This window comes from Xenopus laevis, chromosome 6L (assembly GCF_017654675.1).
Source record: "Xenopus laevis strain J_2021 chromosome 6L, Xenopus_laevis_v10.1, whole genome shotgun sequence".
Classification (NCBI taxonomy): domain Eukaryota; kingdom Metazoa; phylum Chordata; class Amphibia; order Anura; family Pipidae; genus Xenopus; species Xenopus laevis.
Window position 1 is genome coordinate 35740655 of NC_054381.1, and position 110179 is coordinate 35850833.

Genomic DNA, 110179 nt, shown 5'->3' on the forward strand with positions numbered 1-110179 from the left:
TCTTCTCCACAAAGAAGAAGCCAGCCCCTGCGGGAGAGGTAGAGGGATGAATAAATCCCCGCTGGAGATTTTCTTGGATATATATATGGCGGTAGTCTCTGCTTGGGAGAGAGGATAAGTGCGACCTCTAGGGGGCATGGTTCGCGGAAGGAGATCGGCAGGGCAGTCATAATATCGATGTGGGGGAAGGAACCCTGCAGACTTTTTACAGAAGACATCCCAGAATTCCTTGTAGAAGGAGGGCAGCGTCTTCAAATCTGTTGTAGAGATATTCACCCTCTGGAGGGGTTTAGCAGGAAGACAGTGCTGTTGACAGAATGGACTCCAACGAGAGATCTGTCCAGAAGACCAATCAATGGTGGGGTTATGCAAGCGCAGCCAGGGAAGACCCAAGACGACAGGAACAGAAGGGCAGGAGATAATCAGGAACAATAACTTTTCTTTATGTAATGTCCCAACCTGCACAGGTAACTCCCCGGTCGTCAAGGAGATAAACTCAGACGATAGCAGCTTGTCATCAATAGCAGTAACCCAAAGGGGAGTAGACAATGGATATAGGGGAACATCCATATACTTGGCAAAGAGAGCGTCCATGAAATTCCCGGCAGCCCCAGAATCAATGAAGGCAGAACCGACAATAGTCTTAGTGGCCAGACAAATCTGTAAAGGCAGAAGAAACCGATGAGAATTCTCTTGGGAACTTGAGGTTACCCCTCCCACATATGTCTTTCCATGGTTACCTTGAAGAAGTTGACCCTTAGGCTTCACCGGACAGGAGTTGGCAAAGTGAGACTGACCACCTCAATGACCATCACAAACGCCTCCAGAGTTTCTCCTGCTCAGTGAGACGTGCTCTTCCAATCTGCATTGGTTCCTCCGGCGGAATTACAGAAGTCTGCTGGGGAGAAGGAGGCAACAGAGGTCTTTGAAATCAAGGAGCCAGCGTGGGTTGAAATCTCTTGACTCGGCCCCTATCTGCTTGATGTTCTCTCAGCCGAGTGTCCACCTTGACAGCCAAAGCAATAAGGTCTTCTACCTGTGTGGGTAATTCACGAGAGACCAGGTCGTCTTTTAGGCGGATAGAGAGGCCATTGTAGAATGCAGCATGATAGGCATCATTGTTCCAACTAGTCTCAGCAGCAAGTGTACGGAATTCGATAGCATATTCCCCTGGCTAATCTGGAACAAACGGGAAGATGCGGTCCCAACCCGACCAGGAGCATCAAATACCGCCCGGAATTCTTGAAGGAAAGCCTTGGCATCATCAATTAAAGGAGACTCTTTCTCCCAGTGCTGAGATGCCCATTCGAGCGCTTTTCCAGCCAGACGAGTAATTACAAATCCCACTTTAGCTCGCTCGGAGTCGAATGTAAAGGGTTGCAGGGCAAACCTGATCTGGCACTGGTTCACTGGTTCATATTGGAAGACTGTGGGGCCGCGGCTGCAGCAACAGGAACTGGTGCTGATGTAGTTTTTCCAGAATCGCCTCCAGTTTTTGTCCGACATAGGATTGCCGCGCTTCGTATGCCTCCATGCGAGAATGCAGTCCACTAAAGGCACTTCCGAAATCAGGCTGAGCTTCCTCAATCGGGTCCATGGCCCAATTATAATGTCAGGGGGCCTATCGGCTCCCAGTGGGGGAGTCAGGACCTAGGAGGAAGCCTTTTAGGGTCAAAGTTCAGGTTCAAGGTACAGATAAGGGTTAAGGCAGTTTCAAGGTCAAAGTCCAGGCAAAGGTTCAATGGCAGGCAGAATGGCACAGAATCAAAAGTCCAGGTAGGGGTCAAAGTCCAGGATAAACAACAATAAAGCACCCAGGAACATTATATAACTGATCCTATGATTGGGCAGCGTCTAGGTGGCCAGGACGACATTTTATTTACAAATTTGGCGCCATTGGTAACGTCACCGCGTCAGCGTCAATGCATCGGCATCCGCGCCGACGTCGTCGCGGTGACATCATTGCGCCGCTACCCATGGGATGGCCATTTTGGGAGCGACGCCGGTGGGGAAGGATGTGCTGCTCGGAGCTCCGGGTAGGGTTGCCACCTTTTAAAAAAATAAAAATACCGGCCAGTGGTGGGAGCGGATAAAAAAGGGGCGGGCCGTGACGCAAAAGGGGGAAGAGACGGCGGTCAGCGCCGTAAAAGGGGCAGAGCCACAGGGTAGCGCCGCAAAAGGGCCGGGGCCACATCACAGAAGCCAAAGGAAATGTAAGTTTTTACTGGAGGGCAAGGGCTTTTGTAAAGGGTATTACAAATTACTGGCAGCTACATTGCCAGTAAATTTGTAATACCGGCCCCAGCCCTGGCAGGTGTTTTACCGGCTAGGCCGATAAAATACCGGCCGGGTGGCAACCCTATCTCCGGGCAGCGTTCCTGACAAGGGGTTAACTAAAATGGCAAGTGGCACTATTTATAAGAGAAATGTATGTTAGGACATCACATATACTTTAACAAGTTAGATTATTTTTCTTTAGACCTGTGTTCTCAATGGTTTCCTTTAGTGTCCCTCCACTGGCATACTCCAAATTGGGCTACTGATTTAAAGCATAAATATTGGTGCCGGGCACACTGGCAAACTCACGTGTTGATCAGACCAGAAAAATAGTAGATTAGAAATTGAAGCTTTATTACATAATCATCTCTCGCTGATGCGTTTTGTATCACTAGGATACTTAATCATAGGCTAATGATTAAGTATCTGAACAGAACGCATATTTGTACCAATTCTTAGTGGGAGGTATGGAGTTATGATTGGAAATAATTTACAGAGACTTTGTCTGCGAGACTTTCCACCATAGGCAAATATGCTTAACTAGGGTAGAGAGTGCAACTTTCATAACACCTGATATTGGTTAAAAGTGCCGTTCCAGGTCACAAACTACTAAAAGCATGTCTATTTTACTTTTGAATACACTGTCTACTTGGCTAGTCAGTGTTTGACCCCTTGTGACCCAGAGCTCACTTCCGCGGTTACAGTCTATACGTGTACCGACGTCACCGAGTTCTACAACGCGATGTTATCGTGATTGTCCAATGTCCCTTCCTGTAGCTTCCTATTCTATGATCGGTTGCGGGCCTGTCGATAGGTTCCCATGTTTTCGGGCTAAACATTGACAGTAAAGGGAGAAACAAGTGCATGTGTGAGTCGTTCGCAGTTTCCTGTTTATGTGAGTTCATTATTCTCTGTATCCTGAGTATAAGGACTGGTATTCCCGGGGCATGTGCTAAAGGTAAATAGGAACTCGCAAGGTTCCATCCAGACGGCTTGTGTTTTTGCAGACAGGTCAACTTTTTCGGGAGCCACAGCGGGGGGATTTGGAGGGTGGGGGATAAACAGGTGGTAGTTTTCTGCTGATAGGAGAACCTATGGTGGGTTTCAGGTTAGTCAATACAATCACTTGGGGGTACCTAAAATTTGGCAACCCTAAGTGCACCAAGCCTTTCCTTCTCCTTTAAAGAGAGGGCCGGTTTGAATCTGAAGCTACTACAGCTCTGAGCAGCCATGGCTGTAAGGAAATTATAAATAAACTAAATAATATATACAGTATAACACATTCCTGCTGATGTTTGACTGTTTTAGAATTGCAGGTTGTTGTAATAGGATTAAAAAGATTTTGTAAATGAAACACCTGATTAGGAGATTGGTTTAATGATTTATATGTGGATTTCTGTTCTAAGTAACCATTTAAGTTTTCCCTTTATTTCCTCTTCATTTAATACAGAATTATGGGGAAAGGGTTTTCACACATTCCCCCCAGTGCTTTAAAAGATGGACCAGATGATCCGTGTTCACCCTGTGATGACACAGATGGACTGATACCATCAGATGGCAGTGATAAAAACAGGGCTGGAGATGCTGCCCATTTCCCATATGTAGAATTTACTGGAAGAGACAGTGTTACTTGTGCCACCTGCCAAGGAACCGGTCGAATTCCAAGAGGTGAGGATGGATGACAGCTGTGCTGGAATGCGTGTTTTACGGATGAAAATTCAAATCTGAAATAGTTATGCAAGATATTAAACTTGTTTCCTCAGAAGAAACAGATTGGTTGTTCCTTGTCACCATGCATTTTAAAGGGGTAGTTCACCTTTAAATTAACTTTTTATATAATGTAAAGAGTTATTTAGCTTTTTTTATTAAGCAGCTCTCCAGTTTGCAGTTTTAGCAATCTGGTTGCTAGGATCCAAATAACCCTAGCAGCCAAGTTTTGTATAATGGACTGGAATATGAATAGGAGAGGCCTGAATAAAAAGACAAGTAATAAAAAGTAGCAATGACCAAACATTTGTAGCTTTACAGAGCATTTGTTTTTCATATGAGGTCAGCCCCCATTTGAAAGCTTGAAAGAGTCAGATGACCAATTGAAAAGTTGCTTAGAATTAGCCTTGTGAACTTATGAAAATTAATATGAAAACATGACTAAAAGGTGAACCACCCCTTTAAATGTAGTACTAGCCTTAGGATCTTCATTTGAAATCACTGTAATGCTGCACAAAATGGCTAATTTGCTTATTAATCAAGCACTACTCTTAACTTTTGTAGAGAGGAATGTACTGTATTATTAATAAAAAAATAAAAAGCAGTCTTTAGTTTTTTTTTATAAATTCGAGTTTACTTGAAGTAGTAAAAACTACTTACATTAAGCAAATTTGAATTTAGAAAAGTGGGTTTTTTAGGCCTGCACTCAAGAGAAAGGTAAGTAAGAATATTCATAGCTGCACTGGCCTGGGAAAAAAAACATATTTAATTCACTGGAAGGTGTAACTGGGCTTCTTTGTCCTTGTCCTAAACTCATGTCCAATGTTTTTTGGGTGGTATAGCATGAATTAATTTCCTTAGCAGTAATTCTTCTATTTTTGAAATCCTTTTTAGTAGGAAGAAAATATTATGTAGAAAGTAAATGTTTGCATTATAATTCAGCAAAATATGTTGTCTCAGTAACCATTTATTTTTAAGTTGTTTTAGGGTTCAAGCACACGGGCAGATTCGGGGAGATTTAGTCTTCTGCTGACTAATCGCCTCTTCTGCAGGGCAACAATCTCCCCGAACTGCCTTCTGCCTGCTATATTGAGAAAACGCCAGCGCAATGGCACTTGCGGCACTTCAATTTCCGAAGTTGCCTTACGAGGAAACTTTGGACGACTTCGGAAATTGAAGCGCCACGAGTGCATTGGCGATGGCGTTTTGTCATTATAGCAGACGGCAGGCAGGGAGAAGGCAGTTCGGGGAGATTGTCTCCCTGCAGAAGAGGCGATTAGTCGCCAGGCGACTAAATCTGCTAGTGTTCTTAAACCTTACTTCACATACTACCTGTATGCTATATTTGCACATATCATTTTAATCTCTTGTACTACTTTAAAAGGCTGGGGCCGTTCCCCATTATCTCTGTGCAAATGCCAATTTTAAAGTAAGAAGCATAACTCTCATCAATTGAAGAATTTCTACTCCAAGGGAAGCATCCCTGCATCTCCCAGCCATAGGTATAAATTAGAATGCACCACATCCTTAATATTTGGATTTTGCTAAATAACAAATCCTTCATAAAAGATGTGTCCATTCCAAACCAAATCTGAATTCTAATTTTGCATATTCAGTTGTAGCCACTTTGAGTTGTTTAGGTGCTTGGATTAAGGTAAAGCCTGGCACTCAATCCTGCAAAAAGTGGTGGGTTTCTCATATGAATCCGAGTATGTTGAGAAGAAATTTGTGCTTATATAACACTGTGGCCCTATACTTTGCAGTTTGTTTTTGAAAAACATGTAAGAGATGACCTCGGGGTTTTTTTACAGAATTATTATAGTTAAAAAACAGTAGGGATAACTATAAAAATATTAACAGAGCTGAAATATTTATAGATAAATTGTGAGAAAGTATTCATATATATTTCTAATGCAAGTAATTCAAAATTACTTATATTAGATATACCATGACCTGGATGAATGAAAATCTTCATAGTCCTATTCATAAATATTAGCTGTATCTTCATAGTCCTATTCATAAATATTAGCTGTATAACTTTTAAATAAACCCTAATTTTTAGGTCGAGAAAACCAGCTTGTGGCATTGATACCATACAGTGATCAGAGACTACGACCAAGACGAACGTAAGTTAACTACTTCTTTAGATCTGAGCATTGTATTGTTTTAGCACATGCTTTTTACAATTTCTTTCTGCAATTTCAGCAACTTGGTTGCTAGTGTCCAAATTACCCTAGCAACTCATTGAGTTGAATTAGAGACTGCAATATGAATAGAAGAGGTTGAAAAGATGAAGGGCCGCGCTTGTGAGGGGGGGTTTGATCTGCACCGATAGAATCAGTGGATCCACAGGCCCACTGGTATTTGGATAAATAGTATACAGGGGACGGTGCGCTGCTGGATTTTTATTACCTATAACACCTACACAAAAGAAAGAGACACAGAATATTCCGTGTCTCTTGCTTTTGTGTAGGTGTTTTAGGTAATAAAAATCCAGCAGCGCACCGTCCCCTGTATACTATGAATAGAAAAGGGCCTGTATAGAAAAATGAGTGATACAAAATAGCAATAACAATACATTTGTAGCCTTACAGAGCATTTGTTTTTTAGATGGGGTCGGTGACCCCCCATTTGAAAATGGAAAGAGTAAGACAAAGAAGGCAAATAGTTAAAAAACTATAAAAAATAAATAAATCTAGCTTTCTGGGCAGCTTGTGTTTTTGGCTCTATAGACAGATAAGTAAGCTGTCAAAAAGGTCTGGAGTGGTGATTTGGTACAAATGTCAGCAGTTGCATGACCACCTTTATTTTGAAAGAGCTCCATAGATGAATAAGCAAGCAACAGAAGGGATATACAGTATGATCTGAACAAGAGGGGCGATGGGGAAAACAGAATTAGAAAAACATGCAAGGGGAAAAAGAACAGAGAAAACCAAAAATATCAAAACAGAAAGCAGCAAAGATAGGCACTAGACCTGATAGAAGGGAAGACTTCGGAAAGACTAAACAATTAGGACATGACACCACCATTTGTAGGCCTACCCTTACTCAGGCAAGGTTTCTGAGGAATATTTTGGCACAAATACTACTTGGCCCGGCTCTGCACTGCATTCATTAGCATTTCCCAGGATTTACAGCCTTTTGATTTGACACATAAGATCATCAGTGTTTAAGACAGGGATTGTTATTATACTAAAATCAGCATAAAATAAACTCTGGAGAACCACTGCGAATTCAGTGTGTTCGTTTATTTCGTCACAACATGTTTCGGATAAACATAAATGATATGTTTATCCGAAACATGTTGTGAAGAAATAAACACACTGAATTCGCTGTGGTTCTCCAGAGTTTATTTTATTCTGATCTTGGAAGTGTTGTGGCCTGGACGGTGCCATTACGCTATTTAGAAAAACCCTAACAAATATTGGAGTGAGGGAGCACCTACAATTGTGCAATTGTTAATATCCTGTATCTATTAATGATATTCCACAGTATTTTTCAGAGGTTATACATCATTCACATTAGTCTGGTCTAAATGTGATTAAAGGGCATGTAAAGTCTTTTGTATACTAAATATAAACATGAGCTTACTGCACCACAAGCCAAATCAAAGAAATGATTTATGCTTTCAAAGTTGGCTACAGGGGGTCACCATATTGTAACTTTGTTAAACATCTTTGCAAGACTAAGACTGTGCACATGCTCATTGTGGTCTGGGCTGCTTAGAGATCGTCATAAACAAAGCTGCTTGAGTTCTGCATGACTGGGAAGTAAGGCAGGGGCTCCCCCTGCTGTTCATAAGTATAATTGTTTAGTTAGGGACCGTCTGACAATTCCTATCCACAGCAGTAAATGAAGGGAGAATTTCACTGCATACAGTCAGGTTTCTTATAAATACGGTACACATTTTTTAATTAAAGTATATTTTCATTAAAGAAAGTAAAAATGGGATTTTATTTTTTTGCCTTTACATGCCCTTTAAGGGGTTGTTTATCAAAGGTCAATTGTTATAGTTTTTTTATAACTTGAATGGAAAAAACTCAATACATTGAGTTTGATTTGCGAAAACCTGAAAACTCGAATTGATTGAGTTTTTGAGAAAAAAAAAACTAGAATCACTCGAATTAATCGAGTTTTTGGGCAAAAACCTTGAAAAAACCCTCAAACATCATGAAGGCTAGTTACATCTTCAAATGTTCACAGGACTTCTGCCATTGACTCCTACGTGACCTTGACAGGTTTTAGATGGTGTTTTTTCAGATTCAAGCTTTTTTCCAGGGTCTGGCTATAATAAATCTTGAAAATTTTTTTTTTTTTTACCTGTAAATGAGTTTTGACCAAAAGAATCACCTCAAACTCGAATTTCTAATAACCCCCTTAATGTATATATGTGTGTGTATGTGTGTGTGTTTATATATATATAAAGGGTCCGCTACAATCAACCCATTATCAATATATTTAGAACATTGACACATATTGTGCCTTTAGCTGCTAAAAAAATGCCTTACCCTTTAAACAAAACCGGGATTTTTTGTCCATGTTTGCCAATATATTTAAGCTGGGCAACTATACTATACATTTCCCTGTTACTTGTTCATAGACAGTTTATTCATTTTGTGAATCTTTTTTTATTTTTTACAGAAAACTTTATGTCACCGTTTCTGTCATAGTTTGCTTGCTCCTCTCATGCCTGGCTGTGTTTTTCCTCTTTCCACGATCCATTGATGTACATTACGTTGGGGTAAAGTCCGTTCTTGTCAATTATGATGAGCAAAAGCAGTTGGTCTATTTAAACATCACGGTGAGTATTTACTAAAATAGTATTTATACATTGCAGTATATGCAGTATCTTTTCAAGCTGAAAGTATGGTTCTGCAGTTTCTACTGTATTAATGCTAGCTGTAGCACTCCATAGAGTTCATTCCTAGGATGGGATATCTTTAATTTTGCCTTATCCCTGTTATTGATAGTTCCATTTATGACCATGTCTACAACTCATTGATGCTACTGCTTAAACCTTAGCTTCTAGGCCACATTATCTTCTGACATCAATGATTATAAGGTTACTGAGAAGCACTAAGAAAAATAATTGTCAGCCTGAAAGTCACTTGTGGTCATTTATAAACACTGGGCAAATATGCACCACCTATGGCAACCAGTCAGATGTTGATGATTCACTGTTCTAACTGCAGCTGAATTTAAAAAAACGAATCACTGATTAAAGGAAAACTATACCCCCAAAATGAACACTTAAGCAACAGTCAGTTCATATCAAATTAAGTGACATATTAAAGAATCTTACCAAACTGGAATATATATTTACGTAAATATTGCCCTTTTACATCTCTTGCCTTGAGCCACCATTTTGTGATGGTCTGTGTGCTGCCTCAGAGATCACCTGACCAGAAATACTACAACTCTAACTGTAACAGGAAGAAGTGTGGAAGCAAAAGACACAACTCTGTCTGTTAATTGGCTCATGTGACCTAACATGTATGGTTTGTTGGTATGTTTGTGAATACAGTGAATCCTACGATCCCAGGGGGCGGCCCTTATTTTTTAAAATGGCAATTTTCTATTTATGATTACCCAATGGCACATACTACTAGAAAAGTATATTATTATGAAAATGGTTTATTTAAATGAAGCGGGATTTTACATATGAGCTGTTTTATGCAATATCTTTTTCTAGAGACCTACATTGTTTGGAGGGTATAGTTTTCCTTTCATTGTTATGGGATACTGGTCATGTGCAAATTTGTCCAATGACCCCAGAGGCAGCTTAGGCATTGCTAAATTAGAAAGCTTAGCCTGCAAAGCTTAGGATATGCATTAACATCTTTTATGGACAATAATATAAGTACTTTATCACACGGATTGTAGATATTCTCGAGATCGGTGTAAGGGCAATGACATATTGGACAATTTTTAGCCATTTGTCATCCACATTTAGTTTTTATTTTTTGTCTTTTTTTTGCCATTACATATTACCAAACCACTTTAACCGTATCAATTCAGTTATCCGTCTGACAATACAGTTATGGTGTATCAAGTTCAAGGCACATATTATACAATACAGTGATTCAAATTGGCATCAATGTTTTTTAGTTACTCTAGAGAGTGGCCTGATATTTCACTCCTGTTGCCTTAAAGTGATACAACAAAATGAGTTTTATAAATAAAAGGTGATAGCAACATGATTTAAAGGGGTTGTTCACCTTCAAATTAACTTTTAGAATGATTTAAAAAGTGATATTCTGAGACAATTTGCAATAGGTTTTCATTTATTATTATTTATGGTTTCTGAGTTATTTAGCTTTTTATTCAGCAACTCTCCAGTTTGCAGTTTCAGCAATTGGGTTTCTAGGGTCCTAATTAGCCTAGCAACCATGCACTGATTTGAATAAGAGACTGGAATATGAGTAGGAGAGGCCTTAATAGAAAGAAGAGTAATAAAAAGCTTTACAGAACATTTTTTTTAGATGGGGTCAGTGAAAGCTAAAAAGAATCCAAAGAAAAAGGCAAATAACTATAAATAATAAATAATGACGACCATTAAAGAGTTGATTCGAACTGGCCATTCTATAACATACTAAAAGTTAATTCAAAGATGAACCACTCCTTTAAGTTTTGTTACCATAATTATAACTAATGTGAACTCCACAATATGAATTTATAGTACAGAGGAACAGCAAAAAGTTCCATATTTAGTGTTTTTTTATGCCTTACTTTTTTCTAAACGTGGCTATTACACATTTGTGCACTATGCTTCCTAAAATGTAACTATTTCTCTTTTCACTCACAGGGTAACACACAGAAAGCGAAGCGTTATTAGCAAGCCTCGATTCCCTCTGGTGTTCCGTCAAGTCACCACTAGAATAATTCAATCATGGGATATGGAAATCAAAGGCCTACAGCAGAATACCTGCTAATCAGTGCTTTATTGTGCATCCACACGACATGTTTCGGGCAGCAAAAGGCCCTTTTTCGTGTGGACGCACAATAAAGCACTGATTAGCAGGTATTCTGCTGTTGACCTTTGATTTCCATATCCCATGATTGAACTATTTCTTTTTTATTGCTATTGTCATAATTCTTCAACATGGTAATACTTCTTCATGCAAACACAAACTATAACATTTTCAAACTTAAGTAAACACATTTTTACGAAACTATTTTGCTTAATGATAAGGGGTAGGTTTGCTTACCTCTTACCAATGATGGTATACCTTCAGTTGCACAGCCTTGCTTTTGGGCAGTTTTGCAAAGGAGGGGTTCAGGTGTTTACTTAAAACTTATGTAGTTGCCATAGCAAGCAATGGGGACAGTCACCTGAAATACCCTTGAAATGCTTCTGTATCCTGTTATGAGAAAACATATTTACATGTTGTAGAGCCCTTTCATTCTATCAAAATCTGTGCACTGCCGTTCCTGAGAAAAGATGTACTCAAACAACCAACAAACAACCGACAACCAACCATATCTGGATCATATCACTAAACCAGATCAGACAAGATATTTTGGGTTGCTCTATAGAATATCTTTTTTTTTTTTTATGAAAATGTGATTTTACAAAAATCATTGGTTAGTGCATTGTAATGAAAAGCTGTTTATGCATTTGTTGTAATATACCACATACGAATTATTGATTAGCCATTTGCATTAGATTTCATTATACTCTGTGTTTCTTTTCCTCTAGAACACCATAAATATAACAAATAACAACTTTTATTCTATCGAAGTGGAAAACGTAACTGGACAAGTTCAGTTCTCTAAAACCGTCATTGGGAAGGCAAAATTGAACACTGTTATCAAAATTGGACCACTTGACAATAAACAGGTAAGAGCGTTGCAGCTTGCTGTAATATTTGAATTATTACTTTCAAAAATGTCATTCTTTGACAGCGTTGCATCTTCTTGTTAAACAGATTGACTACTCAGTACCTACCACAATTGGAAATGAATTTGACTACATGTAGTAAGTAATATGTATTTGAAATGTGCATGTGTGAATTATTTGGGTTTTAAGGTCAAGGCAGTGAACCAATACTGACAATTTGCTTTGACTATAATTATCATGAGGAACCTCAGTCCATTCTTTTCACTAGAAAAAACGGTATCATGCAAAATATCCAGGAATCGCTCACAGGGCTATACATGTAGGCAGGGCTGTCTAACAGGCTGAATATGAACCTCAAAGAAATGTTATGGTCCCCAGGCTGCCTCTGAACTACATTGATGCCTTCTTGTATGACAGAACTATTTTAAAGGGGACATATAGCATAACTGAATATTTTGCAGAGCTGCGCAGCGGAGTTCTCCGTGCCATCTTCTGCCTTTTCTCATTCTTTCAGTTCTCTATGCAGACACGAAGCCTGCGGGAGCAGGTGCACATGAAGCCAATTTGTGACTAGGCCCAACTGCAAATACTCCCGCAGGCGAGGAGACTGTAAAAGAATGTGAACGGGCATTTAGGCATAGGTTTTTTTGTTTTTTTTCAGGGGTACCTTTCTGTCTAAAACACAGTGTGGGCAGGGAGAGGTAAGGGGGACAATGAAAGGCAGTTTAGTTCTCCTTTAACACTGGATCACAATTGGTGTACGGAGAGAGAATGTGATTTGCTATTTGTTACCACTATGGAGTTAAGGGGATCTGTTGTTACTAGTGGGGGTTTAGTTTTCTTTTAATGCTTGATTGTCTTTCAAAATTGCCTCACATGGGCTCAGTACAAATATATTGCTATGTGTATTGCTATAGTTTCACCATGTCACCACATAGGCCTTTATCTAGGAATGCACCAAATCCACTGTTTGGGATTCGGTAGAATCCCCGAATCCTTCTTGAAAGATTTGGCTGAGTACCGAATCCCAATTTGCATATGCAAATAAAGGATGGGAAAGGAAAAAGTGGAAAAACATTTTTTTTACTTCTGGTTTCTGACAAAAAGTAATGTGATTTCCCTTCACGCTCCTAATTTACTTATGGAAAATAGAATTCACTTCTGCCAAGCACGAGGATTTGGCCGAATTTTTTGTTTGTTTGTTTTGCTTTGAGGCATTTTTTGCATTGGTCCACATATAACTGCAAATTAAAATGGTCTCTTATTTTACAGTTCCTTTTGCACATTTCCGACTATAAAGGTTCACAACATAGTGGTGGAGATGCAGTAAGTATTGTTTTTCATATATGTAGTGCATAAATATTAGTGCTATGCTGTAATGCTTGCCCAGTGATTACTGTGAATGATGAACCCTTTCCAATTCTATAAATAGAATAGAATTAATTGTAATATAGGGGTGGTTACCCCAAGTTTGTTTGTAACTTAGAATAAATTGTAATATAGGGGTGTTTCTCCAAGTTTGTAACTCAGAATTAATTGTAATACAGGGGTGGTTTCCCCAAGTCTGTAACTTGGTTACAATAATCTGGGCTTTGTGAACAGAAGTGGCAGCACTGTGTGCTTTAGCCCTCAGCGTTGTATTCATTTCAGCCATTAGGTGTGTTTATATAGTGAGAAAACTCCCACTATATTTTCCCAAGCTCCCTTTTTTTCTAGCCCTCTATACTATTTGCATATAATAGGAGTATTATTATCTGATTCTCTTTTAATATTTCAGAGTCATCGTCACCATTTCCTACTTGGGGCACCCTGAGCAGTTATCTCAAGAAGTTTATCAGTATGTAGACTGTGGAGCAAATGCAACTTATCATCATGGCCAATCAGACCTAACTATTTTCAATCAACCATAATTAAAGTAATGCAGAAAGTGTGGAGGGGGGGCATGTTGCTGCTATCCACTTGCTGTATAGTTTTGCCCTCTTCTACCAGTTTTGCGCTTACAACATTAAACAGAAATTCATTTAACCAGAACCACTAATACTACAATAATACAATTTAAAAAAAAAGACAACGGTAGCTAAGGCTCTGTTCCAATAACATATTTTAATTTTTCTTGGCATTTTAGTGTTTTACCATTCAAGTAATATGTTTTGTGCATGTTATTTCATGTACTTCTGCATATGCTTTTAAAATATTGTATTCATATTTCAGTATAGTTCTGGATTTTGTAGTGGGTGTCCTTTTGTTTTGTTTTTTATTAATGCTTGAAGTGATGGCAAAAGTGCATCTGTTTTGAAATCTTTGTTTTTTTTATGTTCTTTATTACAGATTTAATAATATGTTGAAGGAAGCTTTATGATGACTTGCAAGTCTAATGAAAAATTAAATATTCTGTTTCTTTTTTCTTCAAGCATTTTGGGTACCAGTAGCCTATCCCCAAGGTTACTTATCCACTTTACATAACATAACACTTTCAACATTAACAGCTCCTGTTTTGGAGAGACAATCTCTGGCAGGTTTTGGGGAACGTGTTAAGCTTCATAGTGATATCAGTGAGAAGAAATTCATGGCAAGTAAGTAGGTATTTTGACCACCGCTACATATAATGGCAATCCAAATGCCGTATGTAATATAACCTTAAATCATTCATATACGATAAAATGATCTTCTCAACCCATAGTTTAAAAACTGCATGACTTACATGCTTATTACAGGTATGGAAACTGTGACCCAGAAAGCTCAGGACCTGGGGTTTTCCGGATTATGGATCTTTCTGTAATTTGGATCTTTCTACCTTCCTAGTCTACTAGAAATTCATGTAAAGATTAAATAACCCCAATAGGCTGGTTTTGCTTCCAATAAGGATTCATTATATCTTAGTTGGGATCAAGTACAAGATACTGTTTTATTAGTACAGAGAAAAAGGAAATCATTTTTAAAAATTTGGATTATTTGAATAAAATGGAGTCTATGGGAGATAACAATTCTGTAATTTTGAGCTTTCTGTATAACCGGTTGTTGGATACCAGATCCCATACCTGTATTTTATTCTCCGTGATAAACAATTTCTTGTTTCAAACACTTTTCTGGACTTTTCTTTTAGTCTGTTCACTGATAAATTAAATGATATTGCACTACATGGTATATAAACTTGCCAACTCTTGATACTAAGGAAAGAAATTAACTTCAGTTGCATTCCTACTAATTTTTCCAAATTATTTTTTTTAAAGTATTATTCCTTCCCTGGGCATACTGCACTTTATAAAATAGTGTCATACAGCAACCCCATTAAAACATATTAGCCAGTTCTTATTGCATGCAGCTCAGATTGTGGAGCGCTGCAAGTGGAATTTCTTTTGTTAAATTTTGATTGTATTCTATCGTGTGGGATTGCTACACTTGCTATGTTCTTATTATTATCTTGTATTCAATCTTAAATTAAAATTAGCTTCTCCTCTAAAAGATGAGCAGTTTTGGGGTTTTTGCCTTACATTTTAGACATCTGAGAAACAAAATCCCTTATTTCACTTCAGAAAAAAATTCAAGTCAATGAAAAAAATTGATTCACCCTTAGTTGTTTTTTCTAGCATGTTCTAATGAGTGAAAGGTATAAAAACAATTGCTGTGATTCATTTTTTTTTTTTATGCAACTTTTCACAACTTGCACTTGCGAGTTACAGACTTGGGGAAACCTCGCCCATCAGATAAAATGTTTTTTGCCTTATGGGCACCATGAAGGTGCAGTGGTTCGCTTTGCTGCAGTTCTGAGCCATAGAGCACTATCTGCATGGAGTTTGTGTATCTGCCAGTTAACTGATTTCTTTCACACTCCATAAACATACAGGCAGACTCATTGACTTATTAAAACTGACTGTGTGTGTGCGTGCGTGCGTGTGTGCGCGCGTAAGCTCCGCTGGGGCAGAGACTTAGAGGCATGGAGGCACTTTTATCAAAGGTCGAATTTCGAATTCATGCGCGTTTTTAAAAACTCCTCTAATCTCCCATAAATTCAACCAATCTAAATTTATTAATCGAATTTTTAAGCTCGGATGAATTAAATCGACCCGAAAACTTGAATCAAATTCGAATTGAATTTGATTCAAATTTTAAAAACTCTGTTACAGTTTTTTTCTCAGAAAAAAACTTGAATGTCAGGAAGGCTGCAAACAACTCCAAATTGATCCCTGGATTCGGCAGGTTTTGTGGGTGTCAAATTTGAGTTCTTAAAGTGGACCTGTCACTCAGACAAAGAAAGCTGTAGAATAAAAGTCCTTTTCAAATTAAACATGAAATCCAATTTCAATTTTTAATTAAAGCATTCATAGCTTTTGTAAATTCATTAAAAAATATCGGCTGTCAATCAATAGAGACGGGGCAGACAATTACTTTCACTTTCCATTCAGCACTTCCTAGTTGTCACTGCTCTCCCCACATTCCCCCAGTTCTTTTAACCATTTAATTGTGTAGCCAGGGCATGGGGATGGACATCAGGTCCCCCATTCTGGTGCACAAACAAGATTCTGAGATGATACAAGGCTTGCCTTAAAAACAGTGTCCACAAAATGGCTCCTGCCTGCTTGCTATAATTATCAATTCCCAGACTGATGGAAACAAGATTCAAATAATTTATATAGTGTAATTAAAATTAATTTTGCTTAACTAAACGTGATAAAATAGGATTTTAATTTTTGTGGGTGATGGGTCCCCTTTAAAGGGCCAGAGTATGATAAATCTTGTATATCTAATTAGAATTTTTTTTAAAAAAAAAAATCGAATCTAATTTGAAAAATTCTCTAGTCGAATTTGACAGTTTTGACCATAAAAAATGTTTCTAATTCGAATTTTCAATTCGACCCTTGATAAATCTGCCCCTTAAAGTATGGGTTGTTAGATGCTATTTATTTAGACAAAGAATATGCATTTTATATATTTGAGTACACAAATTAAAACTGCCACTATTAACAAGCATTTCACTCCAGAATATTGCATAGGATTTGGCACGAACAAGAGTACAATGATAATTAAAGGAAAAACATCAGCCCACAATACCCACATAGTTAATGAGTTTGCACCAAAGAACCAGGTTGGAGTGACTTTCCAACACCAGAGGATCAAACTGAGCATGTTCAAACCCTAGCCCTGGAGGTTTAAGTTGAAACAGGAAGTCTTGATACAGAAGCCCATGAGTACACAATTGAAGGAAAGAAATGCTGTGTTTCTTTTGACAGAGCAGCATTACTTTGAGGATTTACTGGTGTATTTATATAGACCTTTCTGATAAAGCTTACTTAATTTTAACCTTTCCTTCTCTTTAGGGTCTGGCCACACGGAGAGATTCGGGGAGATTAGTCTCCAAGCAACAAATCTCCTCTTATTCGGGGCGACTAATCTCGACAAACTGCCTTCCACCGGCTAGGATGTAAATCGCCGGCGGGCTGTCACTCGGAAGTCGCCGGGCGACTAATCTCCCCGAATCTGAGCGTGTGCCCTGACCCTTAAGAGTCCAGAGAACAGAAAGGGATAAACAAGCAACTGCTTCCAACTGCCAATTACTTTTACAAATAGCTTCAGAACTATCTGAATTTTTAATGAATGTACAGCATATTAGAAAGTTGCTTAGAATTTGATTTTGGTTTTCTTCATTGTAAATCTAATAGGAAAAAAGAAACAAATGATATAGAAGCTGTCTTAGGGGGCATGTTTAGTAACATTGGAGATAAATACCTGGAGAGTTTTCTGGAGATGTTGCCCATAGCAACCAATCAGATCTTTGCTTTTGTTTTCTAACGTATAAGTAGCTGTTTAAATTGAATTGCTGATCTCCAGAAACCTCTCCAGATATTTATGTGCAATGTAAGTAAACATGCTCCTTAGTTAAAATTCTGAATATTCTTTTTTTATTTAAAAATGTTTTTATTTTGACTCAGTAGTTGCCAAGGTAATGTTAGGAGATTACAAGCACTTTTAAGGAGTATATAAATCACCACTATCAGGGTCGGAACTAGGGGTACACAGAAGATTCATGTGCCTGGGGCCTAAGGTGGGGGGACGTTGGGTGAAAACCTCTTCTGGCTGCTGACTCCTAATTTGGCTTCTAACTACAGCGGCAGTAGTGGCCCCAACTCTTCACCCTCCCCCCAAGGGACTTTAGATGCCCTCGCCATTTGGCCTGACATTTCCCACTATATTCAGCAGCGCAATTTGCTACTTGTGAGTGGCAGTGATTCATCTTATTATAATTAACACTTGATACTTTAAACTGGTAGCACCAATAAGTAACCACTCACATTTTATCTGATATTGGTAAAGGACGTCTGTAGTTGACCTGCATTCTGTAAGGATTGTAATACGTGTACATATTTAAATGTTCTAATTCTTTTTTATAATGTAATAAAGCTAAATGTCTTGTAGTAGATTCTGTACCTTTTTGCGTTATCCTCAATCCTCTGCTATATCTCTTGAAACGTTAAAACTATTTCATGATTATCTAACTGTAATGATACAATATGGATTGATCCGATTCCTGTGAGTAACATTAAAGTTTATTTAAAAGCACATTGGCATTCCAGTATTGTCTTTTGTTTCAAATATGCTTTCAAAGTGGAAAACCCATTGGTAGAGTTTTTGATCGAAATATCATCATCGTTTCATTTATATAGACATCCAGCAAGTTGGACAGCTTTTTTGAATATTATAATAACAATTTACAATAAACAAATAAGGGTTACAGAATGGAACAAGTTTTGTTTTACATCCCCAGATTTTACATTTTTTTCAGGATTAACTACATTTTTTTCACAGCCCCTCACACGTAAGGCATTTTTTCTTTTCTGGATTTCCAGGTTTCCTGCAATTTACGCCATTTTTTTTCTGGTCCTCTAGCAAACATAAAACCGGGAGTTTTTACTGTATTATATATAGCGAGCCTTAATACAAGTATAGTGGTATACCCTGACACTCACATGCTGTGGGGCTATGAAGAAAATGATTATTTTGAACAATTATTAAAATATTCTATTTGAATCGCCCCTCAACCTCTCAGTAAAGCTGGCCATAGGTACAAAGATCCTATTGTACGAAACAAAGATTCATACGGTTTTTGGACCATGTGTAGATTGTCCCAACATTTTTCATGCCATGGTGATCGGTCATTCAGTCGATCGGACAGGTTAGAAGATTTATATTGGCTACCGATAATATCTCTGCATGTATTGCTTATCTGACAATATCAGTGGGAGACTGTCACTACTGGGGGGGCCCATTTCCTTCGCTCGAGTGAAGGAATAGAATAAAAAAAACTTCGAATTTCGAATGTTTTTTGGCTACTTCGACCATCAAATTGGCTACTTCGACCTTCGAATCGAACGATTCGAACTAAAAATCGTTTGACCATTCGATAGTCGAAGTACTGTCTCTTTAAAAAAAACTTCGTCCCCCTACTTCGCCACCTGAAACCTACCGAGGTGAAATGTTAGCCTATGGGAAAGGTCCCCATAGGCTTTCTAACAATTTTTAGGTCGAAGAAAAATCGTTCGATCGATTAAAGAAATCCTTCGGATCGGACTTTTAAAAAATAACGAACTTTTCGCAATTTATTAAACCCCGAGGATAGAAAAGTCTGAATTTGCAATTTATTAAACCCAGAGGATAGGAAAGTCTGAATCGGAAATTCAGGCATCTCAGACCTGTCGAGGTTGCATATAAATCAATGGGAGAAGTCCCAATGATTTTTGATGTGTGCTGGGATTTGTGCAATACCCCGGAGTTTTTGGGTGAAAAAATCGGATAAAAAAAATCCCCCAAAAAACACGAAAATCTGATTTTTTTTTTTTTCCCCAATCAAATTTTCGGCAAACTTTAATAAGCGTAAAAAACCCGAGCGGAGTTGATCAGAGTTTGTAGCAGAAAATATTGAGATAAATTCGGACTTTTATAAATAGCCCCCTTAATGTTTTTCTCTTACTTTCAATTACAGCATTTGAAATTGTGTTCACAATAACTATCACAACTAAAATCCCAGTACTTTCAGTAGGAGAGAGGAGAGCACTCTGACGCAGATTAACTGCTTGTGATTAATATTTATTTAAGCTGCTATACAGTGTATAGCAGCTTAAATAAATATTAATCACAAGCAGTTAATCTGCGTCAGAGTGCTCTCCTCTCTCCTACTGAAAGTTCAATTGTTTGGGATGTTCGGTACATCTATTCGGGAGGATTGATGCATTCATTCATCAGGTGCTAATTGGCAGAGCGCGGATTCCCTACTTCCACTAATAAAATCCCAGTACCCCTCCCACCCTGTAAATTTCAGTGTCAGGTCACTGCTAAATGCAGTTCATGAGAACAAATGCACACTAGGGGCAGTTTCATCAGGAGCAAATGAACCTGCCTCTATTAACCACTCACACAGCTACAGGCAGATAGGGGGTTATTTACTCATTTCTGAATGCCAAAAACCAAAAAACATTGTGTTATTTTTAGTATAAAATCTGAATTTTTTGTGGAAATTTTTTTTTCTGAATTTATTATACCCCGAGGATGGAAAAAGTCAGAATCCGGCATCTCAGAACTGCCATGGTTGCATATAAGTCAATGGGAGAAGTCCTAAAGATTTTTAATCTGTGCTTGGTTTCATGCCAGAATCCAAAGTTTTCAGGGTTTTTTTGGCAAAAATCTGAAAAAAATTTAGTTTTTGGTTGGAAACTGAAAAATTTTTTTTTTTTGGGATTTTTTCCTGCAAACAAACTTTTCGGGAAAGTGTATTAATAAATAAACCGAAAAAACCTGTGCAGATTTGAGTGAAGTTTTTTTCAGAAAATTTGGAGATAAATTCTGACTTTGATAAATAACCCCCATAGTGTTTGGAATTAAACCCAGCACCCCAGTGTTTCCAGGCAGCAATGCTAGTGACAATGCACCCCACTGTAATGTGGTGATGTAACATAGTCAAAAATAACCTTTAATTAAAAAACAAACAATCAGAATATTTTAAATTTTATAGTCCTTTATTTGCTCTAAAGGATTCAGAGTTAAGGCCACTGACACAAATATACAATACAAATTGTTCATTCATCAACCCCATAATAGACAAGTCCAATCCTTTTACCAGGTTTAAAAATGTTTTAATTGTTTTTTCTTTTATCTTGAGTACTCTTATTAAATAAAATTCTAGTTTTACATTTTAAAAATAATAACTATATAATGCCATTGTACTTTTTATTACAAACCACTATGCTGTACAAAATGTAAAAAATGTTTGCACAATAGTTTATTAATTTGTATTAATGCAACAAAGTGTATACAATATAAAAAATAAAAATATCTAAACTTAATACATCTTTGGAATAGGTGAGTGTATTTTAGTAACTTGACAGGACGCCCACCTTAAAAATAAAATTTAGGGACAGATTTATGAATAATCCTTGCTTATCATACCCGATTTAACCAGTTATTTCTCTGCACTGGAGTGAGTCTTTGCTGTATGAATAAGCCTTGTCTGAATCCCTCTATGTTATTTTGCACCAGGGATTAATGATTTGGATGGGTGTTAGAGCTCCACCCTGCCCCTGATCTCTAACACCACACTGAAAAAAAAAAACAATTTAACTGCCAACAATAAAGCAAATTTATTGAATATGATAAAAGTGTCAATTTATGACACATGTACAATGTGTTCCAATATTAATCATTTTATTTTTATTGCCAATATTTTATTCAGGCCCTCTTCTATACCCTCTTCCAGCATTTCATTCAAATCAACGGACTGTTTGTTGGGCCTGGGAAACCAGATAATGGTTTAAATTCTAAAATAAAGACCTTTAGTACAAAAAAAATCCTTGGGGCCTGCCGTTTGCTCAACATGGGGTCTTTATGTCGTTTGGGGCACTATGCCTTAAAGTAAACCTTAAGGGGCTGGTCGAAATATGTTAGTCACCCCAACAGTGATTTAACTCAAGCTGATGCTCCTTTTAGGAAATAAATGAAGTGGCACCAGAGGAACTTTCTGCCTGTGCCATGTGACATCTTATTTGACTTTCCCAGCTGTCCCTTTCAAAGACAAAAAGTAAAAAAAATGTTTCCTTTTCGTAAATTCATACCCAAGCTTATGTTCACAAAGGACACCTGGGAAAGTTAGGAGAAGCAACAAGCAGCATTCCCACTATAAACTTTTTTTATCCTGAAAAAGGGCAATACAAAACTTGATTTAATTCACTAGGAGATGCTGAACATATTGGTATCTCTGCGTAAATTAAGGTTTCCTTGTCCTTCAGGTCTAATAAAAAAACACTTAGGGGCTGATTTACTAAAATTCAGATTTCCTTCTTCTTTAACGAATGGCGTTTTTCTCTAAAAATGTGTTGTTTTTTTTAAATTTCTTAAACTCTAAAAAGTCAAGATTTATTAGGTATAAAAACCACAAAAACTCTTAATACAAAACTGCGCCAAGTGAAAGCAGTCGTGGTCCAACGGGAGCTGCTCTAATCATATTGGACCTTTTTTAAATCATCCAGACTTTTAGAGGTTTTCGGATATTTTTTTCGGATTGTTCAATGGTTTATTGCCTTCATGCTTTTTTTTATTCAAATCTTTTAATAATTTTTATGGCATTTGTGATTTTAGAGAAATAGCGGTATATTTATCAAAGAGTCAAGTTAAAGATGGCCACAGTCTGCTAGAGTGAAATTCCGCCACTCTCCATTCATTTCTATGGGATTCTATGGGGTGAAAGTTCATCTTTTGATAAATACTCCTAGGGGCAGATTTATCAAGGGTCGAATTTCAAAGTAAAAAATTCTTCGAAATTCAGCCATCGAATTAAAATACTTTGAATTCGAATTTCGAATGCAAACTTTTTTCATCGAATTTGTGTATTCTGTGGTCAAAGTAAAATCCTTTGATCGAACGATTAAATACTTTGAATTGAATGATTCGAACGATTTTATTGTAAGATCGAACGATTTTACTTCGACTTCAACAAACTTAGAAAAATGCTGTAGAAGGTCCCCATAGGCTAACATAGCACTTCGGCAGGTTTAATTTGGCGAAGTATTGAAGTCGAAGTTTTTTAGAGACAGTACTTCGATTATCGAATGGTCGAATATTCAACTATTTTACTTCTAATTGAATTTGAAGTAAATTTGAAGTCGCAGTATCCTATTCGATGGCCGAAGTATCCGAAAAATTACTTTGAATTTCGAATTTTTTTATTTCGAAAATTCCCTCGAATTCACTTCGACCCTTGATAAATCTGCCCCCTAGAGTTTAATCATGGTTTCAAAAAGTTTTAATACCACTAAAATTCGACCTATAATGAATGGGCCTCTCCAATGTCAAAGTATAGGTTTTTTGTCATCAATATGAATTTATACTAGTTACCATCAAGTAGAAGCTCCTGACTAATTATTACAGCGACAAAGCAAATGTGTAAAATGTTCCGAATTGCATGAATAAATAGGAATTCATGGGAATGACAAAGCTCTATTGTGACTTTTTGGATTAATAGATCTCCTGTGGTACTAAAATGAAATATCTACACAGAGCCCCTCCTTTAAATAAACATCATCTTTACTATATTTTATTAAAAACAACAGCAACATTATATTTCAGTGTAAAGCACTGGTTGGAAAGACAGTAATAAAGACAGTAATAAATTAGATATATGAGCACGACTTCATACAAGTGTGTAGGGCACCTATATTCTTGCAGTTACAGTTGGTAATGTGAGAACATTGTCACAATTAAATTGGAATTGGCTACGGATTAGTTCTAATACATCTCATTGCACTTTTGGTGACTTTTTGCCATACAAAAAAAAACTGTTTTACTAGGTATATTGGTTATGATTTTTATGTTTTTTTTTATTTTCTGCTGCACCCTCATTATATCTCACCCAGGTGAATTACTTATTATAAATGTTTCTCCTGTAACAATGCTCCATCTGGCTAATCGTCTGCCATATCTTCGAGCTTCAAAGGAAAACATCTTCTTCTGCCTGCCGTCCATACTCTGTATTAAACTTTTTTATTTTTTTCACTAGTTCCTACTAGATTCTTGCGCAGTCTCTGTCGCTCTGGGAAACCTTTTCTCAACCACGAAACACCTGTAATATAAAATATGAAATAAACAACAGCACAGACTTTGAAGTAAAGCCAAACTGCTTGATCATATGCGGGCCTGAATGTCCAGCTCTAGTGAATTGTGGGAATTCTACAACAATGCTGTTAACGCTACCTGTGCTCTCTGGTTACAAGTCGCTCCAGTGTATCCAGCACGACATGAACATACATTGGGCAGTACACAGCGGCCTCCATATAAACATTTGTAATTGCAGATGGCTGAATGAAAGAGAGGGACAAAGATTATGAACTGGGCGCATGCACTCTTGATTTAGGAATTAAATCCTAGAAAATGTCAAGACAAACCTACCCGTCTGGCACTGGCTTCCTTCCCAATCTGCTGGACAATGGCAGGTATTGGGTCCCACGCACTCTCCACCATTTTTGCATTTTTCAAGGCATATAGCTGTTAAATGACATTATTTAAATCAGATCTGCTTTTGACAATTCTCATTCCTTCGATTTTTAAGGATAATGGGCTCATTTCCAGCTGAGGCACAAACTTTATAATTTTTTTTTTCTTGACAAATCACTTTTTTTTTTACAGAATGACAAAGAGTGATGGCAAAGCACAAAGAGAGCACCGGTGTCACATGCAAATTCAGTGCATTGACTGCTGGTAAAGCCAATCAAACACACTTGGGGGGGTTATTTACTTCATTCTGATTATGTTTTTTAGTATAAAATCCAAATTTTTAGTGGGAAAAAAACCCCACAAATTTTTCGGTATTTATTATACCCCGAAGATGGAAAAAGTCAGAATCCGAAAATCCGGCATCTCAGACCTGCCGAGTTTGCATATATGTCAATGGGAGAAGCTTCAAAGATTTTTTGACCTGCGATGGGTTTCGTGCAATAATCCGAAGATTTCAGGGTTTTCGGGTGGAAAATCCGAAAAAAACTGTTTTCAGGTGGAAAATCCGAAAATTCGCATTTTTCACGATTTTTTCGGGTTTTCGCTCACAAACAAAATTTTCAGAACAGTGTATTAATAAATAAGGTTAAAAAAAAAAGTGTGGATTTGGCCAGAATCTTGTTCTGAAAAAATTTAGATAAATTCAGACTCAGAGATAAATGGGCCTCAAATTTTCTGAAAAAATTTAGATAAACTCAGACTCAAAGATAAATGGGCCTCAAAGGGGGTTATTTATTTGTCCGAATGCAAAGAACTTGAAAAATTTTTTTTTTTTAACTATAAATCCGAATTTTTAGTGGGAAAAAAAACTCAAATTGTTTTGTGATTTATTATAGCCTTAAGCTGCTAAAAGTTTGAATCCGAAAATGTCGGGGTCCTGTAGAAGTCAATGGCAAAGGTCCCATTTCAAATTTGACAGGCAGCATGTCCCCTATAAATCTGATTTATCGATGCTTGCTTATACAAAGAACGCATGCATTTCCACAGCTAATAATCTTACGTGTATCGCATTGCTTCCCTTTCCATCCCGATGGGCAAGAACAAATATTGGGCCCCACACATTTCCCTCCGTTCATGCACATTGGACTGCAGACACCTGTAAAGAAATGAAATTGTTTTTCTGTATGGAATCTACTCACTGCTCCTAAAGGACTGATCATTGAATGCCCAGACACAGTGTTCAAATGTTAAGATGTATAATCCTTTGTGTTTGAAAGACTTTTACTATCATTAGGCCTATATATTATCCAGCTCGATAGGAAAATAATTTTATGCGATTTCTACCAATACGGGTATGGGATCCATTATCCAGAAAGCTTGGGACCTGGGTTTTTCCAGATAAGGGGTCTTTCCATCGTTTGAATCAACTTACTAAAAAGCAATTTTAACGTTAAATAAACCCAATAGGCTGGTTTTGCCTCCAATAAGGATTAATTTTATCTTAGTTTGGATCAAGTACAAGGTTCTTTTTTATTAGTACAGAGAAAAGGGAAATCAATTTAAAAAAATTGAATTAATTGCTTAAAATGGAGTCTATGAGAGATGGCCTTCCCGGTTCTGGATAACAGATCCCATACCTGTAGCTGCAGTCATTCATAGGTTGCATTGTCAGGGACTCCAGTTAGGAGCAAAGTAGTGATGTGCGCTGCGTAATATGTTGGTGCTATAAAAATATCTACCGTATTAATAATAATAATGTGTGGGTCGAGTTTCCATGACCCCCACCCGCCCGACCAAACCCAGCCTGATCTGTCCCCTCTATTTATAGACCCGCTGTGATGTCACAAAAGGGGTGGGGCAGGTGCAAGTCTATAAATTGAAGGACCAGAAACAAGGAAGCCGGCAGTGTGAGGTCGCTGGCGGGAAGAGCAGAAGGGATCACTTAACCCAAACCCCCAAGTGACCCAAAGATTTTTTTTGCAGTAGCCAGCCTGAAACCACCCAACCTGCAGGTCCTCGGGTCTCGGGCCGGCCCGCACATCATTAGAGCAATGGCTTATTTCATCTGTCGTGTGGGGTTTTTGGTAATGAAGCAGAATCTTGCTCAGAATAACTCAAAAGGCTCAAATGAGGTGCCTCTAGTCTATACAATGATAAGAAGTCAAATAAGAACTTACTTTTCTGGCATCTTATTCCAATGTATCCATCTGGGCATGTGCAAATGTTATTTCTCATGCACTGGCCACCATTTTTGCAAGGAGGGCTACAGACAGCTAAAACAAAAGAATGTAAATCTCCATTATTTCTAAAGCTCAAGAAAAAATAGAAATGCTACATGTTTTGGGCTTCTGTACCAGCTCAAGGCAACTAGAGCCCTTCAGCAGTGAAGGTCGGTGCCTGTAAAGGTGCCCCCAGTAGCTCCCCATCTCTTTGTTCACATGTCATGCTCTGTGCTGCTGTCAGTTACCTGACCTTAAGGACCGACTCGCAATATACATTATATAATCCACAATATAAGGCTGATTAGTAATCACTTCAAATTCACATTACATGGCAGCATATATATCAAAGCATTCTCCTGGATGATTAATAACCAGCAGTAAATTATCTGCTTAAATGACAGATGTAACCTCACTTTCTGGTAATATTTTGATCATTTCTGTGCTGTAGTAAGTTTAGTTTATGAAACATAGCATTTCTAGACATATTCTTTGAGACTTTAGTTCATAAATGCTGCCCAGACCGAGGCAACCGCCCATTCAAAGTATAGTCCAGGTATGGGACCTGTTATCAAGGATGCTTGGGACCTGCGGTTTTCTGGATAATCAGTGTCGGACTGGCCCGGCGGGACACCGGGAAAATACCCGGTGGGCCCCGACCTTCAAGGGGCCCCGCCGGGCCAGGCCACCAATCGTAATAGTTAAAAAAAAAAAAAATGTAGCCGGCGCGATGCGCTGTCTGCGCATTCTCGTCGGCACGGGTGCCGTCTGTGCATGCGTCCCGGCATGGGACAACGTCAAAGGGGAGCGCGGCGCTGGTGCCGCAGCAAGGGGAGGCAGGGGCCCTGCAGCAAGGGTAGGCGGGGGCTGGGGGGCCCTGGACAGCAGTCCCGGTGGGCCCCAGGCCCCCCAGTCCGACCCTGTGGATAAGGGATCTCTTAAGTCTACTAGAAAATCGGTAAACATTAGATAAACCCAATAGGCTGGTTCTGCTTCCAATAAGGATTAATTGTATCTTAGTTGGGATCAAGTACAAGCTACTGTTTTATTATTACAGAGAAAAAGAAAATCATTTTTAAAAATTTGGATTATTTGGACAAATGGAGTTTCTGGATAATAGATTTCCAGATAATGGATCCCATACCTGTATTTTACAAATGCAAGTTTAGCGAGAGAACTTACCATTCTGACACTGTGCACCATAGAATCCATTGGGACACAGGCAAATATTGGATTTGATACAAGTGCCGCCATTAAGGCAAACTGGATGACAAATGGCTTGTATGGAAAGAAGAAATATTTAATTATTGAGTGATACACTCACATAGATACGTGTAGATTTATATATCAATAAACATCTATGTATAGATCTAAAATGGTATGTAAGCCTAAAATTACAATTTTGCCTTAATTCTAAGATTTCCGATTTGCATTCATTACACCTTTGATTTTAGAAAATATCAAGTAAGAAGGCGCACACCCTTAAAGTTAATTATGAGGTGCTAATCCATAGGAGGCTCCCCGTGTCGGTCTCCAAAGCCAACATACAAAAATCAAAGAAACGGATTGTACTCTCAATTTACAAAATGAAAAAAGTTTATTACATCATAAAAAAGGGGGTTACAAAAACTACAAAAATAAGTAGTGAGCCCAACGCGTTTCGACCATAGTGGTCTTCCTCAGGGGCACAAATAATAAATAATCAAAAAGCAAAAGTTTTTCTTTTTAATTATTTATTATTTGTGTCCCTGAGGAAGACCACTATGGTCGAAACGTGTTGAGCTCACTACTTATTTTTGTAGTTTTTGTAACCCCCATTTTTTCCTGATGTAATAAACATTTTTCATTTGTAAATTGAGAGTGCAATCCGTTTCTTTGATTTTTACACCTTTGATTTTAGTCAGGACCACCAAGGCAGGGATTAGAAAGGGAAAGCCATAATGTTTTCAATAGCAATTGCATTTACAAATAACTTCAAAATTTGTAACGAACGTATATCGAGAAGTTGCTTAGAAATGCATTTACCACTCCCTTAAATAAAGCCACCAGTGTTCTGCAGGCTGGCTCTATAGTATATAAAGACTAATTATACCTCCCCAGTTGGTTGCATATCCTAAGAGGCACCAAAAGAAACCCAACACATTAAAATAATACTGATTTTATTGTACTGATTACAACATCTGTATTCTCTACATTAAAATCAGTATTATAAAATCTACAAAGTCTCTTTAAAATACCATTTGCTTTCTAAAATAAATATGGCTTTTTTTCACAAACACCTTCTTGTTTATGGTCTAAGAAGCAATTCGTTGCACAGTTGCAGTTACCTGTGCTGCATGTTGGTCCGTACCACCCAGGTTTACACTTGCACACATCTGGAGAGACACACTCGCCGCCATTTTCACAGTGCCGATTACATACCACTGCAAACAGAAGAGAGTAGATAAACACTATGTAAGTATTTGCCATCAGGAGGAGATATAATCCAAGTTTTTCATTCAGCAGTACAATTATGCTTTGAAAATACTGTATAACATGCAGACAGGTGGGGGCTCGACCAAACTCCCATCCCGATGTTGCCTTATGTATTAATAAAATAACCCGAATTAATGGGATCAGGCAAAAACCTGATAAAATCAAGTGAATACCTGAATCATCCGATTTTTTTTTTACTTTTTCCCTAATCGTTTTTTTTCTGTTTTTTGCCCGAAAACCCGGAATTTATCGGGGGAACTCTCACTTCCCAAAGGCAAGGATATAATACCCATAATCTTCAGTAAAAAAAATCATATTAATACAGAGTCAAATACAAGTCAAAAAATCATTAAGATAATAAAGTGCAATAAATATGCCTTGACATAAAATTCCGTGTATCTAAAAGGTAAATTTTAACTGATGGGCAATGTGCCCCCCAGCAGTATCTTTGTTGTGGTACTAAGGGGCACATTTACTAAGGGTCGAATATCCAGAGTTAATAAACCCTCGAATTCGACCCTCGAGGTAAAAATCCTACGAATTCGAATCTCGAATTTCTTAGGATTTACAGCAAATCCTACGATCGAACGTTTGAAGGAAAAACCATTCGATCGAACAATGAAATCCTTCGAATCGAACGAAAAAAAACTGGGGAAGGTCCCCAAAGGCTAACATTGTACCTCAGTAGGTTTAAACTACCGAAGTATGTAATCAAAGTTTTTTTTAAAGAGACAGTACTTCAACTATCGAATGGTCGAATAATCAAAATTTTTTTGTTTGAATCCTTCGAATTGAAGTCAAAGTTCATAGTAGCCTATTCGATGGTCGAAGTTTTTTTACTTCGAATCCTTCACTCGAGCTTAGTAAATGTGCCCCTAAATGTCCATAGAAATGATGCCAGTACTCACTAGGATTAAAGCCAACAAATTGACTTGTAATAAATAGTCTGTAAATAAACCAGTTTTGCTGCTGGAATTATCAATTTGGCGAATATTTATCCTCAACAGAAGGGATTTAGAGTGTGCAACCAACACTACGGCCAGTGTGTGCAGACTCTGTGCAGCGATATCTGCTCATGCATTGGGGTCACAAATTACATATATACTCTTGACATGAGATGTAACTGGAATATGTTTGTTATATAATTATATGTGACCATTCTACTGGTTACCGTTGTTGCTTAGATGTGGCAAGAATGCCATCGTTATCACTTTGCCGTATAAAAAATACACAGTACTGCAAATAAACTTCACATATTCTTACTTGTTTCGCATCTTGGTCCAACATAACCAAAGGGGCAGGTGCAGACATTTCTTGCTTGACAGGTCCCGCCGTTTTCACATGGTAGATCACAGTAGGCTGCAAAAGGTCCATACTTTTTTTTAAAAAAAATCTCACTACTAGATTCACATGATTTACCTTATAGACATGTCACCATTTCACTACAATCTACGGTATACATCTCAATAATAATACCAACGAGTAGGACCATTTGTCTTCTACATCACATCTTCTATGCAACATCACATTTATATTTTATCCTAAGTATATTATAAAATATAAGGATATTATAACCGAAGAGTACCATGTTCATATAAAGCCATGAGACCGAGGTAGAGTACTGTTATACAGGTAATAGAACTCCAATGTGACTTGAAATATCCTTATATTTTAGAACAAGGGGGACTTTATTCTTAAAAAAAACACATTTCAGTGAGTCATGTGACAGAAATGACATCACTAAGCACTGTTTATAAGTATATAAATATTCATGGCTCGTATGTATTATAACAATGTAAAATACGATTTTGATTTAATGCAGTTTTAATGAAATACTTAATTTGTAATGAAATAACTTAGAGGGTTTCTTTTTATCCAGGTAAAACTACCTGGTTTGCTATAGTACAATATTACCTAATCATTGTGCTCTACAACCAAATTGTGCTCCACAACGATAATATGCAAATCAATCAACAACCTCTAACTGTGAAATTAGTACAGGTATGGGATCCCTTATCCAGAAACCGGATGTCCAGAAATCTCTGAATTACAGGAAGGCCATCTCCCATAGTGTTATTTTCAAACAAATACATGATCATAATTAAAGAAAAATACAGGCTTATTTATCTTGTGATAAAGAACACATTTGTGTTTGTATACAGTTTTTTCATTCAAATATGGATGTTTGTCTGCTTGCCCCAAGCCTAATTCCATGTAGATGTGTATTTTTTTTTTTATTTGTTCATTTATATATACGGCCACATCCATCATTAAAAAATGATGTCCTTTTTGTCTGTAATTATAAAATCGTACCTTGTACTTGATCCCAACTAAGATATACCTAATCCTTATTTGAGGCAAAATCTTATTGGTTTTGGTCGTGATTTTTGGGGCAAAAATTAAAAATTTTCATGGAAAAAAAAATCAAATTTTTCAAGATTTATTATACCCCAATGCTACAAAAAGCCTGAAACCAAAAACCCAGCATCTCTAACCTGTCGAGGTCCTGTATAAGTCAATGGCAGATATCCCTACCCCAATTTGAAGATATAGTGGTCTGCGCTGGGTTTAGCCCGATAATCTGAACAATTTGGGGTTTGTGGCCGATAACCTGGAAAAAATCGATGTTATCGAGTTTTTTCCTGACCTGACTTTTTTGAGTTATTTTAATGATAAGTAATGTAAAATTGTGCATGGAAGTTTGGTCGAGCTTTCTTTAATTAAAAAAATGAGATAAAATCAGATTTTAGTAAATAACCCCCTGTATGATTTTTATAGTAGACTTAAGATATAGAGATCTAAATTACAGAAAGATCCCTTATCCTGAAAACCCCAGGCTCTGAACATTCTGGATAACAGGTCCCATACCTGCACATACAATAGTAGTAAGCTGGCATCCCCAGCAAGCAAAAGTGCTTACCTTCTTCACACGTTTCTCCACCGTATCCTTGAGCACATTCACAAACATTGGGTCTCACACATTTCCCACGATTCTTACAGTCAGGACGACACACAGCTGCAAACGATTGGGACTAATTACAAGGAAGGTTTTATATTCGGCTGTATACATTTACTGTATGTGGGCAAATCAGGACTGTATGTAGGTCTGATGCTGCCCTCGGCATCGGACCTAAACACGCCCTTATGTTGTGCGCTTCATGTCAGCACGTTGTGCGTGTGATGTCACATGGTGTATTCAGCAGAAGTGACGTCAGCGCGCTGTGCAAGTGACATCACTTCCGCTTGCTTCCTCGGCCCCCCTTCACCTCACCCCCTCAACTCCGTCACCAGATTTCCTATGGAAATCCGTGGTGGAGGGGTTAAAAAAAATACAAATAAAAACTTAAAAAATAGGCACATCGAGGGCTGCCTCCAAAACTGTGCCGTCCTAGGCACCAGCCCTGGGGGGCATTAATATAAATACGGCCCTGGGGCAAATTAGTAGAAACACTCACCCATCTGGCAGTTGTATCCAGAGTAGCCATTCCTACATCTGCAAACATTCGGAGCTGTGCATTCCATATTCTTTCCACATGGATGCCGGCAAATTGCTGCACCAAAAACAAGCAAGTTAAGTCACAACTACAGTATATGAATAAAAACACAAATTATCAACCAGTGTCTTACAGGTAAGAGCATGTACATGATGCCCGTGCTGGTCTACTTAATGATAAAGAAACACAAACTTACAATACACTAAATTGTAGACAAATTAAATACAGGTATGGGATCCGTTATCCGGAAACCCGTTATCCAGAAAGATCCGAATTACGGAAAGGCCATCTCCCATAGACTCCATTATAATCAAATAATCCAAATTTTAAAAAATTATTTCCTTTTTTTATAATAAAATAGTAGCTTAAACTTGATCCCAACTAAGATATAATTAATCCTTATTGGAAGCAAAACCAGCCTATTGGGTTTATTTAATGTTTACATGATTTTCTAGTAGACTTAAGGTGGGAAGATCCAAATTACGGAAAGACCCGTTATCTGGAAAGCTCCAGGTCCTGAGCATTCTGGATAATAGGTCTTATACCTGTACTATATAAACTGTACCTTTGCACGTTAAGCCATCTCCATAGTAGCCGAAAGGACATCGTCCACATTTAAAGCCTCCGCTCACGGTTGGTTCACAAATAACTCCAGGATAACAGGGCGAATCAGCACATGTCCGTTTCGCAGATGCCATGGTAACAGCCTGATTAGCGCTATTTAAAGTCAGTAAATAGTTATCAGTTTGTTTTGGAAATTCATCAGTCCTGTTCTTTGCGGTGCTTCCCGATGCAACAGACTGATATTTTGAGCTGTGAGTCTGAGCTGGGGAAGTTGGATATACATTAGTACTGTTCCCTCTGGAAATTGGCTGCATCGCATGACTGGTGATCAAGGCTGCGCGAGAAAGGTTTGCGGTGGTTCTTCTGCCATTTAGTAGCTTTGAAATAGTCGTTCTTCTTGCAGTACTGGAGGATAGGCTTAATGAATGACCTCGGGTTGTTTGGAAGGAGCGGTTGTCTGTTTGCTGTTTCACTGTTGGACTCGGAACAGCAAGACTTGACTTTAAAGCTGAACCTAAAATAAGTGCATAAAATAAAAACAAAATATTTTTTAATAAGAACATTTAATTCGGCAACTGGCAATGTGGACAATCGAAGATTAATGCCATTTAAAAAAGTTAATTATTATTATTTATACAATTATTATGCTGAGACTTCATATACTTCATATAAAATGTATAATGAAGCAATTGAGCTCTTAATGAATAAGATGACAGTTGAATGTAGGACTGGCCATACCGGGACTGACTTTGACATTTGCACTAAAAGTAATAACAAGAGTAAAGGAAAAGGTTTTGGGACAGCTCCGACAGACTTCCCAATGGATACTATTAGCAGCTCTGAGCCAACCTCTTTAATGGATAATGGATAATAAGGATACAAATTAAACATATAGGATATAGGAGAAATAGAAAAAGCTCTATTTTAGACTAAAAAGATAAAGTCCAATCAGATACAGTCCTGAAATATGGGTCCGGTAACTTCCTTCATAAATGTAGTGTACATCATTGCCTATCTATTTTCATGATGTATAAGATCCATTCTATTGAATACTAGATCCTACTTTAGAATAATAGAGACAACATCTTCTGTTTCTGAGAAGTGATGAGTGTTGTTTTGCAATGTACTAAAGAGAAAATTCAGATACCTACAGCTGTAATTGAAATCATATGATTTTTCTACAAGAGAGACAGTTTATTTTATGCCACTCCTACATAGCAAATTAATCCTCCATAAAATGATTGCAGGTGTTATCATTATACAGGTTGTTAATGATCTAATATGCATGCATACTGTATAGCAAATGTATAATCCGTGCTGGATTTTTTTTCTAAGCACAGGATTGTTGTGTCAGAGCACATTTGGGATGCAATATCAGCCTTCCATCTGTAATAAGTTATTACAGGGAACTACTGACATCACGCTAAATTCCTACCATAGAGAAAGAATGTGTTTTGGATTTGTTCTTCCCAGTGGTGACACAGTCTTACCCAAGCAAAAGGAATTCATACGGTAAGTGATGATAGCCTAGAGCCAGATTGCACTAATGGTTCAATTACAAATAGGCTCCATATTCAGGTCTCTGTACCCCTCATGTTATTAGAATGATATTTAGAAAACATAGTGTCACTGTGCAAAATCAATTAAATCAAACATTAGCCCCTCATTAGACCTCTAGTTATGAGCACAGAGAAAATTCATAAAGAGTGATGTTCCAGGGAGCCATTTGATAAGGAAATTCTCAGTACAAAAAGTGGGCAGTAAGCTAGAAATTTCATAAAACAGTAAAAGAAATGAATAAAGATAACCGGCAGGCTTAATATGTTTGGTGGACTCTCAGATGAAGTTTCAGAGAAAAGGGCAGCTACAGTACAACAAAAAAATTAAATGTACGCTGTGTATAAAAGCCAAGTAGCTTCATTTGATCCTTATTATATTTCATATATCAATGGTTTTTCTTAACTTTTTTAACTGGTAAGGCAACGATTCAGGGGCAGGTGAAACTGAAGAATACATAAGAGTTACCAGTAGTTTAATCTTTTTCATGTTTATCAATACTTATATGTTAGGATGGAACATTTTCATAAGTGACACATTTATCAAAGAAGATTAATGATTTCAGCAGTAGAACAAATTAATTTCTTTTGGGCTGTTAGTGTTTAGTGTAGGTCAACAGCAGCACTAAGCATTAATACCCATCCATATTATTAATCCTGGATGATAAGATTAACAAAGAAGATATTATACCACGATGCTGCAAAAAGACAGAATCCTTAATCCGCCATCTCATATACTGTATACAAGTCAATGGGAGAGTCACCAATCTCAATTTAAACTAGCTATCGTGGTTTGCAATGGGTTTGGGCAAAAAAAAAAGGGATTAGAGAAAAAAGTCCAAAAATATCAGACAATTTGGGTTTTTGCTCGATTTTATCTATTTTTTTCCGAACCGATTGATTTGAGGTTTTTTTTTATTAATAAATCAAATAGGTCAAATAGGGCATGGGAGTTTGGATATCTTCATGTATCTGTAACGGTTTTATGAGATAGAAGGAGGCCCTCACCAAAGGTTTCAAATGGGGGCTTGAAACAGAAAAGTCTTACCAGCACTGCTTTTTAAAATTCTATGAGTAACCTTCCTCCTACATAACACTACTTTACTCTCTCATATCAAAACTCTAAATGGTTTCATTTACATGGACTGACATGCATGATAAACAACATGAACATAAGTATTCATGGATGACCAGCATGGATGACCATGTGTACCCCACTGGCCAAATGACCCAATCAAAAGGCAGATGTACGGCTAATGCAGTTCCAGGTTGGTTGATGGCCCTATACACACTGCAAATTAGGTCACTCTAATTAATACAGTTATTAAACACAATGTTCAGCAATCCTACAGTTCTGTTGGGAAATGACAAAACTGGACACAAAAGCAGTCTATGTGTGCCAAGGCACTCAAGGTTTTAATCTATTTCAAAGTCCATCTGGAAAAAGCTTTTTCTATCAGGATCACTTTAACACATCTATGGCGTGCTAAGAACACAGTCATCCTGATCAAAACCAACTGCTTTGTAATGAAAGGCATGTGAAGCTTCCATATGCACCATGGCTAATTCTTTAACTCAGGAATTCCTTGCCCAAGCTGAAAATGAATGGCCTGCTACTTGTACTCCTGCACATCTGCTCTGAGCACAATGACACTCAACAGAGTAACTTAGATACTCTAATGGAAACTTTATGTTTGGAGTTGCATTACAACACAAAGATATTCCCCCTTCCAAATGTATAAACTGGCTCCTTCTTTTATTTGATGGGGGGGGGAGTTGCTCACCAACGTCTTTGCTGTTGCTCCTGGTGACCTCAAAGCATGTGCTTGTTTTTGAATTCCAGGCTTGGAGGCTAGTTTAGTGCATAAAACAAGGTGTACTACCTAGAAGAGCCTCCTGTAGGCTGCCAATCCACATAGGGGCTACCAAATCACCGCCCTTATTTGGCACCAACAGGAACATTTTTAATGATTGTGTTGCTCCCCAACTCATTTTACAGTTGAATGTGGCTCACATTACAAGTAATTACAAGTCATAGTAGTTCTTTATCAGCTTTGAAAACTAGAAACATTACACATTGTTCATTATTATGTAATTTACCTCCATGGATGTAAATTTCTTTTTTCCCAGGTGCTTTTGTAAAGATATCTGTCAACACCATTATTGGCATCTGTGTTGTCAGCAATATCTGGGCTGTATGACACAAAAGAGAAAGTTTACAGTCCTGAAATCGTCCAGCCTATTCATCGTATTCTAATATATTTTGGACGCATTCTAATATGATATTTGAGGTGGCAATTTTATACTGTAAAATGGACACAGTATATTTTAATAGCTGCTGTTGTTCTTTCAGTAAGTAGACACATAGTATGATGCCTCAATGAGTGCAGCTGCATTGCGAGTGGGGTATCAAAGCCAGAAGAACACATAGAAGCATATTAATTAATTATCTATTTTTAATAACCTTAATTAAATTTAACCACTCTTAGTTCAAATCTTAGTTCATTGTTTGTGTATTGACAGAAAATGAATAACAGATCTTGGACCAATCTGTCCTTCTTAGAGAAATTATATTGGACTGCTACGGTCTAGGGGTTAGTATTTTCAAGATCTTGAGGTCAGCCCTAGTTTGTAGGTTTCTCTGCGTTAGGGGGATATGTAAAGTGTTCTGCTGATGACATTGTACAGAAGGTACTTACTACATATCTTTCCATTGCCTTGATGGCCGTCTGGGCATTGGCCACATGCATATGATCCATAAGTATTAGTACAAGATACACCAGAGAAACAAGGGCTGGATAAACACTCATCAATATCTTCTTGGCATGTTATTCCTAAAACGAGTAATGGCTTTATTAATAACATCATTTTCTAAACCTTAATTAAAATCAGCTTAAATAGATCAGTTTCTGATGTCATGGTGTTTATTTGCTTACAATGTATTGGATTGTGTTCCATGTCATGTTAAAGTGAACTAGTTATTATATCTATTACAGGTATAGGACCAGTTATACAGAATGCTTGGGACCTGGGGTTTTCTGGGAAAGGGATATTTCTGTAATTTGGATAATCTAGTCAAAAATCAGGTAAACATTACATAAATACAATAGGATTGCTTTGCCTCCAATAAGGATGAATTATATATTGGATCAAGTAAAATGTACTGTTTTATTATTACAGAGAAAAAGGAAATAACTTTTAAAAAAATGTATGTCTCTGTGTGATGAAAATGGTCTCTGTGTGACATGGTCTTCTAAATAATTTTAAATTTAGCACTAAAGGCTGTGGTTATGATTGCTACAGCTATTATTACACTGTCCTGAAAGTTAGGAGATGATGGGGTAAGGAAAGATCATTGGTTTCCAAAGAGATCTTGAGAAACCCCAATATAATTTATACTTTTTGTAGGTGACCATTGTTACTAAAGACATAACACTTATTTTGATATTACTTTTATATGAAAGATATAGACTGGGCATTGCCTGGCCTTAAAGGGTTAAGTTGTGCAGCGCCAAAAAGCAAAAGGGGTTTGTTAGTATTTATACCTTTTAGCCCCAAAGGGCATTCACAGTGGTAGCCATTCACTTTATCGACACATTTACCAGGGCCGCATGGATTAGACTGACATTCATCTATGTTTACTTGACAGTTATCCCCCTCAAACCCATTTGGGCAAAGACACAAATATTCTCCTTTTCCAGGTGGAAAGTTCATGTTGGTCACACATGAGCCGCCATTAATGCAGCCACAGGGTTTGACTATTACCTGCAGAGAAAGGAGAACATGCATTGAAAACAAATCAATAGTGAAAACAGCTTTCGGAAGGACATGAGAGGGTGAGTGAATGCTCATTTTATATTTCTAAGCTAAAAACAAGATAAGAGATGTAATTCACAAAGCACTTTGTATGAATTATGGTTGTTTCTTCTGTTTGTTAAGGCCCTATACTTGGCCCGATAAAAGCTGCAGACAGACCGAGTTGACAGCTTATTGGCCCATGTGTGGGGCCATCCGACGGGCTTCCCCGATTGATATCTGGCCGAAAGTCGGCATGATCTTGATCAGGCAGGTTAAAAAATCCCATCTGATCATGTCCCCATCTCTGCATTTCTGCGGTCCTGTGGTCGGACTGCCCATTTCAGATACATTATGATCCGATAGGGCCCACGATCCAGGAGAGATCTGCTCATTTGGGACATCGCCAAGCGAGCTAGTCATGCATGGTCTGTTCTAACACAAACTTTGTGTTTGAAATATCATTGGTTAAACACATGAATAAATGCATTAAGATTATATATAACAAAGCTTCAAAAAGGGACAAAGAGAAAAATAACCCAGCGTTTCAGGACAAGGGGTAATTAGCAACATTTTGGGGTGGTTTTGTAATCCTGCCTTTCCTTTTATTTTTAACCACTTTATTTTCCCTTGTATTTAAACAAAATGCCCAGTCCTACCACTGACCCAAATGCAATGTGGGAAAATGTTTTGTGACCAGGGTTAAAGCCATGTTACAATAAAGGCTTTTTAACTTTTCCCACTTTCATTGTGCCGTTCATTGAACTCTTTTTGGTCTCATCTGACCACAAAACATTTTCCAGCATTGTATTTGGATTTGTGTCACATTTTTTTTGGCAAATTCATTATGTTTTCATCTGATTCTTCTATGCCACCTTTCCCCGTGAGGCAAGTTCAGGCTACTTTCCCAAAAACGATTTACATTATAGCCGGCGGCAAAGCATTTTCAGGAGTATAATCATCCAAGATAAATTTGCTCTACCACCTGAAATCTTCATGTGTGCTATAGCCCTAAAACAGTTATTTAGGTTTCACTGTGCTGGCCAATGCCTTATAAAACAAGTAAATATTTGTAATTATCTACTAGATAGAACAAAGTAAACAACACAGCTATAGTAAATGCTAGTGGCGCATCATCATAAATGAGTATTACATTCACTGCACAACTAATTGTCACATATTGCCAGCAAACGGTACAGAATGTATAGTAATACATATGTCACACATTGACAAGAGTAACAACATTACAATAATTAATTAATCTGAGAACTCCAACCACTTGTAAAAGTAGCAACTTCAGTATATACAGATGTACAATGTAATAACAGTGTAAAAGGTGTTCATTGGGGTGGACCTGTTTTTAAAGCACTAAAAAATGTTGATTTATCCACAGACATATACCATACCTCCACAGTTACTTTAGTCTGAGCATTGCAGTCGTCTGTTAGAGTAAACACAAATTCTTGCGTGACGGGCGACATGACTTTCCATATGAGCAACCCTGCTGGGGATAAGCTTGCATTTTCAGGACCAGATTCTAAGGTGAAAAGTATGGCAGAACCTTCTGGGTCTGCTCCGACGAATTGGTAAACAAAGTTTTCCCCATAGAAAGTTTGTAATTTATCTGGTAAGGAATCAATCACAGGAGGCTGGTTATCTGAAATAAAGAACAGAAATTAGCATCATTTTTTATTCATCACCTAAAATATTTCCCTCCTATTATCTTTTATTTACTAACAATTAACACATTTAAACATTTTGGTAAACATTAAATTGCTGTGTGATAATTATTCTTATTACAAACCTCACAAACTCGACCTTTGATAAGTATCTCCTAAAATGAGAACTAACCCATAAAAGTTACAAATTGGAGCTACAAATCTGCCCTGCGTTCCTATAACACCAGCCTCTTCCAAGCCAAACAAACATACTTTACTTCACTCATTAACTCCCTTTCTAAAAAACCAGCACAACTTTTCTCCACCTTTAACACTCTCCTTTCCCCTTCTCCACCCCCTCCATGCACATCTGTCTCTGCTCAAGATATTACTGAGCACTTCAAAAACAAAATTGACACTATCTCAACCCCCCTAGACTTCCACCACCCTCCCTCCACACTCCCCAGTCTCTCCTGTGCTCCTTCACCCCTGTCACTGATGAGGAAGTCTCAAAGCTTTTGGCCTCTTCTCACCTTACCACCTGCCCGCTTGATCCAATTCCCTCAAAACTTCTCCGCAATACCAATCCTTGTCTAATCAAAGCCTTAACTCACCTATTTAATCTTTCGCTCTCAACTGGACTGTTTCCTTCTCAACTAAAACATGCTCTTGTCACCCCCATTCTGAAAAAAACCCTCTCTTTATCCCTCCAATCTTGACAACCTCCGACCTATCTCTCTGCTACCTTTCATCTCTAAACTACTTGAGCGCCTAGTCTACAACCGACTAACCTCATTCCTCTCTGACAATAACCTGCTGGACCCCTACAATCTGGTTTTAAGCCACAACACTCCACTGAAACTGCCCTGACTCGACCAACTAATGACCTTTTAACCGCTAAAGCCAACAATCATTTCTCACTACTAATACTGCTTGATCTCTCAGCTGCATTTGACACTGTAGAACACCCTCTCCTCCTCCAGTCCCTCCATTCGCTTGGCCTTCGTGACACAGCCCTGTCCTGGTTCTCTTCTTACATCACCAATCGTTCCTTCAGTGTCTCCTACAATTGAGTAGCATCTTCTCCCCTACCTCTTTCTGTTGGGGTTCCTCAAGGCTCTGTCCTGGGACCATTACTATGCTCTCTCTATACTTCCTCCCTCGGCAAATTAATCAACTCATACGGTTTCCACTTCCACCTCTATGCTGACGATACTCCTGCCTCCTGCCTGTCCACTATCTCTACCTGGATGTCGCAACGCTACCTTAAATTAAACCTCTCTAAACCTGAAATGGTTCTCTTTCCTCCAACTAACACCAATAACATCCCGGAAGTATCCATCATAATTAACAATTCTACTATCACCCCCTCTCCCCAGGCCCAGTGCCTTGGGGTTATTCTAGATTCTGCTCTGTCATTCACTCCTCATATCCAGTCACTTATTAAATCATGTCACTTCCACCTAAGGAACATATCCAAAATACGATCATTTATCACCCAAGATGCTGCCAAAATTCTTATTCACTCGCTCGTCATATCGCGTCTAGACTACTGTAACTCTCTTTTAATTGGCCTCCCCCTCCAGAGACTGTAACCTCTCCAGTCCATAATGAACACTGCTGCGAGGCTCATACACCTCAGCAACCACTCCTCCTTTGCCTCGCCATTCTGTCAATCCCTGCACTGGCTTCCGCTATCTTTCAGAATCAAATTCAAATAAATGACCCTGACATTCAAAGCACTTCATAGCTCTGCCCCACCCTACATCTCTGAACTCATCTCTATATACTCACCCAACCGCTTACTACGCTCCTCTACTGACCTGCTACTCAATTCTTCTCTCATTACCTCCTCACATGCTCGCATTCAAGACTTTGCAAGGGCTGTACCCCTCCTCTGGAATTCTCTCCCACAGTCTGTCTGACTTTCTCCCAACCTTTCTGCTTTCAAGAAATCTCTTAAAACGCACTTCTTTCGAGAAGCCTACCCTCACTCTGCTTAACAACCAAATGCAACACCACATACAGTATCACATTTCTCACCCACTTAATTCGATCTTGCCCACTCCCACACCTTGTGTATTACTCCCTTCCCTTTAGAGTGTATGCTTATTTGCATAGGGCCTTCCTCACCTTTTGTACCAGTATTGATTGTGATGTATGTAACTCCATATGTTCTATGTATATAATTCATGTGATTTAGTTGTATAATCACATTTACTTTACAGTGCTACGCAATATGTTGGCACTATATAAATACATGTTAATAATAATAATAATAATAATATGGCTAGCAATGCCATATTTTATATACTGAATTTACTGAACCAGCCTAAAGGTTTAGCATCTCTTTAGTAATAATGATATAGGACTTTAAATTTGTCACAATAATTTCTCGTCTTGGATTTTGTTAGTATTGTCAGTGACATGCACAGGCTGAGTGTGCGTTGAGCAACTAGGGGTAGGCAGAAGAGGCACGTGCCATATATTGTGAGATTTATATTACATATAATACACTAGAGCCATGAATATCCTGTAAATGATATCCTTATAAACGGTACTTACTGTATGTGGTCCTGGAACTTCTTGGTAACTTATAATATCCTTATACTTTACAATCGGGGGTACTTTATTCACTGTATATACACTGTATATATTGTGAGTGGGTCCCTAAGCTCAGTAAGTGACAGCAGCACAGAGCATGTGCAGTGAATCAGCAGAAAAGAAGATGGGGAGCTACTGGGGCATCTTTGGAGACACAGATCTTTACTGCTAAAGGGCTGTGATACCCTTGGGCTGTACAGAAGCCTGAAACATAATGTACAACATTTCTGCCCTATGTCTTTAGTTAGGCTTTAGTTCTCCTTTAAGAATGAGCAAACAAAAGAAGCAAACATACTTTCAGCAATAGACCATGTTAGCTTTGACAGATCCGGCCTGCATTGTAAACACGGGCTTGTAGGATTGGATTCACCTTCTCCATAGCAGAGTCCATCTATATTACATGTTTTCTCCTGTAAGACAAGCATAAGGTAAATAAGAATTATAATGCTCATTTTTTAAGCATATCTTAATAGTTCAGGTCATTTGGAAACTTCGTGTTCTGCTACATACAACATTGCTTCTACAAAATCACAATACCATTGTCAAAATATACATCACAAGCTTTGTATAGCAGCTGTACTCTTTCACAGATCCACACCTGGGTTTCCATTATCCCACACAGACACTGAAACTCTGATTTATGTCTGTGCAAATCTCCCATGGTGTAAAATAAACAGAGGGTTTAATGCAGTCTGTTTTACACAGCTGTGGGTCCTTAGTTCACCAAGGCTAATCACAACAACAGTAGGTGGGCAGACCAATCATTATCCCAGTGAAGCTTGATGTGTCTCAGTATTTTGTCAATGCAAACAGCAGATATGGTATCATAACGTATATACGCTCATAATGAGTTTTTAATTGACAGGAGAGGTCTTAATAAAAACAAAAAATAGTAATGCATTTTTAAGTTTTAATACAAAAATTAGGCAGAAATGATACTTAGCAGCATAAAATGAAACGGGAAAACTAATTTTTGGAGAGTATTTAAAAGGTCCCTAGTTACAACTGTCACTAACCATTTTATAGGTAAAACCATAGTAGACAGAGTGGGCATGTCGCTCTACACATACACCTCAATCCTGCCTTGGTCTTTGTGCCTATAAAACACTGGTTTCCAAACTGTGGGCTACCCCCATGGGTGCTTCAAGTAGCAGCTGTTCTGACTGACTGAAGGCAGTTAGGGTGAGATATGCTGAAGGCAGTTAAGAGAGATCTGGGGGACCACATTCATTGCCTTAGATACTCATGGAACTATGGCCAACTAATTAATAAATAATCAAAAAATGGTGTGTATATCTGCTCTTAAGGAATACGTATGAATATGAAGTTACAACAGATGTCACGGTGTGGTCTCAATACAAAAAGCCCCAGTTCAAGGGTTGCCAAAAATTGGAAAGTTCAAAATATATGAAAAAAACTAATAGTAATAAATGCAGTAGCATAAGTAGCTAGGCTACACATGCCCTTATAAACATAGTTAAATGTTATACTTGTGCTACTGCATTTATCACTTTTGGGTCTTTTTCACATATTTTGAATTTCCAATTTTTGGCAACCCTTGGACTGGGGCTTTTTGTGATGAGACCACATGGTGACATCTTTTGTAAATTCATATGCATACTTATTCCATAAGAGCAGATATACACACCATTTTTTGATTCTTTTTTAATGAGTTAATCATAGTTCCATGAGTATAGAAGGCAAGAAATGTGGTCCCCCAAATCTCTCCTAACTGACTTTTAAATTCCTCACTATATCTCACCCTACTGATTTCCAAATGATTAATACCCTAATATTTTCAGAAACCTATTTCAAGTCTTAAAAATGCTGCTATAAGCCAATATCACTTACATGGACAAAACCCCTACTCTATTTACTAATTATTTTTTCTAATCTACAGCGTCAGCAGGCCCTCTACTGTTTTATATGGATTGGAGGGGTTTTTTTTGTAAAGGATGGCAGATGACAACATTTACACCATAAAGAATAAACAAACCATACCTTTAATGTACACAAAACATCTGACAGCGCATCACAATTCTGGCATACTCCGTCATATAAAGTCATTGTTTTAGAGTTACTAAACGTATAACCATCATTAGACACCTGTAAATAAATGAACAAAAGTTAAAATACACAATATTAATATTAATATAAAATTTCATGATACCGTATATACTCGAGTATAAGCCGAGTTTTTCAGCCCCCAAAATATGCTGAAAAACTCTACCTCGGCTTATACTCGGGTCAAGCGCAAAAACAGTCGCCAGCGTCCAAGAATAGTCGCCGGCGTGTAAGAATAGTCTCCAAGAATATTCGCCGGCGTCCAAAAACGAGACACGACACCTCCAATGGGAGCAGAAACCCTCAATTTTTTGATTGAAACTTACCAGAAGCTGCTGCGTTTCTCACCCTCGGCTTATACTCGAGTCAATAAGCTTTCCAAGTTTTTGGAGGTAAAATTAGGTACCTCGGCTTATACTCGGGACGGCTTATACTCGAGTATATACGGTATGTGTTCTATTCTTCCTTTGGGCCCCCTATTCAGTGTATGTAGATTACGACTCGTTACAATGACTGAGCCTTATTTAATCAGGCCCTTAGTAGGCTAAGACAAGAAGGCTCAAAGGTACATCTTCCTTATGGCATCCCCTGAGCACTCACTATTATAAAAGTCTATTATAAAAAGAACTGTAAATCCTGATTGGTTCAAAGTTTAATACAGTTTGTCACATGTGAACATTATTTAGAAAGGTGTTCCCACTGATAGGATCCTCAGACAGGACTTTCTTGGCTTTAAACCAGTTTGCCTCTTTTTATTGGTGATATTTAGAGGTGATTTTCAGCCAAAAATAGTTTTATGTTGGGTAACAAATGAAAATGTCATGGTAAGCAACTTTCAACATCCGTTAAACATGTAAAGTTGTTCATAAATGTAATTGAAATCGAAAGGAATATTTGTATACCGTTTCTGCTTCTGACTCTTAAAACAATATCAAAGAAGTCAGTTCTCCTTCAGGTCTGTTAGCGGGTTCTCTAACATTGTTTCAGGAGTCAGATGCCAAAGTGCAGAGAATATAAACAGCCAAACAGGAAACTGTTTTCAACAGAAAGGACATTACTACAATGAAAAAGAAAATATAAAAGCATTTACACCTTACCTTAATTTGCCATTTTGCTATAGGTTTATCGTCCACTGGCTCCATGCCATCAGGCTGTTGTTCATCTACAGGCAACTGACAGTCTACAGTTCTAGCATTCCTGAAGGCAGCGTCTGTTAGCACTGGCTCTGCAAAAATCCACTTTCCACCACTATACTGGGAGCATTGCAGGAGAGTACAACGTACAGAAATTGTTTAATATAGGCAACACTTATAGCAGGGCAGAATATGTCATTGTAAGATCAACAATTTGTCATTGTTTCATCATCCGTTGTTACAATTTGTAATGTAATATAATCATACACATGTATGGGATCTCTTATCGGAAAACCCTAAATCTGAATTATCTTTTTTTTTTACTTTAATTTTACTTTCTAACAATAAGACGGCATCTGTTACTTGAAGATAACTAAGCTGCATGAATCCATAGTGGTGGCAAAATAATCCTGTTGGGTTTATTGAAGGTGTAAACTATTTTTAGTAGACATAAATAACGGTATTATATATGATGGAAACCCCCTTATTTGGAAAACCCCAGGTCCCAAGCATTCTATGTTTATAATTCATGTGATTTAGTTGTATAATCACATTTACTTTACAGTGCTACGCAATATGTTGGCGCTATATAAATACGTGTTAATAATAATAATAATAATAATTCCAAGTAATAGATCCTATACCTGTAGTGTCAATTAAGAAAGTGGAAATTAACAGTAACATTTGAAAAGCCCTAACTAGCCTGTAAAATATATATGTATAAATGGTGCTTACTGATGTTACTTATGTCACATGACTTGCTGAAGCTTGTGATAATCTACTATACGAACTATACTATAATATACTATACAGAAGAAATCACCTTACAGCTCATGACCTATATAAAGGCACTCAACCTGCTGCCTTGCTATCTTACATCGGTATAGAACTCAGTGGTAACGTATCCTTATATAGGGTGTACATTATTTCTTATATCATATTTCTCTGATGTCAGAGATATCAAATTATAACATTAGATTTGTAATATTACATGGCAGAAATGCACAGCATTTGGTTGAGATAAATCCATTGGGTTATTGAGCATGCAGTTAATTTCTGCTTAAATTTGTGATTTATACAGCTTCAGATAAAGGGGTCACCAACTCTCACTGACTAGCTAAAGGTGTGGGAATGCTGGGAGCATGGCTGAATTTTAGCACAGAGTAAGTCAGTATTTATGGCATAAAACACTTTAAACAAATAAAAATGACACCTTATATAGTAAATTGCAAAATCCCGCTGATTTAACTCATTGAACCAGTTTCTATAGAATACATTAACAATAATCCTCTAGCTACAAGTAACATCAATGATTAACATCACAGAAGAACATACCTGCTGCTTAGTAAACTCACACTTAAGGGTGGATGTTTCTTTAAAGCCAAGACCAAATACCCTTACAGAAGTACAGGCGTATTTTCGAATATCACAAAGTCCCTTGTTTTCAAGATCCAGAATCTCAGGCACCTGATCTTTACAATAGTAAACATATTGTCAGCATGTTGTTATTTTGTTTGCAGGCTCTGTATCAATAACAATTTTTTTAGCATAAAAAAGGGAATTAACTCAAGGGTTGAAAACATAACTTTGCCTCTTTATAGGTCCCTGGTAAGGCCTTACCTGGAGTATGCAGTGGGCTCCAGTCCTTAAAGGAACAGTTCAGTGTAAAAATAAAAACTGGGTAAATCGGCTGTGCAAAATAAAAAAAAATTCTAATATAGTTAGTTAGTCAAAAATTGAATGTATAAAGGAGTGACTGGATGTTTAACATAACAGAACAGAACAATACTTAGTCAGTATGACATAACTGTTCAGTGAGTTTGCAACTGATCCTCAGCATTTAGCTCAGATTCAAAAGCAACCCTTATTATCTATGTGCCTCCCTCAAGTGTCTGATTGGCTACTGCCTGGTAACCAATCAGTGGAAACCAAGAGAGCTGAAAAGCAGGAAGTAGAGTTCTGGCTATTATTTTACACATCCAGTCACTCCAGCCTTTATACATTACATTTTTGGCTAACTAACTATATTAGAAACATTTTTTATCTTGCACAGCCTATTTACCCAGTTTTTATTTTTATACTGAACAATTCCTTTAAGAAGGATATAAATGAGCTGGAAAAAGTGCAGAGACGTGCAACTAAACTGGTTAAAGTGATGGAAGATTTAAATTATGAGGGTAGACTGTCAAGGTTGGGGTAGATTTCTGTGGAGGGGATATGATTAATCTTTACAAGTACATTAGAGGTCATTATAGACAGATAGTGGGAGGTCTTTTTTTCCAATAAAAAGGATCAACGCACCAGAGGCCACCCCTTGAGACTAGAAATTTCATTTGAAGCAGAACGGTGGTTCTTCACAGTGAGGACAGTGAGGTTGTGGAATGCACTGCTGGATGATGTTATGATGGATGATTCTGTTAATGCTTTTAAGAGGGGCTTGGAAGATTTTTTGGACAAGCATCATATAATAGCCTATTGTAATACTAAAATCTACAATTAGTATAGATATTTGTATATTTAGTTTATGTGAGTGTATGAAAGGGTTAGTATAAGTGATGAGCAAAAATTTTTGCCACCAATGGGTAAAAAAAAATGTTGCATCAAAAAATTTGTTGCCCATTGATTTCACGTTTCGAAAAATTTTGGCGAATCGAAACGGGTCAGATCAGCCCATCACTAGTCAGTATGTGTGTGTGTATGTACAGGAGCTAGGATTCATTTGGAGGGGTTAAACTAGATTGACTTTTTCAACCCAACTAAACTATGTAACTATGGTACTAATACGCATATAATATGATCTTAATAGCACTGCAAGTTTTACACTTTTGCAGAACATGTTTCATTGAAATGGTAAGTGATTACTGTATTATGAAGGCTTTGCGTTGTGTTATAGGTGTATGATATTCTTCATAGTGTTAAATAGTTAATGGAAGCAAAGAAGGAACCAACCTTTGGTGCTCTGTGAGTAGGCAATCATACTGAGTTTGTGCTCAAAGAGGCAAGGGGCATTGATTTTCACTGAGAGATAGTATGGTGTGGTAGAAATTCATATATCTGCATTTCTCCAAAAAATTTGAGTTTGATCAAATGCAATCACTGTCCCTTTACCCGAGCGTGTCCCACCCTTATCTTCTGTCTTCTACCATCCCACTTTTCCTTTTATTTTCACATTAATTAACAATGTGTTTCCCCCTTCCTATTCTGTAACACAGGTTCTCAATCATTACGCTTAATCGTATTGCCCTTTGTTTATCATATTCTCATCAGGCCCAGACTAGCAATCTGTGGGTTCTGGCAAATGCCAGAGGGGCTGCTGAAAGATGTCATAGAAAGTGACTATTAAGTGGACTGATGGCGGTTGTTAGGGCCTCTGAGTACTAGAAATGCCAGGCCCTATTTGGAATCCCAGTCCAGTCCTGATTCTCATATCCTCCCCCCCCCCTTACTTCCCCTATCTCTTGTTTTGTCACATTATGTTCTACTGTTGGTCAGCCAAGTGCCAGGAAATATGGCACAAAACACGTCAGTAGTTAATACACTATACAGTCTGGATGGCTTTGAATGTAATTATTAAATAAAGGAATTAAAATTTGTTATGATCCTGGAGATAACTTGTCTCTAATGTTTTAGAATTTAAATTTTTCCAACAACCTTTGTAAAAACAGAAATTTGTGTAACACAAATCTACCCAACGGCTAAAACATTAAAGATTTTACTTATGTCTTTGGGTATGCTACAACATTGATACAGGAGTTATTTACTACCAATGGCCTTTGAACTACTTACCTTCCAAAATGCTACAGTCGTAGGAACTGAAACCTTCAAAGCAAGCGCATCCCCAGTCCATACATTGTCCGTTTCCGCTACAGTGATTAGGACATGTTAAGGCTATCAATATATCATTGAAGGGTTGTTTGAAGAATTCTTCTTTATGAAGTCCTAGTTCCAGAATATTTCTTTCACATTCATTTTCCAATAGAGCAACTCCAGGCTCTGCCCAGCTCAGGTCATCCTTTAACAGTACATCCACAATGCACATCTGAACTACATCCATAATATGTTTCTCAAGATAATTACTGCATATTTTTCCAATGGTTGAGTTGATAACCGATTGTTGGCAAAATTCAGAAACATACAAATGAGTCAGGCCTGATGGTGTTGGCCAAGAAGGCAAAAATTCCTGAGGAGCATCGGTGGAATGGTCTTCAGGAAAAAAGTAGCTAAAACCTTCTAAGTCTGTTTGGCTAAGACTTTGATATGGAAAAGTTGAAATGTACTGATAATTTTGGCGTTTAAATCTATTTTTAACATCTTTTTTTTCAGGACTTAATTTATTGACTTGATTTGTATTCCTTTGGATTAGCGTATCTGAAATTGTATTTTTTATTCCATCAATAGGCTCAGTAATGTTAAAAGTTCTTATATTGTCATGCTGTTCGACTGCTTCAGGAAATGGTCCATAGCTAAGACTATCAGTAGTGGAACGCTTACTTATATCTCGGATTGTATCATGGGCATTTATGTATTCAGATGTGATGTCCAACCCTGGTATAAGTGCATAAAACTGAACATTATCACTTCCATGACAAGCAAAAGTATCAGTTGGAAAATTCAGAAGCTTGTTAGACTCAAACACATCCAATCTATCTGGATTACAGCTGCAATATCGAGTATTTTGTGCAAATTGTGAAAATGGTGGGATTTTATCAAATAAACTTCCTCCGGCAGAAATTCTGTTAACAGAGAAGAAAAACATTTTTACGCTTTCATTAAGAAATATATAATCAAAGGGCTATTTTGTTTGTTTGGATTGGAAATGTGACTCAATTATACGTGCAATCTAGAAATTTTGATACACTTGAATTCTTCCAAATAAAATTCTGTAAACTTATGTTTTAATTGGTTGCAAAATCAACTGTAAACTTTTACAAATCCATTTACAGGCAATATCTCATCTCTATTTATACTTTGTAATATATTTCAGTGGTCAATGGCCATAAATTATATGGTAACAGTTTACAAATTAAAAAGAAATTAAAATCCCAATCAAAAACACAAGAAGGTTGTTTCGCATTATTATTTAATAATAAGCAATGTATATTTATATCTGTTTGCTGATATTTTGAAATTTTGATGTGACGTTCACAATTCAAAATTAATATTAAAATAAACAATTAAAAATAGATTATATTAAATGTAAATTATATAGTAATGAAATATAATTAAATAATTACTTTTAAATAATAAAATGACATTTCAGGTAAATCTAACATTAACAATTGTTAAAAAATACTTTAATGTATATATTTATTGTACTTTAATGCAAAAATGTTAAATTTTAAATGTCATTATGTCATGTAAATAGCAATAAAATTAGGCAACTGTTCTCATAAATACAGATGTTAATATACAAGCTGTCCTGCCCAGCTGGACAATTTCATGGATCTACTCGTGCCTTTTTTTAAAAATGTGTGTTTTTTTATCAAGGTTAAGAAACATTTATTTGGCTTATTTTCAGAAATCTAATTACTATTGCCTTGAACCTATTTTCAAATAAATGGCTTATTTTAGTCTATGGGTTTATATAAAGAAGTCCATGCAGCATTAGAAGAAAGTCTTAGTTTGCAAAAAAAACATTAAAACAAGCAAGCTTAAACACATTGGGTATGTCTGTTGGAAGTACAAAGGTTGGAACATAAAAGCATAGTTGACTGTTTAATTGATGTCAGAAGACAGTATAAGCAGTTGAAGGAGTAGAGCTTGGGGATCTGTCTGCTATCAAGGACGATAAATATTTACTTGAGAAATGAAGATAGTAAAGTAGTAACTTCTGATAAGGTGAATAAAATGCATCTTACTTCCATTGGTTGATAAAATGAAGGTGGTTGTTTGAAATTCCTTCTAGACCATCTCCTTTGCTGTTGTGAAAATCATTGTCTGCATTTCCATCAAAGGTACCACAAAGTCCCAATGTGCTCTTAAAATCTGAGCTAGTTGCCCGGAGAGTTAAACTCATTCCCCAGTCACTCACATCAGCGCGGATAAAAGCTCCAGAGGAGAAAGTAACCTAGAAAAAGCAAAATGCTATATGTGTAGTATGAGATATGCATTTTAAGCATGCTTCTATTGGATTTACTGCATAGTTCAGGACTTTTAGGCTTTGGTTATGTAATAAAGGGCACTAAGTTTACTCAGGGGCAAAAACCCATAGCAACCAATCAACAGGTAGCATTTACTGGTCATCTGTTTAAAAGCAAACAACTTATTGGTTGCTATGGGTTACTGCTCCTGGGCAAACATAGTGCCTTTTATTACATATGAGGGTCTGATCCTAAACATATTGATAACTACATTTAGCTTTTCTTCAAGTCTTTCCCTTCAGCAGCCATTTTTCAGTATTTTGCACTGATCAAAACAGGCTATCTACAAGTTTAGATGTATGGTTCTGAATTTTAAAGAACAATGAAGGTAAAATCACTGGGGCACTGGGGGTGTGTCAATTTGTTTAACTCTATTCGTCTACCTGTTAGCCCAGGTTGCCCAAGGTTTAAGGAGTGGCAATCTTCTTCGTCTTCTCTAGGCAGTCTCCTTAGTCAATTTTTTTCTACTGCACATGCAGCATTTTTCATACGAGACGAGCATCAGGCCAAGTAAGCAACTATAATAACCAAGCCTGTCGAAACTTGGCACCCCCCAATAATTCAACCTTTCCTTCTCCTTTAAGGCTGTGTCTGAGCTATCAGACTGACTGGATGCTCAGATGCTTTGCAATTTGCGTGTAATCGCCCATAAGTGAGGATCCTTAAGTGAGGATTATAATAATTTGTATTTTTTAATGCAATGGTAACACAAGTAATATTTATAAGTTGTGCTCTATATTTTCTGCACAGTAAAGAACTTTAGGATTCCTTTTGTCTTCCATTGCCAAAAGCTATTGCTATTTTAATGTGCAATTTATTTAAGAATATTATGTCTAGAGCTAAATGTGGCCAAATATGCCATTCTCCCTCACCAACTTTGCAGATAAAGTCTACTTATATAATTTCCAGTTTCATTGCATTAGAATATAATATATTATTTGTCTTTTACGTGAAGCAGCTTTGATAATGATGTTTCTTAATATTGTTCATTACTAACATGCAGTAATTGAAGCCATTTTAAATGTAATAAATGTAAAAACATGACAACGTGTATTAACCGATTAATATAACTTTGTCCAATAGGGTTTGTCCAGATTTTAAAGTCACGTGACTTCGAGGGGGGTTCAGATTTAGCTCTACTGAAGACATTATACCCCAATCACTTTACCTTCTTCTTTAAACTATCTAGTTTATTGTTCACAATGTTATAAAAACATCAACCACCGATCGGTTTCCATCTAGAAGAACCCTTTACTTGGAAAGGGTTTTTAAGGATAAAAACAAAACTGATCCTCCAGTCTATTGCAGTGAGTGTCCATATGTTTCCCAGCTATATTATCTGTTGGGGCACTGTCAGATAATGCTCCCAATCCTCAATTTTGAAAAAATAAATCTGGCACAATAAAAAAAAACTAAAAGCCCTTGGGAGGATAAATAGCATTAAATCAAAGGTAATTCTCCTATATTCCCCTGAACCAAGTTGGTGTAAGGGCTGAACTGAAGGTTCTAATAAAAACTGCTTGCTCTTCATTAATATGAGCACTTTGGTGTCCAATGGAGAAGTTTGCTTAATTGTCTTTAAAATAAATATAGAAGAATGATGTTTATATATATTTATATGATGAGAGAAACATGTCTAGACAGAAAATAACGTTACTTAAGTGGACAATGTTGTGGATAACAATCATGTAGTTCTCAGTGTATGTTCACTTGTTATTTCTGAGATTTAATAATTTGCTATAACATAAAAATGTTGACAAGTACTAGCCCAGAATAATGATTTATTAGCATCTCAAAAAAATTGCTTTCAACTTAAAATGTGCAGGGTGTGTTACGCTGAAAGCTGAGTCTGATTTTCCAAGCAGCACACTCTGTATGTATAACTTTTAACCTTGGCCTCTCATTAGGAACATTTAGGGAGTTTCTCTTCTATGACATACTAAAGACATCTGTTTCTAGCAAATAAATTTAGCCTTCCCACAGGCCATTATGTTAACCCCTGTACCCGTCAAGGTCATGAATCGTATTACAAAGTGACTTATTACCTTCAAGCAATAGACATTTTAATAATTCACATGCAATTACTACCCAATATGAGCCCAATGATACCAATCATACCCAAAGTTTGAACAAAAATGACTCCATTACAGTATAAGATGTTTATATAAAAAAAAACAATCCCATAGTGTCATTCATTAGCCAAAGAAAGCCATAAAGAGTAGCCAAAAATGCATATCTACAGTGGCTAGTAATAGTGGATATGTATAAATCCAAGTTCATTGTAATTGGATAACTAAAAAATAAACAATTGTTTTGATTAATTTATGAATAATAAATTATTTAGAAGGATTACATCATAATACACAAGAGCTATACTCCAACTCCAGTCTATATCCAAAATGGGGTAATTGTATCGTAATTTCCCAACTCCTCTTTAACTCACTGGGATGGGGAACCAATGTGTACTACAAAGTTATCTTTCTGTTGGCTACCTATAAATACCTTGTACTTTTCAGCTACTCTGCCCTGAGAACAGGCTGAACAAACTCAATTCTGTACTTACCGTTATCTTCCTCCCATGATAAGATTCTGTGATTTTGAAATTAGTTGTTGTGTTATCTTGACTCTTTACTGACAAATGCGGCTGGGACTCATGAAGCTGACCACTGCACATATCAAAGGCAATAATGTCGCCTCTTTCTTTAGCAACAAAGCCGCAGTTACACGAGGCAGGGTGATGAAGACTCCCACAGTCCCACTGGCGCACATGGACTTCAAAATCACGAGATGTGCTTTTGTACAGCACAAACGTCCCTGTGTTAAAATTGTCATATGATCTGCACAGAAATAAATTGCAGTACTGTACAATTTGTGCATTAAGCATATACAACAGAGTGACATACACATACAGATCCATATCAGTGGTGCAATGAGGCATGGCTAGCTTGTGATACTACATGGGGAAATTTAAGGGTAGAATTATAATAAAATACATGCAATAATTCATTATCAGTGCTAGACAACTATATTGACTATAACATTGGGCATATATATACAGTATAGAGAGAGAGAGAGAGAGAGAGAGAGAGAGAGAGAGAGATAACCAATAATAGATACAAATTGACAATCACTAAGCCAACTGGCTTTTAAATGCCAATTCACACAGTATACCAACCCCTATATTGGAATATCCTGAAAAAAATAGTGGCTGTGAAAGAGCTAGACATGGGATTATGACTGGGGGTGTTACCTTCCATCAAATGTGATTACATGTGGATCAGTGAAGGAATAGCAGTATGCGGTTGGGATATCTTTTACTGTGATCTAAACAAACACAAATGCAATCATTATATTACATTACACAATTCACATTGCGCATTTCTGAACTATAATTAAAATTGTAAATTGGTAAAAAAAAAGGTTCCCAATAAAGCTGGCCATAGAAGCAAAGATTTGATCGTATGAATCTTTGATTCGTACGATTTTCGGACCGTGTGTGGAGTGTCCCGACTTTTTTCGTGCCATGGCGATCGGTCGCCCAAAAGATCGGACAGATTAGAAAATTCACGAATTCGCGCCTGGTGAATAAATTCACCCATCACTACTGATCTGTTATTTTACTACTTTATTTGATCTGAAAAGTGGCACCGAACGACCATTCATCCGATATGAAGGTAAATCTGCATGTCTATGACCACCTTTAGGGGAATATTTATTAACATTTGAATTCATGTTTTTACCACGATTAAAGGTTTTTCTTGCAGCAAAAACAGCAAAGTTGATTTTCTTAATCTCAAATGTTCAAAGTTTAAGAGCAAATAACCTTTTAAAATAAAAACCAACCACTTAAAACCTAGGGAGTTCATGTAGAAGCCAAAGGGAGTTATTTTCAATTTGAGTTTTGGATATTTTTTTCAAGATTTGGCACACTGACTGAAAATGATGGTCACAATATGATTTGCCTGTGTTCGAGTTGTTTCTTCACGTTTTTACACAATTGAGTTTTTGTGTTTTTTAATAAATAAGGGCACATTCTAGTTTGGAGAGTTTTTCGAGTTCTACTTGATAAATATGCCTCCAAGTGTTACCTTGCTGCCAGTCACATTAATTGCAATAAAGAAAATGTGTTAGCATGATCAATGGGACTTTATTTGCATGAAGACTAGCATAATATCACACATACCTGCACACTTTGCGGAGAATACCCATTCCACAGGAAGTTAGTGCTCACAATAGGATCCACAGCAATGTTTGTGAGTTTATCCCCATCCTCCATAAAATCTGTAACTGCTGTGTAATATAGAGAAGCCTGGCTGCAGGAATGGTTTTGGCAGGGTGATTGTACGAGGTCCACTTGACAAGAAGAAAGAGCCAAATCTGAGTCACGATTTTCCTCAGCTGTTCCAAAACAAAGCAGGGAATCATTATTGTGTAATGTTATCCTGACCTGAAGTGTTTATACTATGTATCAATTTGTTGCAGAGAAGCATGCAATCAAGGGTTAAGTTATATGACTCTCACTGTCCACAGGTTCTTTGCACAGAACACATGAGTGCACAGTAAAGTCTGCAGAACATATGGAAACCATCCGCACATGAGTTTGTTTTGTGAAGTTTTATGGTTCCTTACTGCAAACGCTAGTGCTCAGCAGGTAGGGAGACTATCTCTAAATAAAAATAGAATCCCGGGACACTTCAGGACATTAAAAACAGTTGTAAAAGTGTCAATGTTAGCGAAAAGCTGACATTTTGGGGGTGACTCAGCACCCATTTCTCAAAGCAATGGTGCCAAAATGTCAGATTTTTGCTACCAATAAAACTTAATGAAGTCTTGAAGTGCCCGGGGATTGTGTAATTTACTGGAAGTTTCAGATACCACCATCTGGTTTGCAAATTACAATGTATGGAATTGCAGAGCAGACAGCTGCATAAGTTATAGGGTGTTGTGATGTGTGAGATCTGCCTGGGTAGATGACAACAGTGGCTGAAATAAGTCGTCTGTAATGCTGTGCTTCTCTTTACTGTAAACATGAACAAATACAGTTTTCCTGCTCACAGGTTACATACAGTATAACAATTTGAATAATATATTTTTGTTTCAATTGAAATTTAAACATGGCCGCAGCATAATTATGGCAATTAACTTGCAGAAACGAGTGACACGCAAGAAAACTGTGTTCATTTAATAAAGGGGTTGTTTATCTTCCAACACTTTTTTTCAGTTCACTTGTTTTCAGATAGTTCACCAGAAATAAAGACTTTTTCCAATATCTTTCTATTTTCTATGTGTGACGGTTTTTCTAATATTGAAGTGTAAAGTGTCAATTTGTCAAAACCATTGAATTGATGAACAACCCCTTTAAGGAGGCATAAATGAAGGTAAGATGTGTAATCCTGTCCAGGGTCCCCCTTCTAACTGTCCCCATGGTTCACAAAAAGCAGTAGATGATTTAATTGGGCACATGCCAGCTCAATGGTATTGTCTAGTCCAGTGGTTTTCTGAGGTTTTTTTTGGTTTATGCCCTGTTGGGGTTCCAATATTTGGTCATATCAAAGATATATGAAAACACTGTTGTATCAGCCATGATTCCAATAATATCTAGTTCGTTCAATCATAAATATGTCTTATTATGTGCCTAAATTCTACTTAAACAAATGTTAGGAGATTTCTACATTTAACAACCCTCCAAATCCATCATTATATATGCCCCTATAATACACAAAAGCCATTAATATCTTGCAAATTATATCCTTATAAACTGTGAGTTCTGATGTCATCAGTTATAAACGGTGAGTTCTGATGTCATTTCTGTCACATGACACACTGAAACTTATGTATTATAATAAATAAAGTACCCCTAGTTGCAAAATATGAGGATATTAGAAGTTACCTTTGGAGTTCCATGACCTGTATAAAAGCACTCGTGTTTTTATATGGCTCGTGTTTTTATATGGTCATGAGACTCCTCAGTAACTTATAATATCCTTATATTTTACAAGAGGGGGTACTTTATTCACTATATATTTTCCCAAGATTCAACCTTCACCCCTACCACAACAGGATTGCATACCTTTATTCACAGACCGAAAGAACGAACTGCATGACAAAAGAGTTGCATACCTTCATTCACAGTGTGGAATTTCAGTGTGACCTTACATTCATTCTGCAGCTGACTGGCCCCTAAGCACAGAACTGGCACTGTGCTCTCTACTGTCAGCTGGTACTGCCTGCCGTCTTCTGATATGGTGGCAGATTCAGGATACAACTGCCAAAGAGTGAGAAACCAGTAGTTCATCATTGTAGAACATACAGTATACATATGTTTTTAGCTTTCTATTTGAACACTAGCAACTAGTGATGGGTGTATAAATTTGCCAGGCGTGAATGTGCGACGAATTTCTGCGTTTTGCTGCCAGATAAAAAAAATAGTAGATATAATAGTAGAGAGTATAAAAACTATTGCGTGTCATTTGGACGCTCATTGACTTGACAGGGGCGTCAAAATTGTCGTGGGCCTCAAAATTTGCGTTTCACAAATTTTTCGCCTATTCACGAATTCCTTGGGAAATTCAGACATTTTTTGGCGAAGCGAAACGGGACAAATTCACCCATCACTACTAGCAACCTCTTGACATGAAGATACTCTATATGAAGCGATGAAGCCAAAAGGAACCAAAAGTACAATAACCAAGGTTTCACTGCTTAGACTCATATCAAACATCTCCCCTCCCTATACCCAACTGGCAACATAGATTGCTGTGAAAAAGAATAAGATTAGCTGGGGCAATCTGTGTTCCCTTATAGACTTTCCATTACCCATCTTAGATGTATGATATGTGCTAATGACAACAATATCTCCAAGGCATAGTATAGATTGCTTATTACACCATTTTTAATACTGCTATTTATCAGTTATTGATTGGATTTGCCCTGTGGAGTGTAAAGAACTGTGATGCTAAATACATGTTTTTTTAATGTAGAATCACTCTCTGACATATTGCAGAACAGAAAGCACACTGGGTGAAGAATTGTACATCCATGTGATATTTTCATATCAGGAATCCAATGCTGGCAAGCTGATCTATCATGTGTTGATTATGTGAAGATATGTTTACCATCTAAATTAAATGTTATTATTAAATGTATTTGATAAAACAAATTTCTCAGTTCAGCATCTATGGTGACAGTTCATCTGATCTACAAACTCTGATCAAATCCGCTCAGGTTTTTTACGCTTATTTATTATTACATATTCCCAAAAAATAGCTTTGCGGGAAAAATCAGATTTTCGCAATTTTTTCAGATTTTTCATCCGATTTTCAAGTTTTTTTCATCTGATTTTTATGATTTTTTGGAATTTTCATCCGAAATTGCCAAAAACTTCGGGTTATTGCCCGAAACCCAGCGCACATCAAAAAATCATTGGGACTTCTCCCATTGACTTATATGCAACCCCGACAGGTCTGAGATGCCGGATTTTCAGATTCTGACTTTTCCATCCTCAGGGTTTAATAAATTCTGAAAAATCTGTAATTTTTTTAAAAGTCCAATTTTATAAAAAAAATCACAAATTTTTCGTGATTTTGCATTTGGAGTTTAGTAAATAACCCCCTAAATGTTAAGTATTGGCACAGATACAAATTAATTATTGTTATATTACAAAACAATATGAGAATAAAAGCTAAATTTCTCCTTTCCATAATGTGTGAAAACGATACACCTGGTGAATGGTAGTATCTTCCATAACAAGTGACTCTTCGGGGCCCATTTACTTAGTTTGAGTGAAGGAATAGAATAAAAATTTTCGAATGATTGTGTTGGCTACTTCGACCATCGAATTGGCTACTTCGACCTTCGACTACGACTTCGAATCGAACAATTCAAACTAAAAATCTTTTGACTATTCGACCATTCGATAATCGAAGTACTGTCTCTTTAAAAAAAACTTCGACCCCCTACTTTGCCACCTAAAACCTACCGAAGTGCAATGTTAGCCTATGGGGAAGGTCCCCATAGACTTTTTAATGTTTTATAGGTCGAAGAAAAATCGTTCGATCGATGGATTAAAATCCTTCGAATCGAACGATTCAAAGGATTTAATCGTTCAATCGAACGATTTTTCATTCGATCGTACTATTTGCGCTAAATCCTTCGACTTCGATATTCGAAGTCGAAGGATTTAACTTCGATGGTCGAATATCGAGGGTTAATTAACCCTTGATATTCGACCCTATGTAAATCTGCCCCTTCGTGATGTGCAAAAAAAATCGCTAGGCATGGATTCATGGCAAATGTCCGCGTTTTGCTGCCAGTGAATACATTTGCGAAAATGCAACAAAAATTTGCAGAGAAAAATCTGCCACAACAAAAAGGAATTGTCGCACGTCAGAATAGTCACGTGGATAAAAATGTCGCTCCTGTAAAAATTGACGCACGTCAAAATGATTTTTCGTTAAATTAGCGAATGTTTTTGGCGAAACACCACAGATTTGCCCATAACTAGTGACTCTCAAATGTGACGAGGCGTACGGGTTAATTAACCCTTGATATTCGACCCTATGTAAATCTGCCCCTTCGTGATGTGCGAAAATAAATCGCCAGGCATGGATTCATGGCAAATGTCCGCGTTTTGCTGCCAGTGAATACATTTGCGAAAATGCGACAAAAATTTGCAGAGAAAAATCTGCCACAACAAAAAGGAATTGTCGCACGTCAGAATAGTCACGCGGATAAAAAATGCCGCTCCTGTCAAAATTTACGCATGTCAAAATGATTTTTCGTTAAATTAGCAAATGTTTTTGGCGAAACACCACAGATTTGCCCATCACTAGTGACTCTCAGATGTGATGTGATTTTTGTACCCAATTATATATATTATAATATATTCTATTCCCTCCATGGAATAACTCATTGCATTGTGTTCTGCCCTACTACCAACATCTGAGAATATTATTCCTAAAAGGAACACGATAAACAAAAAGATCCATTGTGATGCACAGTTGAACCCTAAACCACTCATAGATACTTATCTGCTTTATTAGCATCTCTCTTATTCTCTTATTCCTCTTTTGCAAAGGCAAGCACTATTTCTTAGAAAAAGGAATACTTCATTTAATAAGTCATTACTCAACAACAATGCTTGTTTTGGAAACTATGCACTACAGTAAAAAGAATTTATAAAAAAAAAAAATATATATTCAGCAAATTACCTTTATTCCAGTAAAAAATTCCTCGCTTTCTCTTAGGGAGCTGTGAACATCTGGTTGTTCCAGAAAAAAGCTTGAAACACTGCAATATATCTGTTTGCACAATAAAATTGGAAGCATGTTGTTAAAGCAGAGATCCAGAAAATGATAATGGGTTACATGGCATTATATCATTCAAGGGTGATTTACCATGAACATTGATGACATTTGAGACATATGATTTCTTCAAAAACAACTAAACACAGGGCCTGTTTTCAGTAGGTCATCAACTTTATATCAAATCTTTTGACTCAAGTTTCTGTCAACCAAAGTCACATTATCATTCTTCTACATGTATCTTAAGCTATGGGAACACGGGTTGAAGTCTCTGCTGCCCTCAGCCTGCATATTTTTGCAAGCTCAGAGAAGCAGATCAGCTCCATGACCCATCTTCATTGATTTGAATTTCTTTCACTTGTGTGCGCTCACACGCAGTGGAGGTCTGCCTGAAAACATCTGCCTTCACGTATTTGGTGCACATAAGTCGAAGCAATTCAAATCAATGAAGATGAGGCAAGGAGAGGATCCGCTTCTCTCAGTCTGCAAAAATACGTTGGCTGAGAGCAGCAGAGCCTTCAGCCCATGTGCCCATAAGGTTTACATACATCTGATCAAGCATCTCACCTGATTAGATGTCTTGTTGCTTGATAAGAAATGTACCAACAACCTTTATATTTACTTCAATTGAAACTGTTTATTTACAGCAGTGTCTCCAGGCTCTAAGATCCTTCCGTGTCTTGTGTGACTCCCTATCTTGTCTGTCTCAGCACAAGGTGAACAGTGATAATACCCCACTACATCTCCATATTGTTTCATCTAACCATCTTCTGCAGTGTCCTAGTTATGTGTTTTGCACACTGTTACATTTAGGCGGTCACTCTCAAAATCGTATCCCTTTCAACAGAGCTTATACTGTACGAGATATGAGATAATACTACATTTCGATAACCCATGATGACAATGAATTAACATGGTTCCAAACTACAATTCAATTGTTGCTCCTCAGCAAATTCCCCTGACTGTTTCTAACTACTCAAGAACAAACATTTCACATGTTTGTATTTGTCAGTATTTGAGAGTCATTTCCCATGCCAAGACTCTGACTTCACTGAGGTCAGTGATAACAGAAAGAAAATCCTAGTTCACTGACAAATAATACATGACAGTACAACTCTACGAGGATCAGATTGTACATGTAGTTTGCAGGGGCGTATTTTAAACACAGAACAAACATAGCATGAGATATGGGGTTCAACATTAATAGATTATCTGAAAATAAATAACTGTACATGCAGTCATATGTGGGACACATTAGGCATGTCCAGTTAAAGTAAATGAAAATGCCTCATTTTTATTCTTACTCGGTCTCCAAGTCTGACATTAATTCCGTCCAGTTCTATAGTGGAAAATGTCTGCACTGCAGCCTCTTGTCTCAGTTCTTCTTTGGCACCTTCTGCTGAGAGTCTTGACCATCCTACCACAAATCCCATGGAACCATTTGTAGAGGGAGCCTCAAAGTCACATTTTAAAAATACACTGTCCCCTGTTGTCTCAATGGAAATTTTTGGATTACTTGGAGGTTCCGGCTGCAAAGGTTTGGCGATTGCTTTACCTGAATGGATAAAGTAAAATTCTTCACTAGAGATATTTACTCTTCTTGAAAATGCCTAGAATGGACCATGTATCTTCATTGGGAGGACTTGGCCAGAGTTATTATGTAACCAAAATGTTTTGGCAAAAAATGTGAATATTAAGGGGCAGATTTATCAAGGGTAGAATTAAAAATTTTAATTTTTAAATTCAAATTTCGAGTTTATTTTACTGTAATTCGACTAGGGAATATTCCAAATTTGTTAAAAAAAATCGAAATTCGAATTTTGAAAGTTCTGTCCTTTTAAGAATACGAATTCGACTATTCACCATCTAAAACCTGCCAAATTGCTGTTGTAGCCTATGGAGGACCTCCTACAATCAATTTGGAGTATTTTGGTGGATTTTTGAAAAATAAAATATATATTTTTTTAAAAAAAACTCAAATCTAATTCGATCTAATTTGCAGGTTCACCTGAATATAAAAAATTTAAAAAAAAATTTTTTAAATAAATTTTGATTGGTAGTTTTTTTTCGAATTTCCAGTTTCGACCATTGATAAATATCCCTAAATTCTGTGAAAAATGTGAATGCTCAGTTCTAAGCCCACTTTGAATGATAAACACAAATAAAGTGATTATCACAGTGTTCTATTTTGCCTTCTGAGATTTTAGTATCCACAGAAGCTTCTCCTGGGGTCTCACTACATTTTGTTGGGTAATGGTGATATAATCCCTGGGCCTTGTTAATAGAACTGGTGCATTTATGGGAGCAGGTACCCAAAGTTCTAATAGATAGTATAACTTAATGAATTGTCATTAGATTGGCCAAATCAACATTAAGGGGCAGATTTATTACGGGTCGAAGTGAAAATTCAAAGTATAAAAATTCGAATTTAGAGCTATTTTTTGTGAACTTCGACTAGGGAATAGTCCTAATTCTATTTGAATTTGAAAAAAAAAATCTATAATTTGAATATCAAAATTTTTCGTGTACTGTCTCTTTAAAATTTTGACTTCGACCATTCGCCATCTAAAACCTGCTGATTTGCTATTTTAGCCTATGGGGGACCTCCTAGAACCTATTTGGAGTCAATTGATGGAGTCAATTTTTTTTTTTAAAAAAAAATTCAAATCGAATTCGATCGAATACAATGTTCCTTCGATTCGTACGATTCAAATTCGAAAAAAAAGGCCTATTCACCTGCAAAAAAAAAAACGTTTTTTGATAAATTTCGGTTGGAGTTCAAAAAAACTCCCATTACTTCGAAATTCGACCCTTGATAAGCTTATTGTGATAAAATGAGTTGTGCACTTACTTGTACACTCACTGTTGGTGTCTGTTTCCCCTCCATCACACTGTGGTCTAGACTCAGGGACAACTGAAAAATATTTATTTTATAAAGAAACACAGATAATGTTTGCAATCTGCAAGATCCTAGGTCATACATACAATATTTTACATTTTGATTGAATTGAAACCTGTGGAATAGGCCTGTATTCATAACAAATAATTACTCCCAACCAGTTTGCAGATAAATTATTATGATATATCTAAAATATATATCTAAAATTCTAATTGATGGTGTTCAGAGATATTTGTGTTGCTCTTAGTAACCACAAAGTTAGTTTTGCAAAAAAGGATAAGAAAATAAACCAGTAGACCAGTAGAATCCATATTTAGCACGGCCTTGTTCTGTTGCGGCCTCTCAATGTACCTCTAAAAAAGTGAAACAATATGACACTACAAAAAGGTGCAAGTTCTCAATACTATCAAGATATAATTAATCCTAATTGGAGGCAAAACAATTTTACTGGGTTTAATTAATCTTTAAATAATTTTTTAGTAGACTTAAGGTATGGAGATCCAATTGACGGAAAGAGCCCTTATCTGTAAAACCCCAGGCCCTGAGCATTCTGGATAACAGATCCTTTATTTCTCATTTAATTTATATAAATAAAAAAGTAATTGAATAAATTAACATGGAAATAATCCACCTGACAGTGCAGCTGCATCGAATAAAAGAAACTATATACTGTATTTAGTAATAATCTCAGAACAGAAAGGTATTTGGAAGGAAAGTTTGAAAAACAATTATGGAACACATTGGCAGTAACCTGTGCATGACATTTCTATATTTAATATCTGTATGGGCAGATTTATCAAGGGTCAAATTTCAAAGTAATGGGAGTTTTTTTTTAAATTTTTTCGAATTAAAAAAGACCAATCGAAATTTATTAAAAATTCAGCGGTTTTTTTTTTGCCCGATATATGTCAGTTTTCGATTGAATTGGTCAGTTTTTGAATTGTACAAATCCAAGTAATAGCGCATTCGATCGAATTTGATTCAAGGATTTTCCAAAAAAAACCTTTGATTTTTCAAAGTCCACCAAATGACTCCAAATGGGTTCTAGGAGGTCCCCCATAGGCTAAAACAGCAATTTGGCAGGTTTTAGATGGCGATTGGTCGAAGTCATATTTTTAAAGAGACAGTACATGATAAATTTCGATATTTGAATTTTCAAATTTTTTTCAAATTCTAATCAAATTTGGACTATTTCCTAGTCGAAGTACACAAAAATTAGCTCAAAATTTGATTTTTTTTAATTAGAATTTTCACTTCTGCCTTAAGGGGCAGATTTATCAAAGGTCGAAGTGAAAATTCAACTTAAAAAAATTAGAATTTCGAGTAATTTTCAAATTCGAATTGAATTAGAAAAAATGTACTGTCTCTTTAAAACTTCAATTTCGACCATTCGCCATGTAAAACCACCTGAATCGCTGTTTTAGCCAATGTGGGAACTCATAGAACCTATTTGGAGTCAATTGGTGGACTTTGAGGAAAATTGAAGGTTTTTTTTGGAAAACTTCGATTCATACGATCGAATTCAGACGAATTCGAACGAATACGGACTATTCACCTGCAAAAAAAACCGTAGAGTTTTTTTCAATATATTTCTGTTGGTCAAAGTTTTTTAAAATCGAAACTCAACCCTTGGTAAAACTGCCCCTAAGAGCTTTTAAAGCAAAAAAGTGTCTACTTGGAAATGGACACTGTGTTACTATAAACTGCATTAATGAAGATATTACATATTCTATCATACCTTCTGCACAGTAGCCCATGCAACCTTGAGTAGGCTGCAACATGTATACGTAGAAATCCCCACAGTTTCTCACTGACACAGGGATGCGGAAGAGACAGCAATCTTTTGTGTTACTAAAGAAAAACTGCCAGGTTGCACAGGCAGTGAGATGTCGGACCTCCCCAGGTGGGGGCAGAGTCTCAGAATCCCGTAATGACAACCAAACAGGGGCTTGTGTTCCGCAGTGATTCATCTGTGAAATAAAAGAATCAAGGAAAGAAAGAACAACAGTTGAAATGAAGAACAACCAAATTTAGAACGCGTTTGAATAGAACATTGTTAAAGGTCTGCTAAGGGTGTTCTTATGATTTGTACCAGTTGGTGTGAATGAGAGAGGAATAAAGAACAGTCGGATAGTGAGCCACATGAAATCACTGTGTGCGCTCCCCTAAATAGACTTCAGTTAATAGACGACAGTCTACTCTATTCTACACAACAGTCCACAATCCAAGAAAAGTCTGTAGAGAACAAAATGCTCTTCAAACTAATGCATAGCTTCTACTTGTACCATTGTTATGGAAGTAGCATGACTTCATGAACTGCCATCAGGGATGATGAACCCACATACCGTCTGTGATAAAGCTTTCTCCATTTAGGCAAGTGCCATCAGGCTGGGTCACATGACATACAAAAACACACAATAACTCAAAATAACAGGGCTGTGCCCAGCATTTCCCATGGACTGAAGAATATTACTGGGAAAAGGCTCCTTGCAAAATTCTCCACTGGATGGTATTCCTGATTCCTGCAGGTTGGAGGCAGCTACATAGGATCCTACTTTCTTCATGGTCACCCCACCATTAGACTGTCTGCCTCTGTCTTAATTTTCTGAAATTTTCGTGACTTTCGGCGCATGCGCAGTCGTTCGTGACTGGAAATTAACTGCAACTGCGCATGCGCCGAAACTCCGCTCAGATTCCAAAGAAGACCGAAAAAAGCAGATGTCGCCCCATGAACTCCTGAGGCCAGATCTGCACGGAGGGGTAAGTAAAAAATTATGAACAAGGCAGGTTTGTTCTAATGAAATTCCACCATCTGTTGCTGCTCTCTCTCCTGATTAGGCCACACCAGTCCGACCATTTGTGAATTTGTGTGCTCCATCCTATTTCCATTTTCCATTTTTAAGTAAAAAATTAGGGGCATTTGCCTCGGGGGCAGTTAGGCTGTGGAGGTTGGTCTATGCAGGGTAGGGGGGCAGGGTTTTTTCTAGTATGGGTTTGTTTCTCCTTTAAGAGTTACTACATTTGCCAGAATTCAGTTTCAGTACCTCATTGACCATATTAGATGGTACATTAAGTATGTATTTTATTAGAAACATGTTGCTTCATTTTTTATCTTCCCAACCCATCTCTTTTGGGTTTCTTACATCCTCTTTTATAGGGCACCATTATCCAGCCAGTGCTTTGGTATATCCTTTACAATACTATAAAATGTGTGAATTAGGAAGAGAACCTGCTAAGCATATTTGCTGGGTACATCTGCCTGAAGCTTGACATTGCACCTCACATGGCTTATCTTGTATGTCATAAATTCCAAACGTCTGTGTGAAATACAAACATTCTGCATCCCATATATTTCGTTTAGAATGCTACAGATTATTCTGAAAGGGAGAGTCATTTAAATACTGTTATCAAAAGCAAACTACTATATTAATGCACACGAGAGGGCTCAGCCTTATCTTGTTGGTTATCTACACTGGTGAATTTGGAAATGTCCTCATACTGTTGATCATCTTTCCATACCCAATGCTTAGTCAGGTGAGTGACACACACAAGAATACAAAACTCATTTTAGCCTGTGATTCAGGACCTTCCATGCCTAATGTTCAATGGTACAAAGCAAATATCAAGTGCTTGGGATGCCCCTAAAAATGATCCCAACCAGAGGGACCTATTGTCCACCAATCATAAAAGATGATATATAAGTACAGGTATGAAATCCATTATACAAATATCTGTTATCCAGAAAGCTCCTAGTTAGGGGAAGGCCATCTGCCGTAGACTCCATTTTAGGCAAAATATTCTAATTTTTAAAAATGATTTCCCTTTTCTCTGTAATAATAAAACAGTACCTTGTACTTAATTCCAACTAAGATATAATGAATCCTTATTGGAAGCAGAGCAATCATATTGGCTTTATTTAATGTTTTAATTAATTAAAATAACTGAATTAATGTTTCAACTGATTTTTTTAGAAGGCTAAAGTTATGGAGATCCAAATTATGGAAAGACCCATTATCCGGAAAACCCCAGGTCCAAGCATTCTCGATAACAGGTCCTATACCTGTGCAGTGGTCAGTAAATCAGCTACTGATTACTAACCATTTATTACATCCCTCCGTTAAACTCATCATTTTAGTATGTGTGTGTGCATGGAACGGCCCATGGCTAAATACTTAGCTCCTGTGGCAGCTGTTTGGCGAAATATGTGGCAGCTGTTTGGCGTAATATGTTCATTGTAAAATTAATTTACAGTATTACTGGATCATTGCCTATGATATAACAGAAATATATATGTGACTTTTTGTCACAAAACAAGGAAGTAACATTTTTTTCCCCTTCCCACCCATAATTTGTATATGCAAATTAGGGTTCGGATTCGGTTCGATATTTGGCCGAATCCTTTGGGAAGGATTCGGGGATTTTGCTGTATCCAAAATAGTGGATTCAGTGCATCCCTACTTTTACATGTTGCTAATGTGTCTGGTCTATGTTTTGTTACATAGAGGGGATCAATGATAATATCTCAATTAACAAACCAAATAATTTTGCTACATACATATGAATATTTTTTTAAACACGTTACCAGCAAAAGGTAAAATAACAAAGATATGTTGGCATTATATAAATAAATGATGATATGGGATAGGCACATACTATTCAATAGTCAATAACTAATAAATAAACTCAAAAAAGACAGCGCTTTTGTGGGGTGCCTGATCCTCAAATTATACCAAGTACACATATGAGCAGCTGCAAGTCATTCTGTTATCTAGATTAGTGGCACCAATACCTCCACGCACTTGGTTGGCATCTGAGCCGGTTTATCGAAGATCATGAAGCGGTACCACCCGGGAGCCAAGGAGTGGTCACAGATGACATCATGGATGGCTGACTGCTGCAGCTTCAGAGAGTCAAAATCCAGACTTCGGTATGAATTCTGCAGAATCTGATGCCCACTGGAGGAACATTCTGGTGGCAAGAAGATAAGTGTTGCATTATTGTACAGATCATAATCTCCTAATACCATTGATTCAAAGAATAAAGCAAAAAGAGGGCAGTTGGTACAACTCAAATATAACTTTTTGTAGGATGTAAACATCAATATCTGCAGCCGGTCACTTCTTTCTGGTTTATATCTTTATTGGATTATTTTCCTTTTTATTCTGGCTCTGAAAGAAAAAATATAATCCAGGGTGATGTGAAGGGATTAACATTAATGGGGACTAAAATCTACAAACCCCCCAGACTGGATTAAGGGATTTACTCAAACCCAAACATGGCAGTCAAGTACTTTAAATGCCACTGGGTAGGTCAGGCACTTTACATCTGTGCTAACAGTTCAGCCATGGTGAATGTTCTCTTTTATACCCAAACTTGTCAAATACCATATCCGTTAATGACTTACAAAAGGAATTCAAATAGACTCCAAACACCAACAGCCATCACTTGCTGGTGAAATGTATTGACAAGTAAGCACTTTAGCCCAAAAACAGCAGGGTAAACCTTTTTTCTTTGACAAGAGCACATGAAAGAACAAGCAAGGAGATATTGTATGGCAAGTGAAGAGGAAAAAAAGTACAAGGTTCATCCTCTCCAAAACCCTATACAAGTGTCTACTAAGGAAGGAAAACAAAACACTTTCTGACTACAACATGGCAGTTGAAGGGATTCTGTCATGATTTTTATTGTGTAGTTTGTATTTCTAAATGACACTGTTTACACTGCAAATAATTCACTCTACCATATAAAATTACAAATTACATTCCTGCCATACTATATACTATACTATATATATATTTGCCTCAGGCCTCCCAACTCCCAAACATGTTCTGACATATATCACTGTTTATCTAGAAGTTTACCCTAATTTTAATCATAACATACATGACAAAGAAGTAATATAAAGGGATCACTCATCAACACTAGTCAAAGCATTCAGGGCAAAACTTGCTTAGTTAAAATGGGATCCACTAGTGGTGAGCAAATATGCTCCATTTCACTTTGCAGAAAAATACAGGAAACACATTAAAGTTTATGGGGCAAATTCACTAAGATCCAAAGTTGCGCCAGCGACAGCTTTGCCGCACTTCGCCGCACGTTGGCAGGCGTAGTTTCGCCAGCGCTATGCAAATTCACTAAAATCCGGTTGCGCTCAGGGAGGCGAATGGTAGCGAAGTTGCTCTACCGTTACTTTGTCAGGCAAAGCGAAGTTACGCTAGCGATGCCTAATTTCCATAGTTAAAATATAATGGACGCATATGTTACAGCAAATACATTACACTACACAAGCCCAGGAAACCTTTAAAAAATAAAGGTGTTCTATTACCCTAAACATGTGCCCACTGTATCGTTGAGTTGCCATATGTTAGAAAATGTAGGGGGGAAGTAGGGTACCCCCCAAAAAAATTCGATCTTTTTCAGCCTATCACCCTTAAAAAAGTAAAAGACACCAGCGTTTTTTGGAGCAAGCCCTATCTACTCTATTGCACTTCGACTGGTCTGAGCTGGCAAAGGCAAGTCTGGCGCAAGAGGTAACGTTCAGTGAAAGTTAGTGAATTAGTGTAGTTACGTCCCTTCGCCATAGCGCAACTTCGCCTGGCTTAAGGGTGCGAAGTAGCGCTAGAGTAGGTCCACTTCGCTAGCGAATTTATGCCAGCACCCGTTAGAAAATCTAAATGACGTCATGCTGGCGAATTTGCGCTATTGTTAGCCGCTTCGCACTTTAGTAAATTTGCCCCGATCGGCGACTTTTTGTTGCATCAGCTTTTTTTGGTAGCAAAATATATGGGCGTTTTTTTCTCACTCCAAATGCATAAAAGTCAATGGACGTTTCTTTCTCACTCCATGCATTGATGTGAACGGGTGGGGCATTTTTTCTCTCCAAATTTTTTTGATGCAAATTTTTGTTGCAGTTCTGCAAAATAATCTGCCGATTGCAAAATGCGGAATTTCACAGCAAATCTATGCATGGTGAAACAATTTGCTCATCACTAGGTTCCACCAAAAGGCGTTTCATACAATATCTACACCACAAAAAACCTGACTGAAACACTATCACATTATCAGTATTCCAGAAATGGAACAGCAAAGATATATATTTTAATATTTCCCCATAAAGGCCATGTCATACATGAAACGCCCCTTCATGCCCATAAGTGTGTTTCTTATATTTTAGCCATTACCTGCAAAGCAACAACAATAAGGGGAATATTTCCTAACATTGTGAATTTCTAATTTTAGTCAAATGTTTTCTCTAAAAAAATGTTTTTTTAATTTCTCTGAAAATTAAAGTGTAAAAACCACAAAAAGACTCTTATACAAAGCTTCGGCAAGTAAAAGCTGTCGAGGTCCTATAGAAGTCAGTAGGAGCTGCGTTGATCCTATTGGACCTTTTTTTAGCCATTCAGACTTTTAAAGATTTTAAGATTTATTTTCGCTAGTGAATTTTTAGTGCTTTTTTATATTCTAACCTTTTAATAAAATACATGGCATTCCTCTAAAACCACTAAAATGAAGCTATGATTGTGGCATGTAGATCTGACTGGTAATTCTTTTATTGTAATGATATTAATTAATCCTCTGGTTGCAGCCATAGTTTGCGATCACACTGACTATTTTATTATTTTTCTTTATATTTGTACTTATAAAAGTATGACTTGGCAACAAAGTCACTTTTTTTGTCCATAGCCTATACACAGAAATAAATGCAGTCTGATGTATTGGAAAAAAATGAAGCAAGGAGGATTTTCAGCAGGGCCACACAGGGCTCACATTCCAGCTCTTATAAGAGCCCATTAGCCCAGTAATTTACAGTGCTGCCATAGGAAATTTATTTTAAAATGACCTAGTACTTTTGCATAAGAAAATCAACCCTACAATGGCAATTTTTGTAATCAAATTGCATTTAGGAGCAATTTGTGATCCCCTTGGGCCATACAATTAAAGGAATACGATTATAAGAACAAGAGCTTTACTTGGCAACATTTGCTAGAACTGGCAGGGTGCAACATTTTATTTGGAAATAGTCCTGAGACACACAGGAGCATAATTATAATTATCATGTAGTCCCCTAATGAGCCATTCTTGATCTAAGTTCTGCCCAAATTCCTCTAGCTCTGCAATTTATCAGTCCTGGCCTGGCTCCAGGCCTGCCTATATATATTAACCCTCAGCAGCAGGATCAACCCCAGTTCCAAAAGTCATAACTACCCTTATAAATTATTATTATTATCATCAACACCATCATGTATTTATAAAGCACCATCATATATCGAAAGCCAACAGACAAACCATCTTATCCAATGGATGATTGCTTTCACCCTGACCACACTAAACACTCAATAGTCTAAAGCCAGGCTTTACGATACAATTGTATATGTTCAGACACTGTTGAAAGGAAATGCCACCTCAAAACACTCAAAGCAGACTTCATCAACAGGGGCTACCACCCCATGATTGTAGAGCAATACATTCCTGCAGCCACCAGGATTCCCAGAAGTTACCTTCTATATTATAAACAAAAACCTGAAATAAATCGGGTTCCCTTAGCGGTCACATACAATCCACAACTAAGGACCCTCAGAAAAATAGCCAGAGATATACAAGGTACACTTCATAAGGATGAGAGGCTCAAAAGCATATTCCCAGACCCACCACTACTAGCATTTAGACAGCCTCCCAAACTAATGTCACTTATTGCACCCCACCAAAAATGGTGCATACCCCTGTGGCAAAAAACAATGCCCACACATGCTGACTTCTGACAAAATACCAATTTGGGACACATTAGAGGAATACAGCATCCATGGTCACTACAATTGTTATTCTTCCAATGTAGTGTACTTAATACAATGTACAAAATGCATAACGGGGACTGTGTATAGGAGAGACTGGACAAAGTCTGAGAAAGAGAAATACACACCACCGATTCACTGTAACCAATAAAAAACTGGACACACCAATAGGAAATCATTGCAATGGCCCTCATCACTCCATAAAGGATTTAAGAATTTTGGTTCTTAAGGACAATTTTAAAACAGATAATAAAAGAAAATTGTGGGAATACAAATTAATGGAAACTTTCAATTCTCTGAAGAAGGGACTAAACCTGGGCCTTGGATTTTTGGCTAATTATGTGGACTTAAGCTGGCCATAGATGCAAAGATCTGATCGTACGAATCGAGGATTCATACAATTTTATATATATACATATATATATATATATATATATATACACATATATATATATATATATATATATATATATATATATATATATATATACACACCAGAGAACACCACAGCTTCATTGTAATCAGCTTGAAAAAGGAACTAAAATGTTCTGAAAGCTTGCTATGATTATATTAGTTATCCAATAAAGGTATCACCTTTATACCACTTTTTCTATTTTTTATTTCAAAAGGGTTGCCCTGTAACATTTTTCCTGGCTTACATGGAACAGCAACATTATCTGTTTTTAAACAAATGTTTTAAAGGGCTTCCATCCCTTATCAGAAAGAGCTTAAGCGGGTAAAGGTCAGATACCGTTCAGTCTAATAATTCTTTCCTGTGATGTTTTTGGCTTAATTTCATTGCCTGTTATCAAACACATCAACGCTGTAAAGAAAACCAGTTAGAATATAGTGTTACTTTTCAAACCTCTTTGATAAATATAAAACATAACTGAAAACACATGAAGATGACATCAAGACTGAAATCCTGACCTGATATGTTGGGTGGAATCTGTTTTCAATAAATTGTAATAAAACAAGAGCCGGGGCACATGGATATTCCATTATATGATACACTGAGAGGATTAGTGATCCCAGTGCGACCTGGAATTAATTAATCAATACAATATAAAGAACTAGACATAACTCGTAGGATATCGGTTTCTTCAAAGGAAGTACCATAAAATTACAAGTATTAAAGGCAGTGCTTAGTTAACAAACCTACCAGCAATCTGACAGAAAAAGGTTATATTATTGAGGACATAATAATCGGCAGCTGCAAGTCCCTTCATTTATTTGTCCTACTGTATTAGGCTGATATACCAGGGGCTTATTATACAGCTTACAGTGATAATATTGCAATTTTTCAGTTGTCACTACACTGCAAAACTATGTTCTGTTCTAGTTGTCTAGCTATTGTCCAAAGCTATGGCCACCTAAACTCCCTGACTCTTAAGCTGGCCATAAATATGGAGGTCTCCAAACAAAGGGGATCTCTCCCCGATATGCCCACCTTTAAGAGGGCAATATAATGGGAAGTCGGATTGAGGACCGCATCAACGAACCAATGCGGTTCTCCAGCCAACGGGATTTTTAAGCCAGACCAATCGACATCTGCCCAACTTTCGGACAGATATGGATCGGGAAAGCCCGTTGGAAGGCCCCATACATTGGCCAATAAACTGCTGGCTTAATATGTCGGCATTTTATATCTGCCCGTGTATAGGGGCCTTTACCTTCTAGGTGCAAATTATAAACCCATAAATGTAATTGTTATACTGGGAAATCATGGCACTCAAGTACATTAATACAACTAATTGTGGTACAAGTTATAGTAGTTGCCATTTAACTCGGGAAAGCCCGTTGGAAGGCCCCATACATTGGGCAATAAACTGCTGGCTTAATATGTCGGCATTTTATATCTGCCCGTGTATGGGGGCCTTTACCTTCTAGGTGCAAATTATAAACCCATAAATGTAATTGTTATACTGGGAAATCATGGCACTCAAGTACATTAACACAACTAATTGTGGTACAAGTTATAGTAGTTGCCATTTAACTACCCTTTAAGACCCAAAGTTTTACTTAAATATGCTAACAATTAAACTCATAGGAAAATACAAGAGCTACTGTATATTATTTCTTGTTTATTGTGGACTTTCATTTCTACAGTTAACATATTTTCTTCTTCTTCTGTACACAGCCATTTGCACCAACTATAAGAAAGGTTTAATTGAGCATTATTAAGCCCACTGCCTCCTAAGTATAACCTTCAGATTAAATAGAAAGGAAAACTTGGATCTTCTCCTTAACCAATTAGTCTAGGCAATTAGTATTGTCAAGAATAAAATTTATCTTACGGATTATCTCATTGAAACACAATGGAGTCCTATGGGGACATTTGGAATTGTATAAGGAAGGTAAGTTTTTCTCTTTGAGTTTTATCTGTCTCTTAGAAGGAATATAACTTGAAATCTCTCCCGTGATTTCATTTACCCAAGTCAACGGAATGTGAGCGCACAATGGAAGCACACAGGAGACATGGCCAGTAAGCATGGGACTGTAAACATAAAAGAAGAAAACAAACACATTGCGACAAACAGATGTAGGCGTATAAAATACACAAATGATCTACCCCTGCATATGCAAAGCCTGCGCTTTAAAGAAAAGGCTGATTTAGTCAACAGCAACCAGGAAATAAAACTAATTCTTTAGCATAAATATAGGATTTTAGGAATTTATTCAATTTAAGGAGCACAAATAAATAAATAAAAATACATCAAGATAACAGCTCCATTTTCTCTTCTTAAAGAGTACTTGCTATTTTCAATTCCTGCTTAGATGATTTGCATGCTTTAATACTACATGTGACTGCAATCACAATATTACATCTGGCCTGGCCATGCATTTAGCAAGCTTAGCATTTCTACTGGCATGAATAGAAAGATCACTGTAATGACTACACAAATTACTGACAATCATCTTCTTAAGCAATCAGAGGCTAGGGTATCTGTGATCTACTGATTTCTACAGAATTAATATAATATTTATAGAAAGATCTACTGTGACAGAAGTAGAAAAACAGAGGCACTTAAATGATATACATTTTGTTACTACCCCTTTATCCATGTTTACCAACATTTGGTTAGGCAGTTTGGCCAAGCATAATGCCCAACCAGTATGGGAAAGTCAGGAACCATTGAGAAGATAGATAATTATTCAATCCTGATGGATCGAGACTAGAAGGAACTGAACAGGAGCCACATTCCAGAAAATGTTTCAGCAGCACTCCAATTTAGTGAAAAAATTTGAATTTATTCGTGCCTCAAGCTAAGCTATGTTTCAAGCTTATCCAGCCTTTTATCAAGCCTTGATAAAGGGCTGGATAAGCTCAGAACGTCGCTTAGCATGAGGCTCAAATAGATTAAAAAATTTTCACTAAATCGGAGTGCTGCTGAAACATTTCCTGAGCAGACAGAGTCACAGTCAGCACCCGATGCTACAAAAAACTGTGAGAGTGTAGCACTACTCTATTTGAACAGGAGCCACAGCCCCTCTTTATTTCCTATCATTCGGATCATTCAGGTGGCCAGTCCAATCAAGCAGTACAATACAAAAGGTGGTCTCCTTGTATGGAATCCATCCGAATACTGTATTGGTCAGTACATGCATGGCCACCTTTAGTGTTATTTTATGGAAGGGTACAATGTAAAAAACTGTATGCACTGTTTCTCCTGTCCACTCTTCTTTGTCTCCATTGTTGTCAGATTTATCAAAATATGAGTTTAGATTTTAATAAATAAAAACTCTATTCATTCCTATGGGATTTTTGGAAGCGTATTTATCAAATGGTGATTTTCTAACTATCACCCATTGATAATTATCCTTCTAAAAGTCCCATAGGAATGAATATAATGTGGGTGAGTTTTTATTTATTAAAATCAAATCTCAAATTTTAATAAATCTGCCCCTTTGTGTAAGGTTTGGAGTGGAAAAAGTTAAACCTGACTGTACATGCCATGCTGGTCGGCTGCAAGGTGTGTCTGATGTGGGTTTTTCCTGGCTGCCTTCATGTATGGAATTCACTGGTTTCAAGAAAGAAGAATCAGGGCTCAATGGATTAACTGTGAACTGTACTGGCCGCCTACTCAAGGCTAACCTAAGCAAAAGGTACCATTGCAACATTGAACTCTGTGCACTCTGACTTGGATTCTCCATCCTACACAGGGCACAGATCACAGTTTGCACAAGGGGTAGATAAGTGCTTCGAAGTTAAAGGTCTAAAGTTTTTTTCATCTTTAGTACTTTACCATTTGCCCCTGTCCCTATATGAGTCATAAATGAGCACAATTAACTTTGAACATTTGAGCGAGGGGAGGCATTCGGGGAGAAAAGTCGCGGCGATTAGTCGCCAGGCGACTAAAACTCCCCAAATCGCCCAGTGTGTCCCTACCCTTAGAAGACCAATAACATAACAAAACATTTTTCTCTGGTTGTTTTAGGTCCCTTCAACTTAAGTAAACCTCAGTCCACATAACTACAAACATTTTAGATATACTAGGTTGAATTACAAAATTTTGTTAGGGAAAACATTTTTTATTATTTTTTATTTAATGACCCCTCCAGATGAACTAATACAAAAAGTTCCAATCCACCTATGATCCCCTATGTCAGAAAAAACATAAACTAAAACCCCCACTACACGTTTTCCAAGTGATCAGTGAGACAATGTAATGCCAATTGTCATTTAGTTCTGCTGGACCTCTGGCTTCGACTAACAACTGTCTGTCTCTATTCCCTCATGTATTAGAAGAAAAATCTCATTTCTTTATAGATTACTTTTTAACTGAAAATGTGCTCATTAGTTTCATGCATCTTGCTCATCATTATTTCTACAATTTTGCTCATCTTCTTTAACTTTTTGTGGTTTTTGTGGTTTTAGGTTTTTCCTAGTTAAACTGCCTTCCTCATCCACACATCCACTAAACAGGTTCTGTCATCAATTAATAGGTCAGAGGTGTCCCTAAAATATGTTCCTAACTGTGCAGAAACAACCATGAGATGAGGTGCAAGGACTGAAGCCTGATAATAATAGCCTTGGTCAGGGGTCCCAGAGACTTATTACAAAGGCATTACTTATGCCAAGGCAGACAGGAGTGGGGTAAGAAGCTGTAGTCAGACAATAAAGACATGGGGGGTAGTACTAGGACACTAACAACAGACAGCAACAGCAAAAACAAACAATAACACCCCAATAAAAAGCTTGGGCACAATAGACCACAATAGAGAATGAAACTATCATTATTAGTGCATATCCCAGAAAAAGAAGAACTGCACTGGACAATCTCTCTGGTTGCATTGGTCATGAATGAATGTCACCCAGATTTGCTAACGGGAGAGTATTTCTCTGTGCACCCCTTAGATATAATAATCAGTTTGGAGAGACTGACTATAAACCAATGAGATCACAGGAAGGCTGCTCTGGCATCTGGGATGCAGTATATGGACAATTGGGCTGGGTGTCACTCAGCAAATCTGCCTGACCAAATGTGACTATTTATTTAATGGATTCAGATTTTAATAATCAGTCATATGGAAAGAAATTATTTTGTCCATTGTGATCTTTTTTGAATATGTGTGTGTCACGTACAGATATAGAACAATACATGCAAGTTGACAAAATCCTTCACCAGCAGAAACTAAATTAGTTGTAAAGCTGCTTTTTCATTAAGAATTGTCTTTTCTTTCCAAAACAAGTAAGAAATATTAAGCAAAAGAAAACCCTACTGTAAAGTTTCGAACACATGCCAAGTAAGCCGTTCCATGTGCATGTTACTCTGTCATTCCAACACATTTTGGAAAGACTTGACTTTGCACAAACCAGTGCCAAATGAATATGTCAGAGAACTTTTGTGAAAGGTCACTTCCCAAGCCAGTAATGTCGCGATTACAATAATGATTAAATATACATACAGAAAGCAGAATATTTTAGAGACAATATCATTGAAATAACATATTTTTTTGTGAAAAGGGGTAATAAAAGTGAGAGCACTTGTTGGAGGCATTTGTTTGTCTCTTGCTCTTTGCACCTTGAGCTGGGGGGCTAGGTGCCTCACTATGTATGATCCTCATGGGTAGGTAGGGGAATGTATAGGGGACACCTACATGGCTCTCCCAACATGCTCATCATGAATACATAGGCAGATTTGTATTGATAGGGGAGGCACATGTCTTCATGATCCAAAATGGCGTACCTGTGCTCCATCTATCAATTAATATCCGTGTCCTCCTATCAATAAATATCTGCATTATTATGGCATATTGCCTCTACCATTGTAAGTTAACAGCAACTGGTTAATTTCTGTTCGTACACTCAACAAAAACTGTGGTCTCTGGTTGCAAATTTGTTATTAAAAAAAGTCGTAGCTACTGGAGAAGACTTGTCTTCCTCAGCAAGTGAAATAATAATTTAGTGAATACAAACTGAAGCCCCACTAGGAAAATAAATACTTTTACACATTGGGTAACAGTAAACAAATAACTTCATCTTGTGCTTTCTCTTTGATTGTTCTGGTGGACTCTCCTCTTTCTAGTCTTATTCTAACATTTCTAAGGTCAATCCCAAACTGAAGGGCTGCCCACCGCGTCGGGCTTGGAGCTGTGAATGAGTTATCATAAGGGATATTGCCCTTTTCTAGATACACAGAAAAGCTAATTTATAATGTCAGTTTCTGTTCTAGGTACCTATGACTGAATGAGTGATACAGTAAACTTGTTATGTGCTTTGGGGGAGGGGGCTAAACCAAAGGCTGAACCTAAAAGAAAAAAGTCCAACAACATCCAATGCCTTAGGGCTTGCTGTTCCTTTCCCAATAATCAATACAAAACACAATGGTGATGACTCACATGGAAGTGCAGGTCCACCAAGCGTCTCCCAGTTCCAGAAGAAAATTAAGGGGCTAAGTTCAAGCAGCACTCACTACGCCCCTACACAGGGAACGTCATCAACACATAATAACAGGGTAAAACTACAGAACAAGTAGAACTCTTGGATACTGGGGGGCCCTGAATTAAAACCAATTACCCGTTATATTTGATGTTTCTGTATCGCCCTGTAACTTTTAGATATGCCACTTCTTTCTATAGATTGATAATGTACCAACTTTGCTGCTCATTGACATGGAGAGTACTCTGACTAATCAGAAATATCCATAGGGGAAGCTCTGTGTTTGTACAGATACATTGGCCACAAGGTGTTTTTAGACATCCAAATATTCTAAATTGACTCAAACAAGATGGTGGTGTATGGTGGTGTGTGGTGTGTTTACTAAACTGAAAGCACAACCTGTGCATCTTTATGTTTATTTCTCTCAAGCTATCACTCACATGCAGTCATGACTTTTGGGTGGGCACTGGAACTGTACATTTCAGATGGGCAGAGGGTGTCCTCTTCAGTGTGCCTTCTTAATATTTTAGATTCAGTCACTTTGTATAAAGCAAAGTTTCATCATGTTAATATGCACTTATATTCTGTATTACATGATTTCCTGGAGACATAAATCCACTCACATAAGTTCACTTTCCAGAAATGAATCCTACATGGGGAACATATGGCTTCCCTCAAGATTGTGCAACTTGTCCTTTAGAATTTCAGCTCCCAGATGTGGATTAATGTACAATCACAACTCCCCAAAGAAAATAGACCATGCGTAATATAAAGACTTGCAGTGTAGAATTATTCGAATGCTTTAATACAGGGAGGCCCATTTACTCATATTCGAGGTTGTGAGAAAAATATACGCGGGCACAAAAAAAACCTGCAACAAAACTCACCAAACTTTTTTTCTTGAATGCAAGCTTAAGGTAAAAGGAAAAATAAATAAATACCTAAGGTTATTAGAGACAATTCCCGTTGCCTTCTATTGAACCTCACCAGCTTTTACTTGCCAAGCTTTTTCAGTCTGTTTCATTAATAAATTCCCACTATTTGTGGTTTACTCAATACACAATACAATACTTGTGTATGTTTTCGGCGTCCGTGTTCTTTTTCTCCATATGTTTCTAGAATTGTAGATAAAACTGTAACTTGATTTTTGATTCATCAGCTCCTAAGGGACTAATGTGTTTTGAGCTGCAATATGCAAAGATATTTGCTGAAGACTGGTGTACAGTGCTACCCCCCGACTAAAATTTGTGGGGAGCCCAGTGCACACCCTAAGGCAGTCGCACCCACCACTTTGCATTGTGGCTTCCAGACTGAAGGGGCTTGGGAGGGGTTTCCTCTTTGTCCCCCAGGCACCCCTTGCAGCCAAGAGCTTTATTGTATGGTAGTTTTGCTCCTGCTCCATATTGTGTGTATGGAATAAATAATAAATGTTTGTGGTAAAATGGGTGGGAATGCTACTGGGGTTCCGCATGTGAATTGACACAAAATTGCAACACAATATCTGTGTTAAAGCTTTGTGTATTGTGTATACAGAATAATCTTATTCTGCAAATCTAAAATCATATATGAGAGCTAGAACAATCCCTATGTCAACTAAGGTTATTCTCAATTGTCTAAATAGACTATAACAGCCCCCCGAGGAGCGGATTTATCAAGGGTCGAATTTCGAGTTTATGGGAGTTTCAAATATTTTGCTTCCAATAAGGATTAATTATATCTTAGTTAGGATCAAGTACAATTTACTGTTATATTAAAACAGAGAAAAGGGGAAATCATTTAGAAAATTATTTGATTAAAATGGAGTCTATGGGAGAAGACATTTTTCGTAATTGGGAGCTTTCTGTATAATGGGTCTCATACCTATATATTCTGCCCTACGTACTGTAGCTATTGTAATAGCTTTTTTGCTGTATGCCCATGTGTATTTAACGTGTACCTGGGAGGAACTAGGACCAAACTTAACAGACAACACTAGAAAATTCTTGGAAGGACTTGAACTGGCCAATCAGAGCCACACACAATTCAGCTATAACATAGGAACACCCACAACATATGGGTGATCCTGCGTCTCTGTGAAACAAAGTTCATACATCAAGTTTGTTGTATGGTGTTTCGGGGAATACTCAGAATCCCCTTTACTTTCCACTCCCCTTATTCTAACATGGGTATATCAACATTGGTTGGATTCAAAAACATACTACAAGTATAGGACCTATTATCCATACTCTTTTTTTCCATACTAGATTTAAACATTAAATAACCCCAATGGTTTTGCCACCAATAAACATTCATGCAGCTTAGTTTGGATAAAATACAAAATACTGTTTTATTATTACAGAGAAAAATGAAAATTGCTTAAAATGGAGTTAGGGGGCGCAGATTCACTAAGTGCCAAATTTGCGCTAGCGTCCACTTCGTTCACATTGTAACACTTTGCCAGGCGTAAATCCCGCAGGACAACGCTAATTCACTAAAATCCGAAGTTGTGTCTAGGGCGCCGAACGCTGGCGAAGTTGCGCTAGCGTTACTGCGGCAAGCGAAGCGAAGTTGTGAAAGCATTGCCTAATTTGCATATGGTGGGAAGTTAAAGTTGAATGGACGTACAGGTATATGTTGCAGCCAATACATTACACTACACAAGCCCGGGAAACCTTAATAAAATATAATAAAGTTATTATATTGCCCTACACATGAGCCCAGTGTATAGTTTATGTGCCATATGTAAGAATGTAGGGGGAAGCCGGGTACCCCAGAAAAAATGTCAGATATTTTGCAGCCTATCACCCTGACAAATTTAGTCGCCAGCGTTTTTTGGGACTTGGAAAAATGTTCAACAATTTTTTGAGGAACTCCTATCTACTCTATTGCACTTCGTCTGGTCTGAGGTGGCGAAGGAAAGTCTGAGGCAAGAGGTAATGTTATGTTCAGTAAAATCTGCATCTTAGTGAATTTGCGTAGTTACGTCCATTCGCCAGAGTAAAACTTTGCCAGGTGTAAGGGAGAGAAGTACCGCTAGAGTCTATCTCCTTCGCAAGTGAAGTTACGCCTGCGCCCATTAGTAAATCAATGAAGTAACGAAATGACATCACGCTGGCGAATCTTCGCTAACGTTATTCACTTCACCCTTTAGTAAATCTGCCCCTAGGGCAGTGTTGCGATGTGAGCGAAGCGGACACTATCGAAATTAGGCGATTGGTGAACCTGCCCCAAGATGGCCTTTCTTTAATTCAGAGCTTCCATATAACAGATTTCTGAAACACGTATCCCATACCTGTACTTCCCACTAATCTGATTGATCAGACCTTCCTTCATATTGTAAAACACAACCTAGTCATTCCTTTGCATAGAAATGGAAGTTGTGCTTTGGGCAATCCTTGAAGTAGAAGCTCCATGATGGATGGAGAGTGGCAGATAAAAGCTGAGCTGAGAGAGGATGTTCTTTCCATCATTACCCTGCAGACAGTCCATGTAATTCACCCCATGCGACTATAAAACCTGACTTCATAAACATTCCCTGCTGGACGCACACTGTTTGCTTATATCTCCATGGGGCAGTGTCATAAATAACTTGCCCAGTAGTCTCTCTCTCTGAATCACACTGCCTATACTATGCCGATATTATATATACAATCATATCTGTAGAAATAAGTCAAATCAACTGGACTTGCTGGGTTTTTTCCTTGAAGACGTTTCACCAGTCTTTCTCAATTCAAAATAACTTGTAAATAAGATCTTTCGGGAATATACAGTATCTTCTGCAATGTTGCTCCAATAAGCATAATCTTCTTATCGTAATCAGCAGGGATGTCAACTCTGAATTGAGAAATCCAGTTGGATGGCTGGTGAAACGTCTTCAAGAAAAACACAGCAAGTGTTGACTTATTTCTACAGATATATCATGAGCCGGATGAATGAGAATCTTCCCAAACATGTGTAAGCAATCACACAAATGTTATTGTTTTCTTTTAACATCAACCCCTTCCATCTACATTTCTTCTGCTTGAAGTACAGTACAGTACAATAAAAGTGAACTATTGCGGCTTATCGTGTTACTTTACACTTGAACTTTACTAAACTGCCCCTTGGTTATTAAATAAATAGAATACTCACTGATACAAGGGTACAATATATGTAAAGCAGAAAGTACTGGGGTTTCTTGCTTACCTTGCTGACTGCAGGCTGTTTGCAGAATGAGCAGCAGCACCCAGATTGGGGCACATCTCTGCTGGAAGTTCAGTGCCATGGCTGGTGAAACTATGGGGAGACAGGTTGGGGCAATAGAAATTCACCCTCCTGCACTATTTTAAAAACACGATCCTGTTTGTGATGCCTCCAGCTGTGAGATTCAGTGCTAAGAAGCCTGCAGATCGTCCCCCCTCCCCTGGCTAAATCTCAGCCAAGCACATTGTCTGTAATATGTTCAGCCTTGTAAGCACTCTCCAGCTCCTCCTGAACATTACAGTGAACTCACACTGTCCCCTTTGGTAATGATCTGTAATAGTAACCCGACCCGCCTCCAGCAACAGGACAAACCAAGAGCACAAGGCTTCTGGAAGATCTGACATGGATTCTTCTCTTGGTGCTGGCTTAGCCATGGTCAGTTCAATTCCCAAAGCAATAAGATGCATCTCTACTGATATTTCATTACAAAGAATATGTGTCCTCGCTTGCCTGGGAGCCTGTGTTTAATTCAAAGGCTTTTCCTTTTCAAAATCATCTACTTTTTTTTTTTTTTTTTTTTTTTTGATATTTTAGATATTTACATTTAAAAGGAAGCTATGAATAACAGTGCTGTGCATGTTATGATAATAATAATAATAATAATAATAATACAATGAGACTACAATAGTACAAGCCACATGCCAGTTCCTAGGTATATTTGAGAAACAATATAGTACAAGGGGAGTTGCAACCATTGCATTTGTCCCCAGAGAGTCAAAACAAACAAAACTGCACATGAGTCTATTATATATTGGGTTTCACCACGCATGGATCCATGGCGAAATTTAGCATTTTGTGATAGAGTGATTTGTTTTGTGAAACTGCCAGAAAAATTTGCAGCGAAAAACGTATGTTCACACCAATGCATTTGGAGTGAGAAAAAAATGCCCCATTGACAATGCATTTAGAGTAAGAAAAAACTTGAGAAAAAAAACCATCCATTGACTTTAATGCAATTGGAGTGAGAAAAAAAGTCACCCATAGACATAGACCATATTTTGGTACAAAAGGTCGTTGCTATAAAAAAGTCACCAGGACAAAAAGTCTCCCATAGACTCTAATTTGCTACAAAAAAAGTGTCCGCAACATATAAAGTTGCCCATAGACTTTAATTCTTTACGCTAATTTTTTGCAGATTCGCTCATCACTACCAGATAACATTTTTGGTTAGGATTGAAACAGTTCTAGAATTATCACCATATTCACTAGGCAATTATGCTGAAGAGGCAGGGGGGACACAATGCTGCTAAGTGCAACTAAAACAAGAAGTATGTTTGGATGCAAGGAGCTGCAAGGAGCATGTTTGGATGCAAGTAATGAATGAATGGTATCAAAAAAGTGCAAAGAAAAAAGTAAAGGCGAATCTGTCTCATTTTGTTTCGCCAAAAAATTTGCGAAACTCCCAAAAAATTGCGAAACGCATTGAAGTCAATGGGCATCGTCAATTTTTACGTGTGCAGCAATTTTTACATGCGTGACTTTTTTGTCCAAATGCATTAAAGTCAATGGGTGTCAAAATTATGTTGACGTGCGTCAATTTTTACACGCTCAAATTTTTGCAGCAGTTTCAAAAAGTGACAAAATGAGGACATTTGCCGTGAATCCATGCCTGGAGAATAAATTCACCCATCACTAGTGTCCATTTTAACGCAAACTTATCTGGGGCTGCCTCAGTACATTACTATTAGGGGCAGATTTATCAAGGGTCGAATTTCGAAGTGGAAAATACTTCGAAATTCGACCATCGAATAGAACATTTCGAAACGATTTTATCGTATGATTTTCCTTCGATACCCAAAAACTTGCTCTGGCTGGTCCCCATAGGCTAACATAGCACTTCGGCAGGTTTAAGTTGGCGAAGTATTGAAGTCGAAGTTTTTTTAAAGAGACAGTACTTCGACTATTGAATGGTCGAATATTCGAACAATTTTTACTTTGAATCAAAGTCGAAGTTAATTCGAAGTCGTAGTATCCAAAAAATGACTTCGAAATTCGAACTTTTTGTACTTTGAAAATTCACTCAAACTTAGTAAATCTAAATATTAATCCTCAGATGCAAAAGCAGAAGATTGCTCTAATCAAACATGCGGCTTTTGTTAAATTCCAGGATAACTATTGCTCTCTGTACAGTATAATGGAATTTAGGATGGTGCAGGGATGTTAACCCCTATTTATAAATAGCAATATATAAAAAAGCATTAGGCCTATAGCTTTATGCCTTTATATAGTCATTTTGCACTTCTGTAAGTCATAACATCCTTATACTTTACAACACGCTCATTTCCACATTGACTCACAGATATGTAAAATATTCTTACTCTGCTATAGCTGCAATGCAATGTACAAAAAAATAGCATGTATGGATTCACCTGAAATCTCACAGTAACTGGCCTTAAGCATGAGTCTCCCATTCACTTTTTGGGACCCCTGCATTAAGCAGCCTTATTTTTGAGAGCATTGTATACCTTAGCCCAGTGATTCCCAACCAATGGCTTGTGAGCAACATGTCATCATCAACCCCTTGGATGTTACTCCTAGTGGCCTCAAGCAGGTACTTATTTTTGAATTCCTCGCTTGGAGGCAAGTTTTGTTAAGAAAAACCAAGGGTACTGCAAATCAGAGCTTCATGTAGGCTGCCAGTTCACAGCAAATAGCCAATCACAGTCCTTATGTGGCACCCCAGGAACTTTTTGCAAGCTTGTGTCGCTTCCCAAATCTTTTTACATTTGAATGTGGCTCACGGTTAAAAATGGTTGGGAAATTGGGAATCCCTGCCTTAGCCTGTGCAAATGACACACTCTGTTGCTACAGTGCGGCAGTAACAGGGATTATAAGTACATGGCATTTCTAGTAGCTGTGTTTATGTGTTTATTTGCCAAATTAGACAAATGACATTTCTAGTAGCTGTGCCATTTTTTTTTATAAATTAGACAAATGACATTTTTAGTAGCCGTGCCATTTTTTTTATAAATTAGACAAATGACTACAATTTATAATTTCAGTGTTACTGAGATCAGTCGGGACTCGGGAGGATAACACTGCAGATTCTATAACTCTTGCTGGTGGAATCGACAGTGAAAATAGCCCAGGTAGGTCAGTGAATCTTAATCCTTGTGGTTTTTTTTATCATAAAAAAATTGTATATTTACCGCATTATTTGTTCATATGGCGCTCCAGACTAAGTAAGTGAACCATAAACAAAGCAAATGGACATGAAATCATGATTGCAAGTTCCCTGTTGTTGTCTACTTTGCTGGACTATCAAGAACAAAAAAAATATATATAACTCTTACCATAGAAGTGCCTGGAGCAGTGAGGCAAAAACCACTTGAAAAGTGTAGAGGTTATTGATTCGTGATTTTATGAAGTGATGGCATGAAACATCTTTTATATTCAGACATTCTGTAAGTAGCCTTGTTGGCTTAATGGTACTACATCAGATTGGATTATTTTGCTCTTCCATATATTTGCTTTGATTATTGCAGTCTGCAGTGTCAATAAAGCAAAACCAAAGGACACAGCATTGTTTTGGGTGGCTTTTGCCTGGGCAGGACCTTTTGCTAGACATCTAAATTCTGTTAATATATTCCCCTTTGATTGGCTTCCCTTGGGTACCGGTGGATGTTGCTCCTAGTGGCCTCCAAGCAGGTGCTTATTTTTGGTTGCATAAAAACCAGATGTACTGCCAAACAGAGCCTCCTGCTAGTCTACATAGGGGCTACCAAATAGCCAATCACAGCCCTTATTTGGCCCTTAGAGGAACGTGCTTGTGTTGCTATCCAACTCTCTTGCTATTGAATGTGACTCATGGGTAAAAAAAAAGTGGGGACCCCTGATCTAGAGTGTGACAGGTCCAATAAATAGAGATAATCAGAGTATCAGGGCCTTTGGTAACGCTGGACTAAGAGGTGGGACCTTATTTACTACAGGTACAGACACAATCCTTATAAATATATATGCAAGCACTAATACGTTTTGACACTGCAGCACCCCCTTAACTTTGAGAAGGCAGCTGTAGCTCCATAAGGAACTATCGATGACCTGCGGCCCACGCAGTTCTGTTTTGTCTTCATACAGTGTCAGCAACTCCTTTGCCTTCCAAGATTCATGTTCCCTATGTCAGGTCTTTGGATTTGGCAGTGCTACGCTCGAACACCTGCCGCAACTTCATTTCTCACTGTTCTTCCTCATAGTAAGTGATTTCTTGTTAAGGAATTGGCCATGCATTCTATGCAAGGAATTGGCAAGCAGTTATGAAATGAGTCAACCCCATGGGAAGTTATGATATGCCTGGGTTTACATTTCATTCGAGATACTTCACTGCATTTGCTTTGCAGATAAATATTATGGATATTCAAATACACAAATGTACTTCCTTTTCCCAAATATCCTCATAGAATACAGCCAAAAGTGCTCTATTCATTATAGTGTCATTAAATTGTCAGTTTAATTCATTGTACATCCTCACAAACTTAGATAAAAACAGATTTAATTGCTGAGATTTAATATCAAGGTTAGACTGTTCTTCCTGTTTTTTTTCACTATTATTGAATTATTTTTCTGTTCATCAAATTTTCAACCACCTTTCTTTGAAAAGACTAGGAGATCAAACCTGCCAAGATGCCTTCAAACCAATGGGCACACCAGCCTGGAAATCTTTACTTTACTTCTTCACTCTACTCCTTCACTCATGAATTCTCAAAAGTTGTCAAGATGTTGTGCCCTTATTTGCTAGTAAAAAATCTATAGCTAGAAAGCAAAATGCTCCCTCAAACTCATGTGTGAGATCTTTAAAGACAATCAAATTGCTACCCAACAGCAGATCTGAGCACTATCAGTCTAGATCTGTGCTCCCTGATGCAGAGAGAAAGTATCTCCCCACTGGAACTAATCATACCAGTGATACTTTAGAACAAGGACATCCGACATATAAAAACTCTAGGATTTAAATATGTAGATCAGTTCAGAGTCTTATCCTTACCTTGCTCCTTAAGGTCTCTATTTATTAAATCTTAGCATTGTTCAGCATATGAACTTCACTAATCTTAAATAAAAATCTAAAACAGGGAGGTTGAACCTGAACCCTACAGAAAGCGAAGCTATAAATTATCATAGGCAGCATCAAGCTGGATGAAGGCATTTGGTTCAGAAACAGATGGAGAGAATCAGGTTATGCATCTCCCAGGGCTAATACTAGAAATGGGATTTCAGATGACCCAGGAGTATATCAAGTGAAAACACTTTGAAATCTTGTCACAGTGATCTTCTCTTTACCAGTGCTCAAGATCAAGGTCTGACATTTTAAGGGAGTAAAAAACAATGCACATGTGTAGGATTACTTAGGTATCTAGATGTGTCTCCAAAAAATATCCCCATGGTCTTTTTAGACCCTTCAGGAACTACGTCCTTGGTGGGCTGTGGGCAATTTGTGGCACTTTCCTTCATACTGAGTGACAAGCCACCCTAAACGAGACCTTCTTTGATAAAGTTATGTTTTTTTGGAAATCAGAGATACTGTAGAACTCTCTATGTGCCACAGCTAGTGGGTTACATCACTACTACCTATGCTCTGTTTTGCTTATACCTACTAGGGAAACATCACAACGACATGGCTACTCCAGGAACACAGCATTCCCAGATGAGACCAAAGGAAAAAAAAAGAGACAATGGAATCTTAACTTCAAAACCATCTCACATTTTACTGCAGTAGGTCATTAGCAGAGGACTGGTATTTAACACAGTTTAACTCCTGCTAATTTTACGCTTTTGGTAGAGGTCAAAACTGCTGCAGTTTATTGTGGTGTCTGGCACTAGGCTGAGTTATGTCTCTGGCATGTATGTTTTGTTAATAGCTTTATTTCTACCTTGCTCGGGTACTTTTACATGACATGATATGTTGCTTGCAAATGGGATCTCAATGCAAAATTATTTTTTTTGCATATTAAAATTATGTCATTCTTAGCAACATTCTAATATACATTCATAATGATGTTTACTGGTTTCTAAAGTTATTTTTAAATCAAATTGCAATTGAAAATTGTTAGTTTATCTGACTACTCATACTATTGCTACATTGTATTGGAAGTCAGTTCTCCTAAAGGCAAGACTGCAGTTCCCATGATGCCTTGCATGTCCAATGAAGAAGAGTAAGAGAAGGGCATAAGGCATTGTGGGAACTGAGGTTTTAGCTGGATGGAACTGGGTGCACTTTTGCGCAAAGAGTTCAGGTCTTTCAGCTTTTGAGCAACTATTATGAAATCTTAGTGGTTCATAGACGATCCTGACTTAAAATCTTGTCAAACCAATAATGTCCATTGGTCTTGGTGCAAAGTCATGGTCAATGCCAACGTGAGAGAAAACCCATGTTATTCAGCCCATGTCTGTGGTTTTCATAATCAACCTGAAAACTGAAATATATCCCAAGCTAGTCAGCCTGGGATAGGAAACATTCTACAGTTGTCTAATAAGCTAATTGTCAGAGGGCTAGATATTTTGGTACAGTGCAAATTTCACCTTCAGTAAAACCTCCTTCTCCTAAATCAGCAGTTCTTCCCTCATTCTAGTGACTCTACATAGTCCTCACACTTGTAGATTGCTACCATTTCACTTACATTTTAGCGCCTAGAAGCAACCTCTCTTTGGAGGCATGTGTCACCTTCTTCAGGCAGCTTGTTGGATTACATTTACAATAGGATAGTTCTCCTATCCTGGATACCGTATGGACAAAACTAGAAGAAAAAAAACCTTGCTCACTTGGTTCAGTCTTATTTTCTCTCTAAAATATATTTCTTGAAAGGCTAAGGGTCTGTTTTTATCTCAATAATTGTCTTAATGGGAAGTGCAATCCAGTTTGTACAATTGTAAAATCAGGGCCACAATTCTAATGTTAGCAATGTACGTGTCACGACCGGCACCCAATACCAGAACAAGTGCCAAGCACCCTGGTCTCAGCTCGGCTTCACCAGTAATGTGACCACCGTTGGGCTTCTGGAGGAGCCCTCCGCTTACTTGGGTGCCACCTGGACTTAACGAGGGGTGCAAGGCAAGATGTTCTGGCTGGCAAAGGGGCATGGCTGTTAGCAGAGTCTTTTGGGCCGAAGGTCACGGTACAAATGGAGCAGGCAAGAGAATCGTCAGACAGGCTGGGTTGAGGCAGGCAGATATCAAAAATCGTTCTGCAGGCAAGGGTCAAACCGGGTTGTCAATCAAGGGGTTAAACAGGAAGAGTTGTCGTAGGCAGGCAAGGGTCAGGATACAGAATAGTCAGGAACAGGCTGGGTCAAACACGGGTAATCAACAGACAAGATACGGAAGAGATCAGATGCACAAGGCTCAGGAAACCACTAGAACCAAGTTCTATCACGGGCACTGGCTGAAGGTCAGAATGGGCCTTAAATACAATAGATTTTCGCACCAAAACGTGCGCCAATGCGCGCTGGCGTAATCACGCCAGCTCACCTGTACCTTTAAGAGGCGCGCAGGCTCGCCGCACGCGCCCTAGAAATCAAGATGGTGCTGGATCCGGCGCCAAGGATCCACGCGGCGGGCGTACCTGCAGATGGCGCGGCGGGCGACCCCGCAGCACCGGTAATATTGTTACAGGACGCAATGACATCTGTCAATTTTAATTGCTGATTAAAGGAGAACCAAACCCTTAATTATAAACACCCTACCCCTTACCCTACATAGAACCCCCTCCCTGCTCCCCCCCCCCCCAGCCTAGGTGTTTCTCCCAGTAAATGCCCCTACCTCTTTACTTACCCCTCGGTGCAGATTTGCACAAAAATAAATTATAATTTAAAAGTTTTATAATATACCATGAACACTGGTGCAAACTATAATATTTGGAATCTTTTTGTTGCTGGTGGTTGGGGTATTACGAGTTTGCAAAGTTGGATTAAATACATAGAAAGCAGAAATTGCTAACACTCTTAGTTTATTTGTTATCCTTTATGATATTCCCCCAATCTCATTTTAAAACAGTCTGTCCTGTGAACATGTAGGGTGTCATATAATTGGCCCAGTACATGGCAAGCTGGATAACACTTAACAAATATGGCCTATTATGGGTATTAATTAATGGTAACCCTGCTGTCTGACACATCAAAAGACAACATTTTAGATCATCTGTACGCAGTGATGAATGTAGACCCAGCAAGTAATTGATTTTTATACTTCCAAACAGGAAGCCACTAATTACAGGTTTCCTTCCCCAACTTTGTTGTTTCTTTAATGTAATGACATCTGATAACATTTGAATTTGTGTCTGGCGGTGGATTAGGCAGATCGTTAGAAGGTTGCAGTTGAGCTCAAGTCTCTTCTAATTATGGATAAGTAGCTTTACATTCTCCTAGTCACTTTTGGAAAGGGCACAAATGATTTCGCTCCAGTTTATTAGGATCAGTGATGTTTGCAATTAGTTGCAGTCAAACTTATTTCATTCCAGGTTAAGAAGAAAAATTCCTCATTATCTATAAAACAGAAGAAATTTACTAAAGACTTTGACTATTTGAAACTCTGAAGCCATATATCCACCCTTTAAAGAGATTGATTTATTTTCTGAGCATGGTTTGGTTGGATTGACTTACAGGTGGTTATTAAAATACAGAGAATATAGAATAAAAATACAAATCTAGTCTTAAATGAACTCAAACAAAGTACAGGTAGTAAAGAAGTGTTACCCTTTTATATGTAGTATGATTTTTCTTCAGCTGGTATGTGTAGATGTAATGTCAACTTTTAAATCCCTCTGCACTTGAAAGGCAAATTCTGATATTCTCTTGATCATCCATTCTCTTCTCTAGTGCTCAGTCTGCTATTCCCAACAGGTATTAGAGACTGAGCACTAATTCTCTTTGCAGCAATATCAAAACTAATATCCTGGGGAGACCTACAGCATTTCAGGAATGGGATCTGTTATCTGGAAACCCATTATCCAGAATGCTCTGAATTAAGGGAAGGTCATTTCTCATAGACCCCACTGAAATCAAATAATTAAAATCTTTAAAAATGATTTCATTTTTCTCTATAGAAATACAACAGTAGCTTGTACTTGATCCTAATTAAGATACAATGAATCCTTATTGGAAGCAAAACAATCCCATTGGATTTTAAAGGTTCAGATTTTGGAAAGACCCCTTACCCGAGAATTCTGGATAACAGGTCCCATACCTGTACGAGGAATATTACATTGCACGAGATCAAAAGCAGCAAGGCACCAGCAATTGACAGAACTGTAATTCAATTATGGAGATGCATAAAAAAACAAGGAATCTTGATTAATGCAATGGGTTATTTGTACTCTTCCAGAAAAGATAATGATTAGAAATATGGTCAACAGTAAAGTATGTGCATCACTAGTCGCTCTTAAAGAAACAGATGTTTGCATATAATTAACAAAAGGTAATCAGCACTGTAAATGTTCAGAAAGCTTTGATGCAAATTTGAAGTATTTTACCTAAATGATAATTTTTTCCCTTTGAAACAAAGCTCTGTAAATACTCACACATTTAATAAATGCTACTAATTTGGGCACTTATGTTTGCAGTTTACATCTAGTTCCAGAACACATGGAATATCTCAGAACAGTATATGGTTATCCAAGCCTCTGCAGATACTGTATTACACACACATTGGCTAAATAAAGAAAAGTTTAATGCATGGAAATTCTATGCAGAAAAGCAGAATCCCTGACACTTTGTAATAGAGTGTAAAGGCCAAACCAAGAAGCCGATTGAGATAATTTCCAGTCTCTCAGACTTTACGTACTTCTAATATTGCAAACCTAATTCACATAAAGCCAACACCCTCCCTGCCTTTCTCATGTGCCCTCTGGAATGCACGGTCAATCTGCAATAAACTAACAGCAGTCCATGACCTCTTTATAGCTAAATCCCTTCACCTTCTTGCAATCACTGAAACATGGCTCTCACCCTCAGACACTGCTTCACCTGCTGCCCTCTGCTATGGAGGCTTCTCACTTACTCACACTCCTAGACCGGATGGCCGTCATGGCGGTGGGGTGGGATTTCTTCTCTCTCCCAAATGCAGGTTTCAAAATCTAACTACACCGTCTTCTCTCTCCTTCACTTCTTTTGAAGTCCACAGCATACGTTTGTTTTCTCCAATCTCTCTGCGTGTTGCTGTCATATATCGCCCCCCAGGTCCCTACTCCACCTTCTTGGATCACTTTGCTGCCTGGCTTCCATACTTTCTCTCCAGTGAGACACCTGCTCTCATTTTAGGGGACTTCAACATCCCCATTGACAACTCTGCTTCTGCTGCCACCTCTAAACTTCTCTCTCTAACAGCTTCATTTGGTCTCTCTCAGTGGACCGACTCACCTACCCACATCGAGGGTCATGCTCTTGACCTTATATTCTGCCACTCATGCTGCCCATCCAACTTAATAAACTCTCCCTACCCTCTGTCTGACCATCATCTACTCTCCTTTCAGATACTGCTTTCACCTGCACCTTCACAACTATCTCTCTCTACCCACACATACAGAAACCTTAATGCCTTTGAACCACAACAATTATCAACAGTATCAGCACAATCCATATCTCATATTAATACTCTCTCCTGTCCCAATATGGCAGCTTCTCTCTACAACGATGCCCTTTCAACAGCACTTGACTCCCTTGCACCTTCTACCACCCGTCACAGCCGGCCAGCTAAACCCCAACCCTGGCACACTAGTGTAACACGGTACCTCAGAAGATGTAGTAGATCAGCTGAGCGACGGTGGAGAAAGTCACGAACTGATCCTGATTTCATCCACTTCAAATTCATGCTCTCTTGCTATAACCGAGCTCTATTATTAGCCAAAGAACATTACTTCTCTTATCTAATATCTACTATGTCCTCCAAACCACAGCAGCTGTTTGCCACATTTAACTCACTCCTATGCCCCCCTCCACCTCCTCCACCTATTAATGTTACTGCCCAAGACCTTGCTCATTTCTTTAATGAAAAAATCGATCTCATTAGGCTGAGCATACCGTCCGACAACAATCTCAGACCAACGTGCAGTCCACTCACATCTACTTTGCACTCCTTCACCCCTGCAACTCTAGATGAAGTCAGCAAACTTCTAGCCAGCTCAAAACCCACCACCTGCTCCCTTGACCCCATACCCTCTCGCCTTCTCCACCCAATCTCTGATACACTCTCTCCTGCACTTACCCACCTATTCAATCTTTCACTCTCTACTGGTACCTTTCCATCATTATACAAACAAGCACTAATCACTCCTATCCTCAAAAAACCTTCCCTTGATCCCAGCTCTCCCACTAACTATCGACCGGTCTCCCTTCTTCCATTCGCCTCCAAATTACTAGAAAGGCTTGTTTATAAACGCCTGATCCAGCATCTCACTCACAACTCCCTCCTCGACCCCTTGCAATCTGGCTTCCGCCCATCACACTCGACTGAAACTGCCCTCACCAAAGTAACCAATGATCTTCTATTGGCAAAGTCTAAAGGTCTTTATTCCATTCTAATCCTTCTAGATCTCTCTGCAGCCTTTGACACAGTTGACCACACACTCCTCCTTGACATTCTACACTCAGCTGGCATTCGGGACACTGCTCTTTCATGGTTTACATCTTATCTGTCTGACCGTTCCTTTAAAGTTTCCTTCTCTAACTCTACTTCTACTACTTTCCCACTCTCTGTTGGAGTTCCTCAAGGCTCTGTTCTTGGCCCCCTGCTGTTCTCGCTCTATACAACTTCACTAGGAAAACTCATTCAGTCATTTGGACTTCAGTATCACCTTTATGCTGATGACACCCAACTCTACTTGTCTACTCCTGATCTTTCTAACTCTGTCCTTTCCCAAGTCACAGACTGTCTCTCTGCTGTCTCCTCCTGGATGTCACAGCGCCACCTGAAACTGAACCTTTCTAAAACAGAACTCATTATATTTCCTCCAAGATCTTCCCCTGTCCCTCAGATATCACTCACCGTAAACAACACCACCTTTCATTCCACCACACAGGCACGCTGCCTAGGAGTCATCTTAGACTCTCATCTGTCTTTTTCACCACACATTCAAACACTTGCAAAATCTTGCCGTATTCAACTGCGCAACATTGCTCGAATACGACCATATCTCAGTTCAGAATCAACTAAAACACTGATTCAGTCTCTCATCATCTCCCGCCTTGATTACTGCAACTTACTCCTCACAGGTATTCCAACAAGTCACCTTTCACAACTCCAATCTGTTCTAAACGCGGCCGCTAGACTCATTCATCTAGCTCGCCGCTCAACATCAGCTGCTCCCATATGTATGTCCCTTCACTGGCTCCCAATCTCTTCTAGAATCAAATTCAAATTACTTACACTCACATTCAAGGCCCTTAATAATGAAACCCCTCCCTATATTTCATCTCTAATCTCCAAATACACTCCTTCACGAAACCTACGCTCTGCTTCTGATCTTCGCCTCACTTCTCCTCTGGTCACTTCTGCCCATTCTCGTCTACAAGACTTCTCTCGGGCTTCTGCTTTTCTCTGGAACTCTCTGCCACAAGCTGTCAGACTTTCTCCTTCCTTCCAAACTTTCAAGCGCTCCTTAAAGACCCATCTGTTTAAAGAGGCCTATTCGTTGTACCTTAATTAATCATTGCTATATCAAAAATGACAAAGTGTTTATACAATCCTAATGTCTCAATTGTACCCTAACCTTTTAGTTTGTAAACCCTATTGTACTCTGTAATCCTTGTCTGTTATCCACCATTTATTCCCTGTTTGCTATAACTGCAGTAAAGCACTGCGTATCTTGACAGCGCTATATAAATAAATGATGATGATGATAATAAATCCCAATAGTAAACTAAGCAGTCGGAAACCATTAGAATAAATAGCCTTATTAAATACGTACCTTGTGTGCCAGTTTGCATTTATAAAAACTAGAGGAAGCTTCTATGTGTTACAGAGAAAATACCCTGAGGCTCCAGCTTTTGATTATGAGTGTAGGGCCATTATTTTTCCCCACAGCATGTGACAGCAGATCAGTAACAACTCAACCAAGTGACAAACTAAGTTCAATGCAGTCACAGAGTTACATTGTAATGTCAATCCATAGTCAAAAACATAACATTGTAAACATATAGATCACCAAAGATTCCCGTGACCATATACCATGGCCATTTACCATCACCAGGTCTGGATAAGCTCGAAACAACGCTTATCTTGAGACACAAATAAAGTTAAAAATTTTTTCACTTAATCGGAGTGCTGCTGAAATACTTTCACAGTCGGCACCCGACGCTACAAAAAGTGGTGAGAGTGTTTGTGCAGCACTACTTTGTTTTCATGACCATATAAAAAATACAAAGGTCCAGAATTTTATATACTTTACATCAGTGGTCCCCAACCAGTGGCTTGTGAGCAACGTGTTGCTCCCCAAACCCTTGGATGTTGCTTCCAGTGACCTCAAAGTAGGTGCTTATTTTTCAAATCCAAGATTGGTGGCAAGTTTTGATTGCATAAAAACCAGTTTGATAGCCAAACAGTGCCTCCTGTAGGCTGCCAATCCATATAGGGGCTACAGAATTGCTAAACATAGCCCTTATTTCACACCCCAGGAACTTTTCATGCCCGTGTTGCTCCCCAACTCTTTTTACATTTGAATGTGGCTCATTGGTAAAAAAGGTTGGGGATCACTGCTGTAGATCACCAGAACTCTAAGGAGTAGTTCTGGAGATCTCAGCTGAACTGACCATCAGGCTTTGCCTCTCCTGTCAACACTCCAGGTTATTCCATGGTGGCCGGCCCCACAGATTAGGAATTACACATAAGGTTTTCTGATGTAGAGATGTTATGTGTGGCTGTGTGGAGACACTAAAAATGCACTGAACTGCTGGGCCCAAACAATCGACTTTTTACTCATCAAACTTTTCCCAGTGTATGGACAATATGGAATTCAAATGTATAAATGTAGACAGGTGGACAGTGTCAGGCCAGCCATGGAATATATGCTATTTATTAAATCAGAGACAAATATCATTATATATTTTGCTGTACCGGTTATGGGTCCTGTTATCCAGGATGCTTGGGACTTGGGGTTTCCCAGATAAAAAATGGGAGTGATGGGATCTCCATACCCATCACTTACCTCCGAAAATTCGCCAGCGATGGCTTCGCTTACAGCGCAACACTTCACCAGCCGTAGATTCACCAGGACAACGCTAATTCACTAAAATCCGAAGTTGGGTCCAGGGCGACGAACGCTGGCAAAGTTGCGCTAGCATTACTGCGCCAAGTGAAGCGAAGTTGCACTAGCATTGCCTAATTTGCGTACAGGGGGAACTTAAAGTTGAATGGACGTATATGTTGCAGCCAATACATTGCACTACACAAGCCCGGGAAACATAAAATAAAGTTGTTATATTGCCCTACACGTGAGCCCAGTGTATAGTTTACAGTATGTGTCATGTGTTAGGAAATGTTTACGCTCTTTTGCAGCCTATCACCCTGAAAAAAGGAAAAGACACTAGTGTTTTTTGGGCTTAGAAAAATGTTCAACTATTTTTGAAGAAGTCCTATCTACTCTATTGCACTTCGCCTGGTCTGATGTGACGAAGACAAGTCTGGCGCAAGAGGTAACATTCCGTAAAATCCGCATCTTAGTAAATTTGCGTAGTTACGTCCATTCGCCAGAATGCAAATTTGAATGGCGTTAGGGAGCGAAGTAAAGTCTATCTCCTTCGCTATCGAAGTTACACCATTGACCGTTAGTAAATCGGTGAAGTTCCGAAATGACGTCCCATTGGCGAGTGTTCAACCGGCATCAGTCACTTTACCCTTTAGTAAATTTGCCCCTTAGTCTGCTAAAGAATAATTTAAACATTAATAGGATTGTTCTACCACATATAAAGATTAATTATATCTCAGTTGGGATTAAGTACAGGATACTGTTTTATTATTACAGATAAAAAGTATTCGATTAATAATATGGAGTCTATGGGAGATGGCCTTCCCATAATTCAGAGCTTTCTGGATAACGGGTTTCCAGATAACGTATCCCATACCCGTATATGTATGAAATGATGGGTATTAAGGTTTAACACTATTTTTTTCTGGGATAGCTGATCATGTACTTCCATTACAACATTAAAGAATGTACAGATTGTGTTCTCTGGACAAAGCCTGCCCTTTATTTTCATCATGGCTGAAATCCACATGCCTGTTCTTAGCTTTCTGCCATTCCTAGCACTCCCTCATGAAAATGACACCGTTTGGCTCATAAAAAAAATACCTCCATAATCATCGGGAGTTCCAATCCTAAAGCATTCACCTGACTCAGACATTCCTTCTTACCGACTTTACTGAAAGAAGCAATGTATTATTCATTGAATTTTAAACAAACCCTAAAGCTGTTACAACTTAATCAGGAGGAGAAGTTTAATAAACTAGCAAAGCTAACGCCTTTTTAATTACTGGCTGAGGCCTAGTGACTGATGGTTTACTCGCACAGTAAACACACACTGCGGCAATGCGCTTGTTCATATTACCCTCACAGCATAATATTGGCATTGTTGGAACGGAGCTGCTGAATATACACAATAATTGAGATTATAAGGGAGCTAAGAGCCCTGTAAGAGGCCCAGGGTAGTTGTATAAATACAAGACCAAGATTTCTATAGTATGTCTGAGCTTTCCCTATCAAGAAAATCTACTACACTAATTAATTAACATAAAGTGCTTAACAGAAGCTTTCTTCCCCTCTTGTTATTATAAATAACCTACTGTTTACTCGGATGTCTTTTTAATACACGCTCAACAATGGTTAGACTTCAGTTTATGGGTTCTGTTTGGCTCCAAGGGCAAGAACTCAGTTATTTGTGCTTCAAGGGAAAAAAGCATGTTCCTTCTCGTCAAGGACGTTATTTGAGGACCGTAATGAGGGCCCTCAAACAGCAATAAAAGCTTTAGAGTTACAATGCTCTGTTCTACAAAGACAACGCAAAATATTTTTGCTCTAGGGCTTCCAGCTTCCTGGGTCTAATTGGCTGCAAATAAGCAATCCCGATGACTAAAGGTTTCTAAAAAAAACAGATACGTACCCAGTGGCAGTACACAGGTTATACACTGAGAACTCTCCATGGAGTAGGACAGCTGTCGTGAAGGAACCATGGAAAATACATGAGTTATATCATGGGGGCTCCTACTTTATACGGCAAGGCTCACTGCCGACTGTATTAGGTGGCACATAACCCTAACAGAAATGAAAACCACCTCTTTCTCTTTTGCAGGCTGTAGTTTCCCTTTATAATATGTGACTGTCTTAAAGTAAGCTTCAGGGATAGCAGGAAATGGTGAGATTGTAATCTTGCCATTTAGAGATTAAAATACTTAAAAACAACTGCATAGCTCTGGGACCTCAATTAACTAAGACAGATGTTGAAAGCATTAATTGTAAAACACAGCTGTGATGTTGGCACTGTTGCAGAATCCATGTATTTGCTGGACTTCAGACACACGCACTTGCATCCTGGTACATTTAGGGGCCGGTTTACCATTAGTAATAATTTTTTAATGCTTTTCTGTGTAACTTTTTATTTTCTGTGCTGGAATAAATAATTTTCCAAATTGCTAATTCCCAACAGGTATTAGTGCTCAAAGCTGCTGCTGAGCTGCACTGAGCGCTAATTCTCTTTGCAGCGATATCAACGCTAACATCCTGGGGAGACTGACAGCACTACAGGTATGGGGTCCATTATCCGGGAACCTGTTATCCAGAAAGCTCAGAAATTACGGGAAGGTCATGTCCCATAGACTCCATTTTATCCAAATAATCCAAATGTTTTAAAATGATTTCCTTTTTCTCTGTAATAATAAAACAGTAGCTTTTACTTGATCCAAACTAAAAATATAATTAATCCTTATTGGAAGCAAATCTTGGTTTTATAGTTTAAAAGATTTTCTAGTAGACTTGAGGTATGAAGATCTCTAAACCCCAGGTCCTGAGCATTCTGGGTAACAGGTCCCATACCTGTACTACTAAACCCTTAAGGAATGTAGTACTTCTTTTAATGTAGTGTAGCTAGGTATTGGCTAGAGCTAGCAATGCAATTGGGAGCACAGAGTTTCCCTAGCAGTGAGCCACATTTAGGATCATTAGGAAAATTTTCATTCCTAGGTTTGGTCAGGTCCATTTAGGCGAGCAGTTGTTCAGCATGCAGCTAGCTCTTGTATAGAACTTGGAATTGGGGGAAGAAGGCAAGAGCCTAAAGTCTGTAATTCTGTAATTCTGCTGGGAATATGGTTCTAAATATACTGTATGTCTGTTATTTCTTTCTGCAAATTTGGCCAATGGGATGTTTTGGAATAGTTTGCATCTCACAACTTAAAATTGCTTAAGTAAATAAACTTTGCCAAGTGGAATGCAGGGTACAAGATGCAAAAACTGGGCGTAAAGCACCATTTTTTTCTACTTTGCAGCCTGTCTTCCCCTCTCTTTGAATTGCTCCAGGTCTCAGAACTCTGTTTTGGAGCACAGAGCCAATGAATACAGAACTGCATTTAGAAGTAGTGATGGGCGAATTAATGCGCGTTTTGCTGACAGTGAATACTTGAAACTGATGCAAAAATTTGCTAGTGTAAAAAACTTTGTATGTGTGTCGGAATAGTCGCTTGTGTCAAAACTGTCATGCATAAACCCGTTGACTTTAATGCGGGTGTCAAAATTGATGTGAATTGACTCTGGCGTCAAAATTGTCCTGGGCATCCAAATTGGCGTTTCGCAAATTTTCCGCCATTTCACAAGTTTCACAGAAAAATTTGTGAATTTTCCAGCGAAACTGGACAAATTTGCCCATCACTGTTTAGAAGTGATAGATGGGGGAAGTCACATAGGCATCAACCCTCCTATCCCTTATCCATCCCCTAACTGTGGCGAACACAGGCTGCAAAAGTGATATAACCCCTCCCCCAGCAGCCAGGGCCGATCCTGCGCATTTTGCCACCTGAGGCGGGCTTCTTTTTGCCGCCCCCCCCTTCCCCATGGTACTCACTTTTCCAGACCGGGACGGGGTAGGGGGGGTCCACGTCGCTAATGCAGAGTGCGCAGTTGTGTGCTCTGCACTAGAAGAGCCGAATTGAAAACCAGAAATTCGGCTCTTAGTTACAAGGAGCAGCATTTTTGCCGCCCCTGGTAACCAGGGGGGCGCTGCTGCCTGAGGCGAGTGCCTTAACTCGCCTCATTGGCGGAGCGCCCCTGCCAGCAGTCTAACAAAGGAACAATGGGAAGGTGACCAGATAGCAGCTCCCTAACACAAGATAACAGCTCCCTGGTAGATCTAAGAACAACACTCAATAGTAAAAGCCAAGTCCCACTGAGACTCCTTCAGATACATTAAGTAGGAGAAATAACAGCCTGCCAGAAAGTAATTCCATCCTAAAGTGCAGGCACAATTCACATGAATGGGGGCAGCTAGGAAACTGACAATATCTCTAACCCCAGATTAGAAAATTGCATATAGAAAAATCTGTTTGCTCTTTTGAGAATTGGATTTCAGTGCAGAAGTCTGCTGGAGCAGCACTATTAACTGATTAACTGTTTTCCCATGACAGTATGCCTTTAAAACAATTACAACAGAAAGCAATTATCAACCCATATGATTGCCAGCTATTGAGCAAGGCCCACTTCACCTCCTGTTTCAGTTCTATATTTTGGTATGCAATCTATTGTACAGCGCTGCGGAATATGTTGTTAATACATTAATAATAACATTCTATTTCAAAACCCAATGTTGAAATGTTAAGCTGTGAATGAACGAAGCTTAAATACGTTGTAACTTTCTCTTCACTTGGTTTTAAATGAATTTCTCGTTCTCATCAGTATAGTTTGTAGCAGTTTGACAGCACATGGGAATACTCAGCTAACAGAAGGAATTAGTGGTATTTTTGCTCCCAACACATGATCAAAGACAGAGCATTAACAAGCAGTAGGCATATCTAGATTCTGCTGAGCAGTAAAATGTTATTGTCTGCACAGCCATCAGGGATTTAAATACAGGTCATTTAAAACGACCCACTTTTAAGAGAAAAGTATCGGGTCTGGATGTATTTCCTTTGGTGCCAAAAACAATTTGCTATTTCAATCACAGGCTGCCATATTGAGATTTTTACATAGCTTTTCACATTGTATGTTGGTCGATACTTGCTTCAATTGTGTAAAACAGGAAAAAATGGCCTAACTTCTGGTTAAAGAGTGACTGAAGTCCCTTCGTTTTATAACAATAACTAATTTGAAATGGTTTTCTTGCTGAAGAATGGAAAGGCACTCCCATGTGTGAGAGCTGCTGCATTCAAAAACAATTGTTTGGTATCTTGCTTCTCTTGAAATCCTGACTACTAGAGGTTTTAGTTCAAGTTTTACTGGAGTCTATAGATGAACGGCTTCTCCTTGTTCTGTAGATGAACTAAAGTTACTAAAGCAGGCAATACGTAAAATTTAATAAATTGTGTTTCCTACTAAAACTCCACATTTGAATTCAGTGACGTAACTAGATTTTACTGGGTCCCACAGCAAATTCAATTTAGGACCCCAAAAATTTGAGCTAAGTTGGCCAAATCTACCAACATATACCAAAATCGCTCACCAATAAAGGCCTTACTGGACCCTTTACATTCCTGGGCCCCCCTACAACTTCCTTAGTAGTTACGCCCCTGTTTGAATTCCCTCCATTGGCTCCGTAAATGTATTCCCCCCATTGGCTCAGTAGATTTATCCATCTATTACTGCCCTTGCTTTACTTGACAGCTTGTTTAACCATGATCTTGTTCTAGGTCAATGGGTTGGACATGGGAAGCTTCAAAGTGCCACCAAGAAAAATGCGGTTTTTCCATTTTTATTGAAATTATTTGCCAGTATCAGTGGGAAGTCTTGCAAATGATACACAGGGGCACATTTACTTAGCTCGAGTGAAGGATTAGAATAAAAAATACTTAGCATTTCGAAGTATTTTTTTGGCTACTTCGACCATTGAATTGGCTACTTCGACCTTCGACTACGACTTCGAATCGAACGATTCGAACTAAAAATTGTTCGACTATTCGACCATTCGATAGTCGAAGTACTGTCTCTTTAAAAAAAACTTTGACCACCTACTTCGCCACCTAAAACCTACCGAGGTACAATGTTAGCCTATGGGGAAGGTCCCCATAGGCTAAGTATTTTTTATCAAAGTCGAAGGATTTTACTTAGACGGTCGAATATCGAGGGTTAAGTAACCCTCGATATTCGACCAATAGTAAATGTGCCCCACAGTGTACAATTGGAGTTAGCTTTGTGTTTGTGTGCTATGAAATGTGACAAAGGCCTTGTCGTAATAGAGCAAAAAAATCTATTGAACTGATTTTTTACATCATGATTATACATTGGTTAAACCTTCTGTATCTGTGAATGATTAAAGGGATTGTAGAGAGTAATATTCCATTTGAGACCATTTGCTATTGGTTTTCATTTTTGATTATTTGTGGTTTTTGACTTATTTAGCCTTTTATTTAACAGCTCTCCAGTTTGCCGTTTTGGCAATCTAGTCACTAGGGTCCAAATTACCCTAGCAACCATGCATTGAGAATGGAATATGAAAAAGAGAGGGCCTGAACAGAAAGATGAGTAATAAAAAGTAACATTAAAAGTAACATCAGTCTTTTGTAGACACGAAATGCGTCAGGTCATTTGCTTTTTAATTATGGAAAATAAAATGTAAATTTTTAACTTTTACTATCCGGCTCCTGCTTTTCTACTTGGTGTGGTCCGGCTTGTGCCAGCCACTTCTGATGTTTCCTGGTGTCTGCTCTGGGGCGTGTGCACCCGGGCCCACCGTACACAGTGGTAAGCTTTTACAATATACCCTATACACTGGTTTCTTATTTTCATACAATACATTTGAGCATTTGTTTTTTTAGATGGACCCCCCCCCCTCATTTGAAAGCTAGAAGTCAGAAGAAGAAGAAGGCAAATAAATTAAAAATAAATATATAATGAAGACCAATTGAAAAATTGCTTAGAATTGGCCATTCTATAACATACTAAAGGAAGTTAGGTAAGAGATATATATACAAGTGTAGCAAAGCTGTGTTTCGCTTTCAGTATTTTCCCAGGAAGATTTCAAATCATAAAGCATTTGCCATATCAGATAGAGGGATTTGCTACAATACCCAGAGAACTAATGTTTACAGTCTGTGTGTAATATGATGATGATGTGACTAATACGGATAACAGATGGTCCACCATATTTTTGTATAAAATAGCAGCAAGTGTGTCTAGGGAATAGTGTCTTCCTATACAAGGTCAGGATTAACATGTGCAACACAGTGAATAGACTGCAGGTACATTAAACAGGGGGTCACTGATTATACAAGTCAGGTGCTGACCACAAATCTCCACTGGATAAAGGGAGGAATTTTGGCAAATTATAGAATGATCCAATGCTTCAACATAAACTGTCCACAAATGGAAACGGGAGAGCTATTCCATTGGGCGCAGGCTGCAAAATACATATTTATTACTTTTTCTATCCAAAGTGAACAAACACAGGCTTTTCTAACCTACATATGGAACTAATGTGCAGGAAATTACTGAAATAAAAAATAGAATGCAGTATAAATACACTAACACGTTTTTATCAAAACATTACAGAGCCCATTTGTTACAGGGGTATAATGTGTAAAAAAATTGTCCCAGATTTTTAACCGCATTGCACTAATCCTGCATAAGGGGCAAAATAGACAAACATTTGAGTCAAGTAGTAGTGGCCTTTCAACTGTGATGTAAGGGACATAACATGACCAGTGTATGGGCCAACAAATCTTACAAATAACCCCATAATAACCCCATAATAACCCCAAAATATATAAATAACCCCATACCACCAAGCCCACTCATTTTGTATAACATTTACATGAAATATAAGATAGCACAACTCCATATGTAGCATTGAATTAAACCATTATCATGTTCCTTGGTCCAAAGAGACCAGGGGGCAGATTTACTAAAGGTCGAAGTGACTAACGTTAGTGAAAATTCGCCAGCGTGATTGTTACTTCGCGGATTTACTAACGGGCCCAGGCGGAACTTTGCTAGTGAAGGAGATATAATCTAGCCAGCGGTAATTCGCTCCCCTACGCAAATTCACTAAGATGTGGCTTTTACTGAACGTTACCTCTTGCGCCAGACTTGCCTTCACCACCTCAGACCAGGTGAAGTGCAATAGAGTAGATAGGACGTCCTCAAAAAATAGTTGAAAATTTTTCTAAGTCCCAAAAAACTCTGGCGACTTTTCCTTTTTCAGGGTGATAGGCTGCAAAAGATCAGAAGTTTTTTTCTGGGGTACCCGGCTTCCCCCTACATTTCCTAACATATGGAACATAAACTATAAACTGGGCTCATGTGTAGGGCAATATAACAACTCTATTTTATTTTATTAAGGTTCCCTGGGCTTGTGTAATGTAATGTATTTGCTGCAACATATACGTCCATTCAACTTTAACTTCCCACCGTATGCAAATTAGCCAACGATAGCACAACCTCAACAGCATTCAGCGCCCTGGACACAACTTCGGATTTTAGCGAATTAGTGTTGTCCTGTCGAATCTACGACTGCCGAAGTGTTGCATTGTGAGCAAAGAGAACGCAAAATTCGGCACTTAGTGAATCTGCCCCCGCATATTTCTTGGTATGCAAGGAGAAATTTACACTTACATTAGGGTTCATTTATGATTTGAATAGTGTTCTGTATAGGTTGAAAGAAATTGGGCACAATTGTTGAGGGATCAGACCTGGCTCACAACTGTCATTTCAATTCATCCACCCACAGTAGTGATGAGTAGGTTGACCCCCCCGTTGGGTGGGTTCTGGTTGTAATTAGGGCAGCCATTGCAGGTTAGGGTTGGGTGTGGGTCAGACTAGGGAATTACACTATTCCACTGCTCCAAAAGATTTCCTTTCTTGGAACCAGAGGCGCACACAGAAGTAGAATATAGAGTGGGAAGACGTGGGGCAGGTTGGGTGCGGATCATACAATGGCAACATGTTGTGGGTTAGGGTTTTGAGGGTTAGGGTTGGGTGCGGGTTAGGTTTTTCTTGACCCACACATCACTAACCCTTCTTATCTTGTTGAAATAGGAATTTACCTTCCCAAAAAGAAGGAAACACAAATTGTGAAGAACATCATTATATCATTTAGTTGCACCCATGTCAGCAACTATGGATGTGATTTAAATAACCTGTGCCAAATATCAGAAGGGGTGTCCATATATTTCTGATCATATAATGTATAAACTTTGAAAGTATTTTGTACATAAATACATCTTGGAAAAAATATTTGATTTGTAGTAAATCAGCCTCTCTCTCTTTCTCTGTGTAGCTGTTGATGGTAATTAAGCTTCTTCACTTTTTCATTAAAAGCAATGTCAAAAAATAATTGTTTGCCTAATAAGAATTCTAAGCAACTTTGCAATATATATTCATTACATATTGTCTATGGAATATTATTTGTATATGTATTTCTATTAAAAGTAGAGTCTGTCCCTTTTTATTCTCTGCCCTAGGGGCTCAGACTGTTGATACAATGTAAGACAAGGCAGCTGATTAACAGACCTGTCTTTGCTGGGGAACTAAGACTTTTGCAACATTGTTTAAATAGTAACAACCAGGAGTTAAGCAAATGCTGCTTTCAATAGCAATTGTTTTTACAAATAACTTTAAAAGCACTGAAAGATTGCAATAAATTTGCAATTGGAAAGTTGCTTAGAATTATGTAATCTTTTATTAGCCATTTTTTGTCTTGGGGTTGACTTGCCCTTTAAATATCAGGAGGAAGGAAAGACGGAAAGAAAAAGAAAAGTTAATTCATACCAAACTGAGAGCAAATCAAATGACACTGTACAATTCGGGATTTCAGTCATTTATATCTATATTAATAAATGTAGATGTTCAAAAGACTTTAAATGGAAACTATCATCAGTTCATCACATATTTTTCCAATGTTTTCACACTCCTGTTTAACTTTTAACACTGGTTAATTTAATGCAATTTATGAGGGTGCTATAAGCTAGTTGAAACGGTCCTTGTCCAGTCGGCGTCTATTTCCCCTGTCTTTGGTGGGCATATTGGGGAAAGATCCCTTCGTTTGGTGATCTCATAGTATATGGCCATCTTTCCAGTTCTTTCCCACCCAGCTAACAAATTCGTTTAAAGTAGAGGTAAAGCTTAACTAAAGAAGAAGGGTAGTAATGTTATACATTATGTTTTGAGCTTCTTTAGCCCAAAGCAACCACAACCTTTTAGTAGTAAAGATCTGTGTCCCCAAAGATGCCCCAGTAGCTCCCCATCTTTTGTTCTGCTGATTAAATGCACATGCTCTGTGCTGCTATCACTTACTGAGCATATGGACCCACTCACATATACTGTTCTTAGGGTTGCCACCTTTCCCTGTGGCTCCAGCCGGACAGGGGGTGGTCCCGTGACGTCAGTGGGCGTTCCAGTGACGTCAGTGGGCATTCCAGTGACGTCAGTGGGCGTTCCCGTGACGTCAGTGGGCGGTCCCGTGACGTCACGGGGCGGAGCTATGACGTCTCGATCGCCGATTGGCCGATCGCGGCGTCAATCAAGCTAATCCCGCCCGGTTTTCCTTATTTGGAAAACCGGGCAGGAAGCATTGAACCGGGCAGCCCTTCAAAATACCGGGCTGTCCGGTTCAAAACCGGACAGGTGGCAACCCTAACTGTTCTTATAGAATATAACTGTCACAATATAAGGCTGATTAGCAGTGCCGGGCAGGCCAGCCAGGAGCCCTAGGCAACCTGGCCGGCTGTGCCGCCTCGTGTGGACTGGCGCACGCACTCCTAGGTGAAAGAGAGGTTAGGTGCCTGGTGCCCCCCCAGCTTTGCACCATAGGCACGTGCCTATGGGGTGCCGTTTGTCCCAAATACATTCTGTATACAAAACTATCCCTAATACACACAATGAATGTCTCTCATGTTATATAAGAATTTGTGACCATACACAGAGAAAAAAAATATACAAAAGACTTATTTCTATTAAAGAATGAAAACAAAATCTGGTTAGTGCACAAAAGGATGTCATTATATCACAAACACCATTCTGTACAGTTTAACAAGCAATCTGTCTCACAAATGTATAACCTCCATGTAACGGACACACTTATGTGCAAAGTTACTTATAGAATGAATTATGTAAAAACAAAGTTGGACATAATATATAATAGTGTAACTAACTAGTGCTTGTCAAGCTAGATTTGAATGACAAAATAGATATCTGTGACAGAAAGCAAGATTTTATAGTGAGAGACTGCTGTAAGATTCTCTCATAAACCTGTTTGGATAAACATACTTATCACTTGTAAGATCCAGCCATTCCATCATTGTCTACAGTTTATTGTGACTTCTAGTGGGGCCCACTGGGTTTTTTCCTGGTGTCCTTCTGGCCCATTCCTAGCCTGGAATCTGGTCTCATGGCACAACTGTTGTTATCTATCAGGTCATCAGGTCTTCGGGTCATCTACTGTACAATACATTTCTCCATGCTGCAGTTAAGAAAACAATGGAGTCTTTCTGGTTTGTCGCTCATCCTGCCCATACATGAGAATATTTGGAATGTCCAATCTTGAAATGTCATCTGCCAGTGGTCTCAGGGTGAATCTAGCATCAACAGGTGAGACAATAAGAGATGTCACAGCACTGACCAGCTCTTTATACACAATATAAGATAATATGCTTTCAGCATTCATGTTGTCTGACATATTAATGAATTGTTTATGTTTGAAAATCCTGTTTTGCATCCAGGGCACTTAATTATTATTAACATGTATTTATATAGCGCCAACATATTGCGTAGCACTGTGATGAGCGACTCACGTGCCAATGTAAAAGGCGGCAGACAAACAAACAATATATTTCTCAGTGGGTTTTATTTCTACGAAGAAATTAGCTGCAAAGCAGGGTGAGAAGCAAGTAACTTATTAACCAAGTTTAGTAGAAGCGGAGAGCTTCAGAAATAAACATTGTAAAGAGCAGATCTCATTGAGTTTAATAAAAATTTAA

General features: G+C 38.1%; 2 protein-coding genes across 5 annotated transcripts; one reads left to right on the forward strand and one right to left on the reverse strand.

Annotated features, from left to right (window-relative positions):
- Window positions 1-3221: 3221 nt before the first annotated feature.
- On the forward strand, window positions 3222-28827 carry tmem106b.L (transmembrane protein 106B L homeolog; the record flags this gene model as incomplete). The annotated part of the gene is given in 12 exon segments (NM_001096753.1): window positions 3222-3235; window positions 3728-3945; window positions 6047-6110; window positions 8626-8785; window positions 11684-11824; window positions 11913-11962; window positions 13097-13150; window positions 13602-14557; window positions 24301-24311; window positions 25911-25937; window positions 26742-26753; window positions 28817-28827. Coding segments are annotated over 7 exon segments (816 nt in total). The 5' UTR covers window positions 3222-3235; window positions 3728-3731.
- On the reverse strand, window positions 23057-84370 carry vwde.L (von Willebrand factor D and EGF domains L homeolog). 4 transcript variants are annotated; one of them, XM_018267340.2, is made up of 31 exons: window positions 84038-84370; window positions 68988-69166; window positions 65937-66168; window positions 64151-64213; window positions 62604-62854; window positions 61207-61296; window positions 58118-58262; window positions 56181-56395; window positions 55248-55321; window positions 54561-54834; window positions 51716-51924; window positions 49644-50590; window positions 47193-47329; window positions 45822-45977; window positions 44662-44766; window positions 42956-43070; window positions 39805-40055; window positions 38149-38368; window positions 37303-37437; window positions 36704-36796; window positions 33049-33561; window positions 32445-32540; window positions 31910-32005; window positions 30253-30348; window positions 28842-28937; window positions 27697-27792; window positions 26473-26568; window positions 25356-25451; window positions 24251-24346; window positions 24056-24159; window positions 23057-23924 (listed from the first exon to the last, which is right to left on the reverse strand). In XM_018267340.2, the coding sequence occupies exons 1-31, from the start codon at window positions 84114-84116 to the stop codon at window positions 23910-23912; spliced, it is 5370 nt and encodes a 1789-aa protein (XP_018122829.1). In that variant the 5' UTR covers window positions 84117-84370; the 3' UTR covers window positions 23057-23909. The 4 variants fall into 4 exon arrangements, with proteins under 4 accessions (XP_018122829.1, XP_041421850.1, XP_041421851.1 ...); XM_041565916.1 differs by lacking the exon at window positions 23057-23924 and having other exon boundaries at window positions 23931-24159; XM_041565917.1 differs by lacking the exons at window positions 23057-23924; window positions 64151-64213 and having other exon boundaries at window positions 23931-24159.
- Window positions 84371-110179: the final 25809 nt, after the last annotated feature.

Bases quoted from the DNA above. Each gene is read 5' to 3' on its own strand.
- vwde.L (XM_041565916.1), bottom strand. From the start codon at position 84,116: ATGGCACTGAACTTCCAGCAGAGATGTGCCCCAATCTGGGTGCTGCTG. The intron at 66,169-68,987 runs GTATTGGTGCCA...TTTATTTCACAG, and splicing joins TGCCAACCAAGTGCGTGGAG to ATGAATCACTGCGGAACACA. The intron at 24,160-24,250 runs GTAGGTTTGTCT...TCTTTCATTCAG, and splicing joins AGGAAGCCAGTGCCAGACGG to CCATCTGCAATTACAAATGT.